The sequence below is a fragment of the Anabrus simplex genome, chromosome 2 (assembly GCF_040414725.1).
Source record: "Anabrus simplex isolate iqAnaSimp1 chromosome 2, ASM4041472v1, whole genome shotgun sequence".
In the NCBI taxonomy this organism is placed as follows: Eukaryota; Metazoa; Arthropoda; class Insecta; order Orthoptera; family Tettigoniidae; genus Anabrus; species Anabrus simplex.
The window spans coordinates 1,066,645,732-1,066,789,910 of record NC_090266.1 but is presented as its reverse complement, the minus strand read 5'-3'; the positions used below and the strand labels follow the sequence as shown (position 1 = coordinate 1,066,789,910).

The 144,179-nt window shown below is 41.7% G+C and overlaps 1 protein-coding gene across 1 annotated transcript; it reads left to right on the top strand.

Annotated features, from left to right (window-relative positions):
• The first annotated feature begins 69,205 nt into the window (after window positions 1–69,205).
• Window positions 69,206–135,218, top strand: LOC136863776 (uncharacterized). Its single transcript, XM_068226084.1, has 10 exons — window positions 69,206–69,238; window positions 70,555–70,757; window positions 75,039–75,223; window positions 87,432–87,676; window positions 95,082–95,294; window positions 96,657–96,991; window positions 102,362–102,593; window positions 120,042–120,966; window positions 125,841–126,037; window positions 134,428–135,218. Exons 1-10 carry the CDS (start codon window positions 69,206–69,208, stop codon window positions 134,968–134,970), a joined length of 3,111 nt encoding a protein of 1,036 aa, XP_068082185.1. The 3' UTR covers window positions 134,971–135,218.
• The last annotated feature ends 8,961 nt before the right edge of the window (window positions 135,219–144,179 follow it).

The window sequence follows — 144,179 nt, the reverse complement described above, 5'->3', positions numbered from 1 at the left end:
ATTTTTAATTAATTATTCTATTAATCAATTAATTTATTGATCACATTCAGATTAGTCATGATTAATTGCAGGTATTCTTATATTGCATCTTCAACGGTGACACTAAACTTGATTGAGCTTTGGTTCAAGCCTTGTGCATACTTACTAAATTCTTGCTTTGTCAATAAAGTTTATTTATTACATAATCAGTCCGTGTCATGGTGGTTATTTTAGACTATTTACTGATAATCCTTAGTTAGGCAACCCCTATGCACCAACCCACAGGCGACCTGGAACTGAGCACACCCGAGAAAGAATCTCTACGATGCGGTAAGTATATTTTTTTCTAGCAGCCGGAGACAGCATATATCAAGAGGAACCGCAGCTCTACCGACAAAAGGGTGCAGTACGAAATACCAAATGTATTCCAATTAGCGGAAGGTTTAAACGACCAAGCTGTAAAATGATGCATGGCTTGTCTAAACAACTTGATCGTTAGTATCATTTCAATTCCTTACATGATTTGTACCACACTGAGTCTCATTCTTACTAACAAATTCCTTCTGATAAATGACTCGTTTGTTGTTTTACTGCATAGAAAATTTAGAGACAGGAGTGTGTATGTGTGTTGTGCAATGGACAGTGTGATACATACCACGTAATGAAATGCAAGGAAGAACAGTCTCTCTGAGTCAATTTTGCTCTGATCAAAGTTCTCCTTCAGTGGAATAAAATTTACTTGATGTAATATGCAAATTTTGCACATTGTGCGCAAAAAAAATTATTATACATTTAGAGGCAAATACAGTACGTCCAGTTCCATAAACATCAGATGCTAAAATATTGTTGCCACAACTTCCAACTCAACTGTTGACTTAAATTTTTGAAAGGAAATATGTGGCAATTCCACAATGCCTGATTTACTGCCGAATATTATTATGGTTTCTGTAGCTTCTCTGAATTGTTTACCGACTTCTGCTTACTTTTCTGGTGTTAAATGACTGGGTGTGTAATATCGCTTATCGCACAAAAATGAATTTATCACTCAAAGCCCCTCAATGGAATTTCATCATGCGTCTTTAAAGAACTTTTTTCTAATCAATTGTAAATGGTACCACAGATAACAGAACCTTTCGTAAAAATTAACTTTAACAATAAAATGCCTGATTTACGACTGCTACAAACTTTCTGCTGTATACGACGTTATGCTTTGTATCAAAGGAATTCACGAGTATCAAATGGGAAGCTGTTTTACACTGCGGTCGTTTTTATGAAGTAAAAGCATTTAGGCCTGGCACAAGTAATATTTAACGTAGAGAAATTTTTCGCAGAACGCAGCGCACTGAGTGGGTGGGGTAACGTGACTGCATAACACCCGCTTGGGTGGACAGTTCTGAGTTAACTCTCGAGAGAAATACGCTTCCCACTTGACACAGACTAGAGTGAGAATGTGCGAAACACTTCTTGCTTGGATATTAGAGGGAATGCGTATTCGTTTTGACTTTGATATTTCTAAAGTTTTCAGTTTCTTTAAAGATTTTTTTTTGTAATTTGCTTTACGTCGTACCGACACAGACAGGTCTTATGACGACGATGGGATAGGAAAGGGCTATGGTAGGAAGCGACGTGGCCTTAATTATAACTATATAGTTCCAGCACTAAGTTATGCTGTAAGGGAGAATTCGCTATTATACTAGGCCCATATTTCCTTTTCTTAGTGGTTTAAAGCTGCACTAACACATAAGTTTTCGGCGACGCAAGGGTGGGAAAGGGCTAGGATTGGGAAGGTAGCGGCCGTGGCCTTAATTAAGGGACAACCCCAGCATTTACCTTCTATAAAAATGGGATGCCACGAAACACTACATTCGGGCCTGCCGACGTTTGGATTCGAACCCACTCTCCCTAATTCAAGTTCTCAGATACGAGAACCAGACCACATAGCCATCTCGTTCACTAATTATCTCTGTACCTCACTGCTATCATTACGGATCGGATGTTGCCTATTTGCCTGTTTCTTTCGTTGATATAGAAATGTAGGCTTTTTTATTACATATTGTTACATTAGTTTTAAGGTATTTTCTTTCTTTCTTTCTTAATCTGCGTATCCTCCAGGGTTGCTTCTTCCCTCGGACTCAGCGAGGGATCCCACCTCCAGCGCCTCAAGGGCAGTGTCCTGGAGCGTGAGACATTGGGTCGGGGGATACAACTGGAGAGAATGACCAGTAATTCGCCCAGGCGGCCTCACCTGCTATGCTGAACAGGGGCCTTGGTGGGGGATGGTAAGATTAGAAGGGATAGACAAGGAAGGGGGAAGGAATCGGCCGTGTGGTCTTAAGTTAGGTACCATCCTGGCATTTGCCTGGAGGAGAAGCAGGAAACCACGGAAAACCACTTCAAGGATGGCTGAGGAGGGAATCGAACCCTCCTCTACTCAGTTGACATCCCGAGGCTGAATGGACCCCGTTCCAGCACTCGAACCACTTTTCAAATTTCGTGGCATAGCCGGGAATCGAACCCGGACGTCCGGGGTTGGCAGCTAATCACACTAACCACTACACCACAGAGGCGGACTTTAAGGTATTTTCATTCAAATGAGAATACTTACGTAGTGCTCATAATTGCCTATTCAGTGTTTAGTGCTTCAGTGAAGTATAATTGCCCGTTTAGAGCATTTAAACGGCTTCGATATGCTTGGTTATCATAAAGGCGAAATTGGGGGTGGTTTTTCCTTCAGTGCGTTTCCCATTACCTGATCTTTCTCGGAATTCTCCAGTAACAGCGTCCGTTTGTTGTTTCTTACTTGCAGTAAATTAGGATAGAGGTATGGTGAAAGTGGAAACTCCGGTAGACAGGAGTAGGGCACTTTTCTTTCTGTCACAAGTAACAGTGTTGTTGAGCGGGGCTGTCTGGCGGAGGCGGTAAAGGCGTGCTAGTTTCATCCGGAAGGACGTGGGTTCGATTCATCGTTAGAAAGTCAAAAATTTAGGAAACGGGATTTCCAGTTCCGGAGGCTCTGAGGTTCACTCAGCCTACAGTGAAAATGAGTACCAGGTTAATTCCTGCGGACAAAGGCGGGCAAGCGTAGAGTTGACCTCTGGTGCCTATTTAAGTGCCAATTTTGGACATTTTAGTGCCTAGTTGTCTGCCTCATTTTTCCCGATTTTTGTGCCTATAAGTCCAGGCCCTCGTTACCACAGTCGTCGAAATTAGTATTCTGGACAATGCGGAACCAAATTTACACCATCATTCATTACCATACAATGTTACAAAAACAGTACATGTATGGTATTGTAATGTTGATATAAGCCGGCCCCGTGGTGTAGGGGTAGCGTGCCTGTCTCTTACTCGGAGGCTCCGGGTTAGATTCCCGGCCAGATCAGGGATTTTTACCTGGATCTGAGGGCTCGTTCGAGGTCTACTCACCCAACGTGATTAGAATTGAGGAGCTACATGACGGTGAGATAACGGCTCCGGTCTAGAAAGCCAAGAATAACGGCCGAGAGGATTCGTCGGTGCTGACCACACGACACCTCGTAATCTGCAAGCCTTTGGGATGAGCAGCGGTCGCTTGGTAGGCCAAGGTCCTTCAGGGCTGTAGTACCACATTTTCTTTTAAATGTTGACATGATCTTGAGTTTAAAGCATATTATTAACATGTAGCCTATGTTTGCATTTGTTGTTTTTTATTATTTACCCATTATGTCTATTTTCGTGGGATCTACTGTAATTGGAGTATGTCTCTGCTGTAGACTGTATAAATAAATAAATAAATAAATAAATAAATAAATAAATAAATAAATAAATAAATAAATAAATAAATAAATAAATAAATAAATCTTATTTGACATAGAGGTCAGATATTTCATCTGCTGGTTAGCAGGATAGCATCTCGAATTACTTTTTTTTACTGTATTTGCTTACGGCGCGCCGACACAGATAGGACTTATGACTGCGATGGAATAGGAAAGGGGTAGGAGTGGGAAGTGGCCTCAGACTTAATTATGGTACAGTACCAGCATTTTTCTGATGTAAAATTGGGATCACGGAAAACCACCTTCAGCGCTGGCAACAGTGGGTTTCGAACCCATTATCTCCCGAATGCATGCTCACAGCTCCGCATGCCTAACCGCATCTCGAAGTGATAGCACTCATATGGAAGTTTAAACTCTTCTCTGATGAAAACTTCTGTTCGATAGGGCTGACCTAGAATTCGGAGACCAAAAGAAGTATTATTCGACATTCCTCTCCTCTTTGCTTCAGTTGACCTGAATGTAAAACTGTGTGTGCTGATGTTGGCGGTGGGGGATGTGGAGTGGGAGTGGGGATGTGGGGTATGAGACACACAATTTGGCGGCCTTACAGGATAACTAGGTAAACGTTTTATTTATTGTATAACATACTAATCCATATAGCATAATCCAGGATTATTTCTAATTTCACCCAAATTGATGATTACAATTTTCATGTAATTACGTCACCACACTTGGAGGATGACATTCGGGAGGTCGCTCTTTCTGGTACACACACAATATTATGAGTGATGTAGCAGTACAATGAATGTCACGTGATCGGAAGTGCAAGGTGTGAGGGGTGTGGGGGGATAGGAGGCCCGGAAGTGGCTGTGTATTGTTGGGATTGCATGGCTCCATATCCTGGAAGGGAAGGACAAAGCGAGCAGTGGAAATAGGGATGTGTGCTGTGACGAACATCTGACTACATTACAGGTAAAGAAACTCATACAGCACTTAAACTTCAGGTTCTGCACTTTAATAACACTTCCTGGACCGAAAAAATTAACACTGACCTTAGTAAATCATGTTTCGTGTCACAGTTAATCGAATTTAGCTTGGAAAGTGTATGTTACACATTAGTATCACTCTTAGAGCAGTAGCCTTCACACACACATCCGTGTTATGGCTTCAGAGACGAACCTCAGGGTTAAAATCAAGCAATAAATGATCTTGGTATTACAATTAAAAAAGACTTCCGGAGTCAAAACCCAGAAATTTTGTGCCAAAGGACGGCCCTACAGCATCTTTAAGGACCAATATTCGGTTAAGTTGGAAAGAGAATAGATCAACAGGTGAGTGCTTATCACACATTTTATTACAGCAATAATAATAATAATAATAATAATAATAATAATAATAATAATAATAATAATAATAATAATATCGTAGTAAGGATGATCCTTGTGTTAACGGGACAAAGTTTGAGATCATTGCTCTTACATCAAGAATAATATTGTAGATTTAGAGGTAAAGCACAACTAAATAAAATAATATTGACTTCATGTATACTAAGGATCATTTTGTCATATTGATAATGATAACGAAAGACGGGAATGGTGAACTGTACAACAGCTCAATATACAAGAAGAAGTCTTCCTTGGTCCACTCGTCGCAAGAGAATGAACATACACCATAAAGTAAGAAACATGCATGGGTGAACATCGTTAAATTTTACTTATGAACATATCATAACTCAGTATCACAATGTAGTAAAGTGCACTTTCACAACAATAATTTAAGAAGGGAAATTATTTACCCAGGTTTATCCGTTCAGTGGTTAGGCCACTATATGACGTGTATGAATGAATGACAAGGTGTCTCAGAGGACTACTTCATTTTTATGCTACTTGTTTAATGTCGCACCGAGCAAAATGCAGTGCGGCTTGGGTCACGTAGCTATCAGCTTGCATTCGAGAAATAATGGGTTTGAACCCACGGTCGGTAGCACTGAAGATGGTTTTCCGTGTTTCCCATTTTCACACCAGGCCATGGTGGCTTCCTTCCTACTCCTGGCCGTTTCCTATCCCATCGTCGCCATAAGACCTATCTATGTCCGTGTGACGTAAGGCAGATTAAAAAAATAACTGTTTAACGTCGCACTAACACATCGAATGTTTTCGGCGACAGAAGGATAGGAAAGGGCTAGGATTGGGAAGGTGGCGGCCGTGGCCCAATTAAGACACAGCCTCAGAATTTGCCGGGTGTGAAAATGGGGAAAACCATATTCAGGGCTACCGACAGTGGGGTTCGAACGCACCATCTCCCGAATGCAAGCTCACAACTACGCGACCCTAACCTCACGGGTATCCTACTCGGTAAGACTACTTAAAGAATAATAATAATTATTGTTAAATGGGGAATAGTTTGTTGGATAAATTGCATTAATAGCCTGTTCATATCGGTTTGTTATAATGTTACAAAACTGAATACTTTTTACGAGTTGTTTTACGTCGCACCGACACAGATAGGTCTTATGGCGACGATAGGACAGGAAAGGGTTAGGAGTGGGAAGGAATCGGCCGTGGCCTTAATAAGGTACAGCTCCAGCATTTACCTGACGTGGAAATGGGAAACCACGGAAAACAATCTTCAGGGCTGTCGACAGTGGGGTTCGAACCCAATATCTTCCGAATACTGGATACTGGCCGCACTTAAGCGACTGCAGCTATCGAGCTCGGTCAAAACTGAAAAATTGAAAGGCAGAAAATACTCAAAACAAAACGAATGTTCTCACAATCAGAATCTATACTGGTATTTTTAAAAGAAACTATTAAAACATAATCGTATGATTCGCAGACTGGTTCAGAATTTAGGAAAAGATAATGAGTTGTACTATAATGTATACTTTTCTTGTATTTCCTCTTAACTGCAGTACAAGGGAAAGGTACTCTTCACTTCCCTACGATCCAATTGTAGATTTCGCTTTACAGTATGAAATATAATTGTAAATAAACAGTCATCAATGCACAATATGCGAGATTACTTCTTACAACCCTGTAAGTATTTTCCACACTTGTCGTTTGTGGCATTATCCGGTGACAAGATATTGACCATGAAAGCTATCTATATATAATATTGCTTTTACGTCCCACTAATTACTTTTCAGTTTACGGAAATATTTAGATGCCGGATTTTTTCCAACCGGAGTTCCTTTACGTGTTGGTAAATCTAATGACACGAGGCTGGCATATGTGAGCACCTTCAAACACCACCGGACAGGTCCGCGATCGAAGCTAAACAGGCCGATTAATAATTAGCTGTACTCTTTAACGAAGATCGTCCTTCCGTTCCCGGTCGATCGTTTAGTGTTGCAAGTTGTTCCCCGGAGATGTTTTATTTGTTTCTAAGTTTACTTTCGTTAAAAATTTTAAATATGCTTTGATAGTTTGAAACGTAGTTCATTCAGCCTCATAGAGACAGTTGAAGAGCTAACTGATCCCAGAAGGTATCGACATGAGTATTATATAATCAGTGAGGTCCATCTTACTGGCTCCTGCTCCTGAGAAATAGCCTTGGTCAACAGCTACGGAGCTTGTAAGACCTGCAGTACCAAGGAGGCTCCTTAGGGAGCACTAATGCCGTAGTTATATTTCTTTTCAAGGAAGGTACGAGTGCTGTTCCGTGTATTTATTTACTATGGTTTAAGAAAGGAAAAGTCACCTTGACTAGGGACAATCTGGAAACATTTGTTCTGAAAGAGAGGCATCCCTCATATACCCCACTCCGTTAACCAGAATCCTATGAAGATACCATGAGTTCTTAAGGTTCCTTCAACTATTATTATCAGTCCTCAAGGACTTTTCATTATTTTGTTTTGCTAGTTGATTTACGTTCCACCGACACAGATAGGTCTTGTGGCGACGATGGGACAGGAAAGGACTAGGAGTGGGAAGGAAGCGGTCGTGGCCTTAATTAAGGTACAGCCCCAGCATTTGCCTGGTGTGAAAATGGGAAACCACGGAAAACCATTTTCAGGGCTGCCGACAGTGGGGTTCGAACCTACTATCTCCCGAATACTGGATACTGGCCGCACTTAAGCGACTGCAGCTATCGAGCTCGGTAGTCCTCAAAGAATGGACATACCGCTACTATCTTTAAACTCTTCAGTTCTAAGGAGTAACATGGATATTTAAAAAATATCATAAACGGTTATATGTTTATGGTACTTGGCTTAATGATTAATCTATTTCCCTCTTACTTTTCATTTTCTGGGAACCTAACAGTCATTATATGATACTTTAGAATTAACTAAAACATGAAAGGATACTCAGGTAGTGAAATCCGTTTAATATATGATAGAACAGACGTTACTTCACGCAAAACAAGAATTGAAAGACCCAATAGGTACGGCGTGAGATACCTCGAGACGGAAGAGGTTTCTCCCACTCACTGCTCATTTGCCTATGTTCATATTAATGCGCTGTCTCTGAATTATAAAGTGACAGGCTGGTCTCTCAGTTTCTAAAATAACAGGATGGTGCAACATGGAAATTTTTATTTTGTCAACCGTAACCACTGAGCAATAATCATTTTAATGTGCTGTGCTAAATGAAAGATGACTTTCGCGGACGTCACTGGTTTAGTGTTTCAAGTATTTATTTTAAAAAATTCAAATGTGATAAAAGGAACTCAGTTTCTGAACTTACATGGTAGGTCCTACGTTCTGGCAAGGATACAACATTCGTTGGCTTATTTTCCCTTAGAATATCAACAAACAACATATCTAATCAATAGCTGTGAAATAAACGTTCCCTACATCATTTGTGTGTTTGAACTCTGTTTAATAAGGATAAGCCTACAGCATAAGAGCCATAAAAATTGCAGAGCACGCTAGACTCACTGCAGTGACGCGAAAATTTCCCACTGAACCTCACTAGCTGAATTTGCTAGATACAAAAAGAACTGAAATCTCGACTAGTTCACTTCTATTATTTTCAAAAATAAATTATGTTGATAATAATAATAATAATAATAATAATAATAATAATAATAATAATAATAATAATAATAATAATGTTACTACTTTTACGCATTTTTGAGACGCAGAGGTTTGCGAAGTTTTTCCCACATGAGTTCTTTTAAGTGCCGGTAAATCTACCGACACGAGGATGGCGTATTTGAGCATCTTCAAATACAACCGGAGTGGGTCGGGATCCAACCCACTACCTTGGGCTCAGAAAACCAGGTTTCTTCCGCCGAACAGACCAGCGCTATATTCATTTATCCATATACAATCTACAGACATGCACGGCACAAATTCATTTCTGCATGGCAACACTTTATCACCTGCAATCGAATAAGGTTTTCTCATTTTAGTGACGATGCTCTTTATTTGACACGATAACACTCTTCGAGAGCATTTTTATTATACTTGCCAATTGATATACAAAAAAAAAATACTAACGATGTTGTCCACGAATTACCTTTGCGTGCGGAACATTCAGTGGACTTTTTAATTTTATGTGCTTTCGATCTCTAACGCTTAATGATACCTAAGTTGAGAACGTTTCACCTTTCTCCTTCTTCGTCTTAGCAATTACAGGATTTGGTCCAGTTTTACGGCTGGGTGCCCTTCCTGACACAATCCTATGACGAGGGATATATTCACTATTGCTTATTTCTGTCGTGGTTATTAGTGTAGTGTGTTGTATGTACTGTAGTTGAAGAGGAATATATTAAGACGAACACAAATTCCCGATCCCCGAACAAGAGAACTAACTATATTAAGTATAAATACTCCATCCGACCGGAATCGAATTCGGGGTCCTCTGAACCGAAAGCCAGTACGCTGAATATTGAGCCAAGGAGCCGAACAAGGTTTCACCTTACTGTCAGCGAGAATGTCGTCACTAGAGACCACAAAATGTGGAATTTCGTGTTCTAACCCATGGCTGCTAGTGCAATGGAACCAAAGATTTTACTAGACTATTTGCAGTGTGTTGAATCCATCTCATGCGAAGTTTCTTCATATTTCACAATATTTTGGTAAAGTTTTCATATTTAGTGAACATCTTCACATTAATTCAAATTTCGTAAGATTTAAAGTTTTTTTCGCTTTTAAGAAATATAATTTTATTTCATAATTTTTACGACCTTTACTCACTCCTTTAATATTTCTACTGTCACACATTCAAACAGCCATCTGGCAACACTGGCTGACTTCCTCTTTTTACCTCCACCACGCCCAGAGCACCTGTGTCATCTATTTCATCATTTGAAACAATACTAACTGAGAGATGATAAAATGCAACATGCAACTATAGCTTGTGAGATGTGAAGTGAATAGGTCACATACTAACTTTCTCTTCGAATTTCTAATTCATCTTGTCAGGGTATCATTCTGAGATGATTTAACTGGTTCTGGTATCTCTTAGTGAGGAAATGTGTAAATAGAGTCGTTGCATGAATATAACAGCTTTATTGTAACTTCAAGTAGAATTCAGCATCTTTTATGACATCAACGTAGCTGGCCATATGTTCATGCAAGTGAGTTAGGTTGTTATTACTTATGTAAGAACAATTGACTTCTCTCTTGAAGTAGTGAATTTATTTACCTTAATGATTAAGTTGTGAAATCAGAAAATGATTATTTTATTACATTTATTTAAACACACTTAGCGAAAATATGTTGGTAAGGCCTACTACAGTCAAGACTATAATTAAACTTTGACAGATTACCATACTATTTAAGTCTATACACAGACGGTCCTACGGTTTGGGGGCAGTGAACCTCCTACTTGCCTGAAGGCCCCGGGTACGATACCCAGCCATTTCAGAGATTGTTTTATGTGGATTTGATGTTCGAGAATAACTGAGAAATTACTCGACGGTGGGATAGAGGCCGACTGTGTAGCCAGGGTGGTTAGAGTTTTGCTCTCTGTGCTCGAATACTGGCAGAGTCGGTAGGCATTTAACTTGCTTAAATATGAGAGTCCAGGGCTTGTATATTTATTGGCACGTTAATAATAACCATTTTACAACGCAAATTTATGACACTCCGGCATCTTTAAAAAATCTATAGCAATCGAAGGGGCGATAAAGTCATATTACACTATTGTTAAGTTATTATTATTAATATTATTACTGATTTGTTTATAAAAATTACTTTGTACGTTCGCCGTCCAAGGGAATGATTTCCTTACGCGCGACCAATAGTTCCTATTAAGTTAGAATGCATACGTCCCAACAATGGTGACTGTGCAGTAGACCATTAAGGGGAAGTGATGCAAGAGGAGGCACGTGACAGGAAGTCAGTGGTATCAGAGAAACAGCGCAGGGACGATCTCGTGTTCTGTCAGTACCAAAGAAGAAGAAGAAGAAGTCCGGTTCATTATTTACAATGTTAGTTGTCGGATCAAATCATAACAATCACGGCGGCTCAACATGTTAAAGCGTTAGTCAGTGTGGAAGTACCCATGTACTTGACATAATGTTAGCCATCTTGGAAATGGTTATCCATGCTCACTCATTTCAAATGAAAGAAGTTTTGCAGATGAATGTGTCACGAGATTAACTACAAATCTAATTAATTAATGTGTCACGATACTAAACTCCTCTCCTCCACAATGTTCTAATTATTTATGACTGTATATTTTACAGTAGACGCCAGTGTAACACAAGTCTTCACAGGAGGATGTCGATCACGACGTTTCAAGTCCACAAAATGAATCAAGTACGATTTAAGCCAGTAGGGCCTATACCTTCAACCCGTACAGCTGCCACTGAGCTGAATGTAAACATTTATATTACACTGGCGGGAAAAAAATATCCAATCACCAAGAAGGGGCTGTGCTAGATTAACGAACTTTGGTAGGCGTGCTTATACATCTGAAAGACGACGTTGTTTCGAATTTCTCGCAAATCGCATTAGCGTGGCGCTAGTAGCGGCCCCAAGACGTTGCACATCAGGTTTGCTTTAAATACGGTCTGTAATATGCGAGAGCGTTAGTTACCTGTGAGATTGGACGAAGTGACTGTGAGTGGGTGAAAAATGCCTTTACGATGACGAAGAGGCCAGTATCAACAGCTCACTGCGGTTGAACGAGGCCGTATAATAGGGCTACGTGAAGGTGGATTTTCCTTCCGCGCTATTGCAGAACGATTTGGCAGGAATGTCTCCAATGTGCATGCGTGCTGGCAGCAATGGTCACGAGAATGTACGCTCGCAAGAAGACCGGGCTCCGGACGTCCCTGTGGCACCACCGAGAGGAAGGACCGTCGTATTCGGCGTATGGCTGTGGCGCAGCAGACTGCGACTGCAGCAGCAATTCGAGCGGTAGTTTGCACCACAGTGACGCAACGAACTGTTCGAAATCGGTTACTTGAAGGACAGCTCCGAGCCAGACGCCCTGCGGCGTGCATTCCACCTACTCCAAACCACCGCCTTCTGCGACTTCAGTGGTGTCAAGCGAGAGTTCATTGGAGGATGGAATGGAGGTCCGTTCTGTTTTCCCATGAATGTCGGTTCTGCCTTGGTTCCACTGATGGCCGTGTGTTGGTTAGAAGGAGGCCAGGTGAGCGCCTGCATTCCACCTGTCTGTGTCGTCGACACACTGAACCTACACCGGGAGTTCTGGTCCGGGAAGTAATTACCTTTGACAGCAGGAGCACTCTCGTGGTTATCCCACTCATCCTGACTGCAGATGTGTACGTCCTTCTGGTGATTCGACCTGTTGTTCTGCCATTCATGAACAGCATATCCGGGGGTGTTTTCCAACAGGATAATGCACGCCCTCATGCCGCTGTTGTAACCCAACATGCTCTACAAAGTGTCGACATGTTGCCCTGGCCTGCTCGATCCCCCGATCTGTCCCTAATCGAGCACGTATGAGACATCAATGGACGACAACTCGAGCGTCATCCACAGCCGGCATTAACCCTCCCTGTATTGACCGACCAAGTGCAACAGGCATGGAACTCCACCCAACAAGCTAACATACCAAACGTGTGCATGCCTGCAATCATCAATCAGGCGATTACACCGTTTATTAATGGACCAGCATGGCACATTTGCGATGGCTTTTCTCTTGCGGATATTAACCTGTAGTCTTGTACCTTTAATCAGTTAAATATGTTACCTCGGCAAACATATTGCCAAAATTTCCGCATTCTATATTACTTATTTCATTGTGTTCGGATATTTCTTCCTCCAGTGTATTATCCTGAATAGGGAGCGGATGTTGACCTAAATAATCACTAAACATGATCAGTAAAATGCCCGTATAATTATGGAAAACTGCTTTAAAATAAATACAAAATTGCATACAAGTATTTGACCAAATTAAACACTGGTGACTATGTAACGATGGTTTTACAAGAAATATAATCTCCGTTCTATTGCACAGATCTTGTTTTTACAGGAATAATTATCTGCTAATTTACTGCACAGTTTACACAATAAAATAAGCCATCCCTTCGTAAACACGTCTTTTCCATATTCATTTTCTAGCTGATTTAAAAATACACTTTGCGTCTGTTTCATTTTGACATTTTTCTAGTCCAGTACTACAGTACACACTTGGGAGGATAATTCTGTACTGAAACGGGAATTTAACCTTTTTTTTCGCAACCATTCTCTGTTCTGTTGTTTTCTTGCTCTTGATGCGCGCCGGGCTGAATGACTGGCTGTACGGGCGGGAGCGAAGGGTGGTGCATTCTTTGTGCTTGTGACACGTTAGGAAATACTTTCTGCTAACTTCCTACACATGTGTCGGAAACACAAGATTCTTATGTATAAACACATTCCGTACCCTTTCTTAGTCACCAACAACTGTTGGTCAGTTTGATTGGCCATGGAACGTATTTAACAACTTCAACCATATATAAGAAAAATGTATAATTTCGTCTGTTTTTATATTGTTACTTGTGGACTTTTATTAGACTGACAATAAAGAATACATGCATGAATTAAAACAGTACATTGGTAACAAATATTTCAAAATGCTATACTTTGACCTAAAACTATCTTAAAAGGTGAAATAATGACTAATAAGATCACACCAGCCAAAAAAAAGAGAACCAGTGTAAAACAAAAACACATAATTATCTTCCGTTATATCGTAAGAGGAGGAAAGGGAACCAGGGTAGAGTGTTATCCAGGAATTAGGTTAAGGCAGCTGTTGAGGAAAGTAGAAGAGAAGGAGGAGGGAAAGGATAAGGTGGTAGTGTTCCACGTTGGTACCAACCACGTAAGGCAAGCAGGTATAAGTACCAACATAGTTGGGGATGTGTGGGATCCAGTAAATGCAGCACGGGTGAAGTTCAAGGAAGCGGAGATTGTTATCAGTAGAATATTGTGATTGGAGGGTGATTGGAGATTTAAACGAGACTATGGAGTGGGTATGTGGGAAACTTGGAGTGAGATTTCTAGATCCTAATGTGTGAGTAGGAGATAGGGATCTGTGCTCACATGAACTTCACTTAAACCGCAGTTGTACATATAAGTTAGGAAATTTGTTTAGAAAGGTTATAGGGAGGTACATTCAGGGAAACGGGGTGGTCTAGGGAGCGGTGATAAGGGTAGAGGGATCTGGAAGTCAAGTAGGGATGACATAAGAATGTTAGTGCTGAACTGTAGAAGTATCGCAAAGAAAGGAATAGAACTGATTAATTTAATAGGTATATACTTACCTGATATTTTAATACAGGAGTTGAATCATGACTGAGAAATGATATAATGGATGCAGAAATATTCTTACAGAACTGGAGTGTGTATGGTATCTGTGAAAGAAGAATTTCTAAGCTACGAAAAAGTTAAAGATGGCAAACATGAAATTCTATGTGTAAGGCCCTCTCCTAAAGATAATAGGCTACTTGATGTTTTGGAGTGTACAGACCGGGAAAGGGTAACACTGACGCAGATTCAGAATTATTTGATAAGATAATCAGCTGTGTGGGAAACGATGTGGAAAGGTACGTGATTGTAGCAGGTGATCTGAATTTACCAAATGTCAATTGCGAAAGTAATGCGAATGACAGGAAGCATGGCCAACAAATGGTACATAAGTTAATATGGGAAGGGCAGCTGATTCAGAAAGTGATGGAACAAACTAGACGGAAGGATATTCTGGACGTGGTGCTGGTAAAACCAGATGAGCTATAGAGAAACCGAAGTAATTTATGGCATTAGTGATCACGAAACTATTCTTGTCGTAGTTAAAAATAAATGCGATAGAAAGGGGGGTATTAAAATTGTGACTATTAGGCAGTACATATGGCTGATAAAAACAGGCATAAAAATATAAACAGACTCTGGGATGGGTTTAAATCAATTGGTTAGGAATGTGAAAACAGATTTGTACCTTTCAAGGTGGTAACGAATGGTAAAGATCCACTATATTATAACAGAGACGTAAAGATACTGAGAAGGAGGTGCAGGTTAGAAAGAAATAGAGTTAGAAATGGCTGTGGAAGTAAGGAAAAATTGAAGGAAGTTACTGGGAAATTGAATCTAGCAAAGAAGTCAGCTAAGGACAATATGATGGCAAGCATAATTGGCGGTCATATATATTTTATTGATAAATGGAAAGGTATGTATAGGTACTTTAAAGCAGAAACAGTTTCCAAGGTCATTTCAGGAATCATTAATCAACAAGGGGAGTGTGTATGCGAGGATCTCCAAAAGGCAGAAGCATTCAGTCAGCAGGATGTAAAGATTGTTGGTTACAAGGATAATGTACAGATAGAGAAGTTGACTAATACTAAAGAAGTATTACAATTTACCAATGATAACAATGACATTTACAATAAGATACAAACGTTGAAAACTAGAAAAGCGGTTGGAATTTAAACGATTTCTGGGGATATACCGGTACTAAAGACAATGGGTTGGTATCTAGTACCATATCTGAAGTACTTATTTGGTTATTGTTTGCATAAAGGAGCTTTACCAAATGAATGGAGGGTTGCTATAGTAGCCCCTGTGTATAAAGCAATGGGTGATAGACATAAAGCTGAAAATTACAGGTCAGTCATTTTTACATGCATTGCATGTAAGTTTTGGGAAAGTATTCTTCCTGATTATGCTATACATCTTAGCGAAATTAATAACTGGTTCGATAGAAGGCAGTTCAGGTTTAGGAAAGGTTATACCACTGAAGCTCAACTTGTAGGATTCCAGCAAGTTATAGCAGATATCCTGGATTCAGGAGGCCAAATGGCCTGTATCGCGATTGACCTGTCTACGGCATCTGATACGATAGATCATGGGAGACTACTGGCAAAAATGAGTGCAATTGGACTTGACAAAGGAGTGACTGAATGGTTGGCTATATTTCTAGAAAATAGAACTCAGAGAATTAGAGTAGGCTAATTTTTATCTGACTCTGTGATAATCAAGATAGAGTTCCTCAAGGCAGTATTATTGGACCTTTATGTTTTCTTATATATATAAATGATATGAGTAAAGAAGTGGAATCAGAGATGAGCCATTTTACAAGTTTGTGAGCAACTGCAAAATGACCTCGATAATGTTGTGAGATGGACAGAAGGCAATGTTATGTTGATAAATGGGGTTAAAAGTCAGGTTGTGAGTTTCACAAATAGGAAAAGTACTCTCAAGTTTTAATTACTGCGTTGATGGGGTGAAAGTTCCTTTTGGGGATCATTGCAAGTACCTAAGTGTTAATATAAGGAAAGATCTTCGTTGGGGGTAATCACATAAATATGATTGTACATAAAGGGTACAGATCTCTGCACATGGTTATGAGGGTATTTAAGGGTTGTAGTAAGGATGTAAAGGAGAGGGCATGTAAGTCTTTGGTAAGACCCCAACTAGAGTATGGTTCCAATATATGTGACCCTCACCAGGATTACTTGATTCAAGAACTGGAAAAAAATCCAGAGAAAAGCAGCTCGATTTGTTCTGGTTGATTTCCAACAAAAGGGTGTCGTTACAAAGATGCTGTTAAGTTTGGGCTGGGTAGACTTGGGAGAAAGGAGACGAGCTGCTCGACTAAGTGGTATGTTCCGAGCTGTCAGGGGAGAGGTGGCGTGGATTGACATCAGTAGACGAATAAGTTTGAGTGGTGTCTTTAAAAGTAGGAAAGACCGGGCGAGTTGGCCGTGCGGTTAGGAGCGCGCGGCTTTGAGCTTGCATCCGGGAGATAGTGGGTACGAATCCCACTGTCGGCAGCCTTGAAGATGGTTTTCCGTGGTTTCCCATTTTCACACCAGGCAAATGCTGGGGCTGTACCTTAATTAAGGCCACGGCCGCTTCCTTCCCACTCCCAGGCTTATCCTATTCCTTCGTCGCCATAAGACCTACCTGTGTCGGTGCGAGTTAAAGCAAGTAGCAAAAAAAAAGTAGGAAAGATCACAATATGTGGATTGAGCTGGAATTGAATAGGACAAATTGGGGCAAATATTCGTTTATAATAAGGAGAGTTAAGGATTGAAATAACTTTCCCAGGGAAATGTTCAATAAATTTCCAATTTCTTTACAATCATTTAAGAAAAGGCCAGGAAAACAATAGATAGGGATTCCGCCACTAGGGCGACTGCCCTAAATGCAGGTCAGTAGTGACTGAAATAAGAAGAATATTTCTCTACTACTGAGCAACATTCTAATGCAAAGGGGGAAAATGATGAAATTTCAATTACACTCGCCCCTTAATAATGTACTGTATACCGAAGCCGTAACTACAAGAACATATTTTTTTACTTCTACATCAGCGGTTCTCGACCTTCGAGAGACCGCGGCCCGGTAACCCCTTTTTCTATAAGACGAGGGCCCGCTCTCAACAAATTTACTCGTAAACACGTTTCCAATATTTACTGTGCATGTATTTAACCTTTTTTTTTTTGCTATTTGCTTTACGTCGCACCGACACAGATAGGTCTTATGGCGACGATGGGACAGGAAAGGCCTGATGTGAAAATGGGAAACCACGGAATATCATCTTCAGGGCTGCCGACAGTGGGGTTCGTACCTACTATCTCCCGGATGCAAGCTAACAGCTGCGCATCCCTAACCGCACGGCCAACACGCCCGGTATTTAACTAACATAAGTATTAATAATTAAGTATTGCGTGACCTTAAAAATAACGCTATGAATATATGACGTGTTAATAATTAATTATCAGTCACTGAGTAAATACAATTTTCTAGCATGTTGTAGTTTCCCCGAGCCAGATCATTTATTGATTTGTCCTTATTTTCATTTACATATTAGGCTATCCCACTGTGACCACCAAACTGTTACACATTTTATAACGCTGACCATTGTGTTATGGCATTGATTTTAATTATTTTCGCTTTGTAGGGGAGTGTTACAGGGAAGAATGGTTATGCACTGCAATTCACTAGAAAAGTCGGTACAGTAGCAGAAGCAGCTGAAGGATCTCTGTCAACTTATCGGCGAAACTCTTGTTACTTATACGTACGCCAAGTGTTTTTCTAGGTAATGCAGATAATTTTATTTATAAAAGTATATGAATTTCTCGCTTGAAACATTCACGAAAATGACCCTCGTAATAATGTTTACACTGGTGTGGGTTACTGTATTCACGTCCTAGTTCATGAGCCACGGGCAACGGCTAAGTGGCCTGGTAAGTGGTCCTGAGTAGACCTCTGAGTTTTAGGTGCTAAAAGTTTTATTTTAGGTGCGAAAAATAGGTAATGAAGTGTGAAAAAAAGGTTATAAAATATAATTTACGCAGCTTCAATTTTACGCATTTTAATAGGCATTTATCAATTTAAGTACCATTTGTAGTTCTTTCACCACATCTTCGTTCCTTTCATGACCCCATCGTTTGTATTCTGCCGTGCGTCTCATGAATTTCATCTCAGCAGCTGTGATCCTGGTTTCGTCTTGTCTCCTGGTTGTCCATACTTCGCTTCCATTATGTGAGGATTGGTCTAGCTAGTGATTTGTAGACTCGAAATCTTGTGTCTCTCTGTACTAAGGATGGCTTCATTATTTGAGTTCCCTGTGCCTATGGATTTGTTGAACTTCACTCTCTTATTATAAATATATACATCATTGTCGAATGACAAGGAGTAAGTAAGGTAATTGAAGGTGTTAACTATTTCTAAACCGAGCTCGATAGCTGCAGTCGCTTAAGTGCGGCCAGTATCCAGTATTCGGGAGATAGTAGGTTCGAACCCCACTGTCGGCAGCCCTGAAAATGGTTTTCCGTGGTTTCCCATTTTCACACCAGGCAAATGCTGGGGCTGTACCTTAATTAAGGCTACGGCCGCTTCCTTCCCACTCCTAGCCCTTTCCTGTCCCATCGTCGCCGTAAGACCTATCTGTGTCGGTGCGACTTAAAACAACTAGCACTAAAACAACTAACTATTTCTAACAGTTTGTTGTTGAGAAAAATCTTACTTGGAATTTGTTATTTATCCTTGAAAGCAAGTTTTGTTTTTTCTGTACATATTTCCATGTCATTTTCAGTGGCTATTCTACTGAGATGATTTGTGGAGTGTTGTAAGTCACCATCTGTGCTGCCAAATAGTACTTGGTCATCAGCATATAGAAACGTATCTAATTTCAGGTGTCTGTTTATTGTCATATTACTGTGGGGGAGACGTCTCCAATCTTTTATAAGGGCATTCATGTATATGATAAAAAGTAGTGGGGAGAGGCCGCAGTCTTGGCGTACTCGTCTGTTGATTGGTTTCCATTGTGGAATTGTACCATAACCCTGAATGCAATCAAGTTGTTTTCGTATAATTTTGATACTGCTTCGATCAACTGTTGTGGTACTTCATCGTAATGTAGGATACTTACTAATTTTGCTCTGTTTACTGTCAAAGGCCTTTTTGTAGTCCACGAATGCTAAGTGTGTGGATATGTTGAATTCCCCACGCTTCGCCACCTTATAAAGACACAAATAAAATAAAATAAAATAAAATACATTCTGTTCTTCACCAATCAGGGTTGAGTAGTGTTTATACAGCTTATTTTTTAAGATGTTGGCAAATAGCCTGTGTTATGGAGGATTATTCTTCTATCATTTTCGCAATTTTTCAGGTCGCCTTCCTTATGAATGAGTGCTAAAAGTGCTCTGTGCCAGCCCGCAAAGAGGATTTCCACCTTGCCAAATTCTGTTTAAAAACCGAAGGAACCGAAGAACTAAAATTAGAACCTGTATTAAATTACGTAGGAACCTACAGGAAGAATGGCGAGACCACATCAACGGAATGCCTAGTGGATGCATTCCTAAGCAGATGGTACGATACCAACCTAGAGAGACACGATCTATTGAACGTCCAGCTACAAGATGCATTGGGACAGTAATAGGCCACCTGACCTGATGCTTGATTGGCAGATGATGAATACCATTTTTAATTTACTAACTGGATAATAACACTTCAGGGGGAAATATAGAACAAATATCACTCACCTCTTTGCTGTAAACGTCACAGAATATAATTTTACCATCCAATATGAAGCGGGGAAACTCCTCTAACCTTTTAATTAAAGAGGACTCGGAAGCCAATACTTTCTTGTTCTCATTAGTGACACAGACTGTGGGCGTGTACTGCGGGATATTCTTAAGGAGTTCCGGGGAGTGTGGCTTACAGATTCTCGATTTTAAGATTTTGCTTGAAAAGTGTTTCGAGAATATACAGTTCAAGATATGAGTTGGCAACTATTTTAGTTTCTCGGAATAAATTAAAAGCATTTTTAATCGATTAGTGCATTTTTAGGCACGTTATATATTCACGAAATGTGTAAATACCACTTCATTTTAAGTTCTCTTAAGGAGCATCATAGGGGTTTGCCTAAAATCCGAGGTCTAATCCAGAGTCCGGATACAAGTTGCTAAGGAATGGGAGTGGGCATCTCGGACATATTATGAGTCATGGCCCTCCTTGTGCTCAGGCGGTTAGGACTATACAATTCACCGCTGGACCCTAACCCGTTAGAGGAGATATACTCACTGAGACTATGTGAAAGTGAGGGTAGCATCCTGCTTCACAGAATTTTCACCGAACACGCTTAGAACGTCTTACGTAAGCCTCGTACTAATGGGAGTAACGGAGTACCACTCCCATTTGACAGGCGAGGGACTCCTTGGAAACAACTTGGCGAATGAAATGGAATTCGATGGGGAGCTATCAATATTAATGATGATTATGGAAGAAAGAAGATAGAACTGGCTAAGTCAGCAAAGAGGATGCATCTGGATGGGTTAGGAGTTAATTATATTCGGGTAGAGAGAGATAACGAGGAAGAGATATGAGATTATAAAGTGCACTTGACTGGTGTTAAAAAGGGAAGGGCGGAGTGTAGGGTAGGTCTGTTCATCCGGAATACTATTGCATGCAACATTCTTTCTGTCAGGCACGTAAATGAGAGAATGATAAGGGTAGATTTAGCAGTTTGTATGAACAAGAATGGTCTCAGTGTATACACTATGTCAGGGTGCAGATGAGGATGAAGTTGACTAGTTTTATTAAGCATTGTGTGACATTGTGGTCAGGGTCCATTGCAAGGATAGGATAATGCTAGCGGACGATTTCAATCGAGAGTTGGGAATAGAACTGAAGGATACGAAAGGGTGATTTGTAAATGTGTGGAAGATGTGGAAGATCATAGGAATGGGAAGTGTTTGCTGAACTTCTGTGCTGTTGTGGGCTTAGCAAATACAAATATATTCTTCAAGAATAACGCTACTCACCGCTACACATGGGAGCGTAGGGACATCACATTCATAATAAACTATATGTCAACCGACTTTGAATTCGAGAAATCTGTTAGGAAAGTGCGGGTTTCCGGGGATTTTTCGGTGTTACGGACCACTATCTGATCTGTAGTGAAATAAGTATCTCTAGGCCTAGGATAGAGAAAGTGAAACCTGAGACGAATAAGTGTAGAAAATCTCTAGGACGAGGAAATTAAACAGAAGTACATGGATATGATTAGTGATAGGTTACATACAATGGACAGTAATCAGGTTCAGGATATAGAAAGAGAGTGGGTGGCATACAAGGATGCTGTAGTAGAAACCGCAAGTGAATGCGTAGGAGCAACTGTGTGTAAAGATGGGAAAAAGCGAACATCTTGGTGGAATGATGAAGTGAGAGCAGCTTGTAAATGTAAAAAGAAGGCCTATCAGAAATGGCTTCAAGCAAGGAGTGATGCAGACAGGGAATTGTATGTAAATGAAAGAAACAGAGCGAAACTAATAGCTGTTAAATCCAAGAAGAAATCGTGAGAAGATTTTGAAAATAACCTGGAAATGCTAGGTCAAGCAGCAGAAAATCCTTTCTGGGCAGTAATAAAGAAGCTTCCAAGGGAGAGGAAAAGGAATTAATATTTTTTTGTAAATCAGGTGAACTCATAATAGATCCCAGGGTAGCACGTATAGACATGTGACAGCAACCGATTGGTGCATCAAAATCACGGTTTCCAGCATTTCCTGTGATGGGCAGTTCTTCTGATCATTAACAAGGGACAATTCCATATTAGTATTACAAATATTTTTTGGGCCAGGTTTATTTTGCCCACCCGGTATATTGAACGTGGGTAGTGGGGGCCTAGCGGAGGCACCAAAGGTGTACTAGATTCATCTGCAATGGTGTAGGTTCGATTCTTTGTAAGGAACTCGAGAAATATAGAAATTACTTCCATTTCTCGAGAGATGCGTGCTCTAGCATTCATTCAGTCTGCGACAGAAATAACAACGATATTAATTTCTTACGGTAAAGGCGGCCGGGCATAGAACTGACCAATGCACCCTACTTACAAGGCAACTGTTTGAGTTGGAGCCAATCGACTGTAAGGAAACTCCATAGGATGATCAATTAAGACATCTTGAAGTAATTAGTAATAGTCATTCTGCAGTAAAATAATTTTAAGTAATTAAAAGTGGGATTTTTGCTGGAGTGTTAAATGGAACGTAGAAAATCGAAGGCTTTGCCTGGAATGAAACAAGGTAGGATAACCTGTTAAAACATTACACGATTGCCCATGTTACATAGGCTGTCCAAAGCTTGACAAAATGAGCTATTCTGAACAGAAATCCTCCAATCTACTCATTTGTTGTGCTAATAAAAGATTACATTAACAACATCCATGTTCATGTATAAACGGTCAAGATTTCTTACTGCATAATGTTTTAGCTTCCATTGTAAGAGGTATAGAAGTATTAAAACCTTCTTCTTGGTCTCTTCCCAATTTATTAGTGCCTTTACTGGAAATTATTTGACTCCGTTTTACGACCGGCTGCCCTTCCTGACGTTATTGTATTCACTATTGCGCGTTTCTGCTATGGTTTGCAGCGCGATTTTTTGTGTGTAGGTGAAGAAAAGTGTATTAAAACGAACACAAACAGCCACTCCCCGAGCAGGGGGAATTAACCTGATGTGGTTGAAATCCCCGACCTGGCCGAGAATAGAACCCGGGGCCCTCTGAACCAAAGAAGATTACGCTGCAGTCAGATAAGTATTAAAACCCGAATATTTTACTATATTCATATAGGCACTGTAAATGTTTAATGAAATAGTTTTGTAGAGCGTGAAATTCTGTCAAAATCTCACTTTTGGTATAAAGTATTTTACGTAACTTCAAAATGGAACTACTGCTGCAGTATATTTCCTCAGTGCTTACACGATGTTATTCTACGGCATCATCAGCTAACTGCTCCGAGCAGGCCAACTACTTTTCAGTAATTAATTATAACATTACCGCTGATTGTACGAAAAAATATTGATTACCATTCAATTTAGAATATGTTAATTGATCATTCAACCAAATTTCATTCAAACCTGTGTGGTCCAACCCAAAACAGTTCTCTTATTGGTGGTAAGTTCATGCATGGTAGCGGAGACGTATCTCCCACTCCAAATGCTTTCATGGCCTATACGGAGATAACTTTGCTATGCTTTCTTTTTCTCGGGGTGTGTACATAGAAGGCTAGATTTTTCGAGAGAGAAATATATGTCCTCACTTACATCTGTACCTGCCTTATTTAACCGTGTACTCTGCCGCATTTTGTTTACACGTCAATAAGGCTGTCCGATTTCAGGAAATAGAAATGGGAACATTGAATTTTTGGTACTATAATGAATCAACAGATCAAAATTGCATTAAATGTTGTTTAGTTACTTTATTTTTAATTAGGACTTAACACGAAGTCCGCCTCTGTAGTGTAGTGGTTAGTGCCACCGCCGGAGGACCGGGTTCGATTCCTGGCTCTGCCACGAAATTTGAAATGTGGTACGAAGGCTGGAACGGAGTCCACTCACCCTCTGGAGGTCAACGGATTAAATAGGATGTTCGATTCCCACCTCAGTCATCCTCGAAGTGGTTTTCCGCGGTTTCCCCTCTTCTCCTCCAGGCAAATGCCGGGATGGTACCTAACTTAAGGCCACGGCCGCTTCCTGCCCTCTTCCTTGTTTATCCCTTCCGATCTTTCCATCCTCCCATAAGGTCCCTGTTCAGCATAGCAGGTGAGGCCGCCTGGGAAAGTACTGGTCCTCCTCTTCATCTGTATCCCCGATCCAAAGTCTCAAGCACCAGTACACTGACCTTGAGGTGGTAGAGGTGGGATCCTTCGCTGACTCCGAAGGGAAAACCAACCCTGGAGGGTAAGCAGATTAAGAGAGAAATAACATACCAACAAGCACATTTTATTACATCACTTTGTAGGAAAATTATTGGACTTCATATCTTTGATATATATATATATATATGAATAAAATAAATTAATACTTTTCACTAGAGTGAGCAATTTTAAACACGATTTTATTACGATAATCTGTCTTATAAGAAACCAACGCAACTTTTACTGTGATTGGAAGAAGTACACAACTCATTTTTTGTTAGATTAACTGTAGGCTATATCTGTTTCACTAATCCCACCGTTTAATGTTCCTAATGGATACACCTCTCCCTGAGAATGCACTTGGTGGAAGTATTTAACTAAAACTAAAATATTGCTCAGCTTTGACGTGCTTATCAGTTCGCAATAGATAATTTCCCGCCAGATCCAAAAATACAAGTCGTTATGTAGTAATTTTCAAAACCGGAACATTTGGCCTACAGTTTATGATTTGCACAGTGCGAGGGGCAAAACGTGAACATTTCGTATTGTTCCGGCTATAACTGTACAGTACATCTGGCTAGCCTGTAACACAAAAGAGAAGACCAGTATGAAATATGGATTTTGTTTGTCAAGTGAAGAATCTTGGAAAAGGTTCAGTCTCAGTTGTAATTTCACACACTCAGTTTTTCAGATTAATGTATGGAATGCTAGTGCACAATCATAATCAGAATGTGTGTCAATAATTCCTAAAAAAATGAATAAATTTAAGCCATTCACTTTCAAATATTGAAGAGGAAAATTGTAAGGAGAAGGTAAAATCGTAAATATTGATTTGACATGCCTTTTTGTATGAGCGTTTCCTGTATGACGATAGCCAAGTGTGACAATAACTACGCCTTTTCTATTCACGATTATCACATCACAGTAGCTTTATTTCAATCACAGTTTCAGACACTGCCTTCCTCATCGTCGAAACAGAGTTCGATCTCGACTCAGTCCGATGATATTTGAAGGTGCTCAAATACGTGAGATTCCTGTCGGTAGATTTACCTTAACGTAAGAGAACTCCTCCGCGAAATATTCCCAGCACTTGGACGTCTCCGAAAACTGTTCCACTAACATTAGTAAGTCGGATGTAAAACCAATCAATCGAAGGAACCCAAGTTCTACGTCACTGTTGATATTATTATCATAGCTATGGGATCTACATTCTTACATGGAATTCTAACAACAACAACGTGTGATCTTTAGATTTCTGATTTTGGCAGTGACATTCTTGAAGATGCCTCGGAAAACGACGGCGTCTGGATATATACCGCTTTTTTTTCATTCATGATCAACACTAATCTTCTAGTGAAGCAACTGTACCTTTTATAGCTCAGAAATAATAATAACGTTCTTGTTTTACATCCCACGGTTTTCAGGGACACCGAGTATCGGAATTTTGTCACGCAAGGAGTTCCTCTCGGTGGTGTAGTGGTAAGTGTGATTAGCTGCCAGCCCCGGAGGCCCGAGTTCGATTCCCGCATTGGCCACGAAATTTGAAACGTGGTAAGAGGACTGGAACGGGGTGTACTCAGACTCTGGAGGTCAACTGAGTAGAGAGTATCGTTTCCCACTTCAGCCATTCTCGAAGTGGTTTTCCGTGGTTTCCCACTTCTCCTCCAGGCAAATGCTGAGACGGCACCTAACTTACGGTCATGGCCACTCCCTTCCCTCTTACTACTCTACCCCTTTCAATCCCCCCCCCCTATAAGGCACTTGTTCAGCATAGCAGGTGAGGCCACCTGGGCGAGACACTGATCCTTCTTCCCGGTTGTATCCTTGACCCAAAATCTCACGCTCCAAGACACTGCCCTTGAGGTGGTGGAGGTGGGATCCCTTGTTGAGTCCGAGAGAAAAGCCAACCCTGAACGGTAAACGGATTAAGAAAGAAAGAAAGTTTTTTTTTTGCTAGGGGCTTGACGTCGCACCGACACAGATAGGTCTTATGGCGACGATGGGATGGGAAAGGCCTAGGAGTTGGAAGGAAACGGTCGTGGCCTTAATTAAGGTACAGCCCCAGCATTTGCCTGGTGTGAAAATGGGAAACCTCGGAAAACCATTTTCAGGGCTGCCGATAGTGGGATTCGAACCTACTATCTCCCGGATGCAAGCTCACAGCCGCGCGCCTCTACGCGCACGGCCAACTCGCCCGGTAAAGAAAGAAAGAAAGAAAGAAAGAAAGAAAGAAAGAAAAGGAGTTCCGCTGCGTGTTCGTAAATCTACTGACATAAGGTTGGCTTATTTGAGGACCTTCAAATGTCATTCGACTAAGCTACTTCCATATTCTGAGTCACTCAGTTAAATAGGAGGTATAAATTTAAACCCTAAATGACTGCTAACTGGAACTAAAAGATTTACTTTAAACTGACAGAGAAATAGATTCCACATAGATATACTGTAAACTATTAGTCGACCAATTAATAATCCAACTGTAATCAATTTTAAGTTCATCGACGTTACGAAGTTTGGTACTACTAAATAGATCTGAGCCATGTACGAACTGAGGAACTATCGTTGCTGGGAGTGTATCAATGTGTGGTGGTCGACTGTATCCAAATTAAATTACCTGTCATCGCAGTAGTTTGCAACCTCCGCTCCAGGCGAATATCGGGATGGAAGCTAATATGTTAGTCACGATCGTTTCCGCCATAGGTATTAGCATCAATAAATCGCAAACACACACCAACTCAGACACCACTGCGGCGTAAGTTACCAGACAGACCTCGTACACACTAACTAGCTTACAGACCAAGATAGCTGAAACCCCTTATATGAAGGAACAGAAACAACAACAAAATCATTGAGAAGTGTTAGTTGAAATTTAGGTTCGAAATATTTAGCTACCTGGCAGAAGCTTTCGAAACCATGTTATTTTATAATAATAATAATAATAATAATAATAATAATAAGTCTATTTACCTGTACACTCTTCCACTAGATATTTAAAGAAAGTTATATTAGTCAAAAATAAAATACGTACTTACATTATTTACAGTTTGACTTTTGACTTTCAAGTTGTTAATAAAGTCTATTGCAGCTGGAGCAGCTTCCATAAAGTTACTGAAGTTACCACTATAGGAATGCGTCGGGCAGTCATTCACTATGTGCCGTATGGTCTGTCAGGGAGCACCACAACTGCATTCTGGCGAAGGTATGTGTCCCCACTTGTATAGAAGGTCTGCACATCTGCCATGGTTTGTCCTTATCCTGTTCAGCGTTGACCGCGTTTTCCGGGATAGGTGAAAGCCACTTGGTGGTGTTGTGGTGCTTGTGATGTTGGGTTTGGCTTCAGCCTCCATTTTCGGAAATATTATTCAAGAATGCATAAATCAGTATTTAGGGTATGTTCTGTATTTTCGATCTGTTTGTTCTGAATAGCAATTGCCTAGTCATCTGCATATCCAAACTTTCTTGAAATGGTTGCAGGCATGTCAGAGATATAGATGCTGAAGAGAAGTGGGGCCAAGACAGAGCCTTGAGGAAGCCCATTGTCAAGTTTCTTCTTATTACTGATGGTGTTTCCCAAAATTACTTGGAATCTGCGATTCGTTAACATGTTATACACAAGTCTGGCTATTCTTCTACAAGGTATTGTGCGTAAGAGTTTATAGATCATGCCATGCCTCCAGACAGTGTCGTAAGCAGATGTCAGGTCTATGAATGCAACTGATGTCTTAAGTATTTTCTGGAATCCGGCTTCATTGTGGGTGGTCATTGATTGTACTTGATCGACACAACTGTGATTTGGTCGAAATCCAGCTTTTTCCATAGGTACTTGTTCAAGAATTATAGAGCTTAATCCTGTTGTGCAGAATTATTTCCAGTAGCTTATACACTGTGCTAAGTAGTGCAATAGGTCTGTAGCTTAGAGGTAAGTCATTTGGTTTGCCTGGTTTCAATATGGCGATAACCTTTGTTCTCTTAAGTGGTGGAGGTATGTTCCCAGTTTGCAGGATATCAGAGAAGAAGCGTGCCAGCCATACTTTTGCATATTTTGTTTCCATCTCCCAGTTTTCGAGGAAGGGACCAAGCTTTCCTGCTTGAGTGTTTGAAGTCGATATTCTCGACGGTTTAAATCCATTTCTGACTTCTTTAGGCATCAAGGCTGTGCAGTAGTTCACTTGATATTTCATGGTCACCAGTTGTGAGGAACTCTTCGTACCATTTTTCGCTGACTTCATTCCATCCAGGAATATACTCCTTCCTAAAACCTCTAGCAATAAACTTCTTTGCTATACTGGTCAATGCGCCCACAAATCTCTTATAATTTTCACTAACAGATGGAATCCAGCCCAGACTGTGTACAGCAGTACATGGACAGTAGAAATACTACCTTTGATGAAATTCTGTTGACGTCGCGAACAACTGAGCTCATGGGGAGGACGACAATTATGTTAGTGAAATTACGCTTGAAAGAATGGAAGGGTGGTGAATGAACTCCATTGTCATAAAGCAGCACGAATACATGAAAATAGACCTGAAATGATAAAATCCAGCGGGAAGGCAGGGATGAAATTGTTTCATAGAGTAATAAGATTAGCATGAAGTTTAAGTAAGGTACGTTCAGATTGAACGAAATCAGTAATTGCACCTGTCTGTAAGTAAGGGAACAAGGAGCAAGGTGTTCACTGGAATTTTGGAAGGGAAGGTGCGATCAGTGATTGAGGGTAAGTTAGATAAGAAACAGTGTGGTTTAAGATCACGAAGGTTCTGTCAGGATCAGATTTTCAGTATGCGCCAGGTAATTAAAATATTCTACGAGAGGAATAGACAGTTATATTTATGTTCCGTAGATCTAGAGAAGGCACATGAAGGAGATCCGAGGGAGATTATTTTAGGCGTATTGGGGGATTACGGGATGAAGTGTAGGTTATTAAAAGTAATCAAAGGCATTTATGTTGACAATTGTGCTGCAGTGAGAATTGATGGTAGAATGAGTTCTTGGTTCAAGGTATTTACAGCGGTTAGACAAGGCTGTAATCTTTCACCTTTGTTGTTCATAGTTTACAAGGATCATTTACTGAAAGGTACAGAGTGATGTGGAGGAATTCAATTAGATGGAAATACAGTAAGCAGTTTTGCTAAAGCTGACAACTTAGTCTTAATGGTAGTCTGTGCTGTAAGCATAAAACCTAATACGAAGGAAAGTAGGTGCAGTGAGTATACAATAATAATTTTAAAAGCATTTCCAGGATAAAAGTCATGTGTGTAGGCGGAAAAATCTTAAGGTAATTGAATGCCAGTTTGGGAATACGAAACTGGAACAGGTATAACATTTCAAGTAATTAGGATGTGTATTCTCCCCAAGATGAAAGAATAGTAAGCGAGACTGAATCAAGGCGCAGCAAAACTAATGCTGAGAGCTCGCAGTTGCAATCAACAGGATTCTGTAAGAATAAGGTCAGCTCCCTGGCGAAACTGTATTTGCATAAAATTGTTATCAGACCAACTTTTCTTTACGGGAGTGAAAGCTGATGGACTCAGATAACTTATTGATAACTTAGAAGTAACAGACATGAAAGTAGTGAATTATTTCTGGTACAATCAGGCGGGAACAATGGCAGGAGGGTACTCGGAATGAGGAGATCAAAGCCAAGTTGGGAATGAAATTTATTGAAGCTGTACGCATGAACTAGTTTCGGTGGTGGAGTCATGTGAGGCGAATTGAGGAGGATAGATTACCTAGGAGATTAATGGACTCGATCATGAAGGTAAGAGAAGTATAGGGTGATTAAGACGACGATGGTTAGACTCAGTTTATAATTATTTAAAGATAAGAGGTGTCGAATAAACCAGGTCACAGAAATAGTTACATATAGAGGATTGAGGAGACGTTTCGTAAATGTTCAGAGACATGGTGACTGAACACTGAAAGACATAACAGTCTGTCATGAAGATGTATGTATGTATGTATGTATGTATGTATGTATGTATGTATGTATGTATGTATGTATGTATGTATGTATGTATGTACTTAGTTTTGAATGCAATGTATGGCAATATCTGATGTATAATACGAAGTCATTACTTTAATACAACATAGGCCATTTGAAATAGACTGTAATAATTTTCATAAATAGTCCAAATTGAATAGCTTTTCTAAGGTCATATTTGGACATTCTATCCATTTAATTCTGAATGGTTCTTGGCGAAGAAACATTGAGTCCTAGAGCCATTCTTTCTGGCCAACTGTATGCAAAGGCACCCAAAATATCTTCAGCAACGTGAGTACAAGGAAAGTAAAATTTACCTACCAGAACTTTCGGTTCCAGCCTGATGTGAAAGATAAACACAGAGCAGTCTCTCAGATAGAGAACAACATCTTTGGGAAGAAATAACTTGTATCATGCCTCAGGAAACTTTGAGAAACAATAATTTCTGAAACAATGTAACCCTGGAATTCTATTTCACAAAGAAAAACAAACCAAAGAAACCAGAAGTTTGAATGTACACGGTATATTAGTTGAACTCATATTTCTATTGCATCTAAACCAGCAAGGGATGGGATATATACATCTACGGGATACAGCTTTACGCTCCAAGAATGTAGAATTTGCTTTTCTCTTCCTAGACGACAAGCACTTGGTTTTATGTCGCATGACTCAGAGAGCTCTTATGGCGACTATGGGATAGGCTAGGACTAGGACTGTGAAGGAAATGTCCAAGCCCATTAGTTAAGGTACAGCTTCAGCATCTGCCTGATGTGAAAATGGGGAACTACAGAAATCCACCTCCAGGGCTGCAGACAATGAGTTTCAATGCCAATCATTCAATGATCTGTATTTAGGACTATCGCCCAGGTGGCAGATTCCCTATCAGTTATTTACCTAACCTTTTCTTAAATGTTTTCAAAGAACTCTCACATTTATCGAACATTTTCCGTGATAAATTATTCCAATCCCTCATTCCTCGTCCTAAAAATGAATATATATCCTAATTTGTCCTCTTGAATTCCAGTTTTATCTTCATATTGCGATCTTTCCTATCATTCAAAGCTGCACTCAAGCTTCTTCCTCTAGTAATAACATCCCACGTGATCTTGGCACTGACAGCTAGGAACATAGGGCCTACCGCTTAGTCGAGCAGCTCGTCTCCTTACTCCCAAAATCTTCCCAACTGAAAATTTGTAACATTTTTGTAATACTACTATTTTGTGAGAAATCACCCATAACAAATCGAGCTGCTTTGGGAACCATGCTCTAATTTGTGTCTTACCAGAGACTGATACGCCCTTTCCTTTATATTCCTACTACCAGAAGTATGCATAAGATTTTTCCGGTTTTTTGTGGTAATTAAAACACGTAATTTTCAAGGGAAATTCATTTTTTTGTTTATTCAAAATATTGGCCATCGGCTTCTACACACTTTGCCAATCTTTCAGCTTAGTTATGAATACCAAGACCGAGAAACTGCTTGTCCTTTGCGGCAAACCATTCATCGAGCCATTTTCAAACTTCCTCTAAATTGCTGAAGTGCTGCTCTGCAAGCGCGTGCCCCATTGATTCGAAGAGGTGATAATCAGATGGCGCCATGTCGGTAAAGTACGGCGGGTGCGAAAGATGTCCCATCCAAGCAATTTCAAGGTGTCTTTCACTGGTTTTACTGTGTGAGACGGCGCGTTGTCGTGTAAAAAGAATCACTTTGCCATGTCTTCTGGCCCATTCCGGTCGTCTTTCGATCAATACGTGATTTAAAGTAATCATTTGTTGGCGATAGTGTTGAGCATCGTCCAGTAACGCCTGCAATTGCTCGTCTTCGCACTATTGTGGTCTACCAGAGCGCACTGTCTTTCGCATTGAAATCACCACGTTTAAATTACCGAAACCATGTCTCACATGCTGTAATCGATGGACCGTGTTCATCATATGATTCTACCAGCAAACGATGACTTTCCACAGCCTTTTCCTTTTGATTAAATAAGAAAAGCAATGCGTGCCACAAATGTTTTTTTTTCAGGCACAAACGTCGACATGATCACTGAACGATACAACACAGACGCTAGTGTTTGGCGGACTCAAATTGTGTGTGTTAGTAGGTTAAAGTCAGACGAACAATATGACGTATGCGTCAAATTCATACGCTGTGTACTGCTCGCTGGCGCCATCTCTTAGTGAAACCGGAAAAGAGTTATGCATACACCTGGTACAACCCATAAACACCCTCATAATCATGTGAAAACATATGTACCCTTTCTTTAACACCACGTTAATGTGATTACTGCAATGAAGATCATCCCTTATATTAACACCTAGGTATTTACATTGATCCCCAGGAGATATTATCACCCCATCAACACAATAACAAAAAACTAAATATAAGAGGACTTTTCAGCCCCAGTCCAAATACTCCCATTACTGACTGACTTTTCGTAGCTAGCTTCTTTTTTATATCCTGATGGTGGAGTGCTAGAATATTCGGGGCTCGGCTAGAGATGGAATATTCTCGTTCCACCTTCGACAAGGCAAACGGGGAAACCCAGACGAACGGAACAATAGAGGGAAAGCCGCGGGATGTCCTCGGGTGAGCTGGGATGGCCGCATTCTGGCTTAGCCATCCTTTTCAGAAAATACCGAAGGTGTCTATGACAGGGGTGGCACGCGACAATATTGTGGTAACAGCCGTAGAAACTCCAGCTTTAAAACTTAAGCTTGTAGTTCTACGTCACTTCTTGATATTTTGATGAAATCCACTGCACGTGGAACCAGAACGATAAAACGTGGCTTTTCATTTCAAAAACCCCATATACGTTGGCCAGGATATGACCTACAATTTGCAATGCAATCCAAACAACAAGGATGTAACTTTTCATTCTAAAAAGTTTCAAATACTTTGGGTGGGACTCGAACTGCCGCCAAGATGATATCACAACCCCTTATCTTACTACAACATCAACAAGTCTTCCAATGTGATATTCAGGAACTAAAGGCCTAATACGATTCTACCCAATGACCTGCAATATAACATCTCTAATACGGGAACTGTTTGTGTTAGACCTGATTAATTGCAAGGAGACATGGTAGGATGATCGATTAAGATATCCGAGCATCCCTGCAAGTCTGCAGTTGTTTCATAGGCTATCCATAACATGACAAAATGAGTGAATCTGAACAGTAATCCTAAAGTTCCCCGTTTTTGTTAATAAAATATTATATTCATACCATGCAAGTTTTTACCTGTTCAGGTGACCAAGATTTCATACTATACAACATTTAAGATTCGATATAAACGATACAGAAATATTAAAACTTAAATATTTTAATGTGTGTATATATTGTACGTTTTAGTAAAAATAGATTTGTAGAGCATGGAATTTTGTTCGTACTGTCAACACCTTATTTTCAATATAAAGTGTTTTATGTAACTTTAACATAATAACAATCGGCATATTTCTATAGTACGTACGCAAGGTCATCGTATGACGTAGTCATTATCAGCTAACTGCTCCGAGTCACCCAGCAATTTTTTATCAATTAATTATGGCGTTATCATGGATTTTACGTCAAAATGATTACTGTTCAATTTAGGATTCACCGATGTATCATTTAAGTTGGTCTGATTCCATCCAAAATAGTTCCCTTTTAATCTTGTCCATCCCATTCCAGGTAACTCCGGTGTCAGCATTGTCTTCCGCTGTCCCAAACACGAATTAACTCGGATTTCAAGCAATGCGTTCTTCTCCACTTGCGAGTTCCATCTAACGCTCTAATTCTGTTTTTCATCATATGCTGTGTTCGGGCGATGGACGGTTCATAAATCGCCTTACCATAATTTGACGATAATGTTGTGCTTTGTTTTTAATTTTTTCTTTCACAGCCGTCTTCTAAGATGGGTGCGCAGAAGTTTTAAAGAAAGCATGAAGGAAGGTAATATTTTAGCAATTTTAGAGAATGGTGATGAGCCTGACTTTTATGGGTATACTGAAGACAAGTTGAAGTGAAAAAGCTCTAGGTACAGGCTTTAATTTCTTATCAAATCTCGTATATTTACATTAACGATTGAAAAACTGAAATAAAACGTACATTACGGGTAAAAACATGGTTTGTCAATGATAATTCGTTAGTCAAAACCATACCATACTTATTTACATTGAGACAAGAATATTTTATATTAACGTGCCGTCATCGACAAACGGATGTACCAGTTGTATTCGTACACATGGACAGGATGATGCGCACCGTTTGTTTGCGATGCACGAAAAAGTCTCAGTGACGGCATACGACTGTTCAAGGGCCTTAATCTCCTTCCTAGTGTATCTGTGGTGGACATGGGTAGGAGTGCAGAGTTAAGAACGGGGCTTAAGAACACTATACTTAAACTGGCACTTAAAGGATTTTTCTTACAAAAGATTGGGCAGCTGGTCAATAGAACACATTCTACGGTGCAATATGTGGTTGATAAATTTATATACAAAGGCACTATTAAGAACACGCCAAGGAAACCCAGGAGAAAGCGTTAAATTGAAAGGGAAGGACGGTTTATTGTTCGGCTGATAAAGTCAGATTTCAAATTAAGTGCACCAGTATTGAGGTAACTCACGGAGGAACGAGCAGGAAAGATGATCAGCAACTCCACCATTCGTCCGAACCTGTATCGGCATGGATATTATGGAAGAATCGCTCGGAAAAGGCCATATGTAAGTAGAAAAAACAGACGGCTTAGACTGACATTCGCTAAGGAGCATATAAATAAGGAGAACGAATTCTGGAATTAAGTTATCTGGTCTGATGAGACAAAAATAAACCTTTTCGGGTCAGATGGCATCTGGAGAATAAGGAGAAAAATGGATACGGTCAATGATGTGGCAAATACACTCCCAACTGTAAAATATGGTGGTGTGTCTGTAATTCTTTGGGGCTGTATGTCAGCCAGGGATGTGGGTAAGATACATTTCATTGACGGAATAATGAACAAGAAGGGCTGTAATGCAATCCTGAAAGCAAACGTGAAGAAGAGTGCCGAAGAAATGGGGATGGGGTTGCCACCTGTTTATATGCTCCAGAGTGATAATGACCCAAAACACACTGCTGACATTAATAAGACATGGTTGATCTGGAACATTCCTAAGCAGCTTAGAACGCCTCCCCAGTCACCGGATTTAAATCCCATCGAACACTTTTGGGCTACGTTGAAGAGGAATATCCGTAGGCAATGTGTGCATACGAAGGAGAAACTTAAAAGTGTGATTTATCAGGAATGGCAGAAAATCAGCCCGGACATGTGCAAGAAATTAGTGTATTCTATGCGGCGACGATGCCAGGCAGTTAGAAAGGCTAGGGGACATTCCGCTAGTTACTAACACGTTCCAGGAACCCTTCATTGTTTGTTTATTTCAAATGTTCCAATTTGCTTGTACGAATAGGAAAGATACAAGATTATGGGCGTGCTTTTCTTTATTAGAGGCTGTATGTTTTGTTAACAAGATTGCAAACAGATATAGTAGACATATGTTTTCTGAAGGCTTTGTCGAATATATATTCAGTGAATAAAATCCTTTCCAGTTTATTATTTTCTCGCAGTCCGTTGAGGTACTAAAGGAAACAGTCCGTACGAATAGAATAGGTACATACTGTATTTTTTATCACGTCATTGTCAAGTTGTGGTAAAAGAGCCCAGAGAAAACTATTGCTACTCTCGTCGTTCCATGACTGTTGAGTAGCTGTGTAAATACAAGGTATTTTTAGCCTGTTTCAAGCATTGTCAAAATATCCAGGAAAATATAATATGGGGCAAGCATAAGGGGGAGTGAAAAGAGTTTCAGGATAACACTTGAATAAAAACTGAAAAAAAAATAGAAATAAAAATATTAAACTCGAAATTTAGAAGCAAAATATAAGCAAAATTTGGCAACTTATAATCTTAATGGTTCAGTGATGTTATAGACTCGCATTTTCTTAGAGAGAGGCATGACAATAAGATGCAGAAAAAATAAAAGAAAACAAACCAGTGTATCAAATGACTGCGTGCAGATAGGACAACGCATGTTTATAATTGTATTTATTAAACTATCGCACGGGTGGCCCACTTTCAAATAGGGCCCATCTTCTGACGTGTTGAAGATAGCGATATACGAAGGCGGTTTTTTTTTCAACCTCCCGAAGGTCATAAATGAAAGACAATGAATTTCTTACCAAATGTTAGGTACAAATGTGGTTACTTTTCAACATAATCACCATGGAGGTTGAGGCATTTGTCATACCTGTGGACAAGCTTTTCGATCCTCTCTGCACAGTATGCTGCCGCCACTGCGTTCAGGTAGGCCCGAACGTTGGTTTGAAGATCTTCATCCTCCTGGTACCTCTGCCCTCCCAGCCACTTTATCAGTCCCGGGAAGAGGTGGAAGTCACTCGGCGCTAAATCGGGACTGTACGGTGGGTGGTCAAAAACGTCCCACCGAAATTCCTCCTGCAGAAGTTGTTGGGTGACACGAGCACTGAGGCCGAAGATGTTGTCTGATGACCACAAAAGTCACCGGATGGCAGCAGCGTTGAGGTTCCAGGAGGAGGAAGATCTTCAAACCAACGTTCGGGCCTATTTGAACTCACTGGCGGCAACATACTGTGCGGAGGGGATCGAAAAGCTTGTCCACAGGTATGACAAATGCCTCAACCTTCATGGTGATTATGTTGAAAAGCAACCACATTTGTACCTAACATTTGGTAAGAAATTCATTTGGATACGTACACTTGTCTTTCATTTATGACCCTCCGGAGGTTGAAAAAAAACCGCCCTCGTACATCAACATAAGGCACGTCAACAGACCTGTTTACCCTTGGGAAGAACAAGCCGAATACTTGCTTAGTTTACATCGACCTACCCTCATAGATGATGCCTATGCAACTGGGCATCTATCCCCAAGAGCAATCAATTGTAATTAAAGAAGCGGCTGTGGTACCACCCGAAAATTCTTCCGGAGTTGAAGAGGAAAACCGCATAAAACCACTTCTACGATTAACGAGGGTGGGATATTGACTTTTTCTCAACAGGTTTTCTCAAGGTCGAGTGCTTCTCCTTGTATGTCCGGGAATCGAATAGAGTCAACTGGGTGGAAGGCTACAAAGGTTGGGGTAAAAACTCCCACTCTTCCACTAATAGTATCCCGGGCTGTTTCAGGAGGTATATTTTCTCCCCTAACACGTCTCGTAACAGCATCCAGTAAGATTTATTCAGCTGAGCTGAGCGGTCAGATGGTATAGCGCTGGTCTTCTGAGCCTAAGTTGGCAGATTCGAGTCTGACTCAGTTCGATGGTATTAGGACATGTCAGGCATGTGCTGATAGATTTAGCAGCGTCTAAAAGGAACTCCTGCGGTACAAAATTGAGATACACCGGCATCCCTGGAAACCTTACAGGTATTTAGTGTGAAGTAAAGTTAATAAAATAATTATTTATAACCGGGAAAGGGGCGTGATCATCAAGTAACATCGCCCTTGCTTCTCACTAATGTGGCCGTGATTCGAATCGAGGACATCCAAATGAGATTTTTGAAACAAAACTTCATGTCGCTGCGATTCGGTTTCTACACAATAGGGGAGATTCCATGGTTATGATCAAAGAATCAACAGCCACGTAAAAGCGTGCTTGTTTTATATATCAAAGAAACGAGGCGGTCGTTTCAAGCACCTCACTATCTTTTCTTTCCACATTCTCATATTCGATGGTAATTTAACAGGGGAACGGCTTATCATCCACGAACAAGAACCACGGCCATCAAGTTGCAGAATAATATGCTGATATAATGGGCCTGTTTGTGTTCTTCAAGAAGATAGAAGCTTATAGGAACTCAACGTAATGCCACCACTTCCGTAATGGTCTAGTTCCAAGAACGCCACAGCCTGTTCACAGCACCTGTTCTTGTCAGAGGTGCAAAGTGAACTGTTTTCCAGATTTAACCCGAATAAATAAAAGTTCCCAGAGGATCTCGAATATGGAATGCTGATTGTTGACCACGGGACTGTAGCTGTAACTGGTACTGCTTTCACTTACGCCAGACTGACTACCGGGCAGAGTTGGCCGTGCGCGTAGAGGCGCGTGGCTGTGAGCTTGCATCCGGGAGATAGTAGGTTCGAATCCCACTATCGGCAGCCCTGAAGATGGTTTTCCTTGGTTTCCCATTTTCAAACCAGGCAAATGTTGGGGCTGTACCTTAATTAAGGCTTCCTTCCAACTCCTAGGCCTTGCCTATCCCATCGTCGCCATAAGACCTATCTGTGTCGGTGCGACGTAAAGCCCCTAGCAAAAAAAACCAGACTACTGACTCTTATAATTTCCTTTTCATATTTATTTGCTAGTCATTGCTCTCTTCCACCCGGTGTTATTAGGTGTGTGAAATCTAGGGAGTCTTTCATTTTCATACCCTTCATGACCTTTCCTTTCTTTTTTGCACATTCCTTCACCTTTATCCAATGGCCGTACTTCTTCCTTTTCCCATTCTAGTTAAATTAAGAAAGGATTGTTATCCTGTTATATTTCTCCTTAAAGCGTCCGACTCCATGGCTAAATGGTAAGCGTACTGGCCTTTGGTCACAGGGGTCCTGGATTCGATTCCTGGCAGGGTCGGAAATTTTAACCATCATTGGTTAATTTCGCTGGCACGGGGGCTGGGTGTAACTTATTTGTTGTCTGCATCATCATTTCATCCTCGTCACGACGCGCAGGTCGCCGACGGGTGTCAAATCGAAAGACCTGCATCTGGCGAGCCGAACATGTCCTTGGACACCCCCAGCACTAAAAGCCATACACAATTTCATTTCTCCTTAAAGCAATAATTATCACCGCCACTGTCACTAACTTAAGCATTATAAGTGCTCTATTAACTTTTGAATTTGGCGGGTTCGATTACATGTAGATTTACTGACACGTAAGAGAACTTCTGCGGGATAACATTCCGGCACCTCAGTATCACCGAAAACCGCAAAAGTAATTTCTGGGACGTTGAACCATTATTATTATTATTATTATTATTATTATTATTATTATTATTATTATTAACTTGTTGAATGTAAAATGGGTATTTACCTCAACTGTACTTGGACATCATTTTTATGATAGTTTTATGAACCAATAAAGATGCCGTGTCTATTCACTGCATCAGGGAAACAACGATTCAAGTATCTCCTTATGTCCTGTTCCCACTCTTTCATCCTCGATGATAACTTGAGATGGGAGCGGTTTATCGTCCATGAATAAGACTGTATTTATTTATTTATTTATTTATTTATTTATTTATTTATTTATTTATTTATTTATTGTAAATATAACATGTAATGAGTCCAGTTACAATGTTTACGACAATCTATACATATAAAATAAGAGTTTTGTCTGTACATTGCTCAGAATTTGAAAAAAATGGTATTTCTGTATCGTTCATGTCCACAGTAACAAGAAAATGCACTTTTTTCTTTTCCGTAATTTCTGTCTGTCTGTCTGTCTGTCTGTCTGTCTGTCTGTATGTATGTATGTATGTATGTATGTATGTATGTATGTATGTATGTATGTATGTATGTATGTACACGCATCACTTGAAAACGGCTGAAGAGAATTTAATGAAAATCGGTATGTGAAGTCGGAGGATGAGCCACTACAATCTAGGCTATAAATCATTTTATTCACGCTGAGTGAAATGGTAGTTTAGGGGAAGGCCTAAAATTCAATTCTCAAATATTTCTATTTTAAAGTGGTCCTGTCGATAAATACTACATAATTAAAGTTACATAGAATTAAATTTCCGATCATTTATGTCTTATACAATTTTACCGTAACGGCTATGATAACACTGATATTCATGAATTTCGATTTTTGTTGCTAAGTCCACATCAACGCCGAGCCACGAGAAAATGGGTGAACAGAATTTAATGAAAATCGGTATATAGAGTCGGGGAAGAAAAAACTGTAGTCTAAGCTATAAACAATCTTACTGAACCTGGGTGAAGTGGTAGTTTAGGGGTAGGCGCCTAAAATTTAATTTTTAAATACCTTCGTTATTACTCCTATAGAAAAGTTCTACATAAGAAAGGTTATAGAGAATACAATTTCCGATCATTTATGTTTTATTCAACCGTACCGACTGTGATAAGAGTAGTATTTCAGAGTCGGAAGAAAACTAAATGCGAAGGCCTACAATATCGAAAGCGCATAACATTGATCAACAATAACATTACATTGACCATTGTTTGTTGTGATGTTCTTTGCCTCCTATCGTGCCCTCAACTCCGATAGATGGGATTACTGTTGCGTACCGAGTATAACAGCCTGACTTAGTATTGGCGGGAAGGAGCTGAGGAGTTGGAAAATGTTTTTCTTTAGCATGCTGTTCCTCTGGTTCATACATTGTCTGATACTGCTGGTACGTAACATACCGGTTCATCAGTATTCCAGCTATTCGTTCCCTACTCTGACTCGCTGTTTTGAATGAGCAGTGTGCAGATTTGGCAGGGCTCAGTAATAGTAGTATGACCTGGTCTAGAATTACAATTTAGGCCTATTCCAAATTATAGCACTACAATTCACTAAATAATTCAAAATTCAACCCTGAAAAGAGACGTTACTTAAGAAAAGCGTCTTCCTCTTCACTTTTATTAAATTCTACATGCATTTTGTTCCAAATTAGCAGTGAAGAGGGGTTTTCTCCTCTGGTTTGGAGGAAAAATTTGCCTCCAAATCAGTTAGATTTTTCCGCCACCAGTGTAGTGAAATGAGATTTCCCGACTAATCGGGTACTCTTAGGGAAGAGATTAGTGAAAGGGCATAGATCTGTTCTCCTGAGACTCCCCGCTATTCTATCCCCACCCCTTGACGAAAAAAGACGAATAGTGTTCACGGATCAAGGCTGTGCGGCTTGGCCATTCCAGCTCTGGAACTTTGGATTGTTAGATCGGCAGCGTAGTACTGTTCGTTAAAAGTGAGAAAATGTGTTGCTTTTAATTTGATCGAGTATTTCATACTGCTTTTAATCGTGCCATTCCTATTGACGTCAATGTAATGACCTATGTTCATTTCACTTGGGAAAACCACTAAGGCAGTCTTCCCGAGAATGTGAAAAAACAGGTGGTGAGTGAGTGTCTGTCATTATAATGAAAACTCCCCATCCTGATTGTGACTGATAGTAGGCAAACAATCGAGCTCGATAGCTGCAGTCGCTTAAGTGCGGCCAGTATCCAGTAATCGGGAGATAGTGGGTTCGAGCCCCAGTGTCGACAGCCCTGAAGATGGTTTTCCGTGGTTTCCCATTTTCACACCAGGCAAATGCCGGGGCTGTACCTTAATTAAGGCCACAGCCGCTTACTTCCACTTCCTGGGCCTTTCCTATCCCATCGTCGCCATGAGACCTATCTGTGTCGGTGCGACGTAAAACAAATAGCAAAAAAAGTAGGCAAGCAGACCTACCATCATAATGAAAATTCCCTAACCCAGTTTTCATATGAGAAAAGATGTTTGGTGACTTCCCCGTCGCCTTTCTAGGGTAACGTTGCTATGCACTCACAAGGTGTACACTATTTAACATAGAATTCCGTATACAATGTCGAATTCCGTAGCGAAGCACGGGTACATCAGCTAGTACATAATAAAACTTTTGTTCAGTAATCGTTTCTGAAGCAGCATCAGCGTAACCAGCTCTCTGATACCAAGTGTCGTTAATTAGCTTCGTATTTTTATAGTACATTGGAAATTATAAAACTCGCTTCGCTCGTTTCATAAACATACTCGTGTCTTTAATTATTGCCATTATAGACTTGTTGCATACGACTGTTTATGCTCGATGATAATTATAACTCTATTTTTTAAATATTCATACATTTCTGTCGAGATGTCACTTGACAGTTGAGTTTACTGAACAGAGAGCATGCGCTGGGTTATTGATTTTCCGTAAGTGGATCAGAGACCTTGATAATGTCATATGTTTTCAATGCTTTGATAGAAGGTTACCATAACCTAGTTTTATTTCTAATACAAATTGTTTCTTGTACAGTTGGTGAATCCGTGGCTCAGACGGCAGCGCGTCGGCCTCTCACCGCTGGATACCGTGGTTCAAATCCTGGTCACTCCATGTGAGATTTGTGCTGGACAAAGCGGAGGCAAGACATGTTTTTCTCCGGTACTCCGGTTTTCCCTGTCATCTTTCATTCCAGCAACACTCTCCATTCTCATTTCATAGCATCTATCAGTCATTAATAAATCACTTTGGTAGTGGCGACCCCATCGTACTAATAGCCTATATCTGCTTCATTCGTTCCATCCCTGACCCGGTAAATGACTGGAAAACAGGTTGTAGGTTTTCATTTTCCCAGTTGGTGAAATGAATTTGCGGTAATGCGCCGTGTGGTTGTGGAATATTGGAAGTAGAAGGTGCATTGATTGTCCGACATGTTTGATTTTGGAAACAAATGCGAAGCTAGTGCGTTGAGCGCAGGTGCGATGCTATCCTTTCCTAATTGGTCAAACAGTTGTGTCATAATGAAAATCTGAACTCTGATTTTTGGAGAACCTGTCTCATCATGAAACTTGAACTATAATGAGACTCATTCAGATTCAGTTTTCCAGCATATAATATTTATATTTCGGCATCTTCGAGCATAAAAGAATTTATAAAATACCATTTTGTAGATAAATGTGCGCGCAAAATATCATGTTCACTTTCTTTAAGAAATTGTTAGTATTCGTTTTTAAAGTTCGCGATTGCTTGTGTTGCTTGCTGTCTTGTGAATAAAATCCCTGTCGACTACAACTGCGTGCTTAACTTGTGCTTATTCACCAGCTTGAAAACACTAACTACTTGTACTGTATACGGAATATTATCGACGTCAGTTATTGCGTAGACCCTATTGCTTTTTTACTCGTTTCCTTTCTGCTCACGAAATGCGCGTCTATAGCTTGCTGGTTCTCGCTACTTGCCTGCTGTGTTACGCATGCGCACATTGGAAGTGGTTCATAGCACGGGACTGTCTTCAAGCGCTTGTGACACACGGTGTTTCTCAGATGGTGGTACTAATCACAGTTAATGTAGACCCATAGTTATGTCACACACGATGGCCCCACTCACGGGGAACACAAACCTATGGTGTTTCGCATATAAGGGTACCACTCACAAGCAACGCAGACCCGTGGCTTTCCTCATATAGCGGGACTAATCACGGGTGCCGGTATTCCCGTAGGGAGCCTCACTTTGTGGAACTAATCACAGGTCACGTATACTCATGGTGTAGTTCACATTGTGGTACTAATGATAGGTGTATCACACATTATGGCAATGCCGACAGGCAACACAAACCCATGGTGTTCCTCACATAATGGTACTACCACTCTCAGGCAACGCAGACCCATGGTTTTACTCACATAGTGATACTAATCACGGGAGCTGTGGTGTTTTTCACTTAGTGCCACTAATCAAAGGCAACGTAGACCCATGTTGTTTCTTATAAAGTGGTACTATTCATAGGTAACGCAAACCCATTCTGAACACAGTACAACCGACCGGTGGAATACACATGATGACCATTATCACAAACAACGCTCAGACCCGTAGTGTTTCTGGCATAAAAGTACTCCTCTTATGTAACGTCGACCCATGGTGTTCCCACGTAACGGTACTAGTCACAAGTATTATCATGGCTCTGATTTCATCATCTCTTGGTCGCCCCTTTTCGTCTCTTTTATGACTGGCAGGGGATACCGTGGGTGTATTTTTCGTTAGCGTTCCCCACCCACAGGCGGTCACTATTGTTCAGTGAGGTCGCTGCTTGATTTGTTTCGACTGACAACGCTGAATAACTCGCGGTATAGCTGAACAGAAGTTTTCACAAATTCAATGAAAGCAATAAGAGTGCAATTTACATTATGGGTTACAGACCTGCGTTTGCCTGGAATACGTGATGTCATGGATGATCTAAGCTGGTAATTGAGGTAAAATTGTCAGAAAGTAATAGCACTGAGGTGCCCTGTAACATTTCTTCCCGTGTACACACCAGACTATCTAGGCATTACTTATTCAAAACGTGGGCAGAGCGTCGCACCACACAGCAAGGCGCTCATAGTTAAGTGACACAGCCATCGAGCACCTGGTGCATTCGCCCGAGGTGGCACAGTTGACTTATTTTTTGTGCCCCTCAAGATAAAGAGCCTGCTAACACGTCAACGGTTCCGTGACGTTAAGCACGGACGCGCCCTCATATTTCAAACAGCGTCTCCGCAAACTACAAGCCTTCCTCTCCACTGAAAGGAGATTGATACTAGTAGGAAAACAATGCTTCATTTCTGAAAGAAGGGCAATGTCTCTACTTCTAATAATGCTGTTCTTCATGTAAGGCGGTTGGGAAATCGTGTTCAGCGATTCGGCATACTAAATGCGTTCTGGAGGAAATTGTTTTACGTCGCGCCTACACAGCCAGATTTTATGGCGCCGATAGGATAGGAAATGGCTAGGAGTGGGAAGGAATCGGCCGTGGACTTAATTAAGGTACAGCCTGGTGTGAAAGTGGGAAACCACGGAAAATCATATTCAGGGCTGCCGACAGTAGGGTTCGAACCCACTATCTTCGGGATGCAAGCTTAGAGCTGCGCTTCCCTAACCGCACGGCCAACTAGCCTAGTTAAGCCTATCAAATAGCCTATGCTTTTGTAAAAATAATAATAATAATAATAATAATAATAATAATAATAATAATCGGTAGTGCCTATGAATGCCCTTTACTACTTTTAGTGATTATTTTGCAGTGAATGTCTGTTTGAGCACCTAAATCCTCACTTCTACTTTTTTCCGATATATCTCGTTAGTCGGTCGAAGGTATAGCCCGATCAGAATGAGAGGACATTATCTCGATTTAGAAATATCCTGTCTAGAATGATGCATTGAAAAATACACATAGCCATTTATAATGCAGCTGGAAAGTTAATTATTGTTTCAGTGGGCCTCTGGTTCCCTTACTATCTTCACAGAATTGAGATCAATAATGAACTGCTACTTCCAAATATAGGTAGTTATCTTCTGGCCCTTTTCCTAATTATCTGGGGTCGGCACTAATGTGTGTTGTCCGACTCATTTGCTGAATGGTCAGCGTTGAGGCCTTTGGTTCAAAGGGTTCCGGGTTCGATTCCCGGCCGATTCGGGGATTTTAATAGCCTCCGATTAACTTTTCTGGCTCCGGGATGGGTATTTGTGTTTGTTCCAACACGTTTATCGTCATATTCATTCAACACACTACACTACCAACCACCAACAGAAACACGCAATAGTTATTACGTTCCTCCATATAGGGTTGACGTCAGGAAGGGCATCCGGTCGTAAAACTGTGCCAAAACCACACATGCGACACAGTTAGCACAACCGACCCCATAGATGTGGGAAAAGCTGTACAAGAAGGAGCTCATGTGTATTTAGTCCAGTTTTACGACCGGATGCCCTTCCTGGCGGAATAAATTCACTATTGCGTGTTTCTGGTAGTGTGCAAGTAGATATAGATGTGTATTAAGACCGTCAAACATCTCACTGCCCAGCTAGAGGAATCAGTCAAACGCGGCTAAAGTACCAGCCCGGCCAGGAATCGAACCTGTGAGCCTCCAAATCGGAGATCGCTACGCTGATCAATAAGCCATTACCACTTATAGTAAAACTGCTAGTTTTTTACAAGTTCCTTTTCGTCGCACCTACACAGATAGGTCTTATGGCGACGATGGGCAAAGAAAGGGCTAGGGGTGTGAAGGAAGAGGCCGTGGCCTTAATTAAGGTACAGCCCCAGCATTTGTCTGGTGTGAAAATGGAAAACCATGGAAAACCATATTTAGGACTGCCGGCAGCGGGTGGAACCCACTATCACCTGGATGCAAGCTCACAGCTGGGCGCCCCTAAACGGTGGGGTTCGAAACCACTATCTCCCGAACACTGGACACTGTCCGCATTTCAGCGACTGCAGCTATCAAGCTAGGTAAAATTGCTGTTTAACATGGTTCAGAAGATAATTTAAATTACAGATAATTAAGTAACTAATACAAGGTCTGGCACCTGGCCTGAATGGTCAGTGTAAAGGCCTTCCGCTCAGAAGATCCCAAGTTCGACTCCCAGCCAGATGGGGAATTTTAACCTTTAGTGGTTAGTTCCTCTTGTTCGGTTTGGGGACTCTGTGTGTGTGTGTGTGTGTGTGTGTGTGTGTGTGTGTGTGTGTGTGTGTGTGTGTGTGTGTGTGAACTTCGACAGTAAATTTCACCCTTTTATAGGGCCACATCCTCACGGACGCGCAGGCTGACTATAGAAATATATTTATTTAAAGTCAATTACAAGTAGGACCAGAAGTCCCTTTGGCTGTAACTAATTGCCACTTTAACTTAAATGTATCACCTATGGGTGTCAACATGAAAGACCTGCACCAAGGCTCTCCGGAGGCCACATAGCATTTAAAGAATTAAGGCGATTGCAGACTGCAGACATTGACAATCTTATTTTCCTGAATATGAAATCTACTGCGAAACTTTCAACACGAGGTTTCAAAATTCTGACTTCATTCACGTGGACGCCAAATCTAAAATGAATGAGAATCTCTGAATTATCTTTAAAGTATCCTGAATCTTCCTCTAATGTAATAATTATTTTACTACAGTATTTATTTCACCGTTTTTCCCACAGCTTCGTGGAGGGCGATGCATTGCACATGTGGACTTACCTTTGTTTGACGCGAGCCATGTATGGAGGGGCGTATCCGTTAATGTGTGTTTCTGTTGTTGTTGGTAGTGCTGTGCGCTATGCTGTGTGTAGATGAACTCTAACACAATAATTATATACCCTTGGAAAGTTTATAACTGCACATTACTCCAAACTTACGAAACATTTTAGAGGAACCTGACATCCAACTCAGATTTTTTGGATGTTTATCCACGTGGCGTTGAAGTATTCATATCCATACTTATTCGTTTAAAATTTGGAGAGATTCATTCGGGATCGATTTGTCTCAGCATTTTATGTGTATGGATGTGGGGGAAATTACTTCAGAGAAAACTGAGCTCTAGCTTACCTTTGCCAGTGACAGGATTCAATCAAGGAACCTCTCAGTCCTACTTCAAAATGCTTGGAAACGATAGTGAGTATAGCTCTCTATTTGGTGCCCGCCTAATTCTCGTGAATATAAATTTTCTGATATCCTGAGTTATTGCGGTGATTGTTTTCCCTTGTTATCTGGTTAACGTCGCACTAACATAGCTAGGGTATCGACACTGGTACAGAAAAGGACTTGAAGCGGAAGGCAATGGCTATGATTTACCAGATTAATAGACCCAGAATAAGTCTCGAATTGACCGATAAAGAGCATTTTGAAATGTCCCATTCCAAAGGCCATATAATTAAAAATTACCATTATTTTGACCTGATAATTTCTCCAGTTGTTTATAGTAGTTCTAACTTTTGATTTGTGTACAGTAGCACGCCCAATACTTAAAAATTATCGAAAACACTGTTTTTTAAGAAAAAATACAATGTAGAAAGTAGAAAGGGAAATATATCGAAGTATAACGTCTATATGAACCATCCTAATTTTTATACGGTGCATGTGGCCAAGTACGCAAAAATATTCTTCTTTTTCTACTGCTTTTCCCACAGATGTGGGGTCGCGGGTGCGAACTGTGTCGCACATTATGTATTTGGCCCTGTTTGATGATGGATGCCCTTCCTGACTATTGCGTGTTTCTCTGGTAGTTGGTAGTGTAGTGTGTTGTCTGAATATGAAGAGGAAAGTGTTGGGACAAACACAACCATCCAGTCCCCGGGCCAGAAGAATTAATCAAAGGCGGTTAAAATCCCCAAACCGGCCGGGAATCGAACCCGGGACCCTCTGAACCGAAGGTCTCAACGCTGACAATTCAACTAACAAGTCAGACTACGCACAAATATACAGTAGTTGAAAAATGAAAGTCATGAATTCCATGACTTCATAACGCTATATGAGTTATGGGTATCGTTGGAATTGTCTGGTCGAAAGCTCTCACTTGGCAATAACACTAAATATCCGTTTTGTGCACATGTACTTTGAGTAATGATAATCAAAATATCACAAGGGCACGAACAAATGCACGATTTTGCTCGCATAGAGTTCAAGAAGATGGAGCAGGAGAATGGATAGACATCATGGAGAAGAGTGCTGGGAATATACACATTGTTCATGTTGATCAATCCATGATTATGGATTACAAAACCTTCTTTACAAAAGTAAAAGACCCTGTGCTACTGTCTAAATATGAAGGACAGTGGAAAGTCACATCATACAAGATTATTCAGTATCGCAGCAATGATGTGACTAGCACATCAGCTAGTGGACTAGTGGCACAGATTTTTCAATTTAAGGTAAAGCGTGTTTGTGATTTGACAGCTTTAACGAAGGCCTACAACAGTGAAATAAAGTTGAAACGAGCGAAAGCAAGATACATTTCGAAGTATATACTCGTATACTATCCACTGACGCACAGCATCGGCCATACTTTGAGCGTCTACTACATTATAGAAACTCTGACAATGATGATGCTGCCTCAGAAAGTGACGCCTGGGATTCAGACTGAACATTATTTCTTACAGTCATGTATTTTCTGATATATTTGTGAATATGTTTTCACCACAATTAAACTCTTACTATGTATTTGTATATATCAGATGTAAGGCTTTTCAGGCGTTTGCTCTATTAACCAGCGTTTCGTCTTAGGTTTGACACTAAACTCGTCAGAGTGGGATGTGTCAGACTCTACTCGTCAGACCTAAGACGAAACGCTGGTTAATAGAGCAAACGCCTGAAAAGCCTTACGTCTGATATGTTTTAGATATGCTCTATTGGTGAAAAATATCCAATTCCCTCTATGGGAATTTAGAATTTTCCATATGTATTTGTATGCAATTAAACAGACGTTAATACAAGTAATTAAAAATAAGTCCAGTGATTTCCAAAACAGCACAAAAACACAGTTTTCATATATTTTTATTCTGAAATCGTTCATAGTTTTGATGTAATATTTTGCAAGACACGTACGCCATGTAATATCTGTACATAGAAAAAATCAAAGTAATAGCTTTAGTAGTTTTAAAGATATACAAAAAAACATGTTTATCTCAATATTTTGATGAGTGGACTTGTGCTGTTATGGAATTCAAGGCTTCAATTATTCTATGCTGAACATAAACACGAAACAAGTTCTCGTTGCTATCGCTTATTCTATCAACAAGCGGTCGCCTTAGTATCTACTGCAGTATTACTCGTCTGGCCTTCATTTGCAGCTGGAGGAATACTCGTAAAGCCTTAATCTAAATCAAAATCATCCTTGTAATTACTTAGGATCCAGCAAAATTCATGAACACATCACTCCTACTGCAGGTTGAATACTGCAGGGAAGCCACCCGACCAGGAAAGGACATGAAGTTAAGATATTCGTTGAGGAGGACCAGGCAAATTTATCGTACAAAATCATTAGGAACTATTTTTTTTTCCGCTATGGAAACGACATGTAAGATATTTACTTTAATAGGATATAACGACAGCAAATGTACGACGCACAGTTCAAATAATGATATATCATTGTCTGGCACTCAAGAGATTGATGTACAACTCTGCCATTTACTTGTTCTGAAAATGAGAATGCATTGAAATCCGTCTTCATGGCTGCCGAGGATAAGTTCGAACACCCGAATGCAAGCTGGATGATCCAGCGCAGTCCACAGGAACTTCCCTGAAGTTTGGCTCGGGGTAAAAAATGAAATAGTGTATGGCTTTTAGTGGCGGGAGATCCCAGGACGGGTTCGGCTCCCCAGGTGCAGGTCTTTTGATTTGACTCCCGTAGGCGACCTGCGCGTCATGATGAGGATGAAATGATGATGAAGACAACACATACACCCAGCCCCCGTGCCAGGGAAATTAACCAACGGTGGTTAAAATTCCCGACCCTGCCGGGAATCGAACTCGGGACCCCTGTGACCAAAGGCCAGCACGCTAACCATGGAGCCGGACACAGTGTGTGGTGAATAGCACAGCATGACTGAATGCAGTGACGGATTCTTAAAATGTACTATGTTATTTTGAATATGTTTCGGATAAATTATTTCAGGAATTACACGAAACGCTTCCTTAACAATAACTTATTATGAAGATAAAATAACAAACATAAAAACTCTCACTTCCTTTTAACAAAATATAAACCAATTATTTTACGAATAATATATTAATTTTAGTGCAATTATATATTTCTATTACAAAATAAATGAATAAATAAATAAATAAATAAATAAATAAATAAATAAATAAATAAATAAATAAAAGGGATATTTTCACGACTATTACCTCACTTAACTTTTTTCAGCTTTCCCAGCCATTTTGGAATTATGCGTTGCAGAAGGTTTAGGGTTATAATGCCACACAATACCTTATATATTTTCTTTTGGCGATAATTGTACCACATATCAAATATCCCGAACTTTCACCCTCTTGTTGCCCAGCTCCTTGGCTAAATGGTGAGCAAGGCAGCCTTCGATTCTCGGTGGAATCTGAGATTTTAATCTTAAATGGTTAATTCTCCTTGGCTCGGAGACTGAGTGTTTGTGCTGTCCCCAACGTCCCTGCATGTCACACATCACATACAACACTTTCCTCTCCTACAATAACACGCAATTTTCCCACACATGGCAGATGACACCGACCCTTGTCGGAGAGTCTGCCTAACAAGGACAGTATCTGGCTAGCAATAGCCACAGGAAGTGATCACCCATTTGCTGAAGGAAATACAGCACTTTTCTTCCCAAACTATCTCCAGACTCAATTTTCTAAGCCTCTCCTTTCGCATCGTTGTCTGCGCTCGAGTTCATATTGCAAGGTTAAAGGAACTTAAACTCAGCACTTCAGTTTAACCTGCGCATCGCCACAAAATTCTATTGCTGAGTCGCAGCAGTATGTCCTATGCCCTATTACAGCATCGTAGAAAAGCCCTCGATGGGCACGGCTGGCGTAGCCAACTCGTTCGGTAGTTATTGTGATGTCCATAGTAACAATAATTATTATGCGAGAATTTTTCTAGCTGCTCCGAGAATTGCTGTAAGGCATTAGCAGAGAGAATTAAAATCCACAGCCTGCTTCCAGTCACCCTAACGGGTCAGGAATGGAATGAATGAAGCTCTATACAGAGGCGAGGATAGGAATTGTGCTGGCTGCCGAAGCCTGTCGCACTCCTCTGGGGCATTGATTAAGGACTGACAGATGAAATGAAATGATATTGGAGAGTGTTGCTGGAACGAATGATGACAGGGAAAATCGGAGTACCCGGAGAAAAACCTGCCCCACCTCCGCTTTGTCTAGCACCAGTCTCACATGGAGTGACCGGGATTTGATCCACGGAACCCAGCGGTGAAAGGCCGATGCGCTGCCGCCTGAGACACGGAGATTAGCAGAGAGGTACAAATGGGGGACACAAGAGAGTGCCACGTTTGTCTAGATTCAAATTATGCGGGACTGAAGCGGATGAACCTGTATTGAAACATACCACTCTTCTGTTCTTGTTGTTCAGTTCCAAGAGTTTTGACACGAGCTTAAAATCTTAACAGAAGTGGCACCCGCTGGCACAAGTTGAGCTTGAACGAGGGGGAAATGTTAACTTCGCTGTTTACATCGAAGACTGTTTTTTTTTTTTTTTTTTTGTTTTTTTTTGTTGTTTTTTGTTTCTTGCTAGTTGCTTTACGTCGCACCGACACAGATAGATCTTATGGCGACGATGGGACGGGAAAGGGCTAGGAGTGGGAAGGAAGCGGCCGTGGCCTTAATTAAGGTACAGCCCCAGCATTTGCCTGGTGTGAAAATGGGAAACCACGGAAAACCATTTTCAGGGCTGCCGACAGTGGGGTTCGAACCTACTATCTCCCGAATACTGGATACTGGCCGCACTTAAGCGACTTCAGCTATCGAGCTCGGTCACACATCGAAGACTAGCCTAATAACTGTTATTATTTATTTACTTATTTTATATCAAGATCAAATCAAATTAGTTTGGGGGAAAACATGTGTCTTTCATCCTAACAATGGCTTGATACATGACGTTTCTAATGGGAGGAAGAAATACGTCTTTACTGATGGGAATTTAACAGTTCATCGATATAAAATTAAAGAAATATACACCGGGCGAGCTGGCCGTGTGGATAGGGGGGCGCAGCTGTGAGCTTGCATCCGGGAGATAGTGGGTTCGAATCCCACTGTCGGCAGCCCTGAAGATGGTTTTCCGTGGTTTCCCATTTTCACACCAGGCAAATGCTAGGGCTGTACCTTAATTAAGGCTACGGCCGTTTCCTTCCCGCTCCAAGGCATTTCCTATACCATCGTCGTCGTAAGATCTATTACTCGCGAAACTTTTAGTGATACCTGGACTCACTAGTGCTGAATCGGTAGACCTCGGCAATCTTCGAGATTCATATTGGCAACCTTTGAACACAAGCTATGAATCGCCGTGAGACATCTGACGTACATTTTACGTACTAATACTGTTGTTGTTTACACAGCAAAGCCAAAATATAGAATTCATGCTAGGAACAAAATTCGCATCGAGAAATTTTATATAATGTGTGTGTGACACAGTTGTTGGCTTAAGATAATAAAGGTTTAGAAAATTCCTATCGATCGATCATACTATCGATTCAACTCAGATTTCATTTCCATTCAGTTGGCACTATTACCGGAACCGGGCTAACTCCCTCCTTACTCCTCGCCCCCGTACAATGAAGTATCACTAAAAGTTTCACGAGTAATACCTGTGTTGGTGTGACGTAAAACAAGTTGTATAAAAAAGTCGCCACCTTCTTATTTGTGTGTCAATTTATCTGTCTCTGCTTTTGTGGTCTAAAATACAAATAATTGATTTTTTCTACCAAGATTCATCACATCATTAGCTGTTTCATTTGCTCTTAACATATCAGATTTTATCTATATAAGTACACAATATTCTTCTTGAAATTTTTCTGTTCGAAGTTTAGTGTCTCGTATGTCAATATGAATATCTCTGTTGTACCCTTGTAGATGTCTTCATCGTCGGCAATCCAGTCAGTGAGCTAGATACTTACTTACTCCTGCAGATCTCAGGCGTTTCCGGGTTCTGGTAGCTGTTCAGAGCATGGAAAATTTGAAGATAAAATTAAGTAAAATAAGTTGACGTCTCTTTTTTTGTTGCAACTGACTTTACGTCGCACCGACACAGATAGTTCTTGTGGCGACGATGAGACAGGAAAGGCCTAGGTTTGGGAAGGAAGCGGCCGTGGCCTTAATTAAGGTACAGCCACAGCATTTGCCTGGTGTGAAAATGGGAAACCACGGAAAACCATCTTCAGGGCCGCCGACAGTGGGGTTCGAACCCACTATCTCCCAGATGCAAGCTCACAGCTGCTCGCCCCTAACCGCACGGCCAACTCGCCCGGTAGTTGGTGTGTCTAAACTATTACTGGAAATCACTACGAATACCTCATAACCATACTGGAGAATTAAATCGAAGGACGGGTTCAAAATTTAAGGTTGATTATATCAGAGTAGTTGTCATATTAAGTGCCATGAATGTTTCAGGGCAGCAAGGACAAGGACGTGGGCATAAGCAGCATGGGAAGCAGCCCCAGCAAACAGCGTGGTCCCGTGGAAGTACGTCTACCGGGAACTGAACTCAGGTTCTATCCAGAGCAGCTGCGTCGTCTCAACCTCCTCCTCACCCGACTGGAGAGGGACACTCACGCAGGTCAGCACAGAAAGCTTTTCATGGGAAATGAGTTTGAGATTACAAGTAACAGAGCAACTTTTTTGTGTGTTTCTGCAATGAGAAGTTAATGCGAGGCTACTAGTTTAGAACAGAATTACATTTGCTTCAATCTGTGCTGAGAAGTGCATATGAGGCTACTAGTTTATAACAAAATAACACTCATTTGTATCTGTACTGAGAAATATATCTGAGGCTACTAGTTTGTAAAAAAATAACACTCATTATTATTTGTACTGAAAAGTGCATGCCTGTACTGATAAGTGTTTATGAGGCTACTAGTTTATGACAAAATAACACTCATTTTTATCTGTACTGAGAAGTGCATATGAGGCTACTAGTTTATGACAAAATAACACTCATTTTTATCTGTACTGAGAAGTGCATATAAGGCTTACTAGTTTATAACAGAATAACACTCATTTTTATCTGTACTGAGAAGTGCGTATGAGGCTACTAGTTTATAACAAAATAACACTCATTTTTATCTGTACTGAGAAGTGCATATAAAGCTACTAGTTTATAACAGAGTAACACTCATTTTTAACTGTACTGAGAAGTGCATATGAGGCTACTAGTTTATAATGGAATAACACTCATTTTATCTGTACTGAGAAGTGCATATGAGGCTACAAGTTTATAACAGAGTAACACTCATTTTTATCTGTTCTGAGAAGTGCATATAAGGCTACTAGTTTATAACAGAGTAACACTCATTTTTATCTGTACTGAGAAGTGCATATGAGGCTATTAGTTTATAACAGAGTAACACACATTTTTATCTGTACTAAGAAGTGCGTACGAGGCTAGCAGTAGTGGTGATTAAGGGGGTGAGGGGGGGGGGCTGTTGTCCGCCCCCACTTTTTGGAGAAAATGTTACATTTTCATTCGCATGTTAACGTGTGAATCTAGGAATTATAGGAATTATAAGCAATCAATTTATACAAGCCGTGTTGTGTTATCCGCCAATTCTTTCCTTTTTATTTTCATTATTAACAAAATTCTTAGCGGAAATACGCACAAAATGTCGTTCGCCCCGGGTTACCGATTTTTTTTTTTTTTTTTTTTTTGCTAGGGGCTTTACGTCGCACCGACACAGATAGGTCTTATGGCGACCTTGGGATAGGAAAGGCCTAGGAGTTGGAAGGAAGCGGCCGTGGCCTTAATTAAGGTACAGCCCCAGCATTTGCCTGGTGTGAAAATGGGAAACCACGGAAAACCATCTTCAGGGCTGCCGATAGTGGGATTCGAACCTACTATCTCCCGGATGCAAGCTCACAGCCGCGCGCCTCTACGCGCACGGCCAACTCGCCCGGTGGTTACCGATTTTTATAGCGCCACAGCAAGTAGTGGAGATTTCGCACGTGCTGTGTGGAAGGGTAGTAGGGGTATATATTTCTTTTTATCAAGGTCATGGACACTGAGGTATTATTGACCCGCTTGCCGCGGCATTCGTCAGTCTGGCATTCTCTTCAGTGTCTGTTAGTTTCTTAGTGTGTAGTCAAATACTAAATGATTTGAATTGTATATTCACGTCGTAATTCTATTTAATTGTAATAAATGCGTATTAATGCTCCTTTGGTGAAAGTTTTATTGTGTAGAATTGAATCAAATTCTTTTAAAAAAACTATTATTACCGCACTTACATTGGTAAACTGTCAACCTTTATCTCTCTCTCTAAATTCGCTCAGAAAGAATCAAAAAACTTACCATTTTATGGTTTGTTTCTTCAGTTTTAATGTACAACCCACCCGCACCCTGTCCTCTATATTCCACAACCCCGGGTACTGTTCTCTATATATCTTTGCCTCCGCACTTTTAACTCCCAATCGCTGCTACTGTAGTTTATAACGGAATAATACTCATCATTGCCTGCACTGTAAAGTGCAGAGAGCGCTCCCTCTCTTTCCCAGAACCTTTCTCTCAATAACGTAGCTCAGGAAGCTGGGATGATGTAGGGTCTAACCAAGAAATTTGACTGTCCTTTACCTCATCATCGTAAGTAGCTCTCTCTTACCTTTGGTTTCGTCAAGGACGCTGGCATTAGATCTCCTTTCCACCCAAGTTTCCTTGAATGAAGAAAGCAGACATCAATGCAAAACGTCGCACATACACGTACTGCAATTCGAATTACAGCCTTTCACAGGGAACTAATGACCATATAACTGATACATCACGCCTTATATTCGTAGAACATCTGAAATGGGACCCGCAACTGACTGTACAGTTCAATAATTTTGGATGATACACCAGAGATAATTCATGAAAATGTTCGTTTTTTTATTCGCTACTAGCAAGATACCCGTGCTTCGCTACGGTAATATACTGAAATTTATAATTGAATGCTTATCGTTTTATATACAACCCGCCGATATTCGTGATCTGACTCGTTTACTGAGAGATTACGGCAACGTTCCTCCCATTTTTCAATCTTTCTTTCCAGCAATTGATTTCGTATTTCCCGGGCTAGGTCCAGGTATTCCACCCGGTCAGTTGGGTTCCTAAATCTTAGCCATGCTTTCCTATAAGCATTTTTAATGTGGATCAAATCCTTGAGGAGATCCGGCGTGGTGTCCTCTTAGGTGCCTTGGCGGTACTAAACCGGCGGCCGGACAGCAATCGTAGTCATTACCCGTCCAGGACCCGTTTCCAGCACGGTCCGCACATGTTGACGGCGGTCCACGATATTATTATTATTATTATTATTATTATTATTATTATTATTATTATTATTGTTGTTGTTGTTATTATTAGGGTGGTTGAAATTAATTGAATTTAGGTATTATTATTATTATTATTATTATTATTATTATTATTATTATTGATGTTCTGGACCCCACAGCAATATGCAAGACCGCTACTTGGCGGTAAAATACATCTGCTGCCATTGTCATTGCTAACAATGTGACCAGCACCATTGTTGCGCGTAGGCAAGTGTGCGGAATTTCTGGCGATACGAATGACATACCTCCGTGTATTATTGACCTTATTATAGAGGTGAACAATTTGACGGCGAGAATCTACTCAATCTAAGAACGTTCTCCGAAGGAAAATGTGGCTGTTGAAAAAGAACGCAGGAAAGATAAAAAATGATCGGTTTATGATTAGAATAAGTACATCGCAAGTCTACAGCCTGTTTCCTATCATTCGACAGGATCAGTGATGGAATGAATAAAGCCCCATCTAGCGGCGACAATAGGAATTGTGCCGGCTGCCGAAGCTCCCTTCTGGGGCAATGATCGATGAGTGACAAATGAAATGAAATATTGGACAGTGTTGCTGGAATGAATGATGACAGGGAAAGCCGGAGTATCCGGAGAAAAACCTGTCCCGCCTCCATTTTGTCCAGCACGAATGTCACGTGGAGTGACCGGGATTTGAAACACGGAACCCAGCTGTGAGAGGCCGGCGCGCTGCCGACTGAGCAACGGAGGCTCCTTATAAGTACATTATGAACAGTAAAATCAATTGGTCTCACCTCCTTTTACACCCCACCGCCGTTAAGTTTATTTACCCCCACCCTCCAAAAAATTAAAAGAAGGCGTGTTTCTTTATGTTTAAAGGAGATTCCAAGTACCAAAGTTCACGTTTATTACCTTCAGTTTTGAGATATAAGTATCCCCTTAAAAATAATTCACGTTTTTAACTTCCTTCCACACTTCCCCCCCCCCCCCCCCTCCCTCACAAAGTGATATTAAAGCAAAAAATACTTGTTCCTTTAATAGTAAAGGATCTTCTAAATACCAATTATCACCACTCTAACCTCTTCAGTTTTTGATTTATGTGTCCTCATGAAAGGAATTCAAATCCTTTTCACTCCCCCCCCCCCCCAAGATTGTTTCCCCCCCCCCAAAAACGCGCTTTTCTTTGTTTTTAAAGGAGATCAAAATACCAATTTTCACGTCTGTAACAACTTTAGTTTTTATTAGATGTATGTATTCTCATACAATTAAGTCAATTAATTTTTTCTATCCTTTAACACTCCAAATCCCCTTCATTGGATTTTCCGAGAATACGTGTTTGTTTACTTTTAAAGCAGATTCCAAAAAAAATATCACGTGTGTAACATCTTCATTTTTGAGATATCAGTGGCCTAATTAAAAGAATTCAACACCATTTTCAGTCACTTTTACCCCAACCCCCCACCCCCCACTACCCAAGTTGTATTTCCGAAAACTAAAAATACACTTTTCTTTATTTTTAATAGGATAAAAAAATGACCATTTTTCACTTCTGTACATGTTATGTTTTTTAGATATACTGTAGAAATTCTCATTTTAAAATTTCACCCCATTTTAGTTCCTTTTAAATGGAGTTTCCAAAGACAAATCACCTATGTTTCTTTACACTTACAGGAGATTCCAAATACCCACTATTTACGTCTGTAACATTTTACGCTTCTCAGATATTCTGTAGATATAGTCTTTCAAAAAATTCACCCCAATTTGCCACTCCTGTTTAACCGCCATTAATTGAATTTTCCAAAAGCAAAAATACACGTGTTTCTATATTTTTAAAGGAGATCCCATTTACAAATTTTCAGTTCTGTAATATCTTCACTTTCTGGGATATATGTATCCTCATTAAAGGCATTCAACCCATTATTCACCCTTTTACACCCCTCCTATTGGGATTTAGAGAAAACAAAGAAATACGTGTTCCTTTATTTTTAAGGGAGATTCTAAACACCAATTTTTACATCTGTAAACGTTTAAAGTTTTAAGATGTAGACACACTCATTTTAAAAATTCACCCCCCTTTTCACCCCCCATTATTTGGATTTTCCAAAAACGAAAAAATACCTGTTTCCTTATTTTTAAAGTAGATCCCAAATACCAATTTTCAGGTCTGTAATATCTTCAGGTTATGAAATATAAGTAGCCTCATTAAAGGCATTCAACCTATTTTTCACCCTTTTTCACCCTTCCTATTAGGATTTTCCGAAAACAAAAAAGTGCGTGTTTCTTTATTTTTAAAGGAGATTTCTAAATACCAAATTTTACATCTATAAACTTTAAAAGTTTTGAGATATAGATACACTCATTTTTAAAATTTCATCCCCCTTTTCACCCCCCATTATTTGGATTTTCCCAAAACGAAAAAATACCTGTTTCTTTATTTTTTAAGTAGATCCCAAATACCAATTTTCAGGTCTGTAATATATTCAGTTTCTAAGATATAAGTATTCTCTTTAAAGGCATTCAACCCATTTTTCGCCCCTTTTCACCCCTCCTATTGGGATTTTCCGAAAACAAAAAAATACGTGTTCCTTTATTTTTAATGAAGATTCTAAATACCAATTTTTACATCTCTAAACTTTAAAACTTTTGAGATATAGATGCACTCATTTTAAAAATTCACCCCTCTTTTCACCCTCGCATTAATTGGATTTTCCAAAAACAAAAAAAATGTGTTTCTTTATTTCTGAAAGCGATCAAAAGTACCAATTTTGAGGTCTGTAATATCTTCAGTTTCTGAGATATATGTATTCTCTTTAAAGGCATTCAACACATTTTTCACCCCTTTTCACCCCTCCTATTGGGATTTTCCGAAAACAAAAAAATACGTGTTCCTTTATTTTTAATGAAGATTCTAAATACTAATTTTTACATCTCTAAATTTTAAAACTTTTGAGATATAGATGCACTCATTTTAAAAATTCACCCCCCCTTTCACCCTCGCATTAATTGGATTTTCCAAAAACAAAAAAATATGTTTTTCTTTATTTTTCACAGCGATCAAAAGTACCAATTTTGAGGTCTGTAATATCTTCAGTTTCTGAGATATAAGTAGCGTATCCGGATTAAAGGCATTCAACCCCCTTTTCACCCTTTTTTTACCCCTCCTATTGGGATTGTCTGAAAGCAAAAAAAAAAATACGTGTTTCCTTATTTTTAAAGAAGATTCTAAATACCAATTATCACATCTGTAAACTTTTGAAGTTTTGAGATATAGACACACTCATTTTAAAATTCCACCCCCCTTTTCACCCCCTTAGCGACGGAATATCCAAAAATCCTCTCTTAGCGAGCACCTACATCTTAATATGAATATATCCCCAAAATTTCATTTCTTTATGTCCAGTAGTTTTGGCTCGGCGATGATGAATCAGTCAGTCAGTCAGTCAGTCAGGACAAGCTAATTTATATATATAGATAATTTCCGTAACATGTTTTCTCTCTTGTCATGAGGTAACTTTAGCTGCTATGAAAGCTGGCAAGATAATGGAGGGTTATGACAGATTTATCAGTCCTCTATAATGTGCATCCTGGGTATGTTCCGCCGGTAATGGAGCGGGAATAACTGAATGACACTCACTTTTATCTGCATTGAGAAGTGCATATGAGGCTGCTAGTTTATAACAGAATAAAACTTTCATTTGCATAAGTGCCTATAAAGCTACTAGTATATAACAGGATGATACTCACTTTGAACTGCATTGAGAAACGGAGATGAGGCTACTACTGTACTGTAGTTTATACTGTAGAAGAATTACACTTCTCAATGCAGATAAATGTGAGCGTGACTGAGACTTAAACCTTAGATGCACAGCATTGCATATGTGCAAAGGAGAATTTACTTGCTTGTCACATCTGTTTTAAGATTTTACAAGTGTGCATTGACTTCTACATTGGAAACTCGATAGGTGTCGCTAGTGTGAAACAGTGACGTGTAAACTTGAAACAGTTGAGGTCAAACACATAGAATGTTGTTTACCTCCGAGCATTCATGAGCAATAACATCCCTAAGACGGAAATATGGTAGTAGCGACAATAATAGTACAGTTTTGTATATACAGGTGCGCAAAACTTTCAAAACTCTTAACAATTTGAGTGATCCACATTAACACGTATATATTTCTTTTTACAAACATTCGTTTAAACATTTTTCTGATAATAATGTATTACTTCTGGAATGAAAAATCATCATATCTGGATAACATAATAAATTTCGCATTTAATGATCAATATTTTCACGGGTTTAGAAGTTCATTGATTGATTGATTATATTGATATTAACATCCAGGTACATAGCTTCGCGTACAAAATACACTAGGAGGTATTTTATCTTACAGAGGTATGTTACAGTACAATAACCTACTCCAGTATGGAGTTTTATTCATTGACTAATCGGAAATATATTTAAACCCGATTATAAACTGTTCTATAAAACAATGATCAACATTTTTTCATGTTCATTTGAATCAAACCCCTAAATTTCACTCCCTGGTGGGTTGTTAGGTTTGTTAGTGACAGCAACGGCATATTGCATAATATAACGTTTTCAGGTGACTTTAGCTGAAAGATGATCTTAAACTCAATCACGTAGGAAGACTAAACCTAAATGTTATGCCATGATTTCATAGTTGTAAATGAAAAGCAGTAGCCATCAGACTTTTCAATGATCGTTCATCTTAATAGAGCTACAGATCTGAAACTTGCGACTTTGTGATCCTCTTCCCAAGATTTATTATGTGTGTTAATATGGTGCATCAGTTACCTTCAACCTTCTATATCAGCCCCAGTCGTTTACAGCGCATTGAGAACGTGAGTAATGTATGTACAGTTTTATCCTTTTTAGCACGTATAGCATACATTTCGCTACCCCAGGATTCTATAACTTGATTTATGTGCACTTCCAACTCCAGACATTGACAAACAAACATACAAACTCCATAGTGAAACAGTCCTGACGGGCCTTTGCCTACCAAGCGACGACTGCTCTGCCCGAAATCCTGCAGTTCACGAGGTGACGCGTGGTCAGCGAAACGAATCTTCTAGGCCGATATTCTTGGATTTCTAGATCGGGGCCACCACTTCAGCGTCAGGTAGCTCCTCAGTTGTAATTATGAAGGCTCAGTGGATCTCGAACCAGCTCCCAGATCAATGGAAATTATTTACCAGGCCGGGAATTGAACCTGGGACCTCTACGTGGGAGGGAGGTTCGCTACCCCTGCACCACGGGGCCGGCTTGCAGAGACTGACATTCATTCTTTAATTTACTTTTAAAACTTAAACGATATATCGTCCGGCTCCATGGCTAAATGATTAGCGTGCTGGCCTTTGGTCACAGGGGTCTCGGGATCGATTCCCGGCAGGGTAGGGAATTTTTACCTTAAATGGTTAATTTCGCTGGCGCGGGGGCTGGGTGTATGTGTCGTCTTCATCATCACTTCATCTTCATTACGACGCGCAGGTCAAAAGACCTGCATCTGGCGAGCCGAACTTGTCCTCGGACACTCCCGGCACTAAAAGCCATACGCCATTTCATTTCATTTCATTTCAACACTATATCGAGTCACATCCGCTGAATGACAAGTAATTCAAATTTAAAGTAAAAGTTATTATTTGTTAATTTTTTAGGTAGACCGACACTAGGAAACTCATCGGAAAATTATTTTCAACAACAAACTGTAACTATTTTTATTATAATTTAAAAATTCCTTCCTTGATTTTGTTAAATATAATCTTGACTTTCATGCACTAATAGGTCAGTTCAATATCATACTAATTGTTTAAAAAAGGAAAAGATAATTTACGTCCATATCGAGGTTCACCTCAGCAGAGAAGTCTTCCTGTTGACAGAAGAACGTGCTGAGGGCATCAGGTCTCGCAGCGCCGTCACGGTGGTGGTTGAACGGCTTGTCCAGAGGCTACTGAGTGGCGCAGGCACCATTGACCGGAGATTCGCTTCCAAGTTCCTGGCTACACTTGACAGCATCTCGCAGCGTAATAAGGTCAGTCAGTAACCAATGTTACCTTGGAATTGTAAAGGCTAGGTCACACTTGGCGATTTTGTAGCAGCGAGTCGGCTAGCAGTGAGAACTCGCTGGTTAAATCGCTCGGTGTCATTACAAAAGTCGCAATTCGCCGTACGTCCAGCGAGAAGACAAATAGCTGCGAGAAAAGTTGAACATGTTCAACTCTTTTCGCTGCTAGGTAGTCACGTGATCGACACGCAGTGACTCATCGCATTGCGTCACAGCATAATCGCCGATACGGGAAAAGCACAGTATCGAGACGTTAGCTGAAAACTCCTTATTAACATACTGTTCATTGTTATATGCATAATTATAGAGATACACTTATGTTGATATTAGTTAAAAATGAGTAATATAAAGTGGCCAGGTAAATAAACTCGTGTCCTCATCCCGAGGTAGTGCAGCTCTTTTCAGGCACACCCCCAATGGAGGTGAAGCTGGGTTCACACGGTGCGAGTGGACTCGGAGCGAGTGGACTAGCATGATGCGTGCGCATCTTCTGGCCAGCTACTCGCATGTAATGGGTGTTCACACGACGTTGTACTCGCGTCTGAATTAAGATGGCGGACCTCGTAAGCTGTTGCTGATATGTTAATTGTCGAGTTAGTAAACAGTGTTGGAAAAATAAATAGAAAGGAAAATATAATGTGAGCGCGAGAGTGGATTGCATGACGCAGGGCATTCGGTGCGTCGACACATTTTTACGTGAAGTTCTAGAGGGGGATGAAAACACATTTAAAAATCACTTACGACTCACAGCTATCCAGTTCGATCAACTTCTACAGATGATTAAAGTACAAATACAGAAATGCAACACAAATATGAGAGCGGCTTCAACTGCCTGTCTGAAACTCCAGGTTACACTACGGTACTTGGCGACTTGTGACTGTCTCAGATCTTTGGAATCTTTATATCGAGTTCCAAAGACTACAATATCCACGTTTGTGTCGGCTGTGATGGATCCGATCTATAATGCACTGAAAGAATGCATCATAGTGTGTTCGCATGTATTAGTTATTAAGTGTCAAAGAATATAATACACTGTTAAACATTCACTCAGCCCCGTAATATTGAGTGGTTTACAATGTAGGTATTATATTCTTTGACCCTTTAATAAATGATAGACGACAACGGAGTAATAAATAAATATCGGTAAATAAATGAATAAATAAATAAATAAATAAATAAACAAACAAATAAATAAATAAATAAATAAATAAATATCACACTCTTATCAAGTTGGTGAAATTGCTTCTCGTATTCATTACTCCATTCAGGAATCTATCAGCGATGTTAAACAATTACATTGTCGGTGAATCAATTTATTCGGGTGATGTGCCTGACTTCTTGGATTTCTTAATTTTTAATAGTAGTTCTCTGTACGTGCTACGAATGTTTTTAGTTTTTGTTGATTTCTTCGACGCCTACCACAGGAATATTCATTTTTTCAGCAATCCGTAGCAACGCTGAATCCCTGGCATCTTTTATTTTATAACTGGGAAACCTAGCATTCCACGACACTTCTTCAGATTCGTACAATTGCACAAGTATTATTGTCTGCGTATCGCTCCACTTCCTTCCTTGCACCGTCTTCAAGCTTTCCGCCATCTTGAATTTGCTACTCGCTTGTAGAAAGTTGGGCACGGTCCGAGTTGACTCGCTTCTCTCAAACTCAGGCAACTGGACTCGCATGAACTGTTCACATGATGCGAGTGGCGGGCCAAACATGCGCACTCATCATGCGAGTCCACTCGCTCCGAGTCTACTCGCACCGTGTGAACCCAGCTTGAACTACATGTACCATTTCAACCACATACCAGCTCTCCTGTCATTCTTAAATATCTGGCACCCAGCTCGATAGCTGCAGTCGCTTAAGTGCGGCCAGTATCCAGTATTCGGGAGATATTAGGTTCGAACCCCACTGTCGGCAGCCCTGAAAATGGTTTTCCGTGGTTTCCCATTTTCACACCAGGCAAATGCTGGGGCTGTACCTTAATTAAGGCCATGGCCGCTTCCTTCCCACTCCTAGCCCTTTCCTGTCCCATCGTCGCCGTAAGACCTATCTGTGTCGGTGCGACGTAAAACAACTAGCAAAAAAAAATCTGGCAGTACCGGGAATCGAAACCGGGACTCCGAGAACGGCAGCTAATAACACTAACCGTTACGCTACAGAGGCGGACAAGTGGTCAGTTTATCAGATAATAACATTTCTGGAGGTTTTACGGAAGTATGAGGCCCTGCGAAACGCTTCGACCTGTGATTACATGAAGAGAGGTCGTAGACACAGTGCTTATAATGATCAGTGAATTACACGTGTGGGACTTGACGTTACGCTAGATGAGGTCAAGAAAAAGACAAGAACCTAAAAGACGCATACAGAGCAGAGATTAATAAAATTAAGGAATCTTCGAAATCTGCTGAGATCCAACAGACGACATTATTAAAATACACCACAAAAATTACATAGAAACCAAGAAAACTAGTCTACTGAAACACAGAAACAGAATGTTATAGCTGCGTGTACGTCTACGTCTATATACTACCCCGCTCAATGTGACAGAAATACTCTTAGCGATTTTACTATCAGCGAGAACTCGCAGCTAGAACTCTAGATCTGAGCTTGCATCCGGGAGATAGTAGGTTCGAATCCCACTATCGGCAGCCCTGAAGATGGTTTTCCGTGGTTTCCCATTTTCACACCAGGCAAATGCTGGGGCTGTACCCTAATTAAGGCGACGGCCGCTTCCTTCCAACTCCTAGGCCTTTCCTATCCCATCGTCGCCATAAGACCTATCTGTGTCGGTGCGACGTAAAGCCCCTAGCAAAAAAAAACAAAAAAAAAAGAACTCTAGATCATTCCATGTTAAGAAAAGAATATTGCTCTTACATACCCACAAGGAGTGAGCACACCCCTTTTAAGGCACCCATAATTCCTCGTGATTAAGGAATATTATAATGCACTTTACATTGAATTATGAAAGAGAAAGGATGAGGCATTTGTTTGCCCTTGAGTTATTAAAATAACTACTTATCACTCTCTATTTCATAAATGCATTCGCAGGGGGGAAGCACAATGACGGGAACAGCCATCACATTGTTGCCTTCCTTCATTTTCCTTCTGAGTTACTCTAGTACATGTTATGCTGTGAATCGCCGGCAGCTTGTCACTGTTGAAAATAAGTTATCTATTTATTTGTGAGTGTGTTCTACAATTCTTGTACTGTACAGCAGTTGTTACTGAAGATTTTGATGCTGTGCTGTGCAGGGATACATCACGGCATGATTTGTACCTACTGATAAAGAAATTCGCTATGATTTTTATCTGTGCTTGGGTTTGTTATTTAGCTGTTTTGTCTTAAGCGCATTATACTTTTACCACTTGTAGCACTTTCTTACAAGTACATTTACCTCTCATCATTCTTTTCGTGAGGCAATACTACGGCACAGTAGTACCCGGCGTTGCCTGGACCAGTACATTAAATGTGATTAACTGAATACTCCACCCCCGAACCTATAAAAATTATATGTTGTCTACTTTTCCCCCAATTCCCCTTGAATTTAAAGACTGAGTTTTGTATGTGCAATATTTTACCATTGTTGATTTAAAAACCTAAATAATCCCCCTCTGAAACCCCTGTACCCCAGATTTCATAAAATAATTTTCAGCTTTTTATCTTGAAATCAAATACTGAGTTTCACAAAAGTTTGCCACTGTTTTCCCATTAAGTTATGAAAACCAAAATGAGCCCCTCTAAGGCCCCCGTCCCATTGAATCCATAAAAATAATTTTCAGCTTAATTTCTTCTCCCTTTTACCTTAAAATTAAATATTGAGTTTCCCAAGTGTTTGTGCCGCTGTTTTCCCGTGATACTGTTGAGCAGAGCAGTTCGATATGGCAACCTTGTTGTCATAAGAGCAATACTGTTTTCTTGACATGGAATGATCTATAGCAACGAAAATATCGCCAAGTGTGACCTAGCCTTAATAGTAGGTTGCTTTCAACCCGCATCGTCTATGAGCTGCCCAAAATGAGTTGGCATAATTCAACCACATTCTCCTCGAGAGTTTCCCTGAACAAAATTTCAAGACATTTTGACTTACTCAGAAAAACTAGCAGGCAAATAAAAGCTCGTGGATTTTTGAGTCATTGTTTAATAGAGAACAATCCAGATTGCATGGTTGTTGTTTGAGTCATCAGTCCATAGACTGGTTTGATGCAGCTTTCATGCCACCCTATCCTGTGCTAACCTTCTCATTTCTAGGTAACTGTTGCATCCTACATCTGCTCTAATCTGCTTGTTATATTCATACCTTGGTCTATCCCTAACGTTCTTACCATCAACGCTTTCCTCAAAAACCAATTGCACAAGTTCTGGGTGTATTAAGATGTGTCCTATCATTCTACTTTAGCCAAATCGATCTCCTCTCACCAATTCTATTCAGTATCTCTTTATTCGTGCTTCGATCTGTCCATCTCACCATCAGCATTCTGGTAACTGCTTGTAAATAATGATCTTCGTATTCTTACTTTTATTATCCAAGCTTGATTTCGTTTATTGTGTCACTTTATCTTCTGATGTCCGACTCGTTGGCTGAATGGTCAGCGTACTGGCCTTCGGTTCAGAGGGTCCCGGGTTCGATTCCCGGCCGGGTCAGGGATTTTAACCTTCATTGGCTAATTCCAATGACCCGGGGGCTGGGTGTTTGTGCTGTCCCCAACATCCCTGACATCGCACACCACACAACACTATCCTCTACTACAATAACACGCAGTTACCTACCCTTGGCAGATGCCGCCCACCCTCATCGGAGGGTTTGCCTTACAAGGGCTGAACTCGGCTAGAAATAGTCACACGAAATTAATTATATCTTCTGGTCTTGCAAAGGGTCATTATTTCCACGATATTGAAGGCTGCCTAGCCCAGGTGACTGAGGCACGCATGGTTCACTTGGAAAGAACCGACTTCGATTCTTCATTAGGAATTTCAGTAATTTCGAAATGAAAATTCCACTTCTAGAGAATTACAAGGTGTACAACTTTGCTTCCGCCGTTTGCCGATGGATGGCGACAACGGTACGTAGCGGTCGAACGAAACAGATCGCAGACGTCAGGCAGTTAGCTTGGACCTCGGTCAACATAACCCCATTCAAACTTAGTAGATGTGTGTCTGCATCATAACGTTGTTCTCGATTGAGCATGGCAGTGTACGAGCCAAATTCTTGGCCTTTGCGGGAGGTGTTACTGTTTTGTTTCAATATGAAGAAAACAGCGGCTGAGTCTCATTGAATGCTCTCACGTACGTATGGAGAGGACGCTATTAGTGGAAGAACGTGTCGTGAGTGGTTTCAACGCTTCAAGAACGGTGATTTTAACGTCGAAGACCGGCATAGTGGTGGAAGAGAGAAAGTTTTCGGAGATGCAGAATTGGAGACATTGCTGAGTGAAGACTCGTGTCAAACTCGAGAAGAATTGGCACGATCAGTGGGAGTGACACAGCAAGCCATTTCAAAACGTCTCAAGACCATGGGCATGATTCAGAAAGAATGAACTTGGGTCCCGTATGAGTTGAAACCAAGAGATGTTGAACGGGGACGAAAAATGGGTTCATTACGATAACCCTAAACGCAAAAAACATGGGGATATCCCGGCCATGCTTCAACGTCGACGGCAACCGAATATTCACGGCTCCAAGATCATGGTCTGCATTTAGTGGGACCAGCTCGGCGTCGTGTACTATGAGGTGTTAAAACTCGGTGAAACAATCACAGGTGCTCCTTATCGAACGCAATTAATGCGTTTGAGCAGAGCATTGAAAGACAAACGACCGCAATACAGCGAGAGGCACGATAAAGTGATTTTGCAACACGACAAGGCTCGACCCCACGTTGCAAAGGAGGTCAAAACATACCTGGGAATGTTAAAATGGGACGTCCTACCCCACCCGCCGTATTTTCCAGACATTGCTCCATCTGATTATCACCTGTTTCGATCAATGGCACATGGCCTGACCGACACTTCCGATCTCATGAAGAAGTCACAAATTGGATCGATTCGTGGATCGCTTCAAAAGATGAACAATTTTTTCGGCACGGGATTCGAGCACTGCCCGAAAGATGGGAGAAAGTCGTGGCCAGCGATGGACTTTACTTTGAATGATACATGTGTAAGTAATTGTTTCATTAAAGCCTCCAATGTTGGGGACAAAGTGGTGGAAGCAAAGTTGTACACCTTGTTCATGACTTGAGGTTCACTTCACCGTCAACAGAAAGGAGTATCAGTTTGATACCAACTAACTACTCTTCCCTACTTACTGCCGAGGTTACGACTATCGGGTATTGGGCTTCCATAGCCTGAAATTTAGAAGGATTTAATTTATTTGGTGATAATTGCCTTTTAATTCATTGTAATGTGTTATTCTCTAAATAATCCTGCTGAAGCTGTAAGAGGTGTTTCCGCTATCTTACAGATAATTTTACTTGCTTACCGTCCTTCCAATTGCCATAGACTTTTAGACACCCCGAGTTGACAAGATATTTTCCCACACCGTGTACCTTAACGTCAACGACTCGAAGTTGTTGCATTCAAACATAAATGTTAAATAGTTTTTCTTCCGGGTTTATAGTGTTGTTGTTTCCTGTACATTCCGTACAGTTTGCCGACCTTTCGAATACATTGCAGTATTCTTTGTCAAGGCGACTGAAATACCCCTACTCGATCCGAGGTAATCAGTCTGAAAGGCAGCAATCACACTGTAGGCAAACTGTACGTTGTGTACAGGAAACAACACGGCTCAACCCGGAAGAAACTACGTAAATAACTCTACACACCGTGGAGGATTCACTTCTAAGATACAAATCTTATAGACTTCAACCAGACTCGAGCTCGCTATGATCGAAACGGAAGAACATCTTATACACGTATATTTTGTATAATTTTTCGGAAATCGAACGGTGAAAATTCAAATGTACCTCGTAAGTATGGTATATAAACTATCATTGTAGCAGATTTAGACTACCGGGCGAGTCAGCCGTGCGGTTAGGGGAGCGCAGCTGTGAGCTTGCATTCGGGAGATAGTGGGTTCGAACCCCACTGTCGGCAGACTTGAAAATGGTTTTCCGTGGTTTCCCATTTTCACACCAGGCACATTCTGGGGCTGTACCTTAATTAACGCCACGGCAACTTCCTTCCACTCCTAGCCCTTTCCTATCCCCTCGTCGCCATATTGTCCTATCTGTGTTGGTACGAGGTAAAGCAAGTTGTAAAAAAGTCAGCAGGTCACTTTTGTGTGACATGAAGCGAACAGATTGAAGTTAACTTTTCCCAAGGATTGAGACTTACACTTCGTTACAAGTTTTCGCTCTCCCATTGTTCACAGTGTTGCATTTTGTAACGTGCCATCTTGTGTAAACATGCACTGGAAGTAAACGGCACTATATCCACCTTTCACGAAAATGGGATTTTGACATATGTTTCCTGTATTTTCTGCCCTCTTTTGCCGGGGTGCAAAACACTATCTCCTGCGCCCAATAATAAGTGGGTTAGTTAGTTTAAGGTAAAGGGCGTTAAAAGTCGAAAAATATTTATATTACTTATTTTGTAAAAACGTTTACAAAGCTTTTCTTTAATGAAACACTGAGAAAGATTGTTTAGCTCTCGTGTAAAAATATATATTTTCTACATAGTGCCTTTTACATCCGGGGCACAGAAATTAACTGAAGCCACAGCCTCATGTAGGTATTCAAAATATTTTTCTAGACCGCAACAAGGTTCCAGTATCTGGTGCGACTTGATGCTCTGTCGTGTCCCCCTCTGTATCCAGACACCTTACAACCTACCTGCCGCCTGGTGGAGGGTGTTGGAGGTGATGGAATACCTCAAGGTTTCGCCAAGATCAGAATTCAAGGGGAAAGTGCTGATGAGTGGGCCGAGTTCATCAACCCTGCCGGATTTCTCAGAAGGTAAGCATCATCATCATCATCATCATCATCATCATCATCATCTTATTCTTATTCCTCCTCCTCCTCCTCACAGAAGGCTGATGACCATCATGCAGTAATTATATTCCCACAGATGGCCAAGCTTTCTTTCTATGCTTAGATGTATCTTGCTGTATTTCTCACTTCAGAAAATTTAACCAAAATACCTAAACCAAACTCTGTCTTGTGAATGCCCTGATATTTGCTATTGCCACGTATGACACGGTAACATTAACCACTGAGAAAGCAGGTAGGAATAAAATCGAAGCCTCTGAAATGCAAAGCTATCACCGTGTTCTGTGAATATCACTGACCGTAGGCCGTACAGATATGTTCTGAGCATGGGCGCCCATATGACAGTTTGTTGGAGGGGGGGGGGGGAGCTAGACGTCAGGGTATGTAGTATTTTTAACATTTTGGAAGATGAATGGCGACTTGTATTCCGCGGTAGAATAACACCAACTGTATCCTCTGCCTGTTGGTGGGGGGCGGTACTAGCATTTCTACGTAATACCGACTTTTAAATAATTTTCTTGAAAGAAAAACACCTGAGTACATTAGATTTTTGCCTTTCCCTGAGAGCTGGAGGGGGCCGCGCCCCCCCCCCCCTTTGTCCCGGAGCATGGGCGCCCTTGGTTCTGAGAGAGCTTCAAGGCCAATAAGCTCATCAGAAGAACAGACGATGTATATCAGAGTTATTTGACCATATCTCATGAAGACACGGTGTCATGCAAAACACGGTGGTGTAAGGGAAAGTAGGAGGAAAGCTCCATGTGTGGATGTCCCTCCACATGTGAGGTGACACAGATGGCACAGAATTGGAAGAGAATGACGTTTACTCTCCATGATATTCCACCATACACTGTCAAACGTTAAGCAATACCACCCTTCGACACTAACCAGATTTATGACTGTCTACACGCGCCTCTGCTGTGACCAGTAGCAGATCGGGCTTGACCAATAGCATGCTTGCTTTGTCAGTGATAGTCCACGTGAAGTACTTCAAAAGCGTACCGGGCTGGAGCCGGCTCGCTTGTCAGGTTTCCACTGTTGTACAGTTGCACACAGTTGTGTCCAGTCCCACTGCTTACTCTCAGTGGCTATATAGTTTAGAGTTGACAACGCTGTGTCTCGAGCTGTGTAAATCCTGGTACTCCGCGGACAAGAAATGTAAACACAGCCGGGCAGCTAGGCTTCAAAAGCTTGCCGGTCGTTAACGAGGAAATTGCAAGAACTGCACTGTTGTGCAAAACTTACGGACGAAAGTAACTTTCGCATGTTGTGTCACTGCCAAGTAAAATAGGTAGATAAAATTTAGACAGGAAGAACTAATAGAGTATGGTACAGTAGGCAGCTGAAAGGAAAACGAGATGAGATGAACAGAAATGACACTTTTATACAGAGACAACAACTTACACGTAAGTCACTGGGACTCACGATGGTCCCCTGGACACCACAAAAGAAGGGACATGGTTCTTAAAAGGGTGTGTGATCACCACGGAGAGCGATGCACGCTCTGCAAGGTTTTCCCATACTAGCCACTAGATTGGTAAGGAGTTCTTGTGGTAGGGCGTTCCATTCACCAGCGTGGTTGACAACTGCTGGATGGTCGTTGGTGCATGTGGACGTGTTGCAATACGTCTGCCCAACATGTGCTCGATGGGATTTAAGTCTGGGGAACGGGCAGGACAGTCCATTCTCCGAACATCCTCTCGTTCCAAGAGCGCACCCCCCCCGCCCCAACCTGTACTGTTCAATGCAGTCGTACATTGTCACCTGTAAAAATGAAGTCAAGGCCGAATGCCCCCCTAAAAAGACGCATGTGGGGACGGAGTACACAGTCACAATAACGTTGACCGTTGAGTGTACCCCGTTCATAGATTTGGAGGTCGGTACGCCCATGGAACATTATGCATCCCCACACCTTAACACTTGGACCACCAAAATCATCATGTTCGACTATGTTCCTGGATGCATTACGTGTTCCCACCTCTCACCAGATGAGGGTACGTCTAGAATCACTATTCAGACTGAACATGCTCTCATCTGAGGAGAGCACACGACCCCACTTCTCGTCGGTCCAGACCTGATGCTCTTTGCACCATCGCAAACGGTGCTGCCGATGTGTGGGTGTCAACGGAACAATACATGATGGTCGTCGGATAAACAGACCACCCTCTGCAGTGGCCGTGCCACTGTGGAGCGTGAGATTGGGTGCCTTGCAGTCCTGTGACGGTTGCAACTGTACCCACTGTTTGACGTGAGTCTCTTCTTGCCTGTTGCACAATGTAGCGGTCATCTGCTGCTGTAGTTGACCGTGGTCGACCTACTTCTCTCCTTCGGGCAGCAGTGCCTGTGGTTCGCAGAAGATTCTGAAGTACCGGAAATTGAGCTTGCTGGTTGATCACACAACTCTGCTTTAGTCACCCTTATGAGCATTTTCTCCAACGGTTTGAAATCTTTACTCGTACCACTGACTCTAACAATCCGACGGCCCAGCAAGCATCCATCCACCGTAGAAGTAACTAGCCTATTCCTGTTGTTGACTTTAATGAGATTAATTTTGTTGAATATTCACAATCAGCTTTCAGGGGAAGGAGTGACAAAACATAAAGTGCAAATTCTGATGTGCGGGAAACTTACATTCATCAACCGTGTTTTTCACCTCCTGCAGCTTAGCCCAAAATTAATCTACATCAGAACAGACTTTAATGTCATCGATGACATTGAAAAAGGGTAAATTCCTCCAGTCATCGTCATTCTGCTGAAGGCAAATGCTATGATCCACTGATTATAGTACAGCGCGAGACCGTGAAGTAACTCAGAAAGGTAAGAGCCTGTTCTTAGTAAATTCCCTTTGGGAATCTCATTATTCGAAAACCCACTCCCTCTCTTTCCAACTTGTCATCTATGATAGAACATAACTTGCACGAATAAAAGAAGGAAAAAATCTACGCATTTTAAGGGAAACAAGACAAAAATTACGATACGTCATAAGATCGTGCAATAGGCGTATGCTCCGCGGGTTGGATCGTACGATGGTACACAGCGTCGAATTCTCGTACATGTACGATCCAGATCGTACAGTTGGCAACACTGTACCCATCAGACATTCTTAGGATTTCCTTATGAAGAACGACCTCCTCGGAACCCCTTGGCTCTTTTTATACTCCTTGAGCATGGCTTCAGTTTCGTTTAAAGCGTACGTTGTAAATTGTAGAACCGCGTCGTCCTTGTAACGAATTCGTAACCCTTGTTAAGTAAATTTATTTGTCAAATTTCTTCGCCTGAATTTCTTCTTCAAATACCTGACGAACTGCCGCACTGTTGTCCTTACGTGATCGCTTCTTCGCTCTAAATATAGCTTTCTTTACGTCTCATCTCGCCTCACCAGGAACGCAATGATGATCGATCATTCTCACCACATAGTCTTCCTTTACACTGGAAGTTCTTCTGTTTTAAATATACTCATGTCACCAATCATCCTTGACTTTCCCGTAAATTTCTATAAGAATTTGCATTATATAAAGCACAAGGCTTGCCTCTATTCGTCTCAATGGATTCCATGTCGTAAGTAAGCGCGCAGATAACAACAAAAGCTACATCAACGATGGATGTCAACAGCTGGAATATGTATGTTGAAAACTGTCGACTAATATTACCACAAAAAAGTTCAAAAGAAAGGGGATGGGTTCAGAGAATCACTGAGCGTAGCCGTTTCACGGTTATCTGGAGTATGCCCTAATTAGCAGTGCCACACAGCGGCAAAATTGTTGGAAAACCCTGATAGGCTGCTGACAATTTTACAGTGATCACAAATGGGACACGAACTGGACTTTCTTCGCATTCTGGTTTTCCTCTGTAATGGAAGTGATCCCAAATAGGACACATTTTGTTATGATCGCAAATGTGACACAACCGTTTTATTTGCGACCCAGATAAATCTGTTCTCTAACAGGTGACATAGGTGTTTCTTATTTGCTTATGTCTTGAAAATTGAATTTATTATAGACTACTGATGAGCAAAAGTCGAAATTTGGAATTACAGGGCCGATAGCTAAATGTAAATATATGCTTCCAGCTGAAGAAAATGTAGCCGCGCATTTGGCTATATCTCATTACTTAACACATGAAGACAAGAACGCTAAAATTGCTTTAGAGCCGCGTTTTGAAGAACAAGTGCATGCTTCTTACACAGTCTGAATATACATATCTAATTGTTTTTTTTTTTTGAACATGACTTGCTATTGTCTGGTTCCGTAGGGACAAAATACAGGAGCATTTCGTGGAACTGTTAGCTCAAGCCGCAGCACGAGTCTCAGCGCCATCCCGCCCCGATCTGGTTGATGAGTCCATCCTCTGTGGCTGCCCCGGCAAGCTGGTGGACATTGGAGTGCTAGACCGGGTGCTACACTTACTGCCACAAGAACAAGTCTTCTACGGTGCCGGTAAGTTGACAATAGAAATGAGCAGGAAATAATGTAAGGAAGCAAGCAGTTAGCTCCACAAAGGGTTTTAATGCGACAATCTCGTGCTGAGAGAATATCTGCTAACTGTGGGCCTCATAATTTTATATTTCACTTAACCCTTTCCACCTGCAAGCATTTTTGTTGAATTATTTATTTAAAATGTATTTTTTGGCGTGGGTTCAAAGTCTGAAAAAGGAAGAAAATTCTAAAAGAATATAATTCTGCCAGATGTGTTTTCCCATTATTTCAAAACACCACTAGTGGTTAGGCGTTTATTGAGCAAAATTTCTCATTATTTGACACAAAAGGATAATCACCACATACCGGGCGAGTTGGCCGTGCGGTTAGGGGCGCGCAGCTGTGAGCTTTCATCCGGGAGATAGTGGGTTCGAATCCCACTGTCGGCAGCCCTGAAGATGGTTTTCCGTGGTTTCCCATTTTCGAACCAGGCAAATGCTGGGGCTGTACCTTAATTAAGGCCACGGCCGCTTCCTTCACATGCCTAGGCCATTCCTGTCCCATCGTCGCCATAAGACATATCTCTGTCGGTGCGACGTAAAAGCAAATAGCGATAATCACCACACTTTTCTTCAGCTTATTCCAGTTATTTATGGGGTGACTGGAGCCACCCAGGCTCAATTTGGTGTTGGCCGGAGGTTTAAGGCCGGAAGCTCTTCCTAGCGCCACTGCAGTCTTGAAGGATCTAATTATCATATCATACTCATTGCATCTAATTTCAAGTTCCAAGATATTAGACTGCAGGCTTTCAGCACAATCTGCCATTAAGACCAAGTCGCCGTATAGGCCAAACTGTTTACTGCATTTCCATCTAACTGAATCCCTCCCTGCCACTTTATACATTTCAGAAAATGACCTATGTAATCTATGAAAATAAAAGGTGATATTACAGCTTGTCTAACCCCTGTAAGTACCTGACGCTACGTGATTTTAAAAATTAAAATCTCAACCCAGTGTTGGCGGGGATTCGAACCTCAGCCTACCTGTTGGGACGCCAAAGCTAAGCCATTAACCTACTCACGCCCCTACACAAAGGAATAATTAAACCAAACCCCAGAGCGCAACAGCCCTGAAGGGCCATGGCCTACCAAACGACCGCTGCTCAGCTCGAAGGCCTGCAGATTATGAGGTGTCATGTGTCAGCACAACGAATCCCCTCAGCCATTATTCTTGGCTTTCTAGAGGGGGGCCGTCATCTCACCGTCAGATAGCTCCTCAATTGCTATCACGTAGGCTGAGTGGACCTCGGACCAGCCCTCAGATCCAGGTAAAAATCCATGTCCTGGCCGGGAATTGAACCCGGGCCGGGTAAGAGGCAGGCATGCTACCTCCACACCGCGGGGCTGGCACACAAAGGAATAATAGCATTAGAATATTTTAAATGGTCCGCAACCGAGCAAGTGGCTACGCGGTTTGAGTTCCGCAGCTATCAGCTTGCATTCGGGAGATCGTAGGTTCGAGCGCCAATGTCGGCAGCCCTGAAAATGGTTTTACGATGCTTCCGATTTTCACACCAGGCAAATTCTGGGACTGTATCTTAAGACCAGGATCGCTTCTTTCTCACTCCTAGCCCTTTGTTGACCCACCGTCGCCATAAGACCTTTCTGGGTCGGTGCGACATAAAGCAAATTATAAACAAATAAAAAGAAAATCTAGAGTGGCCCCCAGAATTGATTCTCGCCTACGCTACGAAGTATTTAAATTATAATATGAGATCTGAAACGTGTTGCACTTAACTCGCAGAGAATTGGTTTTGTCTTGTCTCACTCTTCGGTCTTCTAACACTGATCCTTGATGGTTTGCAAACTTCAACTCCAAACGAATGCCGAGATAGTTGCAAACATGCAGTCCAGAACAGTTTACTTTCTCAATCCCGGTCCCACCGATTTCATTTCCACTCAAGGCACTGTGCATGAATAAGATAAAGCTGACATGGTTTTAAGAGATGCAGGAAGGTAAGATTGTTGTGCTGCGATTTGAATTAGGCGCCAGGATCAGGGTATAAAATGGTTCAACCCTTTCCTACCAAGCCACTCGATCGCGCTGGCGAGTCTACGTGGACTGTAATGATTGTGTGGGTCTCCCAGAGTATGTTTCTATCGTCTCTGTTGTATTGGCCGGCAGATGCTAGGCCTATAATCTATCGATGCAAAAATAGAGCGAATACTGTGTTAAGTGTGACGTCTATATGTGCCTCTCCACGGGAAATATTTGTTTCTAAATGTTCCATATACGTGATAAATGTTGAGAAGTGATCTGCTAGAAACAGATTGAATGGAACATCTGACTGAATATTTTGTATACCGGTACTTATACATTGTTTCATTCATGCTATTAATTGTTTGCAGTATAATGTCTTGTCATGATGTATTCCTCTACAAAGAATTAGTTACGAGGAATAGGAAAAGGCAAGGAGTGAAAAGGTAATAATAATAACGTGAATTGCTTTACGTCCCACTAACTACTTCTGAAGGTTTTCGGAGATGCCGAGGTGCCGGAATTTTATCCCGCAGGAGTTTTTACGTGCCAGTAGATCTACCGACACGAGGCTGACGTATTCGAGCACCTTGAAATACCACCGGACTGAGCCAGGATCGAACCTGCCAAGTTGGGGTCAGAAGGCCAGCGCCTCAACCGTCTCAGCCACTCAAGCCGGTGGAGTGGGAAGGAAGCGACCGCGGCCTTAAGGTACAGCCCCAGCATTTGCCTGGTGTGGAAATGGGAAACCGCGAGAGACCATCATCAGGCCTGCCGACAGTGGGGTTGGAAGCCACTTCCTCCCGAATGCAAGCTCACAGCTATGTGACCTAAACCGCGCAGCCATCCCCTAGGTGATTACATTTCTATCTTGCGGATTTGGTGATGATAATTCAGTGAGGTTTTTCTCTACTTGCTTACATCGACGGTCTGAGTGGCTCAAGGGTCGCTCTCCTTCTGACCCCAACTGGGCAGGTAAAGATTAAAACAGGGAGAGTCATGAGGGTAGGCAGCACTGTAGGTAACTGCGTGTTTTTGTGGTGAATGATAGTGTTATGTGTGGTGTGTGAGCTGCAGGGATGTTGGGGACAGCACAAGCACCCAGCCTCCGAGCCATTGGAACATCTATGGTAGGAAATAATGTTCGAAACATTACGAGCTTTGTTTTCCATCTTTTTATGTTTAGAGTATTCTTTAAATTGGAATGTGCCTTCCAAACATTTTTGCAAAATCTTATAAACATATTCTTGTATAACAATATCACTTGTTAATTATCTAAATCAATCACCAATCAGTCACCAGTGATCTGCATTTAGGGCAGTCGCCCAGGTGGCAGATTCCCTGTCTGTTGTTTTCCTAGCCTTTTCTTAAATGTGTAACGGTTCAAATCCCGTTACAAGGTGATATCTGTATTTTATTATTATTTCATCTGTGATATTGTATTATTATTATTATTATTATTATTATTATTATTATTATTATTATTATTATTATTATTATTATTATTATTATTATTATTATTTTATCTGTGAGATTACCATTATTGTATTATTTTCATTGCTCGATTCCATTCTGCAATGCTTGTCGCTTGCGTAATTGTAGTTACATATATGTACACTGACTGACAGAGCAAATGCAACACCAAGAAGGAGTGGTCAGAACTTTATGCCAATTGCAGGGTAGACTGACGTCACTGAGGTATGCTCATGATGTGAAATGCGCCGCTGTGCTGCGCACGTAGCGAACGATAAATGGGACACGGCGTTGGCGAATGGCCCACTTCGTACCGTGATTTCTCAGCCGACAGTCATTGTAGAACGTGTTGTCGTGTGCCACAGGACACGTGTATAGCTAAGAATGCCAGGCCGCCGTCAACGGAGGCATTTCCAGCAGACAGACGACTTTACGAGGGGTATGGTGATCGGGCTGAGAAGGGCAGGTTGGTCGCTTCGTCAAATCGCAGCCGATACCCATAGGGATGTGTCCACGGTGCAGCGCCTGTGGCGAAGATGGTTGGCGCAGGGACATGTGGCACGTGCGAGGGGTCCAGGCGCAGCCCGAGTGACGTCAGCACGCGAGGATCGGCGCATCCGCCGCCAAGCGGTGGCAGCCCCGCACGCCACGTCAACCGCCATTCTTCAGCATGTGCAAGACACCCTGGCTGTTCCAATATCGACCAGAACAATTTCCCGTCGATTGGTTGAAGGAGGCCTGCACTCCCGGCGCCCGCTCAGAAGACTACCATTGACTCCACAGCATAGACGTGCACGCCTGGCATGGTGCCGGGCTAGAGCGACTTGGATGAGGGAATGGCGGAACGTCGTGTTCTCCGATGAGTCACGCTTCTGTTCTGTCAGTGATAGTCACCGCAGACGAGTGTGGCGTCGGCGTGGAGAAAGGTCAAATCCGGCAGTAACTGTGGAGCGCCCTACCGCTAGACAACGCGGCATCATGGTTTGGGGCGCTATTGCGTATGATTCCACGTCACCTCTAGTGCGTATTCAAGGCACGTTAAATGCCCACCGCTACGTGCAGCATGTGCTGCGGCCGGTGGCACTCCCGTACCTTCAGGGGCTGCCCAATGCTCTGTTTCAGCAGGATAATGCCCGCCCACACACTGCTCGCATCTCCCAACAGGCTCTACGAGGTGTACAGATGCTTCCGTGGCCAGCGTACTCTCCGGATCTCTCACCAATCGAACACGTGTGGGATCTCATTGGACGCCGTTTGCAAACTCTGCCCCAGCCTCGTACGGACGACCAACTGTGGCAAATGGTTGACAGAGAATGGAGAACCATCCCTCAGGACACCATCCGCACTCTTATTGACTCTGTACCTCGACGTGTTTCTGCGTGCATCGCCGCTCGCGGTGGTCCTACATCCTACTGAGTCGATGCCGTGCGCATTGTGTAACCTACATATCGGTTTGAAATAAACATCAATTATTCGTCCGTGCCGTCTCTGTTTTTTCCCCAACTTTCATCCCTTTCGAACCACTCCTCCTTGGTGTTGCATTTGCTCTGTCAGTCAGTGTATATGTATACGTGTGTGTAGATTAACACTAAAAAAATGTACAGTAAGAGTTGCTATATATCAGATGTGGATATGACATTGTTACATTGTGCAATACTGCTGGCGTTACTGCCAAGTCATTGCTACGTCATCGTGCTTATTTAGCGGTGAGCTCACGTTCTTGGAGACACCTACGGGGTGCTGCGGGCGATTTCGCCATAGTGTGAAACATTTTTCGCGAGGTGGGAGTAGATCATAGTTATTCCTGGGGATTGCGTAAGTATGTCAACTAACGTCTATAAAAGGTGGCTGCATATTGTAGCGTCAGTCATTATTCAATTGGAAGCAGAGGCCACAGTTAGTCGGAGAGTGAACGAGATGGAGAGGCCTCAGTCGGTCATTAATCAAACGGAAGGTGAAGAGAGAAGAAGTAAAGTGGAAGGTGAACAGTGATGGAGTCTGGTGGAAGGTGAGACCTCAGTCGGTCAGTTCAGTTAGAAGGATAGGCTTGACATGAAGTCATACAGTACAGACTTACCAAGAAGGCAGATGATATGGAGAAGAAGCAGTCACATCGATTCATCACCAAATTAGGCGTGACACATCTATTGTAAACACCAGATCAAAGGAATACGTTGTAATTACACTCAAAGTGTTGAAGGTACAGTCAAGTGAACCAGTGAGGGATATATTTCGTGTAAAATTGTTAAATGTCCGGTCAAGAAGAATTCAAATTCATGCCTAGTTTCTTTCAGTTGCAATGTCATAACTTCATATTCTTATCTGTTTTATCGCAACAATACTTACTATTCTTCTATACAATTTAAAGAATATATTTTGTTCTATCAAATGAATTCATAGTATTATTTCAATGACAGAATTAGATAACCTCAAATTTAATGGTGAAACCGAACGCCAATCTCCTTTTCCCAGAACTTATATGGTATGTTGTCAAAAGTAAACTTATTACCCCCACACCCTAAAGATAGTCAAGATCCTCATTCTCTTATTGCTGCACTGAGTTGTAGCTGGCGCCTTCCAAATAATGTATGTGTAAGTAAGCAGGTAAGAACTAAGTGTAAGTACAAGGTCCGACAATTGTGTATTATATTTAATGAATATTAATTTTCATAGTTTTCAATTTAAATTCAGATTAGTATGTCTTTTAAATTTACTAAAGGAGTTAGGAATATTCACAAATGACTGCAAAGAATTTGGAAATTTATTGAACATCCCACTTGGTAAATTATTCCAATCCCTAACTCCTGTTCCTATAAACGAATATTTGCCCCTATTTGTCCTCTTGAATTCCAACTTTATCTTCATATTGTGATCTTTTCTACCTTTAAAATACTACTCAAACTTACTCGTCTACTGATTTCATTCCACACCATCTCTCCACTGACAGCTCGGAACATACCACTTAGTCGATTAGATCGTCTCCTTTCTCCCAAGCCTTCCCAGCGCAAACTTTGCAATATTTTTGTAACGCTACTCATTTGTCGGAAATCACCCAGAACAAATCGAGCTGCTTTTTTTTTCGGAGATGTTGAGCTTTAAAAGGGTAATAATAAGGTGTGCGAAGGAAATGTTAAGGGCTCGTAAATTAGAAATCCTGCTAATGACCATGCTCACCTTTGTTGTGTTTAAAAGACTGAAGTTCTTATCTTTCTTCTCCGAGAAATTTCAGACCGTATTGTTCTAAACAAATACTGTAACATGTTTTTAACTCCTTTCGTTCTATCAGAACATTGAAATTGATGTAAATTACCTGTTAACGGAAACCCTAAATTTCACTAGCTGGTGTTTTGCCGTAAGTTTTGATCTTAAACTGCATCCGGAAACTGTGGTGTCATCTGAAACCCATGATGTCAGTCGTTTTTATTGCTATGTTCAGGAGAATGGAGATATGTTTAAAACTGGCACTGGTAAGTAGCATAATAAATTTACTGCGTCTTAACTGTTATAATAAACTTCAGTCATAAAGCAGAAATGATCAAACATACACAGAGTTGGACAGCTATGATGTTCATCGCATATAATTCATCAACCATTAAAGATATCAAAAACCGATTTCCACTTTGAGTAATGTTACTTAAGGGGATTATAACCGAACTTTCAGGAAAGTTTTCAAAATGTCCGTATCTGCCGAGATAACGCAACTTTGCTTCGTTTTAATGAAACGACATAACATTCTACAGCTCACGTTAGAGTCACAGACATTGTAAATTCAGAAAAAGCAATGTCATCTCCTTACAGGCCATGAGAGCTCTGGGGTGGGGGTGGAAGGTAAAGATTTCCACTACCCGTAACCTCGGTACTTAGTGAGGTAGAGGGGTTAGCTCTACGTCCGGCCTCTCATGTCCCCAGGAATTAATCTGGTACTCATTTTAGGTGTAGGCTGAGTGAATCTCAGGACCATGTGCACCTCCGGAAGTGGAAATCTCGTTTCTTAAAATTTTCGACTTCCTGACGGGGAATCGAACTTACGTCCTTACGGATGAACCAAGCACGCCTTTACCGCCTCGGTCAGGCACTGTAAATTCAGGGATGAAGATCATTTCAAACTTCGACAAGTAATATGCGAGAAAATGGTAAGTTTTCAAACATGCGTCATTTGCCAGCCGTGGGCCACCCTATTCGAATGAATCACCACCCAGGAGACGGCCAAGGCATGCGCTAAGTATGAATCCTGAACCTGTTGACATAGAGACCCTTTCCATCAGAGATGTTCAGCTGGGCACCCGTTGAGGCTAGCCCAGTGCGACCGGGCTGACGTGACGTAAATGCGGGCAGCTTACGTAGCGATCATACGACACAGTGAAGCGAGAGAGCGAGCACACTTTGCACGTCAGGGAACTGTGACGTTCGATGTAATTACGAAGTTCTCGTCCACTACTCAGTGAAGTGCTGAATTGGGTACAGTATTTAAGAGAAAAATAACCGCTATTATCGCACGAAAACGTACCTTTTCAAGATATTCCGGTTTGATTTATACTGCGCTCGTTATAAACAGTCAGTTTTATTTTCTTGTATCTATACATTCAAAGAAAACTAACACGCTATAATTTTTGTACTACAGTTTAACAAAGGTACAGGGTTTAAGCGTACAAGCTACGATTTACAATTCCTTGGGTGGGAATGACAATATTTCCATGTCTTAAAAAGTATAATTCCTATTATTTATTCAATAAAAAGTAATATATTTACATAATTCAAGATGCTTACTGCTTGATTTTGCACAGTGATGTAGTGTTGTTTGAATTTCCCTGTTCATTGAATTTGAAAATTCTATGGCGAGGGAGTTTCATCATGACTGGGGACAGATATTTACTATCCAAGATTAAAATACAATAACAATGTAAATATATCTACCAAACAGATGTACATTATGGCTTCAAATAAATAAATAAATAAATAAATAAATAAATAAATAAATAAATAAATAAATAAATAAATAAATAAATCTATATATAATAAGAGTTTTGTCTGTACATTGCTCAGAATTTAAAAAGAATGGTATTTCTGTATCGGTCATGTCCACAGTAACAAGGAATTGTATTTTTCACTTTTCCGTAATTTCTGTCTGTCTGTCTGTCTGTCTGTCTGTCTGTCTGTCTGTCTGTCTGTACACGCATCACAAGGAAACGGCTGAAGAGAATTTAATGAAAATCGGTATGTAAAGTCGGGTGGTGAACCACTACAATCTAGGCTATAAATCATTTTATACACGCTGAGTAAAATGGTAGTTTAGGGGAAGGCCTAAAATGTAATTCTCAAATAAGTTATTTATGTTATTAGTGGTCGTATCGATTAATACTACATAACTAACATAACTTTGGTTATGTCGTAAGTTAGTAGTAGTTATGTAAGAAGTTATTAAATTTCCGATCACTTATGTCTTATACATTGTTACCGTACCGCATATAATCATAGAGATATTCATGAATTAGGATTTGTTTTTTACTAAGTTCATATCAGCTCCGAGGCAGGAGAAAATGGGTAAACAGAATTTAGTGAAAATAGGTATGTAAAGTCTGAGAATTAGGAACTACAGTCTATGATATAAATAATTTTGTAAGACGCCCTAATATCACAGAGTCAAAAGAAAACTAATGTGAAGGCCTGAAATATAGAAAGCTCATAAACTTTATCCACAATAACATTACATTGACCATTGTTTGTTGTGATGTGCTTTTTGTCTTCTGTTTCCTCTCATCCCCGATAGATACGATTACTGCAGCGTATCAAGGTTTTTTAAAATTTGCTTTACGTCGCCCCGACACAGGTAGGTCTTATGGCGACGATGGGATAGGAAAGGAATAGGGGTGTGAAGGAAGCGGCCTAGGCTTTAATTAAGGTACAGTCTGGTCTGACTGGTGTGAAAATGGGAAACCACGGAATACCATCTTCAGGGATGGCGGCAGTGGGGTTCGAATCCACTATCTCCCTGATGCAAGCTCACAACTGCGTGCCTCTAACCACACTGCCAACTCGCCTGGTCGTACCGAGTGTAACAGCCTGCCTGTATATTTTCTGATATTACTGGTACGTAACACACTGGTTCATCATAGCATTCGAGCTATTCAATCCCTACTCTGAGGCACTGATTGGAATGAGTAGTGTGCATATTTAACGGAATAATGACAGAGGAGTGTTCACGTCAGTCTGCGACCTGGTTATTCCAGCTCTGGAACTTTGGACTGTTAGATCGGCACCGTAGTACTGTTCGTTGAAAGTGAGAAAGTGTGCGGTTTTTCATTTGATCGTGTATTTTATATGATAATATTGCTTTCAATAGCTACATTCCTACTGACGTTTTTGTAATGACCTATGTTGAATTCAGTTAAGAAAACCACCAAGTCAGTCTTTCTGAGAATCCTGTAGCGAAGCACAGGTACATCAGCTAGTAAATAAATAAATAAATAAATAAATAAATAAACGTAAGTGATGTTATTCCCGTTAAGCATGATTGGGTTGTTGGTGAGTTTATAAGATAATTTAAACCCAAGCAACCACAAGCCACAGCTTATCCACCTTAACTTTGTATTATATTAGAAATGCTTGTAAAGCACCTCTTACAATGTAATAGTGAAAATTATAATTCATTATTTAACATTACAAAATTATTTGAGGTTGTAGGTCTCTGTATTATAAACAAACAAACCCCATGGCACTAGAGCCCTTGAGGGCCTTGGCGTACCAAGCGGCCGCTGCTCAGCCTGAAGGCCTGCAGATTACGAGGTGTCGTGTGGTCAACACGACGAAATCCTCTCGGCCGTTTTTCTTGGCTTTCTAGACCGGGGCCGCTATCTCACCGTCAGATAGCTCCTCAATTCTAATCACGTAGGCTGAGTGGACCTCGAACCAGCCCTCAGGTCCAGGTAAAAATCCCTGACCTGGCCGGGAATCGAACCCGGCGCCTCCGGGTAAGAGGCAGGCACGCTACCCCTAGACCACGGGGCCGGCTTTTCTGTATTATACCCGGTTAAAGTACATAAACTACAATGAACATAAATAACTTATTTCTTACAACATAAACTGAAAATGACGTGGATTTCTGTCCTCTTTCTTTTATTAATCTCTGCCTCCGTTTCAAACTCGTCTATCGCAGCAGTGCTCGAGAGTGGTCGGGAGAACTTCGCCCAACGTTCACGGCCTGTGACATAACCACAACGTCATTGTGGCTGAATAGCATACTCACCGCCTGCCTGCCCGCCCGCTTACAGTGCTGGGCACCCGCGGGAAGTAATGCCCAGCCTGAGCACCTCTGTTGTACATTCTTCTGACAGATAGGTATTAGCTCTAAGGTGCACGTACACACAGTTTGATAACAATGCAAGATTTGAAACCTTTAATATCGTCGTGGGTTACATCTGGCTCCTTGACTGAATCGTCAGCATAATGGTCTTCGGTTCAGAGGCCCACGAATTCCATTTCCGGCCGTGTCGTGGATTTTAATTTTGTTTGGTTAATTCCCCTTCCTTACAGGCTGGATGTTTACAACACATCCTCATTTAACATACAACACATTACTCCACAAACCACCAAAGAAACACGTTACAGTGAATACATTCCACCCACACAGTGCTGGCGTCAGAAAAGGCATCCGGCAGTAATATTGAGCTAAAACCACACAAAGTAACTGAGGAAAAGCCAGGAAAAAGAAGAAGAAGCAGCAGCCTCTACCCACGTTCGATAAAAATTGTTATTCCTTTAAAAAGTAACAGAGACGTTGTCACAGGATGCCAACAATGTATCAATAAACGACTGAATATTTGTTTGATGCTGAACATAAAAGAAAACAATCATAGATCATGGCAATTTGTTATTAAATTCTTTCTCCCAAAAGCAACTTGTCCGAGTGCACGTATTGTATGCAGTACTTCACTTCTGCAGGCGACGAGAACTGCTCACTTTGAACAGCACTATGCAGGTATCATTTACTAATGAGTCCGGCTCCATGGATAAATGGTTAGCGTGCTGGCCTTTCGTCAAGAGGGTCTCGGGTTCGATTCCCGGCCGGGTCTGAGATTTTAACCTTAAAGGGTTAATTCCCTTGGCTCGGGGACTGGGGGTTTGTGCTTTCCCCAACATCCCTATAACTCGCACACCACACATAACACGCAGTTACCTACACATGGCAGATGCCAACCACCCCCATCGGAGGGTCTGCCTTACAAGAGCTGCACCCTGCTAGAAATGGCCACACGAAATGAACTTACTAATTAGATATCACTGGGCTCATTTCATATTTCAAGGAATTTAGACCTTTTTGAAGGACTGTCCATATTTATTCCTTTCCACCTTTATTTTGTCGGAATGTGTGTGGCTCAGACGGGAGAATGCTGACCTTCTGAGCCGAAGATGCCCTGTAAAATCCGATCTCAGTTCAAGTGGTACTGTATTTAACTGTGCTTAAATTCGTCAACCTCGTGACAGTAGATTTATCGGCACGTAAGAGAACTCCGGAGGGACAAAATTTCGGCAACTGAGCGTCTCTGAAAACCGTAAAGTAGTTAGTGGAACGTAATAATAATAATAATAATAATAATAATAATAATAATAATAATAATAATAATATGTGCCCACCTTTCGTGCGTTCTTCCCTTCAGCTTCCATTACCTCCTTTCCAGAGCTCAAAACACACTGAGTAATATACGTGTCCTGCTTATTTCAGCCGACTGTAACCAGAGCAGGTTCCCTGATCCACGAGATTTTCGTATCGCCATCGTGGAGGGAGCTCCTGAAGTGAGACTGCGGGTCGGATTCCTTTCTCCCGCTCTTGCGATGCCTCAGGAGGACGTGGAGGTGCGGTTGATCCTCGCCGTTGGGTTCAAAGGCTGGCCACAGGCAAGCGACTTTCCTGCCAGAATACCACTTGGACATCTCGACTGCCTTCTTTTCCAGCAAGCGGCGCAGACGGTAACCTCCTGTTGCTAATCTAATAGAAAAGCTAATTCGCTTGTTTAAGTGCATGCAATTGAAATTTGGTTCTTACCGGGGGAAAATGCGATTATGTACTTACTTCAATTGAGAATTCTATCGTGAAGTTAACATTAAAACCAAAATTTTAATTTTTAATTTCTATGAGATTTTTTTTCTTTCGCTCTATCTCTTCCGTTTTGAGTCTGGTGTTGTCATGAATGGATAATTGTAACTATTATGCCGTGAGAGAATTGAAGAGTTTACGGGCATCAATTTCACGTGGAAGAACACTCCTATGGGTTAACCACAACAGTATAAATCTTAGTGGCTGCTGTAGAACTTGCTTACACCGGGTGAACAGATATGCTTTACTCCGGCGCAGGGAATTTTTACAACGGACAGCCACGCACTCGTTTTCCGCGTGCGGGTCCAGGTCAGTAACGGGAAGGTAAACCACACAAGAGTATCCATTTTTTTAAGGAGTTTGCACACACTGTTTGAACCTCGTTAGAAATTTTTCATCACTCGCTATAGTACAGTTGAGGAATTCCGAAAATTTTCTGACGAATATTATGTTTCAGTTCTTTTATGGGGTGCGGGTTTGCTTTGTACACGGCAATTTTTAAATTTGCCCAAGAGATAATAATAACAGCAGGTGGATAAATAGGTAAACCGAGGGACCACAAATCCCTACTAAAAACTCTGTTCTGTGGAAATGCTTTGTGTATTTCCGTCATGGAATTGACAGTATTCGTACTGTGAGTAGTGGCAGAGCCCTGTTCAGAAAACGCACGCTCTACTATGAAATCTAGACTTCAAAAACGTCCCTAAATATTCAATAGGGTTTAAGTTAGCAGACTGGGGAGGTGTTTTGTAATTGTTTTGGATCGTTCCAAATTAACCACTCCTTGTTCAGAGCAGCGGTATGTTTGGGGTTGTTATCCTGTTGAAACATGTAAGTCGGTAGCATTCTCAATTTTTCAGCACTTTGTTTAACATTGTTCTTCAAAATATTATTGTACACTACTTTGTCTATCGTGCCTTCAATTAATTGAATACTCCCTACACCGTGTGCCGACATACACCCCCACATCATAACCGATCCACCTCCGTGTTCCACTGTGGGAATTGTATTGGCCACATCGTTATCCTATTGGTCCTTCTCCACACCCTGAGGGCACCATCGGACCAAACAGGTCGATTTTAATTTCATCGGACCAGATGACATTATTCCAAAACTCCTGGCCGTTATTTACGTATTCTTTCGCAACGAGCCGTCTTGCAGCACGGTTCTTCTAAATAACGTAGGGTCTCTTCCTTAGTACACGGCCATGGTAACCGTCGGACCATCTGAGAACACATTTTCTTCCAAGTAGCAGCTTTCAGCTCTGCCCGCGGCTTTGGAGCACTTGTTGTGAGGCGAGTGAAATCCAGCCCTCTCATAAGTCTTTCTGCTTGTGGACGTTTCTTTTGTTTGGGTTTCCTTGGCACATTATTCACCGACCCTTCGTACATAAACTTATTCACGACATATTGAACAGTGGGATGACATTTCTTCACCATGAGCCCTATTTTTCGCAGGCAATACCCTCTAAGTGCTGGATTGACGATTGTCTGTTTCAGCTCATAGCCAAGCTCTTTACCCTTTTATCAGCACTCTCACAGGTCTAATACGAACACAACCAGCAACACTTCTCCTCGCACCACAAATACTTACGTTTGCCCCATATACATCTTCTTCTTACTCTGCTTACCCTCCAACTGGGGAGCATGACCAGTACCTCGCCCAGGCGGCCGCACCTGCTATGCTGAACAGGGGCCTTGGTAGGGGACGGGATGATTGGAAGGGAGAGACAAGGAAGAGGTAAAGAAGCGGCCGTGGCCTTAAGTTAGGTACTATCCCGGCATTTGGCTGGAGGAGAAGTGGGAAACCACGGAAAACCACTTCGAGGATGGCTGAGGTGGAAATCGCACCCGCCTCTACTCAGGTGACCTCCCGAGGCTGAGTGGAGCCCGTTCGAGCCCTCGTACCACCTTTCAAATTTCGTGGCAGAGCCGGGAATCGAACCCGGGCCTCCGGAGTGGCAGCTAATCACACTAACCACTACACCACAGAGGCGGACCCCCGTATACTAGTGTATGAATAACAAAGTGACTTGAAGTTTTGGAATGTATGCAGTTTTTATTTGTGTAAACACAAATTATTTGCTCTCACAAAAAATGTGTCCATTGAGTGTTTGCGTCTTATTATTACATTCACGACACACAACTATAAATCAATAATTTCCATAACTATACAGGCACATCGAACGCTTTATAACGAAATGGAGGATGGTTGCCCAGTTGTACTTCCTCTTAAAACAATAATCACCACCACCACCACTTATAACGAAATGGGTTGTGTATGCACAGGAAAATGATATACTCTACAATATTAGGCGTGTTCATGCGAGTGCCATTTAGCTCTGAGGAAGCGCACACGTCTGTCAAGGTGAGAACGAGTGTTCAAGTTCTACTCTACGTATTACTTTTTAAAACTTTCGGACTGTTGCCTTAACCAAATACGTGTGTTTTTCTTCTCATTGCAAAATCTAGTATTGTGCTTCTAATTAGGCTAGTTCTGAAAAGGTCTGTTCTAGACATGACTTAATACCTCGTAGAGTATCCATCGGCTTGAACAACATGACGGAGCCGCCATAACATTGAATCGCCGAGGGCGATCTCCTCCCATGCGCAACATAACGACCCACAAAACACGCGGGGTAGGGTGAGGCCAGTGTTTATTTATATGGCGTTTCCACCTTGCCCACTTAAGTTTAATGGGGTTCAAGACTGAGGCTCGAGGGAACCAATTGAGCAGTTCAAAGGGGTCCTGCTCTGAACACGACCGCTCGTGTGGTTAAGGAGTTGTTTTGCATGAACTGTATTACCTCATCTGGATAGCGCTCTCGCACACTCTAAACCATAATATTCTGCAGAATGCGCAAATATTGGTCCGATGTGTGACTGTCATCTATCTGATGAAGCACTCCAGCCCCATCAGACGACATCCACCCCAACACGACACAGATAAGCGGCCACTGCGTAAACACTTGGTTATACTGTATGTTTTGCCGTGTCGGGCTCCCCGTGGCCTGTAAACATGAACCAGCCCGACCTCCGCCGAACTGAAATACGTCTTGTCATCAGAGAGACTCCTTGCCGGCAGATTTTCTGCAATAGAGTCCGGCTCCTCGTAATAATTTACGGACCGTGTATGGACGCCCTGGAAAATTGGTCACCTGCATGAGCTCCGCTGAGTTTAAGAACGGGTTCTCCAGTGAAGTTTCGACTAACCTGTTATCTTTTCTAGTATAAACCCGCTTTAGACCAGTGCCCGTCCGACTCGTTGGCTGAATGGTCAGCGCACTGGCATTCGGTTCAGAGGGTCCCGGGTTCGATTCCCGGCCGGGTCGGGGATTTTAACCTTCATTGGTTAATTCCAATGGCCCGGGGACTGGGTGTTTGTGCTGTCCCCAAAATCCCTGCAACTCAAAAACCACACATAACACTATCCTCCACCACAATAACACGCAGTTACCTACAAATGGCAGATGCCGCCCACCCTCATCGGAGGGTCTGTCTTACAAGGGCTGCACCCGGCTATAAAAATAGCCGCACGAAATTAAATTAACCAGTGCCCGGTAGACGTCCAATGTCCCCTGACACTCGCCACTGCTGAATCCATCTCTGAGCAGCCCTAAGAGAAATGCCACACCGAATCTCTGCCTCACGAATGCTAAAATTGCCGTGTTGTTCGAGAGCCAGCAGTGAAGAATGTGTTATGACAGAATACAGTGAAGCATTTAGAATCAAAGTTAGCTCGGCCTCATTGCCTCACAGTGTGTTCATTCGGGAACATAAAATGTCGTTCACGGTGGGATTCCAAACTTAGCTATTGTGGTAGGTACACGCGCGCACATTAATGGTGTCCCGATGTAAACAATCAACACTGCCTCACTCCAGTACTGGTAAGGAGAGGAGGGAGTGAAGGGATAGTGTTGAAGACCACACTGACCCACCTTCTCGCTTAACGCACGCATTGCTACATGTAGACAGCCCGCTACAAGACTTCGTTGTGATTGAAATGGGCACAGCGGCGGATGTATTGAAGTATAGTATTTTTTTGCTATTTGCTTTTCCGTCGCACCGACACAGATAGGTCTTATGGCGACGATAGGATATGGAAGGCCTAGGACTGGAAGGAAGCGGCCGTGGCCTTAATTAAGGTACAGCCCCTGCATTTGCCTGGTGTGAAAATGGGAAACAACGGAAAACCACCTTCAGAGCTGCCGACAGTGGGATTCGAACCCACTATCTCCCGGATAGTAGTTCTTCTAGGAGCCTTGTTATGTGTCCTATGATCTACCAATCTTTTTTTTTTTTTGTGGCTGGTGGCTTTACGTCGCACCGACATAGGTAGGTCTTATGGCGACAATGGGATAGGAAAGGCCAGGGAGTTGGAAGGACATTGCCGTGGCCTTAATTAAGATACAGCCCCGGCATTTTCCTGGTGTGTAAATGGGAAACCACGGAAAACCATCTTCAGGTTTGCCGACAATGGGAATCGAACCCACTCTCTCCCGGATGCAAGCCCACAGCCGCGCGCCCCTAAGCGCATGGCCAACTCGCCCGGTCAAATCTTTCTTCACCTCGTTTCTTGCCTTATTCCTACCCACCTCCAAACTGTCTTAAGACTGCATGGTATTGCTTCAGCTATTGCTTGGGGGACCATGCGAGCCTCCCACATGCCAATAATACGACCTCGATTCACTTGTGGTAAGATAGGAGCCATCATACAGTGTTACAGTATAACGAAATGTAGGCCGCCACGGAATACACACACTGTGCCTTCACCACTCTCCGTTCACTCCCTTCCCCTCCTTCTAGGTACTGGAGTGGCCTTCAACACTACCCCTTCACTGCCTACCCTCCTTTTCAGTACTGGAGTGAGGCAGTGTTGATTGTTTATGTCGGGACACCATTAATGTGCACGCCTGTACGAACTGTGTATCCTATCGCTGTCCCACTGCGCTACGTGCGAACGTGCCATGTGCTCATAATTTCACATGGTTGTATGCAAGTGCATCTCACGAAGAGTAGGGAGAGTATGCACGACTGACATAACGAGTGGGAACTGCGGGCCGTGTTACATAAAGCGTCCAGCTGACTGTACAAAGCTGAACATACCCGAAGTGGACTTCATTATATTTCACGTCTCAAGAGATGCGATATTTTTAATTGTTCTGCTGTACATAGTTGCATTTATAAGATGGCACAGGGATTGAAATGACATCCTGAATAACTCATTGGAAAAGTTGAGTGTTCTATTGCAAAGGACTTAGGAGTTGTACAACAAACAGAGTTTATAGAAAAGGAATACAAAATGCCCTTGTGATCAGATTTACACCTTCCAGATGAAATTTTACCTCTCAGTTTACCGGGCGAGTTGGCCGTGCGGTTAGGGGCGCGCAGCTGTGAGCTCACATCAGGGAGATAGTGGTTTCGAACCCCACTGTCAGCAGCCCTGAAGATGGTTTTCCGTGGTTTTCCCCATCTTCACACCAGGCAAATGCTGGGGCTGTACCTTAATTAAGGCCACGGCCGCTTCCTTCACATTCCTAGGTTTTTCGTCTCCCATCGTCGCCATAAGACCTATCTGTGTCGGTGTGACTTAAAAGAAATAGTAAAAAAACTCCCAGTTTTAGACTTGCAGAGAGTGAAAACTCGCAAAGGAGACTTCTATGGTGCAGCAGTTAAACTTCTGTCCGTAGATTTCACATTAGATGAACGGTAATTTCAAAGCGAGTATCAAATATACACTGACTGACAGTGACAATGCAACACCAAGGAGTAGTAGTTCGAAAGGGATGAAAGTTGGGGAAAAAACAGAGACGGCACGGACGAATAATTGATGTTTATTTCAAACCGATATGCAGGTTACACAATGCGCACGGCATCGACTCAGTAGGATGTAGGACCACCGCGAGCGGCGATGCACACAGAAACACGTCGAGGTACAGAGTCAATAAGAGTGCGGATGGTGTCCTGAGGGATGGTTCTCCATTCTCTGTCAACCATTTGCCACAGTTGGTCGTCCGTACGAGGCTGGGGCAGAGTTTGCAAACGGCGTCCAATGAGATCCCACACGTGTACGATTGGTGAGAGATCCGGAGAGTACGCTGGCCACGGAAGCATCTGTACACCTCGTAGAGCCTGTTGGGAGATGCGAGCAGTGTGTGGGCGGGCATTATCCTGCTGAAACAGAGCATTGGGCAGCCCCTGAAGGTACGGGAGTGCCACCGGCCGCAGCACATGCTGCACGTAGCGGTGGGCATTTAACGTGCCTTGAATACGCACTAGAGGTGACGTGGAATCGTACGCAATAGCGCCCCAAACCATGATGCCGCGTTGTCTAGCGGTAGGGCGCTCCACAGTTACTGCCGGATTTGACCTTTCTCCACGCCGACGCCACACTCGTCTGCGGTGACTATCACTGACAGAACAGAAGCGTGACTCATCGGAGAACACGACGTTCCGCCATTCCCTCATCCAAGTCGCTCTAGCCTGGCACCATGCCAGGCGTGCACGTCTATGCTGTGGAGTCAATGGTAGTCTTCTGAGCGGACGACGGGAGTGCAGGCCTCCTTCAACCAATCGACGGGAAATTGTTCTGGTCGATATTGGAACAGCCAGGGTGTCTTGCACATGCTGAAGAATGGCGGTTGACGTGGCGTGCGGGGCTGCCACCGCTTGGCGGCGGATGCGCCGATCCTCGCGTGCTGACGTCACTCGGGCTGCGCCTGGACCCCTCGCACGTGCCACATGTCCCTGCGCCAACCATCTTCGCCACAGGCGCTGCACCGTGGACACATCCCTATGGGTATCGGCTGCGATTTGACGAAGCGACCAACCTGCCCTTCTCAGCCCGATCACCATACCCCTCGTAAAGTCGTCTGTCTGCTGGAAATGCCTCCGTTGACGGCGGCCTGGCATTCTTAGCTATACACGTGTCCTGTGGCACACGACAACACGTTCTACAATGACTGTCGGCTGAGAAATCACGGTACGAAGTGGGCCATTCGCCAACGCCGTGTCCCATTTATCGTTCGCTACGTGCGCAGCACAGCGGCGCATTTCACATCATGAGCATACCTCAGTGACGTCAGTCTACCCTGCAATTGGCATAAAGTTCTGACCACTCCTTCTTGGTGTTGCATTTGCTATGTCAGTCAGTGTATTTGTTATCCCGACATAATTTATCTCCTTTTTGTAGACTAATGAATAAGATATATTTTGTGAAATTTAGAGATGTATGTTGTTATTCCTTAGTCTCCGTTCATGTAACCTGTCATTCTTTCAGGGTTTTTATTTAGTCCCAGGTCCACCTCACCCTACAGTTCGTTGTGATGACCGCACAGCTACGTGGCAAATTTGGCTGCCAACAGGAGAGTTGCTTCTCAACACACATTATTCCTCCACCAGCGTTCCTGGACGAGTCCTGAGTATCGTGGAAGCTGTTTTGTACCAACTGAGAGGCCGCTCCAGTCGCTTCTCCCCGCTCACCAACAGACAGGTGAGTCCAAGGAGACCAAAGAGTTCTGTAACAAGAGGTTTATGAATATGAAATAAGTGGTCGCAGGTTTAATAGTCTAAGGTATGTGTCTGTGACGTATTAGTTGAATACATAACATCTTCAGACCCCAGGTACACACTTCCACTTCTTAATTTTTGGTCAGTGACTGAATGACTGCATTCCGTGAATTATAACCACGGATCCACTTTTGCGAACCACTGAGGGCAGATTGCACCAACAGAAGACGATGCCGGATGGAAAACTTCATAAATAGCAAAATAACGGATAGACGTAAGATGGTTTGGAGAAGGTTTATATTTTAGTGTTCTTTTGTCGGGGTTGACGTTACCTTCAGATATCTTTTCTCATGCTTCGCTCGCTGCATTCGCTAAGATTTGTTTCCAATAATACATCGCAAAATATTGTAATTCAATGTAAATATTAGGGTTCACACATATATGTAATATCCATCACAACTGTCGTAAGAAATGAGTAAACTGTCTGTTGATCTCCTTGGCTGAATGGTCAGTGTAGTGGCCTTCGGTTCAGAGGGCCCCGGGTTCGAATCCCGGCCGGATTGGGGATTTTAATCTGAATGGCTAATTCCCTTGGACCGGGAGAGTTCGCCGTGCGGTTATGGACGCGCAGCTGTGAGCTTGCACCCTGGAGGTAGTGGAGTCGAACCCCACTCTCGGCAGCCCTGAAGATTGTTTTCCGTGGCTTCCCATTTTCACACCAGACAAATGCTTGGGTTGCACTTTAATTAGGGCCAAGGCCGCTTCCTTCCTACTCCTAGGCCTTTCCTATCATATCGTCGCCAAAGACTTCTGTGTCGGTGCAACGTAAAGCACATTATAAAAAATCGCTTGGCTCGGAGACTGGATATTTGTGCTGTTCCCATAATCCCTACAACTTACACACCACACTATACTAGACTACAATAGCACGTAGTTGCCCATACACGGATGATGCTGCACACACTCATCGTAGGGTCTGACTTGCATAGGCTGGCAATAATCACACGGAATTATTATTATTATTTACTTATCTAATGCGACTTTTGATTCCTTAGACTATTATAAGAACGGTAGTACATGAGTTACAGTTTCACTTCACCTGCTCTTGGGTGTGAAGAGGTTAATGAAGACCTGTTTTTAAATATTATGTTATAGAAGTGCAAACCTATTTTTAAATAATTTATTTTTAACACAACCACGTTATTATACACATTTTCACACTTATTAGGCAAGTCCACTTCCGCGCCTTCGTATTCCTCTGAAATTTGCTTCTACGAAGTCGCGCCATTTAACGTATTTTCTGAATCATGCAGGCGGTGTCTAGGGGCTTCTCTTGTGTTTTCAGATGTTTCTGAAGGTGGTCAGTCGCTACATGGTGCGTACACTGTTGTGGTTCCATCTGGAGAGACACGCCACTCTACTAGCATGGGCTCCGGACATGTTGTCCACCCATGTGATCCGCCTGCTTGACATGCTGGTAACGGCTCTTCGGACGCAGAGACACCGGTCTTACTTCTTTCCATGGTGCAATGTGATGTTGCATGCAGCCTTCGGAGGACTGCATCACACAGAAGAGGATTACCTGGCAGACGCAGATTCACTCGATGGTTTCCTAAGGAGTCTTCACCAAGAGTCTTCTATAGATGCTTTACCCTCCGACAACGACGTAGATTCTGAGAGGTACATCTGATATTCAGGACTAATTCTTTAAGTAGGGAGGAAAATATTAAACATAATTTATCTGATAATTCCATGATTTTGAAGTACTCAAACCTTCGTGACATACTACTATATTATTATACAAGATTTTCAGCGAGTATGCTCACAAGTCTTCAGCAGTGTGGTCCTATAATAATTATTTGACGAGAAATCAAACGTTGGTTGTAGACATGGTGTGGGCTGTTAGGGTCATGCCGTGTCAAGAAAGCAAGTTCCAACCCTTTAGGTTCATTGTAGAAGTCTTCCTCGTGAACAATCGAAATTTTCTTCTGAAGGCGCGGAGCAAAGTTCACTGAGTGACGTTTTCTGAACTTCTTGTTTTCTTGACACGACATAAGCCCACAAAAGCCCATATCACGTCTACAAGTACGGGCCGTGAAAGCATCAATGTTATTAAACATTGGTTAGTTACGACCATTCATATTTTCAGCTATTTTGTCATAAAATATCGACCGCTTTTAGAGAATTTAGTCCCTAGTCCATTTTTCAGTTCACTTATATTATTTTATTTGCGAATCGACCACTGAGGATCGCGCTACAATTACATTTTTGCTTTGACTGAAGTTTATTATTTCTCCAGTCCTCCTCCATAACGGCGCTGTGCTGTTTCTTCTGTTCATCCGTTCAGGCTCTTCCCGTCTTTGCAGTTCGTTCGGCTCGAAATCCTTCCAAATTTTGAATCATGGTCCGAAGTGTTATCCTGTGTAACATCTGAACTTCCTGGATGTTGTACTTCTCTAGATCTTTACGAACTTCCTTAATCCATGCCGTTGTTGTATTCTTGTTCCACAGGTAGTCGAATAACTTTTTAGTTAGTCGGGTTTTGTCCCTTCTTTACAAATGTCTGAGAAATGATAACCTTCTCTTTTTCATAGTCTCTGAAATATTCTCCACATTTTTGTAGACTTCATTGTTGTTCCAAAGTTTCCAGCCGGTTTCAATCCGCATTGGGCCCAAGATTTTCCGTATTATTCTTCTGTCTAGGATTTCCAGCTTCTACAACTTTTAATTCATGGAAAGGCATTCGCTGGCATATAGGCATTCTGTTTTTACTACAGTTTTGTAATGCCTTATTTTAGCACTCCATGAGATGCATTTTTTGTTGTAGATGTTTTTAGTAAGTTTGTAAGCTCTCTCAATTTTTAAGATACCATCGCCTACAGCAGCTTTCTCTAGTCCGTTCTCTTATATGATTTCACCAAGGTATTTTCACTTTTTAACCCCCTGAATCCATCCAATCTCTGTTTCAATGAATTCTGGTTCATGTTTGTCATTAATCATGAACTTGGACTTCGAGATCCTAAGTCCCGTCCTGCTAGCGATCTTTTCTAGGAGGTTGATCTGTATTTATTTTATTACAGATACAAATGCACATCTCAGTAACCTTTGTATTACACATATAATCAGTATGACGAACTGGAGATTACAGTGTTTGTGGTCGTCAAAAGTAAAAGAACAGCAGCCACTGCTAGTGACTTTGGTTCAGAAAGAATACCCGATTATGGTTTACCTCCTCCAAAATTATTCCAAATAACCTCAATGAGGAGGAAGAACGTGCAAATTCCTAATTGGACCACTTTGAATACTATTTGAGTGTCAGGTATTTATAGGAACGTCAGATATGAACGTGTAGTACTGTAAGTGGTCATACCCACCTCTTAGACCGGCAGTGAATCCCCCATCAATCTGTTACTTTTGGACCTCTGGCGCATAAGCCCGTTCTGACATCATGCATATAACGAATCCCATAACTACACAGAATCCGACTGCTGCACATATGAAGAAGAGTGCAATGGTCCATCAACTGAAACATTCCCTCCTCCAGGGAAAATTGCTTCCTTGCTGTCAAAGAAATTCTGAAAGCGGTTGTAAGAGTGCTGTACAAGAAACATGAGGGAAACCTGAACAAGTCTCAATTAGCAGTTGCACAGGATACTCAGTTTCTAGGCCTGTGATTTGAGGCTCCCCCAGTAGTACCATCTAACTGTGTCTCCAGCTTTCCCTGTAGTGTCTGCATTGCTGAGTTCATTGGGTTGTAATCTTTAATTACATTAAGCAGGCGACTGCAGTGTATTCTTTAACTTGGAAATTTGTAACGTAGCGGCTAAGGGAACTGATGACTGAAATTTTCAACTTCCACAATTTTTCAGATATAGCATTAAATTTTGTGAGCATATTCATAAAGTAAATGCTAACTATTACATCAAGTTTCAAAGCAGTGGGTTAATTCAATCTTCAATTATTTTCTATATTTAGTTATGAGTTAAGTTCCCTGAGACTCAATTTTGGTTTCTGTGACTTCAAGTATCCATCAGACTGGAAATTTTTGAATTTCTGGTTTGCTAATTTCTAGAGAAAACTTAATATACCGACGTAATGAAATGCACGGAACGTTCTTTCCAATCAACAAACAAAATTCCTTATAAGTATGTTTTATGTTTTGTTAATTGAAGATATTGGTATTATTATTATTATTATTATTATTATTATTATTATTATTACAATTGGTTTTACGTCGCACCGACACAGATAGGTCTTATGGCGACGATGGTATAGGGAAGGCCTAGGAGTGGAAAGGAAGCGGCCGTGGCCTTAATTTAGGTATAGCCCCAAAATTTGCCTGGTGTGGAAATGAGAAACCACGGAAAACAATCTTCAGGGCTGCTGACAATGGGGTTCGAACCCACTATCTCCCGGATGCAAGTTCACATGTGCGTCCCAAACCGCACGGCCAACTCGCCTGGTGAAGATATAAGTTATTACTATAATTCTAGAAAGTTTCATATCAATCAGACAAGAACTAAAGCACAGGAAGCAAAGCACTAAAAAAAGTGAAAAGTGAGAAAAAGGCATCTGAAATTTTGAATGTACCTGTTATGTATTTTAGATTATGAGGTAATCAGTGGAACATCGTAAAGCGCTGACACCATACCACTGTCATTTGTCAAACCTTGGAGCCAAATTCAAACGGAAACGGCAAAATACTACCAAAATATGCGAACAAGTGCTATCAGTGCGAGGTGGGCGTGGCAGAGATACCCACACTACGACCCGTTGAAATGTCCGTACGGCCTTCAAAAATGGCAGAACTTGAAATATTCTGCCATTTTCTGATAGTAGAAGGATCAGTGTTATTTTTTAAACCATAATTCCGAAAATCGATTTTCTGTAATTAAATCACGAAAGTTCAGTCATTGGTCCCCTTAAGAAGATAGTGTCATATTCCTGTCTCCTGTCTAGGGACACGCGGCTGTGAGCTTGCATTCGGGAAATAGTGTGTTCGAAGCCCATTGTCGGCAGCCCTTAAATGGTTTTCACTGGTTTCTCATCTTCACACCAGGCAAATGCTGGGGTTGTACCTTAATTATGGCCATGGCTGATTCCTTCCATCTCCTAGCCCTTTCCTATCTAATCGTTGTCATAAGACCTATCCGTGTCGGTGCGACGTGGAACCAATTTTGTACAAATATATATATATATATATATATATATATATATATTCTGTCAAACATTTTGGATGCATTTATTTCTGAGAATTACTTTCGGTTGGCTTGATAGCCTGGTTGTCCATACGGTTAGCACCATTAACTGTCATCCTCGGGGACCCGGGCTTGATTCCCGATGCTGACAGAAATTTAAAGAAAGACAGCTATATGGTTTAAATGGTAAATGCCGGGCTGAGTGGCTCAGACGGTTAAGGCGCTGGCCTTCTGACCCCAACTTGGCAGGTTCGATCCTGGCTCAGTCCGGTGGTATTTGAAGGTGCTCAAATACGTCAGCCTCGTGTCGGTAGATTTACTGGCACGTTAAAGAACTCCTGCGGGACTAAATTCCGGCACTTCGGCGTCTCCGAAAACCGTAAAATAGTAGTTAGTGGGACGTAAAACAAATAACATTAAAATTATTAAATTATTAAATGGTAAATGCAGCTCACCTGCATTGGCGTTGTACCAGAAAAGAGATGCATCAACTCATAGTCTGACAAACTTTGCATCACGAATATCACATTACAAAGTTTTAGCAACATGGTCCGAAACTGACTTACACTTCAACTTCAGGGATGAATACCTTCGATTTAGTATGTACTGTAGTAATAATCAAAATCTCAATAATTCTATTAGAATATTAATATCGATGCGAGACAAGACTCCGGCACCTCGGTGTCTCCAAAAACCGTGATCGTAGTGGGACATAAAGCTAACAACATTATTATTATTATTATTATTATTATTATTATTATTATTATTATTATTATTATTATTGTCCGCCTCTGTGGTGTAGTGGTTAGCGTGATTAGCTGCCACCCCCGGAGGTCCGGGTTCGATTCCCGGCTCTGCCACGAAAGTTGAAAAATGGTACGAGGGCTGGAACGGGGTCCACTCAGCCTCGGGAGGTCAACTGAGTAGAGGTGGGTTCGATTCCCACCTCAGCCATCCTGGAAGTGGTTTTCCGTGGTTTCCCACTTCTTCTCCAGCGAATGCTGGGATGGTACCTAACTTCAGGCCACGGCCGCTTCCTTCCCTCTTCCTTGTCTATCCCTTCCAATCTTCCCATCCCTCCACAAGGCCCCTGTTCAGCATAGCAGGTGAGGCCGTCTGGGCGAGGTACTGGTCATTCTCCCCAGTTGTATCCCCCGACCAAGAGTCTGAAGCTCCAGGACACTGCCCTTGAGGCGGCAGAGGTGGGATCCCTCGCTGAGTCCGAGGGAAAAGCCGAACCTGGAGGGTAAACAGATGATGATGATGATTATTATTATTATTATTGTCATTATTATTATTATTATTATTATTATTATTATTATTATTATTATTATTATTATTATTATTATTATTATTTGTTAGTACATGCATACTAAGGACTACGTTATTTCAGCTGTCTTCTTTGGGCTTTGATCTTTGCCCAGTGCTCCCCTATTCGTTGCCGGTGTTGCATTTTTCTTTCGTTCGTCCACGACTTTACTGTCTTCAACTTTCGCCTTTCTTGGAAACCTTGGCGGTCTTTTAGTTTCTTCCTGTGTGGGTTGCGTTCTTGTAGGCTATATCTTCATCAATCATAAGTGATGCCCATCTCCTGTACGTCCATTTCCACCTCCTTGATCAAAGTTGGCTGGGTCTTACTATCTTTAAAATAGGTAAAGATTATTATTACTTTCATCGTTCTTTTCTGGTTTAGAAGGAGTTTTTTTTTTCATTTTAAGTAGTTTTCTTTTTTAATGAAGCGCAACATATATCCCTATTACACCTCAAATACCAGTATGTTTTCCCCTCAATATTTTACTTCTCGAAGATGCCAGAGGTTCTAACTGGTGGTCTCTGTTATCTATTGCCACAGGTACCTGTTGTCAGAACGTCTGGAAGTGGCGCTGCTCACCAAATGGAAGGACGTCTTGACGGACCTGGCTCCTCCAGCTACGACTCGATCACGTCGCCTGAGTTTTAGCGCCAGTCCCAACAGTACCATGGCCAACACTACAGCTGCTGCCGCCCATTACACTCCCCGTCAGCTGGACTACATTAGCAACCTGTTCCGCGAGATGCTTAAAGTGCGCCAGCTCACTCTCCAGGTATTGGTCAGCCACAATATTCTAGTAAAGTTCATGAAAGCTTGAAGCTCGCTCCAGAAAGTACCTTCGATGGTCTGACATACTGGTGAAATTAGTACGCTCTTTGTGACATCTAATTTATCTTTAAATTTTGATCTTTATAAAAACGGAGCTTTTTATTCTATAATATTTTAATTGGATTTCGTCATCATCATCATCATCATCATCTGTTTACCCTCCAGGTTCGGTTTTTCCCTCGGACTTAGCGAGGGATCCCACCTCTACCGCCTCAAGGGCAGTGTCCTCGAGCTTCAGACTCTTGGTCGGGGCATACAACTGGGGAGTATGACCAGTACCTCGCCCAGGCGGCCTCACCTGCTATGCTGAACAGGGGCCTTGTGCAGGGATGGGAAGATTGGAAGGGATAGACAAGGAGGAGGGAAGGAAGCGGCCGTGGCCTGAAGTTAGGTACCATCCCGTCATTCGCCTGGAGGAGAAGTGGGAAACCACGGAAAACCACTTCCAGGATGGCTGAGGTGGGAATCGAACCCACCTCTACTCAGTTGACCTCCCGAGGCTGAGTGGACCCCGTTCCAGCCCCCGTACCACTTTTCAAATTTTCGTGGCAGAGCCGGGAATCGAACCCGGGCCTCCGGGGGTGGCAGCTAATCACGCTAACCACTACACCACAGAGGCGGACATTGGATTTCGTAGTTTTGAATAGTTCGGAATCCTTACAGAAAACACACACACACACACACACATACACACAGAGAGAGAGAAATAAATTTAAATACTGCAACTGTAGTATGTTTAGTTATTTTTTCCGATGATATAGCACGTCCGATTTTATAGTCTTAAATCCGTATCTTTTAAGAGTATGGCGATTGCATTCTACACCTCTTGTTGTTGGGATGATAAAATGCACTGGATGTTGAGTGGTAGTTAGAAGTTGATTGACAGTAAAGTTGTTAGTAATTTTTTCCGCAGCACATTATAAAGATTGCACGGGTCGAGGTGAGCGATTGCTTGACGGTCACAGGAAGAGTAAGGCGAGTTTAGGACTCCTGTCTGGTAGAGATGGTTTGCAAAACTGCCGTGATTGAACCTCATGCGAAAGAGAAGTCACGTATCGGCGGCAAGCATTCCATTTGGAGAACCAAGGTGAGTGAGGGGGGTATGGTTGTACTGCAGCGTATTGTTGTCATCCTTCTCGTCCGGTGCCGTGGTGTAGGGGGCAACGCGTCCGCCTGTCACCCGGCGGCCCTGGGTTCGATTCTGGGCCGGGTCAGCGTTTTAAATTGTAAATGATTAATATCCCTGGCCTGGGGGCTGGGTGTTTGTGTCGTTCTTAATGTTCAACACTTTACACTTCCGTCATTTCCAAATACACGCCGGTTCACAACATATGGTGCAAAGTAGGAGCAAAAGATCTTCTTAGGTCGACGCCCCGAAAAAATAGCATTTTAAAAAATGTCATCCTTCTTCATTTTGCGTTCGGGAACGCTGTTTGATACGTGGTACACAGTTTCGAATTGGTAAATCTAGGCCTTGGCCCAAATACGTTGCTGTTCTAAGCGAGCCGGTCAACATATTTCTTGTGTACCCACAGAAAGAAAAAGAGCTTATAACAGCACATGGAACCGTTTCAGTGAGTTAACTTCTCACGTCAACCCTTATCCACCCACCATACAAACAAATTACTGTATATAGAGGACGTAATGAAAAATTACGATTTGTTTAACGTCGCACCGACACAGGTAGGTCTTATAGCGACCATGGAATAGGAGTGGGAAGGATGCGACTGTGGCCTTAATTAAGGTACAGCCCCAGCATTTGCCTGGTGTAAAAATGGGGAACCACGGAAAACCACATTCAGGGCTGCCGACAGTGGGGTTCGAACCCACTATCTCCCGAATGCAAGCTGACGGCTACGTGACCCAAGCCGCACAGCCACATGCTCGGCAAATTGACAAAGTATTGTGCAATAAATATTATATGATATATGCTCCATTCAGATTTGAATAAATACCCAACATCAACAGAAATAAGGTAGGGCCTACTTATTCAATATACCCAATACGAAGCTTCGAAATTACTATTTTTATTTCATTTTGGCCGGTCAGAGTGGCTCAGAGGGTTCAGGCGCTGGCCTTCTGATAGGTTTTTAGCAGGTTCGATCCTGGTTCAGTCCGGTGGTATTTGAGGGTGCTCAAATACTTCAGCCTCTGGTCGATAGATTGATTGGCACGTATGAGAATTCCTGCGGAACTAAATTCCGGTACCTCGGCGTCTCCGAAACTCGTAAAAGTGGTTAGTGGAACATAAATCCAGTAACATTATTTTTTATTTTTTGCTGAGACTGTAATTACGATGATTTTATGGAACTCTCTAATAATCAGCTTCTGCCTCCTATCTCAGACATCGGATCTTGAAACATAAGATGGTTCATGAATATAATAACATATTTCAATCGAATGGCCTCAGCTACCGTGTTCACGCTATTTGATTTGACACAATTCAGGCTGCCTGCGTGGCAAATCCAACGTTTCCTTTCACTCTACTAGATAGCTGAGAGAAACCAGAAACCTAAAGGGCGACCTATTACTGAGTATTGCATTTAATTTTGCTGGGAGAATACTTAACATATCACCAGAGGCTTATTATCGTACGGCCCTTCCAACCTTAATAAATCTGAGTAATTCTGTCAGGTTTGAACCCACAATATTTGGATTCGGAGGCCAACACACTACTAATGATTCATAGAGGGAGCTATAATAATAATAATAATAATAATAATAATAATTGTTACCGTGTTTTGGTGGTAGGTAGAGGTGAAAGAAGGTGCGGGCGTGAATGAGTCTCAAACTACGGAATCAAAGTTACTGTAAAATTTAACAAGGTTATATTTTCTTTTCAAAATTAAGTAATAACAAAGAACAGGTACTTAGTAGCCGAACACAATTTGAAATGTACAATTACAGAGATTACAGAATTTGGGCTTCGAGCCCTGAGGTCACAATTCTTGAGCAACAAGCCCAACTTTACGGTATACACATTTCAACAAGGGGGCAGAAGACCCCAATCAAACCCTGGAGCACTTGCTCCAAATTGCACAGTAAAGCCTCCTCGAGGCATACAACACTCAGTGTCCAAAAGAGCCACTCGCTCTTTTATTTAAGCCTCTCCCAGGCCACACCAAACTCAACTTTCAAGTTGTCCTCAACGGACATAGACACAGGGGTAGAATACCCAATCTACTGAGGTCTATTGAATGAAAAGCAGGTTAATTAAATGACCTCTGAAATAACAATTTGAGAGGAGGCGAACTGCCCTCCTAATACACTAGTTTCAAAACCTAATTTGGCTCTAGGCCATGGATGCAAGGGCTAATCCCATACTACAGAGGTGACTTAAGAAAATAACAATTTACTTTACATTACGGAAGAATAGGTTGAGAAAAATAAGTTCACCTCAAAACAATATGATTGGGAGCTCGAGAGGGTTAAGCACTCTCTATCCCGATATGCAGTTTCAAAAGAGAATAGATACCAGTTGTTTTTACATTTTAGGAAAAGGTTACATGGTTGAACGCTTAGAACCCGCCCCGAAAGTTAAACTGCTGAGCTGGCAAAGAAAGAAGTTATTAATCGGCCATTACCTTGTTGTTGACCGCTGCCGAAGAAAGAGGCGCTTCCCGCCCCCTGCTATGTACTTAACACACTGAAAGATGGAACAGAAGTGGCGCAGAGACCCAAAAATCAGCAGTTTATATACTCTCGCAGACGGTTCTAGGCGTTAGGGGAAAGAAAACACCCTCCCACAAACTCTTTATTGGAGAAAAAGAGAAAACCCCTACACAAGATGAAGAGGAAACACATTATTGGTGGAAAATTAAGTAAAGAAATTCGCGATTGGGTACATACAAAACAAGGAGAAGGAAGGGGAAAATATAGCCAACTTAAACAATGACAGAAAGAAATTTAGCACAGAACAAACTTTTGAAATTAAATTTTCTCCAAGAAAAGTTCTTTCACTTCGCACTAGGGTGCACTATTGTCGATCTTCAGTAGTGTACTCTAGAAGAGAAAGTTCACACTTCTTACTTCAAGCGAAACAAAAACACATCAAAAATGACACAGTTCAAAAACTCAAATTTTTCCACATGGTGACATCTTCTGAGAAAGTAGAGAATTAATAGCGTATATAAAGTTCAGACTTCCTCCAGCAGAGGAGTTTCAACAGGCGCACATTTTAAATTAGCGGAGTGGAGGTGTACCGCCCGGTACAGACCTCCCCCCCCAAAAGTTCCTCCAGGGATGACACATGAAGTCAGTTTGAAACAAGGTCCAAGTTATGCTGTGGATATGAAGATTGATTGCCAAAAAAAAATTATTTGGTTTGTTTCAGTTTCAAAATTTGTTGTTGCAAGTGAAGTAAAGTCTTTCTGTTTGTAGTAGTTGAATTCTGAAGATTAACTTTTAATACTTCAAGGTGATGAAAAATTTTGCAATGTCCACCAAATATTGCTGTTGAAATTCCCAAGTGTAATCATTACTTATAGTAACAGTTCATGTAGTTGATGGTGATGAAGTGGGATGGCCAGACCGGCCTTTGCGGCTTGCGTCCAAAGGAGGCCGCTCGGACCCCTCAAGTACCCTGAGATACCGCTCGCCCGCACTATGAGGGGAGCAGAGGTGTTGAAGCACGCCGCGCCCGCGGTGAACATATACAGGCTGCGGGCAAGTAGCAGGTCGTGCGCCGCACATCAGCCTTGGCCGGGAGGAGAGCTCCGGCTCGCCGTGCACATGTCGTCCTCGCTGGGGCCGAGGGGGCCCATCCTCGGTCCCAACCGCGGCACAGCGCCGCGCGGCTGCGGGGGCACTGAAACATTAAAGCTAGGCGGCAGAATTGTGTTGGACCATCATGTTTCTTTTGAGGGCACAGGCATGTAGAGAGGTAGAGGGACTAGCGGCGTGCAAATATCCATGGCATTTAATCTTGGCAAGCCACAGTGTGTATTAAGCAGGAGACGGGAGCGTGCTAATGGCCGAGGCAAGGACAGAATGGCAGTTTAACGGATCGGGGAAGGTTTTACAAGAGGATTACATATAAGACCAAAATATTATAGAAGGGGCAGAAAGCCTTAAAAGTTGAACTCAAAAAAAAATATAACCTTCATATTCCTTTCAAATTATATGAAGCAAGTTGACACAAAATTTACACCGGTTTCACCTGGGACAGGTGAACCCTAAAAATCCTCTCGGTGGCTGGATTGCTTACTAACAATGTAACCGGCGTGAGAAAATCGAGAATTATACAAGGCCCATGAAATCTGGGGGCAAGCTTGCCCGCGGGAACAAAATTCTTGACCATAACTTGGTCACCTACCTTCAAAGGGGTGGGTCTCCGTCCACGATCATACCTTTCCCTAACCTTTTCATGAGACACTTTAAGATTGGCTTTAGCCTTCTTCCAAAGATCTTTAATGTTATCCGGATCTATTGTCTCGGGTAGAATGTCACTCAGAGACCAGAGGTTAGAGAGCGGCGAGTTGGGAACAAACTTGAACATCAAAGAAGCTGGAGTAAACTTGTGAGATTCATGAACCGCCGAATTCAAAGCAAAAGCTAACCAATGCAGGGACGTGTCCCACCTGGAATGATCATCATGATGATAGGCAATCAGTGCGGACCTGAGATTACGATTAACCCGTTCAGCCAGAGATGGTTGAGGGTAATACGCCGAAGTAGTTACATGAGAGATGGATAAGTCAAAACAGAATTTACGAAATAAATTAGATGTAAAAGCCTTAGCATTATCAGATACAATATATTGGCACGGACCAAAAGAAGCAAAAATAGAATTTAGGCAAGTAATGGTGGACTGAGCGGTAGCCAGCTTAGTCGGAAATAACCAGGAAAATCTGGTAAAACCATCTACACACACAAGGATGAACTTGTTGGCATTACCCTTTGACTGGGGGAATGGTCCTACATAGTCAATATACAGGCGTTCCATGGGGCGCGATGCTTGATGCGAAGACAAAAGGCCTACCTTGGCGGACATGGTGGGTTTACTGAGCAAACAAGATTTACAAGCTTTTACAAGTTCACGGATTTCACCGTCCATACCTTTCCAGATGAACATTTCACGAATCTTTTCACGAGTTTTAAAGATACCCAGATGCCCTCCTAATGGGGTTTCATGATAATACTTGAAGATCATAGGCACAAGAACAGCTGGAACAACAACTTTCATCATCTTATCATGCCTCGAAGGGCAACATAGAACCCCATTCCTCAGAACATAAGGGACAACATGTTCCCCAGAAGAAAGGGTTTCCATTATCGGAGCCAGCGTCGGATCTTCACGTTGGTATTTCTCAATGTCCCTAAAAAGCATGGGAGCATCTGTTAAGATGGCATTAACACCAGATAGCATGGACTCGGGGGGTGATGGACTGTCGACCTGTTCATGGTTCTCAACGTCGTCTGAAAACATACGGCTGAGTCCATCGGCAACAACATTTTCGGTACCTCTAATATGCCTGACATCAAATTGGAAGGCAGAAATACGGATGGCCCAACGGGCTATACGACCAGTACGACGCGGCCTACCTAAGACCCAGCTTAAGGCTTGATTATCTGTTTCCAGGTCGAATTTGACATGTTCCAGATAGAGACGGAACTTTTCTAAGGCAAATAAGACTGCCAACCCTTCGAGCTCATAGATGGAATACTTGGCTTCTTGAGCCGATAGAGTCCTAGATGCATAGGCGATGGGTCGCCTCCCTAGTTCAGTCTCTTGAAGAAGGACTGCAGCTACAGCTGACGATGACGCGTCCGTTTGGACGATGAATTTCTTTGAGAAATCAGGCATAGCAAGGACAGGGGCATTACAGAGAGCTAATTTCAGATCTTCAAAAGCGGCTTGTTGAGAAGGTCCCCACTCAAATTTGATGCCTTTCCTACGAAGAAGGTTTAATGGCGCCGCTCTATTAGCAAAGTTAGGAATGAACTTTCTGAAGAAATTCACCATCCCAATGAACCTGGCGATACCTTTAATGTCCTTGGGAGGTTTAAAATCCCGGATGGCCTGTGTTCTAGAATGATCGACTGCTACCCCATCGGGTGACACAATATGCCCTAGGAATGACATAGAGGGCTTAGCAAAGGCAACCTTGGACAACTTAACAGTTAACCCAGCCTTACGAAGGCGATCGAGAACTTCTCGCAGATGATCTAGATGTTCTTCAAAAGTCTCTGAAAATACGACGACATCATCTAAGTAGTGATATAAGTACTCGAATTTGATGTCGGAGAAGACCCTATCTAGTAGCCTAGTGAGTACAGCTGCTCCGGTGGGGAGCCCGAAAGGCACGCGGTTGTATTCGTATAAATTCCAGTCCGTAGCAAACGCTGTAAGATGTTTAGACTCTTCGGCAAGGGGAATTTGATTATAGGCCTGATTCAAATCCAAGATGGTGAAGAACTTGGCCTTACGAAACCATGAAAAACAAGAATGAAGGTCAGGAAGGGGCACAGATTGCAACACCACCTTCCGATTGAGAGCCCTGTAATCAATGACAGGCCTGAAGCCTCCTTGGGGTTTCGGGACTAGAAAAATAGGCGATGAATACGCCGACTTAGAGGGCCTAATAATACCATCCTTCAACATCTGGTCGATAATTTCTTTCAGAGCCTTCATTTTAGGTGGAGATAGCCTATAAGGTGGAAAACGGACAGGAATCGAATCCGTGACCTCAATTTTGTATTCAATAAGGTCAGTAACACCAAGAGTATCAGAGAACACCTCAGGAAACGACTGACACAATTTACGAATACTATCAGCCTGCTCCTCAGGTAGATGTCTAAGGTCTAACAACATCTCATCCTGGGTAGGCGAAATAGATGAACATGATACAGAATTACACTTTAACAAGGGAATATTGCAATTGGACGCAAATTTGAATGTGCACGACCTAGACTGGAGATCGAGCACAAGACCAGTGTGAGAAATAAAGTCCGCTCCCAATATGATGGGGCAAGACAAGTGCTTAGCCACAAACAGTTTAATTTTCCATGTAAACTTAAAAACACGAATTTTGACCAGTAAGGAACCTAGAATTTCTAATGGAGATGAATTAGCCGAAACGTATTGAACAGGAGAAGAGACATAGTCAGGAAGTTTACAAACCGTTTTCAATTTAGAATACCATTCAGCCGAAATAATCGAACAAACACTGCCTGAATCTAAGAGAGCTGTTATAGGCTCGTTATTTAACTCAATCTTAAGAAAAGGAACAGGTGCGGGGGTATCCGCCGCAATCCTAAGACACTCTTTGGGACCTTCAAAAGATGAATTTGAAAATTGCACGTTCCCTGAATTTACAACCTGTTTACCCGGGGCTGAGTCTCGGGAAGATGGATTAGTCGACTCAGCCGAAGCCACTAGTCACTTTTTATTATTGGCATAGGTGGAATTTGCACCAGAAGTTGAGCAGGAGGGGGTGCTATTCGAGTTTGGGCAATTCTTGGCGATATGTGAGAAAGCCCCACATTTAAAACAGCCTTGTGCTGAACCAGCTCCATTATTTGCCCTACTAGACTTGATCAGTGGACACTTATTGCGCAGATGGTCAGGCGACCCACAAGCATAACATTTACGGGGTGTGACTGGTCGGCGAGGTGGAGGCCGAGTATTACTAAACGAAGGAGGGGGTTCTTTCGCGACACGCAAAGAATCGGCGTATCTAACTCCTTCCGCTGAGACGGCCAATGCTTCAAGTTCAGAAAAAGTTTGCGGGCACGCCGCGAAACACAAATATGACCTGTAGGGTGGTGAAATCCCTTCCACAATAGCTTGTACAATTTGATCCTCAGGGAAGTGAAGAGCAAACACCCTGGTATAAAACTTAATGTCTTGTATGAAATCAGCCAAGTTTTCATCCAAGCGCTGTACCCGATAATAGTACTTCTGAATAAGGGAGGACCTAGCCCTAGCAGGGATGAAGTTAGCTAGCAAATGGGCATGGAAATCCTCAATAGATGATTGCTCGGCAATGGCTCTTACGATTTTATCAGAAAGAATACCAATAGCATACGGATAGATAATCTGCAAAATTTGACATGGAGAAAGAGAAAACACAAGGGCATGATCCTGAAATTCAACTAGAAATCTTAAGAAAGAAATTACATCACTGGTGGTATTAACGGAAAACTTAGAGATCCCTCTGAGCAACATTGCCAATGGATGAGGCAAGCTGCTAAACCCGGGTGACATAGTCGGTAAAGGTTTCAATGGCAAGGAAGTTAATTCAGAACGGATGTTACTCAACGATGCACGGCGTTCAGGCTCGTTGTCCAATGGGGCAGAGATAGTTTGAGCAGCAACGGTTATCCTATTAACTTCTCCCTTGGGAGGCGCTTCCTCACTCCCTACATTCACTATGGTGGGTTGATCAGATTTGGGAGGAACTTCCCCAGTCAACAATAAAGTGACCTTACTAGATAATTCGGAAATATTTTCCAGGAGCGTACTAGCTTCCTTCCTCTGAACGTCATTCAGTTTTAGAGACAACAGATCGTTAACCCTATTCGAAAAATGATATAGCCTGCCTTGCACACGCTTAATTTGATTAGGAGACGGATCATTTTCATCAAAAAAACTAACTACAGAAGCTAGCCCAGTAATATTCTCGACGATCGTGGAAAGAGAGTCATCAATTTCTTTCTCTCCCAAATTGGGGATGGAAATGGGCAAATCTAGGGACTCTCTAAGCTTGTTAGTGTCTACTGCAACCGTGCCTCCAGATTGTACATTTCTAATAGTCAATTCATATATCAACTCCTCCTTGCGCAAATAATTAAGATGGAGAACATCGCGAGGGCCTGGCATGATGACAAAACAATTTTGAAAAAGTCAAAAAATTCCAGCAACTGAGAAAATGGTTAGAGTTCGGATCAAAACAATGTGTAGCCGTCAAAAGGGGCTAAATTGAGACCCATTCAACCACGCTCTGCTACCACTTGTTACCGTGTTTTGGTGGTAGGTAGAGGTGAAAGAAGGTGCGGGCGTGAATGAGTCTCAAACTACGGAATCAAAGTTACTGTAAAATTTAACAAGGTTATATTTTCTTTTCAAAATTAAGTAATAACAAAGAACAGGTACTTAGTAGCCGAACACAATTTGAAATGTACAATTACAGAGATTACAGAATTTGGGCTTCGAGCCCTGAGGTCACAATTCTTGAGCAACAAGCCCAACTTTACGGTATACACATTTCAACAAGGGGGCAGAAGACCCCAATCAAACCCTGGAGCACTTGCTCCAAATTGCACAGTAAAGCCTCCTCGAGGCATACAACACTCAGTGTCCAAAAGAGCCACTCGCTCTTTTATTTAAGCCTCTCCCAGGCCACACCAAACTCAACTTTCAAGTTGTCCTCAACGGACATAGACACAGGGGTAGAATACCCAATCTACTGAGGTCTATTGAATGAAAAGCAGGTTAATTAAATGACCTCTGAAATAACAATTTGAGAGGAGGCGAACTGCCCTCCTAATACACTAGTTTCAAAACCTAATTTGGCTCTAGGCCATGGATGCAAGGGCTAATCCCATACTACAGAGGTGACTTAAGAAAATAACAATTTACTTTACATTACGGAAGAATAGGTTGAGAAAAATAAGTTCACCTCAAAACAATATGATTGGGAGCTCGAGAGGGTTAAGCACTCTCTATCCCGATATGCAGTTTCAAAAGAGAATAGATACCAGTTGTTTTTACATTTTAGGAAAAGGTTACATGGTTGAACGCTTAGAACCCGCCCCGAAAGTTAAACTGCTGAGCTGGCAAAGAAAGAAGTTATTAATCGGCCATTACCTTGTTGTTGACCGCTGCCGAAGAAAGAGGCGCTTCCCGCCCCCTGCTATGTACTTAACACACTGAAAGATGGAACAGAAGTGGCGCAGAGACCCAAAAATCAGCAGTTTATATACTCTCGCAGACGGTTCTAGGCGTTAGGGGAAAGAAAACACCCTCCCACAAACTCTTTATTGGAGAAAAAGAGAAAACCCCTACACAAGATGAAGAGGAAACACATTATTGGTGGAAAATTAAGTAAAGAAATTCGCGATTGGGTACATACAAAACAAGGAGAAGGAAGGGGAAAATATAGCCAACTTAAACAATGACAGAAAGAAATTTAGCACAGAACAAACTTTTGAAATTAAATTTTCTCCAAGAAAAGTTCTTTCACTTCGCACTAGGGTGCACTATTGTCGATCTTCAGTAGTGTACTCTAGAAGAGAAAGTTCACACTTCTTACTTCAAGCGAAACAAAAACACATCAAAAATGACACAGTTCAAAAACTCAAATTTTTCCACATGGTGACATCTTCTGAGAAAGTAGAGAATTAATAGCGTATATAAAGTTCAGACTTCCTCCAGCAGAGGAGTTTCAACAGGCGCACATTTTAAATTAGCGGAGTGGAGGTGTACCGCCCGGTACAATAATAATAATAATAATAATAATAATAATAATAATAATAATAATAATAATAATAATAATATGTTAAGTTCAAATTAACTGCCATGTATTTAAAATCTACTGAACGGGTCCCCCGCATTTAAGTACTCTGAGTGGTGGGTCGAGATCCGATCCAAAAACCTAGACCATCGAAACTACTACTACTAAAAAAAATTATTTCCCCTGAAGGGGCAGTGGGGCCTCTTGGACGGTAACGCCGTCTCTCAGGCCGGGAGATTCGTTACGGTGAAGGAGATGCACGGAGAAGGTGAGGGGGTTGGCGGCCATGGCCTATACTAGGAACAGTCCCAGCATTCGCCTTAGTGCAGGAGAATGGAAAAGCACGGAAAACCATTCTCAGGACAGCCGACCGTTGGGGCCAGCCATGAGGTCCAGTCCTGTCCCGTTTCCCGAATGCAGAGGAATAGAGCCACGGTAGAGCCGTGGCCACCCCTCCTCTGCTCGGTTGGCCGGTCGGAGTGCAGAGTTATTGGACCACGGACCAGCCGTGGCCACTTGTATGCCGAGACCCACTCTGTATCCACCGACCACCATCGAAAGTTAGCACCTAACTACTTACTCTACAAAACCGCTATGCTCATAAATGGATTCCTTGCACCTAATGACGTTTTAAAATTCTTGTAGTATAAACAAATTCTTAAAAATGAGTTACGAAACATGCATCAAAGTTGATTTCAACTAAATCAGTGGCAAATATGGAAATCATGAAGCAGAATAACAGTTTTAATTAAAGTTAAGCTTTTCGTCTTATTCATTCTGCACACTTATACAGTACCTAAGTATATTAATTAGGTTTATAATATTTAACGTAACTCCTGGGAAACACCTGATTTTTAACCATTGTTACTTGAAAGCACATATAAAAGGTACTACAGGGACAGTAATTATTATAAATATACTTTGCTTACACACATTATTAGCCCTCATCCGCGACGGATGCCTAGAAGTAATAAATAATAATGTTATTGACCTTACATCTTAAAATCTAATTTTACGGTTTTTGGAGACGCAGAAATGCGGGAATTTTGTCCCACAGGAGTTATTTTATCTGCCAGCATATCAACCGACATGCGGCTGGCGTATTTAAGCACATTCAAATACCTCTGGACTGAGTCGGGATCGAACCCGTAAGGTAGAGTTCGAAAGGCCAGCTCTCTACCACTTGAACCACTCAGCCCGACTCGGATGTCTAGCACTTACAACGCCAAATGCCTTTGAATTATAAACATCGAGCAGTAGTCATTGTGAATAATTGTGGTAAATATTTCTGTGTCATCATACCATATCTTGGTACTTAAACGAAAACAGTGATCAATACTTTCACTACACTGCGCTTACACACCTGGTATCATAATTTTTCACAAGCATGATCATTGTTTTGCTTCTTACACATCTTCAAAATATTCCTCTGATTTTACATTTTTGCGTTGAAAGGTTGTATGATGAAAATTTCGATTATTCATTCTTCGTCCATAACTTAAGTTTTCGAACATCAACTCTATATTTTTACGAAATTTCCTTCTCCTGTCTAGGACGCATGATTAGTGCAACGGTTTAGCCTCTGGGTTTGAACTCTGATGACCAAATTTTGAATCCCGACAGCTATGAGGTGGGATTTTCACTTGAAACGTCACTAGTGTCAGAAGGGCAGTCAAGTAAGGTCGAAGTTTCATGGAAGATTTCTCGGAGAACCCTACAGGGTACAGGTATATCGCCAAAATTATTTCAAATGTAATATATCTTATACATTTCATTGCTTCCCAAACTCTCGAACAGGAAAGTAAAACATTTCGAGTGTTGGCCACACTGGTCATGATGTACTCATATCACGCCTGTCTTATCACTCAGTACTTCTGGATACACTGTTGACAACCTTATTATTCCAAACGATGTGACCGTCTTTTCTGTTGAACATCGTCAGCACGTGCCATGATGGCGCAGGCTATGAGTAGACACGCTGATATTTAGCCTTGGGTGGATGAAATATAATATGCTACAACAAGACGTTAAATCAATGGTCGCAAAACCTCACAGATTAATGGCGTATTCTAGATATTACCCGTTCGACACGGAGTGAAGGTTACAGGTGGGTTTCGTTCGTCGTAGTGTGAGAGAGAGTGAGATCGCAGAGGTTGACTTTGAACACTGTCTCGACCTTCAAGTGTTCCCATAGAGAATAAAACGAAAGAATGTTGGAATGAAAATTTGCTTAGTACACTGAAGAAAATGGAAATTGCAACACACAGAAGGAGTGGTGCTACATTGCTGCAATTGAACATGCAGGACGAGTGTTTGGTTGTGATTCGATGATTACACTTTCAGGTTACTCTGACCGCAAGTTTGGACAACAATCAATACAGGATGTGCCCACCACGAGCTGCAATACATTGATGAATTCGTCGAGGCATGAAGAAAATAAGGCCCTGGATCGCTTCCTGAGGAATTGTGGCCGATGCTTGCTGCACTGCACGGGTCAGTTGTTCCAGAGTTGTGGGTGGCCGAGGACGGTTGGCCAGTTGTCGACACATCATGTCCCACACATGCTCAATAGGACTGAGGTCCGGGGATCTGGCGGGCCATTCTAAGGTTGTGATGTCGTGGAGAGCTGCTCTGGAAATGCGTGCAGTGTGAACTCGGGCACTGTCCTGCTGAAACATCCCATTAGCAATGTTCGCCATCACAGGAACAACCACTGGATTGAGTACCCTATCAACGTACTGTCGAGCAGTCATAGTGCCCTCGACAAGCACTAATTGTGGTTTCACATTAAAGCCCATAGCTCCCCAGACCATAATGCTTGGTGTTGGCCCTGTGTGCCTCTCGACAATAAGATCTGGGTGGCCCCTCTCCCCGGTACGTCGGCGCACACGATTCCGGCGATCACTGCGGGCAAGACAGAAGCGCGATTCATCACTAAAGACGACCCTATGCCATTCGTCGACCCACGTCGATCTTTCCCGACACCAGGCCAGCCTTACACGTCGCTGTTGTGGGGTCAATAGAACACCTTCTGTAGGGACACGGGCTCGTAAGCCAGCTGCACGCAGGCGATTACGAACTGTTTGTTGTGTAACGTGGGGTGCCACAGCTGCTCGAATTTGCGCTTCTGTTGCATGGGGTTCCATCCGGGCCATCCGAATGATGCGGCGATCCTCTCTCACAGTTGTCTGTCGCGCTGGGCCTGTACCAGGTCTACGAGTATGGGTACATTCATTTGACCACTGCTGCCATTCACGTTGTACCGTAGATGCCTTTCGGCCAACACGTGCAGCGACAGTCCTTAGCGATAATCCAGCCTCACACAGCCCAATTATCCGAGCCCTCTCAAACGACGACAGTTGTTGATAGCGTGCTCTTCTCTGTCGTCGAGGCATGTTTGACGGGGAACACTTCACTGCACAGACTGCATGTCAACTACGCTACACCAGAGTCCGTATACTGGAGTTGATTCCTCCGCGACCAATCACGTGGGGAGACCTGTAGCAAGAATCCAATGGGTCTGAAACTTTGATCGTTTACATACCTACATGGCATCGTTCCATATCTTGAAAATCAACACAAACGACCGATGCCTTCATGGTGTTGGAATTTTCATTTTCTTAAGTGTATTAGACTTATATTCATTTCATCTTCACTCAGTTATTTTGTTGTTTTTTTCATTTAAATGTATATTTTAGTCCTTGTCACACTAGAACATGCATTTAGGCTCTTAGGGGATACCTTATGAACAGCCTCCGTTAATTGTGCAAGAAGGCGGGTTCCTCTTCGTGATTTTAGCATGTTCACTTTAGAAACAACTGCTCACAGATTTCTTTTCTTACTATTTGTTTTACGTCGTACCGACACAGATAGGTCTTATGGCGACGATGGGATAGGAAAGGCCTAGGAATAGGAATGAAGTGGCCGTGGCCTTAATTAAGGTACAGTCCCAGCATTTGCCTGGTGTGAAAATGGGAAACCACGGAAAACCATCTTCAGGGCTGTCGACAGTGGGCTTCGAACCCACTATCTCCCGAATACTGGTTACTGGCCGCACTTAAGCGACTGCAGCTATCGAGCTCGGTACTCACAGATTTAGATAGACGCAAGCATAGCTGCTGTGATTATGCCAGTAAATGACCGGGGAAGTGGGTATTTAGAGCGGTAAAAAAATAACATATCTAAATCAGTACTATCGTTATACTTGCATTTTATAAAGATGGTGTTTTGCGGGTAAGGAACTATCAATTATAAGTCCGGTTTTGCGATGCAGCTCTGAGGATGGTTTTCCATAATTTCTAATTTTGTCCCGTGTAAATGCCGGGGACTGTACGCTAATTCAGGTCACGATTACCTCCATCCCTGTTTTGTCACATCGTCACCCGAACTGTCCAAGTCGGTACGACGTAAAACCAATGGTGATCTCGTGAAGCCAGTGTGAATGTTTTTCGGCATTTGAAGGAACTTTCTCCTACTCTCCCTATGAGCACCCTAGATGGATCTTAAATGATGCTATCTCTACCAAGATAACCCACAAATACACAAGCAATGTTAATTCTTTCTGGAAACAGTTTATAATATCTAAGATCGATATGCATTTTCCTTTTCAGTTTTTATTTTATGTATATTGACCTAAGTGTTGTTTCAATATATATAACGATTCCGTTCATCTACCGCCATTACATTTGTTTCTTCTTCGCTTTCTTTCTTTCCTTCCTAATTACACGTTTTCCTTCTTTCCTTCGATTGTTTGGAGCTTGTTCAGATTCATCCTTCCTTTTCTCAGTCCCTTCCTGCTTTCATTCCTTCACTCTTCTCTTCTCTTCTTAACTACCTTCTTGCTTTCTAATCGTTTGTTATTCCTTCTCTGTTCCATTTCTTCATCCTCTTACTTTCTTCGATAACTATTTCCCTTTGTGTACGCTACTTAAGGCCATGGTTACTTCCTTTCCTGTATTGTACCACCGTCATCATAAGAACTGTCCAAGTTACTGCGACGTAGAATTAATGGTATCCTTTCGCCATTCCTTTGTACTCGTTATTGTTCCTTCCTTCCTTCCTTCGTCCCTCTCTTCCCCTCCTCACTGTAACGGCGATTGGGAATTTGAAGTGGGGGGGAAAACATGTAGAGAAAACAAACAGTACCCGGGTTTGTTGGATATAGCGGACGGGGTGAGTGGAGGGCGGTCGGGGTATATACACCAAAACTGAAGATGCTCTCTCAGCAAATTTCGACAGAGAGGTAAAGGTTAACAGTCTACCAACCTGAGTGCAGTAATAATATTTTTTGAGATTTTGATTCAAAACAATGAAAGTTTCACCAAAGTAACAATATTACACATTATTACAATTAAATAGAAGTACGGCGTGGTTATACAGGTAACAATCATTTAGTATTTGAAACTAACAAACGCTAAAGAGACTATCCGACTGACGAATGCGCCGACAAGCGGGTGAATCATACCTTAGTGTCCATGGCTTTGGCGAAAAAAAGAAAAATACCTTACCTACACTTTTTCACAGTACATACAAAGTCTCCACTATTTGCTGTGGTGCTGCACAAATCGATTAGCCGTGACGAACGACGTGTTGTGCGTATTTCCGCTAGTAATTTTGTTAATAATTAAAGAAAATAAAGGAAAGAATTAGCTGATGAGACAACAGGGCTTGTAAAAATTGCTTAAAAATAATTCCTAGTTTGATCCGGCTAAAATGGAATAAAAATGTAAAGTTTTCTCCACAAAATGGGGGATCAACTACCCCCCCCCCTCGACCGCTCGCCCCCGCCCCTAATCACCGTTACTGCCTCCTCCTGTCCGTTCTTCCTTCTCTCCATCTCCCTTTTATTCGTTTAACCTGCTTTGAAACGTGCTTCCCTTCCTCGATTTATATGAAGGCATGTTATGCATATATGATATTATATGTTTTCTCTGCAGAATCAGAATACTCCATCGTGGCTCCAAGTACCTCTTCACAACTCTAGCACAATTCATCAAGAGGACCCCGTTGAGGATCTAATCTACCTGCTCACTGCTATTCTCGACCAGGCCAAAGAACTCTGTCTGGGAGAGAAATCTCCTAGTGCTCCTCTTGGCATTTCTCATGGTCGAAGACGGCATGGTAAAAAGACGACTTCACGTACTGGAACTAAAAGTGACCCCGGAAGCAAGTTTCGTGTCAATTTTGATAATTCTGTTGCATATCTCATAGACTTCGTACGCCGTGATGTTGAAACTTCAAATGCAAATCTCGGTGACGATTCAGTTTTAGTTCGCCAAGTACTAAAATGGCTTTATCGCGCCCTGGACAGTGACAAGCGTCATCTAGCACCTGTATTACGACCGTACCTGAATCGTCTCTTTGCTACCTCTCACGAGAATGGGTGGCACCTTGATGAATGGCGCAAACGAAATTCCATTAACTCTACTTCTAGTGACGATGAACTGAAGGCCCTTGGTACATTCTGTCGCTTAATTATCTCAGGGGAAATAAATCCCACTGAGGGAATGTTTAACGCTGAGAGTAAAGGCTGGTGCTGGGCGGAGAGCATGGTGGAGACCGCGGAGTATCTCGCTCAGTGTCCAAGAAGTTGTTCCGATCTAAATGGTGAAGTGAACTCCGGGTTACATCTTGTATTTACACCTGGACCAGGAAAGGTGTTACGTCATACTATCTGCTTGCCGACAGTGAATGACTGTCTCTATGGTGAGGACGCTAATGATCGTAACTGTAGCAGATTGTCATCATCTAAGAGTCGCAGTGCAACTAACACCCTCAAGATTAAGAAAGCTACAATGAAAAAAGCTACAGCTACACTTCCTGCTCTATCGAGTCAACACATCAATCCAATCACCTCTCAAGGTAGGAATTATAACATTTGTTGTATCAGTATTCCACATGATGAGCCATCATCTAGGAGCAGTGATGATTGAATAACTTGATGTCAACCTACCTAAAACTTCCAAATTACTCTTAAGTGTGACATTAAGAAACCGTCGTCAGCTAATACGTGATGATATGGTGAATATATCTCGGATTTTAGGTAAACTATTTTTTCCTGACATACAAAAACAAAAACAAGGTTATCTGTGCACAATTTGTGTAAATACATCGTTAAAACTGCAGTGGATAAAAATGTCCAAATTGACGTTAGAATATATTTTTGTCTATTTTATGTATTATTCTTTTGAATGACAAAAATTGCTTGTTTGTAAAGAAAGCGGTCAAATATTTATTTCATCAACAATTAGTTATTTAAAGTTTCTTCAATTATTCAGGTAGACAAGTATTCGTGAGTTTCTTGGCCTGTAAAGGCTGCAGTGTGCCAGAACGACAAATTAACGTTCCTCGAAGTCTTGGACACCAGCTGTCAATCTTCCAGACCGAACACAAGACGTCGAATTTTTTATTTGTTTACCTCAAGGTTATGGCACTGAACATTTTTTAAGTGGAATATACCGCTTTATTTGAAACATTAAATGAACTCGTTGTCTGCAGGTAGGTCTTTAGAAAAAGTGCTGGAAACTAAAGTCTTGCTCTCAATCTAGGAAATTATTTCAGACTGATTGCGCGTTTAAGTAAAGTGCCAACCAGCATTTCAAAAACATCGTACTGCAACCCGTCCTTAATTCGAAAATGGATACAGGAGTTCCTCAATTTTGTCCCGCAGCAGTTTTATGTGCCAGCAAATCCGTCGGCACAGGGCTGGCGTGTTTGGGCACTTTCAAGTATCTCTGGACTGAGCCGGGATCGAACTAGAACTTTTTTTTTTTTTGCTATTTGCTTTACGTAGCACTGACACAGATAGGTCTTATGGCAACGATGGGACAGGAAAGGCCTAGGAGTTGGAAGGAAGCGGCCGTGGCCTTAATTATGGTACAGCCCCGGCATTTGCCTGGTGTGAAAATGGGAAACCACGGAAAACCATCTTCAAGGCTGCCGAGAGTGGGACTCGAACCCACTATCTCCCGATTATACTGGCCGCACTTAAGCGACAGCAGATATCGAGCTCGGTGAACTTGAGCTCAGAACGCCAATTCTCTACCACCTGAACTAATCACCTCGGCAATATTTCTTCCTAAAATATTACCTGCTTCTGGAGGATTATAATTTTCCGTATTACATCTTGAATTATTAAATTTTAATTGATGATAATTTACAAGTATAATCAAAGTCTAGATAGTTAATTTTGCCATTCTAGAATCTGTTAGGCATTGCCCAATCACGAAACCAAAAGCAAGATATTCAAAACATAAAATTCAGAGGTCTAGTGATAAAACATGTATTAAACTTATTAGTGTTACAATATATTCTCTAGTCGCATCACATGTATATTCGGATAATCACCTCAAAGAAGTGAGGAAAATGTCCGGTTCTCTCTTTGAAGGTTTTTTTATTATTATTTTTTTTTTTTTTTTGCAATTTGCTTTACGTCGCACCGACACAGACAGGTATTATTTCGACGATGGGATAGGAAAGGATTAGGAGTGGAAAGGAGGCGACCGTGGCCTTAATTAAGGTATAGCCCCAGCATTTGCTGATGTGAGAATGGGATATCACGGAAAACCATCTTCAGTTGGGTTCAAACCCATTATCTCCCGAATGCAAGCTGATAGCTACGTGATCCAAACAACGCAACCACCTGCTTGGTACAGTTTGAAGAGCAGGTGACTAAATAAACGTGCAATAAAACTGTGCGATGAATTACCAGTTGGAGATCGGGGTAAAATCTCATCGCATCACATAAAACTCACTGCAATTCATAGTAAGTGTCCGACAATATCTTCCATTCTAGATACTGCACAGCGTGATTCACGAATCGCGTTTCATGTAATTATAAACTACATATAAGTGTTAACGTAAACTAGATTGTACAAAAATGTGCGTGGTTAAAATGTGTCTACGTGGAGATACTTGGTATATTTTTGTATTAGGTTACTTCCGATTTATGGCACTCAGAAACACTTTTTTAAGTAGAACATACATTTTTATTGGTAGCAGATCAAACGAACTGAGTGTTTGGTTTGAATTCAGTTTGAATCATCCATTCATCGTGGTGGTTGTGAGATGTGAAACTTCAGGGGCAGACGCAGCCCTCTTTGCATATGAGCTACGCACATATGTGTACACTAGAGCTGAAGAAAGAAACACGAAACATCAGGATGGGACGCTTATTAGTGATGGGAAAATCGAATGCTTTTAAAAATCGAATAACCTCTATCCGATTATTAAAGTAATCGAATAAATAATCCAATAAAATTATCGAATGAGTTTCAAATTTCATTCGGTTGTACCGCATGGAATATTCGGATGCGTCATGAATCAAATTTTCGGTCTAATTGTGTCGGATGGATAATCGACTGAAATAAGCGAATAGATGAACTCTTATGAAAAGAAGAAATGCACCTTTTTCCAAACGTATCTCCAAATTGGAAATTAATTGAGTGAGTTAACTGTCTTAATAACATCACTTTCCATTCGATTATTTTGAAAGCATTCAGTATTCAGTTCCCTCATTCATTCTAATGCAGTTCTGAATGAATAATCGAAAAAAATAATCGAATGAGAAAATATTCAGTATTCGATTGCCTCATTCATTTCAATGAATAATTCGAAAAATAATCGAATGGGAAAATGTAATCGAATAAAATGAAATAATCGAACACGCGATTATTTTGTATTCAATTATCCCATCACTTGCCAAAGAAGTAAAAAACGATTCATTTAACAATGTTGTTGTTGACTGACATAACTATGAGGTAAACTGATACGAAAATATTCCAAATATTCGTGTAATAGCCATTTACACGTTTGTACAGTCCATTTCATGCTAACTTCTATATTTTCTATTTAACGAGATGAAACATAACTCATGAAAACCGCAGAAGTAGTTAGCAGGACGTAAAACTAGTATCATTATTATAATTCGTGTTTGTTTTCCAACGAAACACGAGGCACCACTGTAAATGCTGATCGTAGAATTAGGCGGATGACAACGTAGTCCTCCCTCTAATGAACTGAATTTATTTTTATTTTGAGAATAGTCTATATTTTATGCTGCCTTTAATCAACGGCTGCCAAATACAAACCATACAAAACAAAGAAAAGAGACACTATCGAAAGAAACCAAGCTCCGAAAGTCTACTTAAACTATTTAAACTGCACAATTTAAATAATAGTTCCATCAACAATGTATCAAACATTGGTTGGTTACACGGCATTTACATTATTTTCCATTATGGTGATTCATAGCAGCGAGGACAACAGCAGTCATAAATGCATTATCCAAGTGGAATTTCTGGCGGGCTGGTTTTCCTCTCGCTCCTACCATTAGATATTTTATGTACAGTAAAATAGCACATTAGTAGTGTTTTTTCATTTTTCATGTTACGTATATTTTCACTAGTTAAATGTAAGTTAGCCAGTTAAAATAATCCTCTATCTATCTATCACCTGAATGTATGTGAGGTGATGTTTTTCCAGGTAGTAGTGGATAATGGGCTCGTAGATTGTACACTTTTCTTCATGGACTTCTTCTGGCTGACGGTCGTGGTCTTCAGTCCTTATGGGGTGCCGACAACGTAGGCGAATGTTTGACCAGGAGCTACGCCTCAATGCAATCTAATTGTGAAGTGTGTCCATGTCGGTGCGACGTAAAACAAATAGCACGTTTAACTTTTCAAAATTTGCAAAATTGAAATAATATGCTTTTTTGTGGTGCGGTCCCCATTTTGGTCCCAACCCCTAAGATGCAGTCTAGTCAGTCTACCTCAAAATCCGGCCCCAGAACCACGTGTCGGTAGATTTACCGTCACGTAAAAGAATTTCTGTGGGACAAAATTCCGGCACCACGACGTCTATGGAAGCAGTAAAAGTAGGTAGTGGAACGTAAAAACAATAGCATTATTATTTTCTTCGATACACACAGTCCGAGTGCGGAGAATGCCGATAGGCCATTGTACAGTATTTAACAACGAAATAAGAGGTTTTTAAATCAATTTATTTTCAATTAAAAACCTTCTTTCCTTGGGAACAATTAGTTATTTTAGTATTCGGTTTATACTTTCTCCACGTAAGTTAGAGATGGGCTTTATCTCAGTGCTGTGTGAAGAAACACACAGTGACAGTGCTGAACAGTGGCTTAAACATCCATACACACACGTATAGTAAGTCGAACACAACGAGTTTAAAATTAACATGGGAAAATTATTACTGAAAGTATCGGATTACCTCGATATTTTATCCCCTTAAAACTATCATCATGATTTTTACAATGCTACGTGTTTCACAGGGAGATGGATTTCGTTAATGACTTTTTGTCAGCTAAAAGACACGATATGTTATTTACGATTAACATTAATTTTCTAGCAAATTTGTGCTTCTAACACTAGTAGCACCGCCTGTAAACGTTAAAAATCAGTGATTTGCCCAAGAATATAGATACCGTGTAGCGTATTTACACCATCCATTTGAACATTTGGTCTCCACGGTCTCAAACTCCAACTAAAAAAATATTTACTCATTAATTAATTGAAGAAAGTTATATTTTTGTGTGTTTGTTAAGATGCAAATAAAACGAATTTATCATTTACAACAAATGTAGAAAAGTAGATTTATTACCCTCTTGTATGGTGCCTCCTAATATGTTCGTATAATTGAAAGAAATTGATACCCTCACTGTTTGATGGTTCATCTGCAAGAATGAAAGTCTTAGACATTTTACTGATTTCTTCCAGATGAATTATCGGCAAAACTTCATAATGCCAGTTCCAGTTACACGACTAGTGGTGGTTCTTCGTCGCCGACGCCACCACATTGCCGCCTGCGCGACGTTAGTCCTCTCACGATACTGGTCGACAGCCAGCGCCGCTACGGTCAACAGAGAGGCGTCGGAGATATAATCAACGCTCTCATTTCGCTGCATAAGTTTTCGGTAAGATGATTCGTTATTAGCTAATGTAAAACAATCCCCGAATTTAAAAAGAACATTTTACTGCACGCTATTTTAGTGGGAGCTAAAGAATCGACATTTAAGCACTGGAAATACTTTTTTAGAAGAGTGTTCTGACACAACTGAAAATACAAAAGAAAATTAAATATCATGCAGAACACTCCAAATTAGAGCAAGTGAACCGATTCAATTATTATGGCTAAATGAGGAGTAGAATTACCATTCTGAATACATTGTGTTAAAGTAGGATCATCATCATCATCATCAACCATTTAGTATTTCAAATGATGCATATACAGTACGCAAAATTATAGTGGTACTTCAGCTCCCTAGTGCTGAATCGGTAGACCTCGATTATCTTCGAGAATCGTATTAGCAACCTTTGACGCAAAAATATGAAACCATTATGCATCACCGTGAGACATCTGGCGGTGTAATTGCAACACTTTAAATACTGTTTTTATTTACACAGCAAAGTCGAAATATAGGTCAAGCATGAACATGAGTGAGGAAAATCAAGGCACATCACAGGAACAACCTAGAACTCCTACACGGAAATGACCGTTTAGAAAATTCATATCGATCGATCATACTATCGATTCAATTCAGATTTCATTTCCATTCAGTTGGCAGTATTACCGGAACCGGGGTAGCTCCTTCCTTACTCCTCACCCCTGTAAAACGAAGTATCACTAAATGTTTCGCGGACTGTATAGCATATGTTACGGCTAAGCACTAAAATCAACTGATGTTATGTTTATTCGGATTATGTTGACATCACCCAAACCGCGTAGCTAATGTCAAAATTTGAAAATCAATGCTGACTTTAGCCGGATAATCATGCCATTAGCCAAAAAGCACTCGATGATGTTGGAAAACATCTCCTAAATGTTAAGATACATTTTTGGTTTCAAAATTACAGAAGTTATATCTGAATTACATAACCTGAACACAATACCTTTTTAAGGTATGCTCAGTACCTGCAATCTGACATAATCAAAACTGAAGTTTAACGTAATAAATAAAGTAATTTTTAAATAAAACATGAACATTACAGGAACACAATAAATTCAATGTTAATCTTTTCTAAACATACTTTCTACTTATTGTCTCTTTATTTTAACAACTCATACTTTAGTCACACTTGTTGCACATTGTACCTCAATTTCTGCACCTGCATGATTAATGAAAATTACTTTTAAAGAATATTCATACATTTCGGAAACACAATGACATATTAAGCTTTACATACTTGTTTCACTGAGGAAAGCAACGGGAAACTACTTCACTCCTCATTTCCCTAGTACGCCTCTTCAGTGACACCTAGGATATTTATGACAGCTGTTGGTGGAGCTGCAGAGGATCAAACCAGCCTTCGGGCTGAATACCCAACACACACTTGTTTCACACTTTTATTTTATTTTATTTATTTCTATAAGTTATACTTGAGTGACAGGTACTGTTGGAAGCCTTGCATCTGCAATTGTTTGCATCATATTTAGCTTTCCACTGGCATTTCCTGAAAACCTGGCCTCCGGATACGCACTGCAGGCTGGCTATCTCATGCAGGGCCTTCTAATCTGACTACATAATCATATAGTGAAATAAAGCTTTTCAGGGCAAACTAAAAATGTGTTCTCATACATAATTGAGGCAGAGTTCCGTACTGATTCCCAAGTTTGAACAACTAATCATCCTCTATTGACAAAACAATAAATAGGACATTTGCAGCATCAACTTACCCTTAATCGTTGTATGAATCCACGACTCTCTCAGTATAATCATTACAGGCTCGAGTTCAATTTCATCTTGTTTGCTTGAATCCTTAGATTATTTTGCTGACATTGTATTGCCATCTTTGGTTATTTTCTTCCTGGACAATACGCACATGGGTTTGTACTTTCTTCGTTCTTGCATTACAATATATTTTCGGGAACTTCATTTCACATGATAAAGTCGCTTAAAATAGTTTTTCTTCTTGTAATTGGGATTCATTTCCAGATTTCATTTTAGAACTCTGAGCAATAATCCAGCTTCAAAAATATCTTGCGACATGGACTCATTACGATCATCCATAATACGTGCGACCGTTTTCACATTTTGTAAATCCTTTTCAGTTCCTCTTTCAAGTTTCTTGTGCCTTCATTAGGGGCAGTGAAAGATGAAAGTCCCACAAATGTCGCACGTTCAAACATGGTTCCACAAGGCGATTCTCAAACTCCTTCATGATATGGCCTGTTCTTTATTGTCTGCAAAGTTTAAACTTACTGGCCACGATTTACGGTTTGCATTTTGCACCCATGTACGTAGATAATGTTCTGAATATCTTCCTTCGCCATTTCTACACTACCATGGCCTTCGCTGTGTCGAGGTTTTCCATGTACAATTGTCAAACTGCTTCACGTGGATATCACGTCGCAAATCACCCGGTTGGTGTATTCTCTTCCACTGTCTGAAGAATGGCAGGAGCCCCAAACATACAAAATATATTTGATAATTATTTGGGTTCTTCTTCTACTCTCTATGGTGTTAGCAGCCTTAACTGCATGAGTCAGGGGATCTTGACATGTCGTAATGAAACAAAAGTTTCCGTCACGCGTCAATTGCGTGTCGATTAAATCAACCTGACACCCACTGTTCATTGCAGGAAGCGCCATCGGCCAAATAACCACACTTTTATTCTGACATGCTAACTTTTTCCTTTCTTTCTTTCTTTCTTTCTTGTCACGGTACACTGAATCTGACGTACAGAAAATTAGATATTTGTGTAATCTTTTTGTATTTCTTTTTTAGTTCAATCCCCCAATTGTCACCGGGAATGCTTTCCACCGTCCAATGCTTAAGTGTCTTTCATCTACAATATCAAACGAATCTTTAATTTTTCACATACAACTTAAAATATGTTATGGTATTTTCTCTTTCTACTGGTGCTCTCAACTTTACTTCTCTTCAAGTCTTACACATCACATTTCTTTAAAGGTCGGTAAAAGAGAGCCGACTTTTCTCTTGTCTCACGTTCTTTACTTAATGAATTATTTCGTGATATTTGGTGCTTGTTGTTTAAAGGGGCCTAAGATCTAAGGTCATCGGCCCTATTTCGTGATATTTATCACCAAAAAATATGACAAATCTTCATCTCATTATTTCGATATAAAATACCAAAAGTTAAAAATTTTCTTTTACATCACTACACTCAGAAGACGTTTTCCACGCTACGATTGTTGTTGTCAATTCTGAAGGAAGATTGACTGATCGTTGAATATTATTACAGTCAACGGACTTAATTCGAAATATTCCTTTAATTTCAGCAGAAGCTACGTTGTTCTGGCACAATCCATATAAAGAGATAATCTCTCTTTAGCCAAATAAAGTCTTATTTTACTATGAATGTTTCAACATTATCCACACACTTTGTATAATATAGAATCTACTTGGCTAATCTTGATATTATCCGGTTTTCGGTAATTAGCCGTAACATATACATTAGGTACAGTTTCGCTGGAGAAAGCCGTACGTTTGTGTGTAATCCATACTTATCATTTCGTATTATATTTCCCCAACACCTGGGCAGGTACATACGCAATGTTCACTCCTTACATTCTTTTGTTTCTCTGTTGCGAGCGCCCTCTCATTTTTCACACATCTTCATTACACCGTCCCCGAGAATTTCACACTGCTACATTTGTTACTAGTACACACATTTACCACATTTCTTGATACTTTAGTGATTACTGTCTTTATTTTTTCCTTTGAAAACTTATCTTTGTCTCTAACAAATTACTAACTATGGTCTTAAGCTGTCTATTCCTTTGCGTACAAATCACCTATTTATAAATAACAAACATTGTTCCTTCAACATTCCTAATGGACAGCATCAACAACGATTCAGCTAACCTGTCAAAAAAGGAATATGTATCAACAGAAGTTTAGATTTAAATTCAAATACATCAATAATAATACAATGTCCTTGTACTTTTACAAATGACTTGGAAAATTAACGTAATTTTATAGTCAAAAGGAACAAACTAAAGGTCGCTACATTTTCTGTCTTTCAGTCTTCGTCACGTTTTCGCCTCAGGATTCAAATAGTGGCATTCCGCTACAGTTCGTACTGTAGTACTGAGTGCTATATTTTGAAGAGTACTTACTTTAACAATATTTTGGACATTACTGCCCATTGAAAAGTTTTGTTTCGCCCATGGCAAGCATACAAACACAGAATGAACTTTCCTTATCCTTTTGAATGGTTTGAGCAACTATTCTGCTGTACAATATGGCTACTGATTCATGAACATCAATATTACTTAAAACGAACATATTCCCTTCTTGGAGTCAGGAAGGACATTTGGACGTTAAACAAGGGCAAATCCACATTGCTATACAGTTTGCATCAGAGACTCCACCAGGGTATGGGAAAAGCTGAGAAAGAAGAACATATTTCTTTTCATGTAATTTGATGCAACAAGCACTTATGTATAATATAACTGTATGACCGGGCGAGTTCACCGTGCGGTTAGGGGCGCGCAGCTGTGAGCTTGCATCCAGATAGTGGGTTCCAATTCCACTGTCGGCAGCCCTGAATATGGTTTTTCGTGGTTTCCACAGCAGGAAAATGCTGGAGCTGTACCTTAAAATAAGGCCACGGCCGCTTCCTTCCCATTCCTAGGCCTTTCCTATCCCATCGTCACCATAAGACCTATCTGTGTCGGTGCGACGTAAATCAAATAGCAAAAAAGAAAACTGTATGACAACCTACATAGCAGAGTAAAGGAATCTACGATTTTACCTGGCCCATCCAATGCAACCAGTGCTTTCTTCTGAAGTCAAACATGCGAGAGACAACATGAAGAAGGGACCTGCTGCTAGCTGTGATGGACTGGTTGTCGATACACAAGCTTGTTAGTAAGAAAACAAACACTCAATTGTAAAATATTTACTTCTTGTTTACACAGTTCCTCCATCCGAACATAATGGAATATAGCTAAGATAATCTTGCTGCATTAGAAAGGAAATATTCACGACCTTAAAACTATCGTCCTATGAGCTTGCTTTCTGTTCTCTACGAAGTCCTGCAAAAATCTTGTTGAATCGAATTAGTTCCACCCATGAGTCAGCCCAGCCCAATGAACAAACAAGATTCCTAAGTATCTTTAGAAAAATATACCACATTCATACCTTTCGAGAAGTAATTACCGTAGCAGAGCAAATGAATATCGAATGCATCTATGTGTACCTTTTATTGATCTCTAAAAGGTGGTTGATTCAGTCAGTCATGCATCTGTTATGCAAGAGTGTAGAAGCACCATACAGCAATATTCATCTCAACATCTAGGAGAGTTCATCAACTTTTGTTAGTGTCAGTGAATCAACTCGGGAGTTCTCGATTGGATAGGCAGTTCAACAAGGGAATCCCATTTCTCCCAAGCTGTTCTCCCCTGCCCTAGAATTGGCAATGTCAGGGCTAAATTGCATTTTTTTGCAAGTTGCTTTACGTCACACCGACACAGATAGATCTTATGGCGACGATGGGACAGAAAAGGGCTAGGATTGGGAAGGAAGCGTCCGTGGCCTTAATTAAGGCACAGCCCCAGCATTTGCTTGGTGTGAAAATGGGAAACCACGGAAAACTATCTTCAGGGCTACCGACAGTGGGGTTCGAAGACACTATCCCCCGAATACTGGATACTGGCCGCACGTAAGCGACTGCAGCTATCGAGCTCGGTGGGCTAAATTGGAAAGAATGGAGAGCGAAAGTCAATGGGAGGAGGCTTTACAACCTGAGATTTACGGATGATATTGCACTATTTACTAATGACTTTGTGAAGAACTCAAGCCCTTAGTTACAGACCTTGAATCGGAATTCAGTCTCCAAAACCGAAGTCATGTCCAACAAATGGGTTCCGACAGGTAGTTTTTTTTTTTTTTTTGCTATGGGCTTTACGTCGCACCGACACAGATAGGTCTTATGGCGACGATGGGATAGGAAAGGCCTAGGAGATGGAAGGAAGCGGCCGTGGCCTTAATTAAGGTACAGCCCCAGCATTTGCCTGGTGTGAAAATGGGAAACCACGGAAAACCATTTTCAGGGCTGCCGATAGTGGGATTCGAACCTACTATCTCCCGGATGCAAGCTCACAGCCGCGCGCCCGACAGGTAGTATTCAGATCAAAAACACACCACTAGAAAAGGTCAGTGAATACATCTACCTTGACCAGCTGGTGAATATCAATGGAGATCCAAAATCTGATTTATTTATTTATTTATTTATTTTTGCTAGTTGCTTTACGTCGCACCGACACAGATAGGTCTTATGGCGACGATGGGACAGGAAAGGGCTAGGAGTGGGAAGTAAGCGGCCGTGGCCTTAATTAAGGTACAGCCCCAGCATTTGCCTGGTGTTAAAGTGGGAACCACGGAAAACCATTTTCAGGGCTGCCGACAGTGGGGTTCGAACCTACTACCTCCCGAATACTGGATACTGGCCGCACTTAAGCGACTGCAGCTATCGAGCTCGGTGAAATATTTTGGCCCATCAAGCTAGACTGGCAAGCAATTTAGAAGCATTCTACTATCTTCATACGAAGCATGCCAGTTAATGTGAAGATAACAGTTGCTGCTCAGTGCATTCTCCCTGCGCTGACTTATGGCTGTGAAACCTGGACACTGAACGAATTTGCAAAGGGGGAACTGAGAACAGCTCGAAGATGTTTGGAGAGGTCAATGCTGGGTACTGCATGGATTTTTTGCAAGTAGTTTAACGCCGCATTAACACAAAGGTTTTCGACGACCCGACCCAACGATGGGAAAGTTTTGGGATTGGGAAGGTAGCGGACATGGCCTTAATTAAGATGTGAAAATGGTAAACCACGGAAAATCATCTTCAGGGTAGCCGACAGGGGCATTCGAACCAACCATCTCCCGAATGCAAGTTCACAGCTACGCGAACCTAATCGCGTGGTCAACTCGCTTGTTGGTTTTGCTCGGAACGATAAGAAGAGAGCAGAATACAGAATACTTTATTAAGTTATTAGATTTTCCTCCCACTAACTACCTTTCGGTTTTCGGAGAGGCAGTGGTGCCGGAACTTTTTTCCGCAGGAATTCTTTTATGTGCCGGTAAGCCTACCGACACAGGGTTGCCGTATTTGAGCACCTACAAATACAACCGGACTGATCCAGGATCGAATCTGCCAACTTTGGCTCAGAAAACCAGCGCCTTAACCACCTGAGTCACTCAGACCGGCCAGAATACAACAGATTGGTCACACAGATTAATAAAATCCTGAAGAGAACGCTACCTTGACCGAGCTAGTTGGCCGGGCCCATAGCTGTTAGCTTGAATTCGGGGGATAGTGGGTTCGAACCCCACTGTCTGCAGCCCTGAAGATGTTTTTTCCGTGTTTTTCCATTTTCATACCAGGCAACTGCTGGGGCTGTACATTAATTAATGTCACGACCACTTCCTTCCAACTCCTAGTCCTTTCCTATCCCATCGTCGCCATAAAACCTATCTATGTTGGTGCGATATAAAGCAACTTGTTAAAACAAAGCCACTTTGAAATGGCAGTAGGCCGGACAAAACTGGTATTGGAATGGAATCCTAGGGACCAAAGATATTCGGATGATCGCTGGAGTTCTCTCGCAAATAACCGCCCAAAATCGTTCCACCTTGAAAGAACTTTAAAAAAACTACTTGGACTTTAGACTTTAAGAGAGCACACCATTTTGGTAGAAATGTATTTATTTATTTATTTATTTATTTACTGCGCACTACAGGATAATAATATAATATGTATTATTATGTATAATATGTGAAGCCTCCGTGGCTCAGGCGCAGCGCGCCGGCCTCTCACGGCTGGATACCGTGGTTCAAATCCCGGTCACTCCATGTGAGATTTGTGCTGGACAAAGCGGAGACAGGACAGGCCTTTCTCCGGGTACTCTGATTTTCCCTGTCATCTCTCATTCCAGCAACACTCTCCAGTATCATTTCATTTCATTAATCATTCATTCACTAATCATTGCTCCAGAGGAGTGCGACAGGCTTCGGCAGCCAACACATATCCTATCCTCGCCGCTAGTTGGGGGCTTCATTCATTCCATTCCTGACCCGGTCGAATGACTGCAAACAGGCTGTGTATTTTCATTTTCATGTATAATATAACATAATACAACATAACTCGCGAACTAAAGCGTTAACCACCAACTAGAGTATTATAAAAATGAAACACACTGTTCCTATTCAAGATTGGACTTGTCCATTTCTCATATAATTTCAGTCAGAGTTTAATGTAAAAGTACAATCTTGTTTTCCAAATACTCCATTCCCAGTGGTCTTTTCGCAATTCTTTCTATTGTATTCTTCTCTGTCAGGTCCTCCAAGAGGTGTCAGCTCTACTTCCGGACTCCCAGCGAGGTCAGGTGCTCGATGCCATACAGAAGATCTCGAAGGAGACGCGCAGGCAGCGAGCGCGAGGAAAGGCTGCTACTCTTGCTGGAGCGATTTCCTCCACCACCACATATCGCCCGATGCACGAGCTGCGACCAAGTGCTATTCCCCCAGATGAGAACAGCTTGCTTGCAGCAGAACGAGAAAAGGCCATTCAGAGACTAAAGGGCACGAATACTCTTCTGGGAACTTGCAGGGCTGCCAGGAAGCAGCATGGGAACTCGCCCAGGCTATTGATTGGAGGTAGCGGGTTGTTCCTAGATTCACCTGTTCTGCCTCCAGCCTTTCGAGGTTACCCTACCGGCCCTCACGACCCCAGCTCGGTGGCACTTCTGCAGTTAACGGAGGATCGTCAGCTACGGCTAGCCAGACCAATGGCTATGGTCGCGTCAGGAAACCACGAAAACAACAATAGTAATGAAAACAAATTACCAGCGAGAAAGAAGGACATTGTTACTAAACTGTGAGCGTATAGCAATGAATCAGCTAGAAAAGTCCACTGTCAGAAGTGAAGTGTCTAAGCATGTCTGTGATGATCCAGTAATATTTTCAGTTATCTTTTTAAGAGGTATAACTTCGAAATATACTCCTGGCGGCAACATGTCTGAATGGAGAACTTCAGTGAGTGTCTTTCTGATTCTATGAAAATAAATATTGTTTACGGTACCGCCATGAAATAATATTACCATTTATAAAAGGTACCAAAGTCTGAGAATCAAACGATGCTTCTGTTGTATTTAATACATGTTTATTTGAAGGTGTTTTGTTCATTAATTTGCTCTAATGATGATATTTTCCTTAAATAACCCATTTCCATATTATTATTCTCTTCCTGATATTACAAAATGTTTACATTTACGTTCTCCTCTCGAGTAACATGATAACCAAGACCAAGTTTCTTACATTCATCTAGAATATATAAACTTTGTTACTGTAATAAAGCGTGTTATAGGTTCATAACGCAGCTGCTTTGAAACTACACAGAGTGGCCCACAAAAACCGATCACCTCAAATATAACTTGACTACAGTACTTGAAGATAGCAGTAGGCATTTTCACCAATGTGAATAACAATAGGTAAGGGTTATTCTGCCCGAAGGCAGGTCCGAACCTCCGCAGAGGTGTTTCTGAGCCGGAGTTTACGTGCGGTAGGGTGGCCAGGTCCTTTCCGCTCCTCCATTCCCTTACCCCCACCAACAGCGCGTGGCAACCCATCCAACTTCTGACCACGCCCAATGTTGCTTAACTTCGCAGATCTCACAAGATCCGGTGTTTCAACACGGCTACGGCCGTTGGTGAATAACAATACGGGGTACATAAAATAATATGTGGTTGATTTTTTCTTTAACTGAACTATATCCATTTCTATTTTTCATTTTTGTTCGTAGGCAGCCATATTTAGCTATGCAACTACTTCCCAGTCAGGCATGTAGTAGGCCTGCCGGTGAAAAGGGGTATACGTCTTCATATGTGACTCCGACATTATGAACGTTGAAGGCATTGCGAGGGGGATGCGTCAGGTGTTACTTGTATGTTTACTCTCCTCGGTGACATTAACACGAGATATGAGTTATACGTAGCTCTTGTCTTCTTGACCTACGGGTAGCAACACATTACGGTGTCACATTTGAAAATGTGCACCCTTCAGTACCCTTTTTGGCCAATACTACATGTCCGACTGGAGATAATTGAATCGCTGAACGTATCTGTCCACGATCAAATATGCGTGTGAATGAAATGGGAATAGTTCCACTATTTGAAAAAAGCAACATGGTGACTCTTCCTCGGTACTTATTAAAGCAGAAGACAAATTCTACACGGTCTTCCATGTGCCCTGTACTGTATTTCACCCATGTGAAACTTGTGGTGGTGGTTGAGAAGAACTAGAATATCAGCCCTAATTAATGCATTTCACTACTTGTACATGTAATTGTTTTCGATGTACTTTCGACTAAACTACATCTAACTTACTCAAAAGAAGCCATAACTTATTTAATTCTACACTATCTGTCACAAAAATGTTAAGCACCCAGAAGGAGTGATTGAACGTGAATGAAAATACATGTGCTGAAAGTCCATGTGCATTTATTGAACAGATGAAATGAAATGAAATGAAATGAAATGAAATGAAATGAAATGGCGTATGGCTTTTAGTGCCGGGAGTGTCCGAGGATATTGAACAGATTACAATATGAGATGAAAGAGACAAGGCCGTTGGCAGTTACAGGTGGAATGTTGGCGCCAGGTTAGTAGGGTGTCACACCTCCACCCCTTCCTCCTGGCCGGAATGCATGTTGTTATGCTGTTCGGAATGGTGTCAAACAGCCGTTGGATTTTCTCCCTGAGACAAGCTCGTCCACAGTTGTTGCAGCTGTCACTCTAGAATACGCAGGTTGGTACTGGGACGGAGTCCCCTTCCAATGTCACCCCACACGTGTTTAATGATGGAGAGGTCCGGGGATCTTCCTGGCCAAGGAAGGACCTCAACATGCTCTAGGAAGTCCGTAGACACACGTGCCGTGTGCGGACGTGCATTATCTTGTTGGAACACTGTCCCAGGGTGCTGTGCCATAAGGGGTGGGACATGCGGATGCAGAATGACTGTGACGTATCGCTGTGCCTTCAAAGTCTGCCGAAGCACTATTCAAGGTGACCTGAACGCATATCCTATGGCTCCCCACACCATGATGGCATGGATTAAGCCTGTGTATCTTTCCACAATATGGGCAGCATCTGTCTGCCCTCAACACCACCAAACCCACACCCAATGGTCATCTGAGGTTATGGAGAAGCGAGACTTATCACTGAACATAATGCGACGCCAGTCGTCCTCTGTCCATGCCTCCCGGGCAAGGGACCACTCCATACGCAGGCGTTGGTGTTCTGGTGTCAATGGCAATGGGGCGGTAGGACCCCAATCCGGGGGATGCGAGTAGTCGAGACACCGTGCGGGAACTCACACGATGTTGTAGATTGTCCAGTACATGTTCGCGGTTGGCAGGTGCTGAAGTTACGCGATCCCGCAATACATGGCGCACCATACAACGGTCCTCCCTCGGGGTGGTGTTTCTTGGTCGACCCAAACCTGGGTGTCCTCATATACCCACTGAATCCAACATCGGGCCATTGCGACATCTGAGTGGCGTACATGCCTGGAAATTGCACGATATGACCAACCAGCCTCACGCAGTCCCACAATACGGCCTCCGTCAAATGCTGTTAGTTGGTGGATAGGCTGTCTAACGCGTCTGCGAGGCATCGCGGGTGCTTCATACTGTACGTAGTCCTCTCTTCACGTCTTGCTTAATTCACAGCAGTTGACTGGTTACTTACCAACAACAGGACGGTGCCATCACGAATGCACTCTGGTAGGCGTTCTACACTTTATAGATCCTTGTAAATCTAATCATTTACTCACACATCAATGATGTGCATGTACACCGAAGTGGGATAATATTTGACCACTCCTTCTGGGTGCTTAACTTTTTTTGTCAGGCAGTGTATTTATAGAACACTCCCATCCCCCAGTTTCGGATCATTTGAATCATATATTGTAATACAAAATGTGTTTTACTACATGCATGTTTTTCTCCATTACTACTGTACATTAAACTTATTAACTATTTCAATCCAACTTCTAAATTGTTGTATATTCTTAAACAATTATTTATTTAGTACAAGAAGTTTACAGAGTTTTATATAGCTAAGGAGAAACATGTATCTTACCATCTCTAAGTTGTATTACTGCTTACTTTTTTGCCATCAGTCTTTATAAAGATATTGGTAGTGGATGGTTCTATGATTGAATTGTGCTCGTGCATGAATGAATAAATGAATAAACGAATGAATAAACACTCTTCTCACCCAGTCACGGATAGCCACCAAGTGGGGAGAGAGCATTCATGATTGTGTGGATGAATGAAAATTATCTGATTATAATTAGCATTATTACGTATAAGGAGATCATCTGTGATATTTTGTATTCTTGAGGTATCCTATTTATTGATTTTTAATGACAATAATTACTTATGCTACACTTAACTTGCGACCCCATGTACTTCTGTACAGCTCATTACCATATTTTCTGAGCCAGTTGTCTCAACAATTTTTTTGTTGACATTGTGTAGTTTTCAGAAAATTTTTCAGGTATACATTTCATATTTCTGTAAAGTTATGATTCACTAGTATCCATTTCTCTCAACTCGCACGTTATAGTGATATTTTCAACTAAACCTGGAACCATTTAGACGAAGAGGCCAATATCTAAGGCGACCGATATTCACCCTCTCCTATTCGTGGATGAGCAGAATTAATTGGTAACAGTTGCTGGCTTTTGTTGCTTTCGTGGCCTAACATCAGCGCATTCTTCGTATCTAAATTACCCTCCTCTCCTGGATTGGCTTGAGTACGAACATAGGAACTTCCTGCGAGCCGAGTCAATTTTGTCAACAGCATTTTAACACTTCTTTTTCTTACTTTGAAAAAGTTGGAAAGTACTTTTATTACATACTCAGCCGTATTGCTTGGCTTTCTTGACCGAATGAAATGCCTCTCATAGTTCATTTCAGTGAGCTGATTGATCCATATACCATCCCTTAGTTCAGGAGGGTCGGGAATCGAAGCAGAGACCTCCGGGAAAGAGATAGACCCGCAACTTCTGCACTGTGGCGGGTGGGGGTGGGTGTGGGTTGGGGGGAGAGGCTCATAACCCTCGCCTGCACAGTCCCTACAGCTACACCGACACTTAGTACACGAGTACGTTGTGTATTGAACCGTAGTTGTTTATTGAACTTTTACTATATATATATGTATAAAATAAGAGTTTTGTTTGTACATTGCTCAGAATTTGAAAAAAATTGTATTTCTGTATCGGTCATGACCACACTCTGTCTGTCTGTCTGTCTGTCTGTCTGTCTGTCTGTCTGTCTGTCTGTCTGTCTGTCTGTCTGTCTGTCTGTCTGTCTGTCTGTCTGTCTGTCTGTCTGTCTGTACACGCATCACGAGAAAACGGCTGAAGAGAATTTAATGAAAATCGGAACGTAAAGTCGGGTGATGAACCGCTACAATCTAGGCTATAAATTATTTTAATCACGTTGAGTGAAGTGGTAGTTTAAGGGAAGGCCTGAAATTTAATGTTCAAATATTTATGTTGTTAGTGGTCCTATCTTAATATAAATTGGTATGCAAAGTCGCAAAATAAGTCGCTACCATCTAGGCAATAAACAATTATATTCACGCTGAGTGAAATGGTAATTTAGGGAATAGCCTAAAATTTAATTCTTAAATATTTACGTCATCAGAGGTCCTATCTCATTGAAAACTGGTACACGAAGTCGAAGAATGAGTCACTACAATTTAGGCTATAAATCATTTTATTCACGCTGAATGGAATGGTAGTTTCGGGGAAGGCCTAAAATTTAATTCTCAAATAGTTATATTATTAGTGGTCTTACCGATAAATACTACATTACCAAAGTTATATAGAATTAAATTTCCGACCATTTATGTCTTATACATTTTTACCGTACGGGCTATGATAACACAGATATTCATGAGATTGTATTTTTGTTGCCAAGTCCATATCGACGCCCAGCCACGGGAAAATGGGTTAAAATCATTTAATGAAAATCTGTATGTAGAGTCGGGTAATAAAAACTACAGTCTAATCTATAAACAAATTTATTCGCCCTGTATGAAATTGTAGTTTAGGGGAAGGCGCCTAAAATTTAATTTTTAAATACCTATATTTTTGGTCCTATCGAAAAGTACTACATAACTAAAGTTACAGAGAATACAATTTCCGATCATTTATGTTTTATTCAGTTTCACCGCACTGACTATGATGAGTGGTATTTCAGAGCCGGAACAAAACTAAAAACGAAAGCCTACAATATCGAAAGTGCATAACATTGATCAACAATAACATTACATTGACCATTGTTTGTTGTGATGTTATTTGACACTTATGCTGCCTCTCAACTCCGATAGATGGGATTACTGCTGCGTACCGAGTATAACAACCTGACTGAATAATGGCGGGAAATAGCCGGGGAGCTAGAAAACTTTCTTCTTTAGCCTGCCATTCCTCGGATTCATACATTTTCTGGTACAGCTGGTACGTAACACAATGGTTCTTCATAGTATTCCAGTTATTCGATCCCTACTCTGAAGCGCTGTTTTGAATGAGCAGTATGCATACTTAAGGCAGAGGTTGACTTAGTAATAGTAGTAGTAGTATTAGTAGTAGCAGAATGGCCTGGTCTAGAATAACAATTTTTGGCTTATTCCAAATTATAGCACCACAATTCACTAAATACCTCAAACTTCAACCCTGCAAATAGCCGTTTCTTAAGAAAAGCTTCTTCCTCTTCACTTTTATTAAATTCTACATGATTTTATTCGAAATTATCAGTGAGGAGGGGGTTTCTCTTCTGGCTTGGAGGAAAAATTTGCCTCCAAGTCAGATAGATTTTTCCGCCGCCAGTTTAGTGAACTGATATTTTTCGACTCATCGGGTGCTCCTAGGAAACAGATTAGTAAAAGGGCATAGTTTTTGCCCCGAGAGTCTCCACTATTCGACCCTCTCCCCTCCGAAAAAGGTCAAAGAGTGTTCACGAATCACGGCTGTCTGCGGCTTGGTCATTCCAGCTCGACTGTTAGATCGGCAGTGTAGTCCTGTTCGTTAAAAGTGAGAAAATGTGTGTTGTTTCATTTGATCGATTATTTCATATGAAAGCATTGCCTTTAATCGCGCCATTCCTACTGACGTCATTGTAATAGCTATATGTTCATTTCAGTTGGGAAAATATCTAAGACAGTCTTTCTGAGGATGTAAAAAGGCAGGTGGAAAGTTAGTGTCTACCATTATAATGAAAACTCTCCAACCTGAGTGTGACTGATGTATACAAGTGGGTCTACCATTACAGTGAAAATTCCGTAACTCAGTCTTCATATGTGAAAAGATGTTTGGTGACTTCCCTGTCGCGTTTCTAGGGTAACGTTAAGAGCTATGCAATTTAATACAATCTTGCTCACAACGTGTACACTAGAATTCCATATACAATGTCGAATTCCGTATACAATGTAGAATTCCGTAGGGAAGCACGGGTACATCAGCTAGTACATACATAAATACATACTGCACCCTTGTGATCTTCTGTGTGCAATACATTCATCACATTACCTTACATTACATTATATAAACCGGTGGTCGAACGTGAGTATAGTTACAGTCCCTGTATCTTGTCCCTGAGCATTCACCGTCCAACAGGTATAGTTATCTTCCAGCAAGACAGCTAATATAATCATGTAGCTATTTCTAGCCTTGTGCCGCGCTTGTAAGGCAGAACCTCCGACGAGGGCGGGTGGCACCTGCCGTGTATAGGAAACTGCGTGTTATTGTAGTGGAGAATAGTGTTGTGTGTGAGTTGCAGGGGTGCCGGGGATAGTGCAAATACCCAGACCCCAACCCAGGGGAATTAGCCATTTGAAGTTAAAATCTCCGACCCGGTCGGGAATTGAACCCAATACCTTCCGAACCGAAGGTGCTGGGTCCACAGTTTTCAGTACCTGCTACAGTTGGGACGTATTCAGATTTGACTTGAGAGTACACCTGAGATCGGAGCGGTGGCGCCAGGTTCTTAAAGAAAACACAACGCCAGAACAGAACCGCTGTAAGCTGTCCTTGGGTTCAGAATAAAATTAATGTTATGAAGTCCAAAATAATAGCTATCGTGAATAATAATGCACTTCGGATGATAAGAGATAAAACAAACACGCTGTTATTAAGAAGGTTTTTACAATTTGCTTTACGTCGCACCGACACAGATAGGTCTTATGGCTAGAAGTGGGAAGGAAGCGGCCGTGGCCTGAATTAAGGTGCAGCCCCAGCACTTGCCTGGTGTGAAAATGGGAAACCACGGAAAATTCTCTTCAGGGCCGCCGATAGTGGGATTCGAACCCAGTATCTCCCGGAAGCAAGCTCAAAGCTGCGCACCTCTAACCGCATGGCCAGCTCGCACGGTCTTGTTAAGAAGTTAAATATACAGAGTAAAAATGCATGTCATAAAAATCGGAATGGTACAACCATTGATTATGCAAGTAGGTCAAGGACAATAACGTACAATATAAAAAGGCACTCTAAAAATTATTGAAAACTGGGGGACTATGGAATTAAAGGTACATTATAAAATCAATCAAAGGCATTTATGTTGACAATTGGGCTTCGGTGAGTATTGATGGTAGAATGAGTTCTTGGTTCAGGGTACTTACAGGGGTTAGACAAGGCTGTAATCTTTCACCTTTGCTGTTCGTAGATTACATGGATCATCTGCTGAAAGGTATAAAGTGGCAGGGAGGGATTCAGTTAGGTGGAAACGTAGTAAGCAGTCTGGCCTATGCTGACGACTTGGTCTTAATGGCAGATTGTGCCGAAAGCCTGCAGTCTAATATCTTGCAACTTGAGAATAGGTGCAATGAGTATGGTATAAAAATTAGCCTTTCGAAGACTAAATTGATGTCAGTAGGTAAGAAATTCAACAGAATTGAATGTCAGCTTGGTGATACAAAGCTAGAACAGGTAGATAATTTCAAGTATTCAGGTTGTGTGTTTTCCCAGGATCGTAATATAGTAAGTGAGATTGAATCAAGGTGTCGTAAAGCTAATGCAGTGAGCTCGCAGTTGCGATCAACAGTGTTCTGTAAGAAGGAAGTCAGCTCCCAGACGAAACTATCTTTACATAGGTCTGTTTTCAGACCAACCTTGCTTTACGGGAGCGAAAGCTGGGTGGACTCAGGATATCTTATTCATAAGTTAGAGGTAACAGACATGAAAGTAGCAAGAATGATTGCTGGTACAAACAGGTGGGAACAATGGCAGGAGGGTACTCGGAATGAGGAGATAAAGGCTAATTTAGGAATGAACTCGATGGATGAAACTGTACGCATAAACCGGCTTCGGTGGTGAGGTCATGTGAGGCGAATGGAGGAGGATAGGTTACCTAGGAGAATAATAGACTCTGTTATGGATAGTAAGAGAAGTAGAGGTAGACCAAGAAGACGATAGTTAGACTCAGTTTCTAACGATTTAAATATAAGACGTATAGAACTAAATGAGGCCACAACACTAGTTGCAAATCGAGGATTGTGGCGACGTTTAGTAAATTCACAGAAGCTTGCAGACTGAACGCTGAAAGGCATAACAGTCTATAATGATAATGTATGCATGTAATGTATGTAAATTCTAAGTTGAATAATAGTGCACTTTGGATAACAATATGAGATGCAGCGTAAGTAAATACTGAAGTAAATGAAATATCGGTGAAGTTTTGCGTCCATGAAAACGACCGCTTTTATCAAGTATACGGAGTAATTTCTCCAACTTAGGCTCCGTGCACACCGGGCGCGCTTCGCATAGTGTGTCGCGTGTTGCTCAACGCTTAGCGTCACGCTAAGCATAACCAATGCTTTGTTCTTAAGCCAGGTGTTCACACCGCCCGCGCTCTGCTGCGCTGAACGCCTACCTTAAAGTTAAGCGAAGCGCCAGACAACGCGCGGTGTTTGTTAATTGCTTAGCGTTACGTAGCTGGTTCTTAAGAAGAAGAAATTATTCATGCAGTGCTTCAAAGAGAAGAAATATGGAACCCAAGACACAAAAACTATAAAAATGTAACTGTTTT

Bases quoted from the DNA above. Each gene is read 5' to 3' on its own strand.
- LOC136863776 (XM_068226084.1), top strand. From the start codon at position 69,206: ATGTGTTATTCTCTAAATAATCCTGCTGAAGCT. The intron at 70,758-75,038 runs GTAAGCATCATC...CTGGTTCCGTAG, and splicing joins CCTGCCGGATTTCTCAGAAG to GGACAAAATACAGGAGCATT. The intron at 96,992-102,361 runs GTACATCTGATA...CTATTGCCACAG, and splicing joins AACGACGTAGATTCTGAGAG to GTACCTGTTGTCAGAACGTC.